The 116527-nt window shown below is 44.3% G+C and overlaps 5 protein-coding genes across 23 annotated transcripts; 3 read left to right on the plus strand and 2 right to left on the minus strand.

Moving 5' to 3' along the window:
- Window positions 1–337: 337 nt before the first annotated feature.
- Window positions 338–63462, minus strand: ALPK1 (alpha kinase 1). 8 transcript variants are annotated; one of them, XM_072862963.1, is made up of 15 exons: window positions 55129–55440; window positions 50204–50600; window positions 37561–37793; window positions 32611–32765; window positions 22021–22219; window positions 19957–20016; window positions 18204–18290; window positions 17411–17487; window positions 15728–15823; window positions 15098–15202; window positions 12611–14666; window positions 11670–11823; window positions 10431–10593; window positions 7658–7844; window positions 338–1965 (listed from the first exon to the last, which is right to left on the minus strand). In XM_072862963.1, exons 3-15 carry the CDS (start codon window positions 37679–37681, stop codon window positions 1907–1909), a joined length of 3519 nt encoding a protein of 1172 aa, XP_072719064.1. In that variant the 5' UTR covers window positions 37682–37793; window positions 50204–50600; window positions 55129–55440; the 3' UTR covers window positions 338–1906. The 8 variants fall into 8 exon arrangements, with proteins under 8 accessions (XP_072719064.1, XP_072719059.1, XP_072719062.1 ...); XM_072862958.1 differs by lacking the exons at window positions 338–1965; window positions 55129–55440 and adding exons at window positions 3030–7049; window positions 62424–63462; XM_072862961.1 differs by lacking the exons at window positions 338–1965; window positions 55129–55440 and adding exons at window positions 3030–7049; window positions 56990–57008.
- On the plus strand, window positions 56306–61188 carry TIFA (TRAF interacting protein with forkhead associated domain). 2 transcript variants are annotated; one of them, XM_072862967.1, is made up of 3 exons: window positions 56306–56602; window positions 58649–58790; window positions 59857–61188. In XM_072862967.1, exons 2-3 carry the CDS (start codon window positions 58754–58756, stop codon window positions 60438–60440), a joined length of 621 nt encoding a protein of 206 aa, XP_072719068.1. In that variant the 5' UTR covers window positions 56306–56602; window positions 58649–58753; the 3' UTR covers window positions 60441–61188. The 2 variants fall into 2 exon arrangements, with proteins under 2 accessions (XP_072719068.1, XP_072719070.1); XM_072862969.1 differs by lacking the exon at window positions 58649–58790 and having other exon boundaries at window positions 56314–56602; window positions 59857–61185.
- Window positions 63463–65272: 1810 nt separating the features above from the next.
- AP1AR (adaptor related protein complex 1 associated regulatory protein) lies at window positions 65273–84717 on the minus strand. Its single transcript, XM_072862965.1, has 10 exons — window positions 84421–84717; window positions 79167–79215; window positions 77509–77535; window positions 76643–76668; window positions 75633–75729; window positions 74819–74917; window positions 71544–71605; window positions 70362–70435; window positions 69309–69437; window positions 65273–66027 (listed from the first exon to the last, which is right to left on the minus strand). Exons 1-10 carry the CDS (start codon window positions 84495–84497, stop codon window positions 65762–65764), a joined length of 906 nt encoding a protein of 301 aa, XP_072719066.1. The 5' UTR covers window positions 84498–84717; the 3' UTR covers window positions 65273–65761.
- Window positions 84718–84834: 117 nt separating this feature from the next.
- Window positions 84835–108583, plus strand: CDKL2 (cyclin dependent kinase like 2). 10 transcript variants are annotated; one of them, XM_072862148.1, is made up of 15 exons: window positions 84835–84953; window positions 88463–88537; window positions 88724–89295; window positions 93611–93805; window positions 94706–94884; window positions 95784–95896; window positions 96211–96350; window positions 97407–97495; window positions 98007–98133; window positions 99020–99294; window positions 99765–99855; window positions 100635–100746; window positions 100868–100974; window positions 101719–101814; window positions 107475–108583. In XM_072862148.1, exons 3-14 carry the CDS (start codon window positions 89128–89130, stop codon window positions 101776–101778), a joined length of 1656 nt encoding a protein of 551 aa, XP_072718249.1. In that variant the 5' UTR covers window positions 84835–84953; window positions 88463–88537; window positions 88724–89127; the 3' UTR covers window positions 101779–101814; window positions 107475–108583. The 10 variants fall into 10 exon arrangements, with proteins under 10 accessions (XP_072718249.1, XP_072718254.1, XP_072718252.1 ...); XM_072862153.1 differs by having other exon boundaries at window positions 99765–99840; XM_072862151.1 differs by having other exon boundaries at window positions 89112–89295.
- Window positions 108584–109468: 885 nt separating this feature from the next.
- Window positions 109469–115659, plus strand: RCHY1 (ring finger and CHY zinc finger domain containing 1). 2 transcript variants are annotated; one of them, XM_072861724.1, is made up of 9 exons: window positions 109469–109551; window positions 109662–109781; window positions 109933–110048; window positions 110165–110243; window positions 111375–111419; window positions 111517–111575; window positions 112561–112587; window positions 112867–112987; window positions 113993–115659. In XM_072861724.1, exons 1-9 carry the CDS (start codon window positions 109492–109494, stop codon window positions 114119–114121), a joined length of 756 nt encoding a protein of 251 aa, XP_072717825.1. In that variant the 5' UTR covers window positions 109469–109491; the 3' UTR covers window positions 114122–115659. The 2 variants fall into 2 exon arrangements, with proteins under 2 accessions (XP_072717825.1, XP_072717824.1); XM_072861723.1 differs by having other exon boundaries at window positions 110165–110242; window positions 111362–111419.
- Window positions 115660–116527: the final 868 nt, after the last annotated feature.

Consider the following 116527-nt stretch of genomic DNA (forward strand, 5'->3'; position numbering starts at 1 on the left):
CCTACGACGCTGCAACGTTTGCGCAGGTCCAGCAAACTTCTGGCAACCCCGTGCCGCCTCGTCCCAAATTCAGGTTGCTGATTAAACAGAGGCAGTGGTCTTGCGATGCTTAAAGGTTTAAAATAAAGCCTTTAAAAATTGATTGGGGGGGGGGGGGGAAATCTCTCGGGCCTGCTGAATGAGAGAGCGTGCCTGTGACGGAAGGTTGCTCGCAGCGGCCGGCAGCGTGCGGGGAGGGAATACGGACGGTGCTGGGGCGGCTGCGACACACAGCCGTCCCCCGTCCCTCCCCTCCCCTCCCCCTCCTTTTATTAAAAAAGAAGGGAGATCAGACCAAAGCTGATGGCATATTTACCTTCATGAGTTTTTAAAAAAGTTAATTACTGCTTGGAGCAAGTTGGTATGGCTGTCCTGAGCTGTCTTTTATTAGTAGTCGCCTTCATTAATTTCCCTCGCTGGATTTGCTGCTAATAGCCGCTTGGGCCTGGGCAGCACAAAGCAGCATCTGTGCCATTGAGCAGAAAAGCGGGAGTCAGGCAAAGGGGGGTATCGGGGGGGGGCGACGCCGTTTGCAAATCAACCTCTATTAACGTGATGGCCTGCTCGGAGGGGACGGCAGCCCCGGTAGCCGGCACGGCAGTTTGGGCTTCACTTGGCTGTTAGCGAGGGAGGAACGGTACCCGCAGCCAGCTGGGGCTACCCTGCCCTTGATGGGGAGGGAACGGGGTGCTGGCCCTGCCTCTACGGGACCTGTGCCCCCGCCTCGCTGCTGCGGGCGCCCCGGTCCCGCGGCACGCGCTGCTCCGAGCGGAGGCGTGAAGCGGGATCTAGCAATAACCGTATTATTAATAACCCAGTGTCCTTTGATGAAAGATAGGCTCCGTCTTAAAAACAGCTTGGCAGAGACGTTTTCCGATTAAAGAACGGGATTAAGCTCTATTCGGAGGGTCGCCGTGGGCAGGCTGGGGGGGCCAGAGGAACCACGGGCTCAGGCGAGCCGGGGCAGCGGGCGGCTGCGGAGGCCGGCAGCCCCATCTGCTCCCGCTCAGCGGAGGGACACGGGAGATGATTTCATGCAAGTGGAAAAAAGGAGGGTGGCGTGTGCCGTTCCCGGGAGAGGGGCGAGAGCAGCACGCCGCTGCCGCCGGGCCGTCCCCAGGCTGCGGGCTTCCCTGCAGGGCTGGGGAAGGCACCCGGGTGCCGGTGCAGGGACTTCCCTGCAAGGCAGCAAGTGACGGTGGCGGTTATCGGTCAATATTTTGCTGCGAATATCCCCGTTCTGGGTATTTCAAGGGAGCGGCGGTTACAACAGTACGTCACACCACCTGTAAGCGCTTTTCCCAAGGCGCACCCAACGCCTAGAGATGCAGCTGTGCGTGCTTGCTTTCCCTGCCCTGGGAGCTCCCCCAGCGTCGGCGGGGTCCCCCCGTGGCTCTGCCGGCGGGGGAGCAGGGTGGGCTGGGAAAATGCCCGTGCTGGGTGCCAGTCCCGTGCCTGGAAGAGCAATCCCACCCCTGCTACCAAGCCACACAGCGGGAAGGAGATCGCCGAGGAGGCTGGCGCTGCTGCGTTCAGCGTTAGCGCCGAATTTTGCCACGCAGAAGAGATTTGGCGGCGCAGGCTGCCTTTCTGAGCTTGCTGACGTGAAGCTTTCCCCTCAGTACCCATGAATAGCTCTTTCTGGTAAAGGATGGATGCCTAAATCCAGCAGCTGGGCTCTCGGGGCAGCTGATGCCGGGTTTATGGCAGCGGGGACGTGCTGCCTTGCTGCTTCACAGCTGGAGGGGTCACCCCGTGCCCGCTCTCCGCTGGCCTTAATGGCTGAGGATGCTGCTGATTCGGAGAGAGAGGGATGGAGGCAAGCCTGGCTCAGCCTTCTATGTCGGAATAACGGAGGGTCTCCCTTCTACACGGCACCTTTTGTAAGAGAAGTTCCCCAAATTGGTTCGTAGTGATGCCAGGTATCTGCGAAAGAGCGAGAAAAATCATTCTGCCTGTGGTTAATAGGCTTTGGTTGCATCAACTTGTTCCCTCTCGGTATCAAATTTACTAACTTTTATGCATGGGTACATGACATGCTGGCTTTCACCCGGATACCTGCGGAAAGGTACGTGGGAAAAACCTCTTTAACCAAATATCTTCCCTGAAGGGCAGGAAAGCGTGTCAGCACCTTGTCAGGAGCGGGACGTTTTTGTGCCCGACTTACTGCAGCCCTTCCACCGTAAACTCACGTCCTTGAGTTGGCTGCTTTAGCTGAGAGGAGGAAAAGTTTCTGCAGACTTTATGTCCCTACAGTTAACGGCAATATTTCACTGTACCAGCACAACACAGTTTCGCTCATTCTGTAGAGACCGCAGGGTGACTGGCTCTTAATGCTCATGCTGAGCTCTTATGTTGGACTTTGGAGTGTGTTAGAACTAATCAAGCCCAAAAAGCACTCTTGGTAGCAAGTTACTTAATATAAACCAGTGAATTTCTACCAAAAAAAAAAAAAAGTATTCCCTAAGTCTTGCTTTGTTCAAATGACTTTCTTCTGAAACCAGAGGAAATCGCAGAACGGCAATTTTTTTTTTGGTCAGTAGCTCTAAGATGAAACTTCCAGCCAAAATATTATATGCTCCATCATCAGTCTGAGCCAACTATTTACTTCCCCCAATAATCACCTCTTGATACCACAAATATGAACCAATTATTTAAGTTCTGTGTGTTTCGGGCCACGTATGTGTCTAAATTCTTCAGGCGATGAGGTTATAGAGCACATTAATCCAGGATTTCCCGTATCCAAGCCCTGGATGAAGACAGAGTGCCTGCATTTGTGAAGGACTGATACCTCTGAATTTGTGCCCAAGCCTGTGAAGAGTAAGAAGCTACGGGGTTAAATATGATGATATTGGTTTTAACAGGGAACTGGACAAGCTGATACTTGATACTTTAAACTGTGAGTAGCCATAACTTAGGCTGAGATGGTAAAATGTACGCTACAAACCACCAAAAGAAATCAGCTGCTAAATGCGAATATGAGGAAGAAATCAAAATATTAAAATTTCCCGCAGGTCGATTTATTCAGGAGCATATCTAAATACAGGTTTTTTTTCCCTTTCTTTGAACAGGAGGCCTAAGCTGGAGAAGGCATTACTTTTCAGGGGTCTCGGAGCTGCATGTGCTATTACAGCAGACGTTGCGGGGCCAGCTGTTGGCAGCGCATTAGGACACTTTGTTCTGCAGAGATTGTCCGGGAGGTTTTGTTTTGCTTTTAATTGTCTCTATAGAGAAGGGAAAGCCTCTGCAGAGAGGCTTTAACACAGCATCTCTGCTGCCTATTAATTCCCGAGATCTTGCTAACTAGCTTTGTTTCCTCTTTAGAGCTCGGCGCTCTCTTTTGCCGGAGCACGAAGCTATGTATGCACGGCGATTGTCGCTTGGTTAAAGCCAGCGTTTCCCTACCGCTGCAGACAAGGCCGTCCTTTATTGGCTGCAGAACAAGATAACGGACTTAATCTTCCCAGTAACACGTGAGTTTTCATGTATCACTTTAATCTGCGAAACACTGGGGCCGAGTGTACCGTCACATGCCGATTTTACTTTTCTATGAGCGAGTGACTCCCCGGCTCAATGATGGATTGTTTGCTGGCTTTTAACAACAGTCAAGATGGTGAATGCCCCGGGGTGATAGACAGTGTGCAATAGGAACGGCAGCAAATCTGATGGCCCAGTTCAAGTTCACCTGACAAAGCTGAAGCAGTCTGCAAGCAGCATTCGAGAAAGGATTATTCACACTAGCATTATATTTTTGAATGCATTTTTCTTCCTGCGCAGCTGCCCAGCTCCCCAACACTGAAGGTTTATGCACCATAATAAAGAGATTTAATTTTTTTTTCTTCTCTTGCTTCTCCCTCTTTACACCTAGTTCTAATCGGCCAGTGCAGTGATAGGGTATCTTTCCAAACAACTCGGCACAAACATCACCTAGAAAACAATAGCATTGCTAAAAAGCGGGAACAAAAGCCTAAAAATCTCTGCTGGCTGCAGAAACAAAAGCGGATGGTTTTGTTACGGCTAACTCTCTGTCGGGGACCCATCTTTTTGTGGAAGTTTGATGCTGTGTTCCCTTTCTCATCAGGAAAATCTCCCCAAAGAAACGATCCCAGCTTTTGAGCTCGGGGGCAGTGGGACGTCAGGGCTGTGGAGGAGAAGAGGAGAATTTGAAATGAAGGCAGCTTTTCGCTGCTGACGGAGCGGGAAAGCTACCTACCATTTTTCAAGTTAAAAACCCCGTAACACACGTGGGAGTGCACATGCATATGCGTGCGCACACACATATTCTGGAGGTGCTGGCATAGTCTTGGAAGAGGAAAATCTCGGTCTCATGATAGTTTATTTTGGCTGGAGAGGCAGCAACGAACGTTAGCTCCAGTCCTGTGCGTTATTCCAGCCGTATGTGGCACTGTTAAGGGGGATATGTGTAGCTGTTGCTTGAATTTCCCCAGAAGTAGCGTTTCTGCCTGCCGGTTAGGCTAGTAACACCAGGAAAGACGTGCTGGAAGAATATAAGATCACTTTCCTTCTCCTGTGGAATAGAAAATCAGCTGCAACCTGTAGATGCAAAGATACGCCCTCTGCTTTTAATCAAAATCTGCAATGTAGCCCTGACAGAGGCTGAAACAAGCATCCTCCTGTAAGCCCGTGCAGGTTAATCACCCATCGGAAATGAAGGCTGAAGCCCACTCATCCTAGCCAGGTAGCTCATTAAAAGCCTGTCCGCAGCAGATACAAAATGGACAGCTGAATTTTTTAGGACAAAATCCATTAGTCAGCTTATTTGATTTGAAATTGCTTCTTTCATCACAGTCTGAATTTGGGCAATATTGCCAATATTTTTTTTTATTTCAACCAGACACTCCAGTCGGCTTAATTCAGCATTGAAGGGGTGCAGCATTTTGTGTGAGGAGCTCCCATCCCCTCTTTTTTATGTCTGTTTTCTCTACAGCGTATGTATATGTTATCTGACTATGCCAGCAGGTTTGACTCTTTTCAGCTAACCAGCCTGTGCGGGAAAAAAAATAAGATTTCAGCTGTTCAGCTAGAATTCACAAAGTTGGGAGGGCATTGCTTTCCTCTGTGTGCTTCTGAAATTTACTGTGACAGAGTAACTCTATCTTGGAGGTAGGTGAGTGGTTATCGGTACGTGAATTGCCGTAGGTGTCGAAGGAGGTCATGTGAATGAATTGCAAGCTTTAGTTTAAAAAAAACCCCAACAAAACAACAAAAAAGCCCCCACAAAAGATTGTTTCATAAAAAGTAAAAGGCTGCAGCTGCCTCTAACCCAGGCAGGCACTACTGAAGCATGTGGCCAGCATACATGCCACGGGCTGTTCAGTCCCGGTGTTAAAAATCAGGGGCTCTCCGAGTACGCTCGATACAACCGCAAACAATAACAAAAATACCGCTAAAATGTTGGAGTTAAAGGACTAAGTTGCAGCTGGTTGCATGTGTGATAGTACAGCGTGTTCCCAGCACAGGCAGAGTTGTCAAGAAAACCCCCCATCGTGTAGGTACAAATTTAGTCTTTGGCTGTACAAGGGGAGCGGGGTGGGGGGATCAGGGTCTCGGTGTGGGCTGTTGGTAGGGTCAGTGTGCAAATATATCACTTAAATATTATTCGACATCTGTTGTACTTTCTGAAACATATTTTCTGGGATGTGCCAGAAAAGCAGCCGGTTGGAAGCTCTGCAGGCTGTGCCTCCACCAGCACTGAGGCACGATGCATCGTCCTTGCTACTGGCAGCAAATTGCAAGTCTCCTTCTGTCTGCTTCCGTCGGGGACTCGGCTGGGAAAGGCACCGCTCCTTCCTCAGCACCTTCCACCGCACAGCTCTGTGAGGCTGGATGACGGAGGCTCAAAGGGAGGGGTGCTTTGCCTGCCTAGCTGGAACCAAAAGTGGCATTGAGGCTGCTTAGTCTGTGCTTATTAGATGCTGGACTCCCCCCAGGACTGCTCCTTCGTACAAGCGGCTACGCTCACGTCCAGTGAGATTATTTGTGGGAATTAGTTATAGAATTGGTCACCAAACTGGTGGTGCTCACAGTTTCATTACAGGCAGAAGCGATGTGCCCTCCTTAAGTGAGAACTGTTCTTCTCTCGGGAAAGTCTTCGGAGAGTTTGTTAAATCTAGCAGTCCTAAATTATTCACGTAAAGCATCTCTTGGTTCAAGAAAACAATTTTTTCCTTGCAGAGCAGCAGACTTTTCTTGTCTGTTACAGCTAAAACCGTATTTCCACCTGTTTAGATGTTGTGTGGCCACATATGCACATATACGTACACACCTCTGAAAGAAACTTTGTTATTTTTGAAGCACACCAAAACATTACCATGTGTTCCCTGAAGCTTTTATGCGAGTTTCTGAAAATTTTACAGATGGTTGAAATACAACTCTCTGCTTCTGTCTCACTCCATCTCATATTCCATGTCCAAAGAGCAGATGGTGCCTATTGCCCTTACTGGGTCTGAATGGATTAGAAGTTTATACAGCCTTGTAGTACACCTCTAGGTGAATCTGGGAGGCTGTTTTCTTACTCTTCTTATGTTCTTCTGTTAATTCTTACAGATGGCTATAACAACATGAGGTTCAGATGGTACACAGGACGGTAACACGGTATTACCAGCCTGGATGCAAAGACCAGAACTTGCCAAACTCCCGCAGGTAATGACCGACCCGACTCACATGGGTATGGTCTCAGTGGCTCTGTTCTCACAAAGACATGTTAAGACACAATATGCTCGTAAAGGGGTGTGTAGGATAAAATACTGTCCAGCCTATGGGCCATTCTTTGTGTGACTGTCTTGTGCGAGTCTACATTGGCAGTTCTACTGAGGGTCTTGTTAAAGAAAGGCAGCGACAGATTTCATTGCACTCCACGTGTTGATTATTAAAGAAGTAATAAATTCCTTTCTTCCCGAAGTTGGAGCGTGAAACATCTTTGCTATTAAGAGAATGAATCTGGGGGTCCGTGAGGTAGATGAGGCCTTTCCCGTTACCTGTCACCCAACCTGTGGAAGAAAGGATGCATCTCGGTATCGAACATCACAGCCTTTGTATTATCCTGCTTGGCACAGCCCACGCTCTGCTAATGTCACTTCGGTGATTCCCAGTTTGCACCTAGGGTTCTGCTTTTGCTGACATAAGAGGTACATAATGAATATTTAATCAATGACTATCCCAAAGACACCCGCGCGCTAAAGGTTGAGTCTGAAAGGTTTTATCCTCAGCTCCTAACCAAAGAGCTCAGTTCTCCATTAGCTGAACAGGGGACCTGTTTTTAGGCTTGCCAATTTTAGGAAGGAAGAAGCATGACAAAACCTGCTGCCTCTCTTGGAGGGTCTCCTGTAGATGGTTCCACAAGACACATCCTTGCAGACTGGCTCTAGCCTAACTGGATGCAGACCACTCCATGGCATGAAGCTGTGGCACGCTTGGGAGCACGCGGCTCACGTGCTCGCGCTGTGATGCAGTGGAGAACAAGAGCACTGCTCAAGGCAAAAACATACCTGCGCATACCTCCCTCACTTTATGTCGCTTAGAGACAGTACGTCCTTTATAAAGCATATGCTGCAACACGAGAGGACACGCAAGAAAAGAAGTTCACTGTAATACAAACCTTGCAGATCGACAACAACATCTGTTCCATTGGAGAACTCATAGGAGAAATGGCCGTAGGCCAGACCGTACTCTGTGGCTTTGTACTCATTCTTTACTACCTTCGTGTTATTGGACAGCTTCACAAACTCCCCAAGGATGTAGGGCTCCACGCTCACACATCCTTTTATAGTTCTGTCTTCCAGTATCTGAAAAGAGAGGTTAATGACAGTCATGCAAGCAGAGATGTGAAAACAAGGATGCTAAAGCTCCTCTAACGGAAGTCTTGTTTTCTCCTCCTAGAACCTTCCATCATAAGATGGATGGAAAGAGTCTTCATGTTAACCCACTGCTGATTCAAAACACAGGTTGTTTAGATGAGGAGCTCACACTTAACTAGAACAAAGGGTGGTACAAGATCCAACACAAAGGCAGCCTGACAGGGCAAACTCTGTGAGTAACAAATTCTAGAAATACCTAGTTTGTCCAGCAAATAGGAAATTTCTTTCAGGAGACTATGTCTAAAGAATAAGCTAGAAAGCTGACAAGATTTGGGTAAACCTGCACCTGGTCCTTCTTCAGTGTGTAAATAACCACTAGGAGGGTTTTGAGTTTTTTTTCAGTCATTTCTGTGTTCAGAGACTTGTAAGTACTGATGCCAGACTCTCATTAGGCCTTATTAGCGAGTGGCATAGAGCCAGACCTAGTGCCAGAATGGCTAACAGAAACAGTAATATGCATAGCGTGCTATCTTATACCTACTCATAACGAAACAGTGAGTCCAGCGCTGTACTGTGGAGGGTAGCTCTCCATATTTGAAACACAAGCCAAAGGGAAAGTTAAGCATAAGAATAAAGAAAAGATCCTTTACTTTCCCGCTGGGGGCTGGATGTCAGCTTTAACCTCTGTGCCAGGTCACCCAGATGCAGCTCCTGCCTCTAACGATCAGGCTGGGTGCTGGCACAGCAGGGCCATTTGTCTCGTGGCTTTGCGTGCTGTCCTCACAACCATTGTGCAGAAGACAGAGGACAGAAGCAAGAGCTGTCCTGGCTGCAGTTACCTGAAACACATAAGGCCAGTATGTTCCATGCGTTAAGACCTGAGAGCACGTCTAACGCAGCCTCCTCAAACTCCACGTGTTCAGAACTGAGTGGGCAAACAAGCATCTCCCACGATCAGAAGTGGTTGTTGCTTTGGTTGAGCTGGGTATTTTAGCAGCTGGTTTTTGTTGTTTCAAGAGACTGACCCCAAAGTGCTTTTTCTTGCAACTTTTAGCTTCAAGCTCCTCGTTTTTTCAAGCCGCTCGAGAGAGAGTAATTCTCGTGACTTTGCTGCCTCTTCCTCCCAGGCTCTCTCGGATAACTCCACATTCCAGCCAGCCCTCAGCCACTTGGTTCTTGTGGCTCTCAGCAGCCCATCTCTGAGGCTGGACCACTGGGATGGAGGGACAGAAATGCTCCTCAGTGAGAGGCGGCCGATGGATCCGTGGCCTCGCTGAAGCTCATGGCCCTGCCAATTCCACCAGCCTTTCTTCAGGCGTCCACGTACCCTCCGCCGCAGGGAAGGCAAGTGGCATTTCCTTCTCATGACTATGGCCCACATAGGTGGAGAGATACTGGTTGCACCATCAAGGACAAGCAGAAAAGGAGCAGGCTGTAGGGCATTGGATCAGCGGTGAGGTTGTGTCAACAAGTTAATTGAACTGTGGTTTAAAGGTGTCCTATTCTATGCTAAGGGGCTGTTAGTGAGGAAAAGAGCTTTTTGTGATAGCCATTTGAAGGATGACTGAGCTGCCAGGGTGATATGGCCATGAAAAATGCAGGTCTCACTAAGGGTAAGGATTCCTATTGCTTCTGCAAAAGGTGTGGCGGGGTCTCAGGGGAACACTGTACAGTTCTGATCATCAATATTTAAGAATTGTGAATTCAAAGTAGAACAGGCTCAGGGCTTCACAGATGAACAGGGGAAGAAAGACCTGTATCTTGAGGTGACACTAAAATGAGCGTGGCTTCCCTAGCCTAGAGAAGAGGCTATGAGGGGATGTTATTGCTGCTCCTTCCTTAAATCTAGGCCTCAAAGAAGTTGCAAGAAAGACCATAAATATAAATTGACTAATTTTAGGTTAGAAAATAGCAGAATTTTTCCAGACATCAAGAGAGCAGCTCGAGAACAATTTCTTATTGGAAGCAATGAAGGTTAAAACACAGAACACAACACAGCTGCTTTTAAGATAGGGCTTAATGAGCATAAAAAGGGATTATGCAGTGTTGTTGCCTGTGATATCATGGCACTGGACCTGATGAGTCACAAGGAGGTCCTTTCCAGTCCTGTGTTCCTGAAATTCAGCAGCATGCAGAAAAGGCCTCAAAGTTGTCCTGCAGCAAATCAACCTGTCTGTAAGAACCTCACTGGCTGGGTTCTTGTGAGGTTTGGACATTTTTGTGGTGCTCAAAATGGGTCCCTTTGCTGTTCAGGTTTCATAACTACCCCTGAAAATAGATGTTCATACACTGTTAGATGATACAAAAGGCTGGGTAACTCCTGGCTTTCATTTACAAGCAAGTTTCTGACTTCTAACAGGACATGGCATCTTTTCTGCCAGTTCACCCAGGAACTTGTAGCTCTGCAGGTAGGTGTCTTCTGTCCTGAAATGAGCAAATGCAGCTACCAGGTAAGATCACATGAATGACAGCATGTCATCTAGAGCTGCTTAACAGCTAGTATTTTAAAACCAAAACTGACTTAAGACACTCTTCCCATCAATTCCTTTGTACTGCTTACAAGACAGTTCTTACCAGGAGTACTGCAGATGGGATATAAAAGATTTGGGTAGGGACCTTTTGCTCATACAGCCTTTTGTTGAATTCCGTCACGTAGTACTGGGCAGTCATTTGCCGTTCCACGTCACTGAAATGATGAAGTAGTCCTTTTTCTTCTTTATATTCTTTCCCAACATACCTAAACAAAAAGAGGAGTGTTTGGCGTAGCCAGATTTGCAGCAGACTGCACTTGGGAAGCCCTACTTGTGATACAGAAACATCACTACAAAGCAGAGCTTGGCTGTTCAGAAGCAAAGCCAGCTGTTGGTGATGCATTTAAAATGGCAGTGATTAAAGTTGTGCCTTTTTTCTTTTATAGCTCTTACAGGCATAAAATGCTGTACTGATCAATCAAATCCTAGGATGGGGGTTTCATGACACCGGAGTGTTTGAAGTCAACTCTTCTTGACTCTGAAGGGAGACCTGACTCAGAGGTACTTAAAATACTGTTATTAACCCATAATAATTCATAAGCTACTTTAATAACAATCGAAAATCTGCAATTAGCAGTTAGCAGAGCTCTCCCCCTGCAGAGGCCTTTATGAATCAAATAGGTGATTTTAATCCTTTAATGCTTTCAGAGCAGATGCATCCATTGCATAAACCTGCTGCTAAAATTAAAGCAACTGAAGCACCTTTCTGCCTATAGGTATTGTGAGAGAGAGAGAGATATACTTCTGTATTTTGCTAATTCTCTAATGCAAAGCTACAAGTCAAATAAAAAGGACATTGAAGCTCCCATGAGATTATCCCAGCACCGGCAAAGGTGAAGACAGGCCTTAAGAGCTGTCATGAGCAAATGAACACTAACATGGCTGTTAGAAGACAACAGTGAAGTAGCTTTTTCTTCCCAGAAATTAAAAAGTAGAGAGTTACATGGAGTGGTGGGAAAGATTGCCAAAATGCCCAAGAGATTTGGGAAAGCCATAAAACATTCTTGCTACAAAAAATCAGTCAAAATCTAACTAAATGTAAACTAGGTTGAAACACACTAAAGAAACAATCTTCTCCCACTGTGACTATGATTTCTGTAGTTGCCCACGTAAAAACTTGTACTGTCTTCTGAAAATAACTTGATAAAAGCTACTGTCTAACAAGGCACTGGACTAGCTGAATCATAGTTGTAAGACTAATCTTACCAGACAGTTTTCATTCGTATTTACACAGAAGTAGCATTCATAAACATTTTGTTTCAGAAATTGGTTTGGTCAATACCTTCCCAGGCTTTCTTCTTGGTGCAGGAAGTGTACCCAAAATGCACTTCTCTGTTTGCCTTCCTTTGCCACGTTCAGGTAGTCCCCAATGAATACAGCCGTTTCTTGGCCTGTCCAGAGGCCTGATTTCTTTGAGTATTTTAAAAGAAGAGCAGCTACAAAAAGAAAACACCACGAGTAGAATGGACAATTCCACAGGACTGCTCTAAGCCTGTGCTGAGGGAGGAAATAACCAGCACCCAGGAGAGAAGATATCCAGGCTCCTCTGAAAGCAAAGTACGGGGATATAAAATATATGCTAAGAGGTATCTAGGTGCAGAGTTGGATATTTTACATTAAGGACAAAAAATTGCGAAACAGGCTTGAGACGTGCAAGATGGGATGAGCCCTAAGTGGGTTTTACTTAATGAGCTCAATGAGGCAGCCTATAGTGGTGTTGCTCCTAGCTTCTGTATTTCTTACTATATTGATCAAGTGGCTGCCTATTAAGGTATAGCTGTTATTTATGATTAACTTAATAATCATTATCTTAAATACACAGTTTGCAGGGATGAAATGTGGAATCTAAATGGGCGACAAAACCAGAGACTCAAGTAATGGGGTAGAAAGGGCTTGAGGAACTGTCACAGGGCATTCAAGCAGCCTAAGTTACCTCTTGCGTGAAGGGATTGAAGCAGGAGGGATTGAGTGGGCATGGAGATGGAGCCCATTTCCATGAAGCTGTGACTGATGTGCAAATGGGTAAGAAGGAATAGGAGAAAATGGTTCAAGGGACTGTTCTTCCATTGCTGAAATTGTTATACAAAACCTCATAAAACAACAAAAAATTAAGTCCTAATAAATTATGACTAAGATGTTCTGTTAAAAAGCCTGAGACAAGACTGTTCCCTGTGGGAGTACCTGTTGCTGTGTGAAAATGCCCATTGGTGTGTGGAAACTTACAGTATGCTTTACGAAGCTGTTTAGACTTAAAAATTCCAGTAGGCATCAGTCTCTGGACAAGCCAATTATGTTCTACCCCTGCCAGAAGCTGCATGTAATCGTCGTCCCTCAGAAACCGAGCGTCAAGGATTTCTTCCTTCATTCTCCCAGGCATGAAGGTAGAACCACTTCCCTTTGGGTTCAGAAATGGACCTTCAGGGGAACTCTTGGGCATCTGTGCTGATTTGTACCATGAACTCAGAGATGAACTGGATGGTCTCTTGCTGCTCACCATGTCTTGAGACTTTTCTTCGTCTTCTTCAGTAGTGGCACAGTCAAAGTGGTCAGTTATGGAGAACTTTCCCCCCGAGGGCAAAGCTGTTGGTGCACTGGGAGTTGATTGATGCTCTGGAACAGACGCTGTAGGATAATTGTTTACTAAGTCTCCGATACTGATGAAATCAAATTCAGTGTCATCTATTGTTTCTCCTTGGGCATCAACTTCAGGCACTTTGAGAGATCCGTTTCCCACCGTGGCAGACTTCCTCAGCGAGTCACGCACAGAGGAGTCGCTGGCCGTTTTCGGCTCGATGCTCGCTGATAGTACAGAAGCAGCCCCATTTGTGGGGGGACGTGCCTCAAACAAGGGATCCTCTGTGCTATCTGCAGTTTCTCCTTCTGGGTGGACCCACACAAAGTGGCTGCGGGGGCAGGACGTGTGGGTGCCACCACCCTCCCTACTGCTGTCCTTGGTCCTGCAGCCCAGCTCCGCCCGGGAGGAGGACTTCTCCTTCTCCTTCTCCTCCTCCTCCTCCTCTGGCCTGGTAGGAACAGAGAAAGGGGTGGAAAGGGAAGGAACCGCAGCGTTCACCTCCCCTGCTTTCTTTTCTGAAGACCTCTTTCCACGGTGTCTTCCCTCCTGCAGCTCTTCTCCACAACGAGACACCTTCTCCACCAGCCTCCCAGCTAGGGGTGTACCTGCCTCTAAGGAAGGCTGAGGAGATGCCCAACTGCTATGCAGAGGCTCCGGAGGAGATGGAGGCCAGGCTCTGGGAGGCAATGAGCGCAAGTATGCAGCTTGACCATTTTCATCAGATTCTGTTGTGCAACACCGCTCCTCCGCTGAGCCCTTTTCCTGCTGCTGCCCTTTCCTGGGAGACTCTTTGCTGCTATTATGGTTTAGTTCCTCCCAGCTGGAAGAGTAACTTGATTTTGACAGCTTGCACCAAGAGCTCTCCGAAGTAGTGGTTTGACTCCTGTTTTGCCATCCGCTGAAAACACCGTTTTCATCATTTATTTCTATTTCTAATGGCTCAATCTCTTCGTTGAAGGAAATTTTCATCACATCAGAGCTGATGTATTTATTTCTTTGGCCACTGAGTCCCTCTGAGCTACTTCCTGCTGTTGGCGAATTCAGCATTTTCACAGCGCCTTTCCTCTGGTACACTATTTCTTCAGTAGTACACACAGTGCCTGTGTTTTTGGTTTCTGTTCTTAAGGCTGTGATACAAGCTCCCACTTGGGTTTCTCCTGGTGCATTTTTATGAATCTTGCAAGTATTTTCAAACACTTCACACACTGACTGATGATGCTGAGAATGCATAGCAAGGATTTTCTCAAAGCTGACTTCCCGTTGCAGGATAGGTTTTTCCACTGTGCCTTTATAACTGTCCGGAACGTAAGACCTGGCATCAGAATTAGGGAAGCTTTCCACTTGCAGGCGCTTCTTCACGGATGTGATCAGAGACATGATCTCTTTGGCAAGCATTCCTTTCTCTTCGTCTTCTGTAAACGAAGTGCTGTATGAATGCAGTTTTCCCATGGCTTCTCTACATAGTTGACTCACCTCACGGAGTTTCTCACTCTCCCCATAGAGCCATCGATGCACGGTTGTGAGGCAGAAAGCCGCTTTAATAAAACTATGGAGCTCCTGCTTGCTGGTGATGGGACTCTTATCATTCTTGGTGAGGAGGCCAATCTCAAAGGATTCCTTGGCTTCAGACAAGTAGAACTTTCTCTTTTCCGGGGGACAGTCCTTGGAGTGACTATAGGACAGCAAACACACGCCACGGATGTTCTGGGAGGGGATGAAAGAGGAATGAAGGAATTAAAAACCTGGACCTCTGTCAGAGATCAATAAAGGGAGGAAAAAATATGTTTCTTTCCCTCATACAATTTGAGGCAAACTTCGGCTCTAACTGCCTGCTGCTGTGTTTCCTGGAGGAAATAATCTTGCTCTTTTTCCTTTGAAATATAGCTGTAGTTACAGGAGAAGCAGCATTCCCAGATGGGCCTGAAAGCCCATCCTCACTCCGTGGACAGATACTGCTTTCCGCCCATCTGCTTAGCTTCTGATTGGCATTCAGAGCAACATATAGCATCATACCCACAACACAGACACAATGCCCTGTATGATGCAGTGCTTGAAAGCCAGATTAGAGCCAAATTTAATAGCCTGGACTCTTCTCTTATACAAATAACACTTTCAGAATGAAGACTAATACTTACCACGGCTGTGAGGACAAACAGCGGGGTGTACTGGCTGTAGGCTGCTGCTAGTTTGCAGGCCTCAGCAGCTGATAATAAGCGATGATTGAACTCTTGGAGAAGGCTCTAGTGAAACGAAAAAAACAAGAGGGAAAACCTAATTTCAAAGGCTTTCTTTTCAAAGAGATGGGTCTAAGCAACCCTGGTAAGCAACCCTGTTAAACTGAAGCAAGGCAGCTTGGGATTTGTTTCTTGTCTGCTCTAGGTTCCCTGAGCTCTCTGAGACCTTTGAGTCTTGATAGAGCAGGACATCATATCTTAAACAACAACAGCCACATCTTTTTCTGCAGGGGCCTTTTTGCTCAGGTTTTCCATCAATATGTCACTTTTAGACCCTATAAATATTCTATATATTACACAGCCACAGACATACACACTCTGTAAATACTCTTAAAGTTTTCTTTTTCCTGAAGCAAGGCATTCTCCCATCTAGGTGCTAATGAACTTTTTCACCAGGAGCAATGGAAGTTTCTTCAGCCCTCTCAGCACAGGAGAGGAACTGGAGGAAGAACAAAGTGTGGGTGAATTTGGGACAACAACATACAGTCCATCTGAAGAGTCTACACACACAAATACCAAACCAAGCCTTACCAGGTCAATCTCAGCATTGGTTTTAAAACGTACATAATCCTTCTCATTCATGGAAGCAAAGATGTCTGCCATAATACCCAAGGAAGTAGCAATTCCCTGAAAGAGAAATGGAAAACTATCATAGTGTTTTTCCCCTTGTATTTTGAATTTTACTGCTCACAATAAAGTAGGTTCTGTGTAGAACACACCAGAAAAAACCCAAAACAAACAAACAAGATCCAAAGAGAAGCACTGCTAAGAAATTCAGAGATGTCATCTTGGTAGGGTTTTATTAATTTCAACTTGCAGAAAGCGTAGCCTTGTGGACACGTATGAGTTTCCAGAAGTGGCAGCTATCCCTATTACCACTAGCTCTAGGTTTCAGCTTAAACAGCATTGCGTTTTCCTTAGCACTGCATTTTCCCAAGGTGCTGTTTGTGACAAGGAAAGTGAAGTCTCGCGATATCACCAAAAGTTGCACTAAGCCCTTAGGTAATCATATCTGAAAAAAGACTCAATCTGTTTCACCGTTGCTTTTCAGAAAAGACCACAGAAAGCCAAAAATTATGTTTAAGAACTGGCCAGTTGATCCCAGTCTTTCTGAAAAAGACAGGGTGAAGATGTCTAGGAAGATAATAGAAGTAATAAATGCTCATCGTGTATAGCCTAAGAAAACAAGCATATTTTTTAACACACTTCCCTAGCTTATTGCACTGTTTAAAAAACAAATAAACAGAGTTGGACAAAAGTCAAGAGTTCTTGGTGTTGATATAATTGGAGGGTTTTTTTGGTAATTTGTAATTGGTTCTACAGAACCAATTAAAAAATAAGACATGAACATGTAACTTATAGATCTATGAACTTGTTAATTGTCTCTCTCTCTGGAAGATTTGATCTATACGTGGTAGCTAAGGGTCTGCCCAGCTAAATAGTTAAGAATGCTAGGAAGTATCCGTATGCTTTCTGCAAAAGTCACTACACATCTTTGTTCCCATAGAAATGTTCTGAGCTTGAGGTCAAGCTTTAAGGTATGGCAGAGGAGAGGTGACGAGGTCTGGTTTTGTGGTATATCGTATGCTGGGGTACAATTACAAAACTTCTTTAAGCATCACCCTAGGACTTGCAAGGCTTAGGTTCACATTCCTGTTTAGCTACGGACACATGGTGTGACTGTTGCTTCATCTACAGTGGGAAGATTAGTGTGGCCAAGCCTCATAAAGGTGTTAAAGGCAGATATGGTAGCTGTTGCAAGGTGTTCAGATACTGCAGTGCCGGGGAACATCCATCACCCACAACAGATAGTGTAGTGCAGCCCAGCAAATAGACATGTTTGGTTACTAGGAAAAAAAAATTAGCCTTAGTCCTAGTAAGTAAATAAAATCTATGGCTGCATTCTGAGATTAGCCTGTCCTTGTCAGAGGCACCTGTGACATCCTAGGTGGTGGTTCACTTCAGGTGATCCTGGTTAATGAAAACTATTACTTTCATTCCCCTGCAGGAGAAAAGGTGTCCGTAAGTCTGTGTATGCATGCGGAAACAATGTGCAATACAGACTTCGGCTGGAATATTCGTCCTGCATGTTAACCTTGTCTGAGGTGTGTAATTGAAATGTTATTGCTAAAAGACTTATCTGAAGTAAACAAAAGCTAATCTGGAATGATTATTAGATTGGCAAGGATATCCAGAGTGAAAAGGAAATTGTACCTTTTTATCTGGTTGAGGAAGTTTGAAATATCCCACAACTGAAGCCCAAATCAACTCTGCTGCCTCATACCACATCCCTGAAATAAATCAGAAAAAGAGTCACTAAGCAGATTACTGCTACAGATGGCTTTCAGTAGTTTATTTTACACCTCCTTGAGTCAGGAGCCCTCAAAACAGTATCAAACCATACCATGGCATTTTTTGCTTTGGTGACACTGAAGATTTATTAGTTTCCTTTAGCTTTTGGCTGTGCATAAACATACATTTTATGCTCATAAAAGACTTCAGCTCAACAGTCATGGAAGATGAAAGGTCATGTCAAAAGCATAAAATTAAGGCTGTTGGCCACAAGTACCAAGCCTTGAATACAGAAGCCCATCATGCTGAAAACTAGGGATTTTCTTGTCTTGAGAGAGGAAATTGCTGTGATGTACCTGTGATAAACTACCGCATGCCTCTGGGAACAGCGAATTTGGGAAAAAGCATTAGCAAACATGGAGTGGCACAACACAAAAAGGGAACAACATTTCAGAATGCTCCTTGACTTCTGGTAAGATTAGTAATACAATGATAATTTCTCAAATGCATTTGCTTGCTACGTGGCTCTAGGTCCTTGCTCCAAACAGATGGGTGTACAACTCATCTTCCGTGGCTGTGTTATGGGCATCAGGCAGGTGTCCTACACAAGCTAAAACTCTGACATATGCCAAAGGTACCATTTCAAAGCTTGACTGCAAAAAAGAAAAAAAACAGGCGAAAACCTTGAGCAGACGTTTATAGAAAAAAGCCTTACCAAGCTTTTGCAGAATCTGTCCTCTGATTTGTAAGCAGACTGACTGAACAAGAGTCCTATCGCTTTCCTTAGCGTATCGCCAGGTACCTGCAGAAAGAGTGGAAAAGCTCAGTAGAGAATGAAAAATGTTGCTGTCATTTTAAGCCTCTGAGGGTAACCTAAATCCCAGTAAATTGCCAGGACTCTCCCCACTGAATTCAGCTGGATTGAGTCAGGACTTACAGTCAGATAGATGACAAAGTGACAGTGCGTTAAGGAATACAAGTAGACAGCTATATAGGTATGTAGCTTGAGTGACAGCTATATAGAGCATAAAAACAATCTAAAAAGTGAAAGGTACTTCTCTTCTGGGAAGTAACAAAAAGTCATTGTATATAAACAATGTACAGAGTTCCACTAAAAACCAGTCAAAAGGATTAATGTGGCATATCTTTGTTGTCACCGGTATACACAGCAGAACAAAATACTTTTAACCATTGGCAAAACATATTTTCTTTTCAGATATCAGTATGTCACGAAGATTAAAACAAAAGTTTTCTTGTTAACACAGTATGATTAGTTGCACAAAGTCTTTCATTATCAAATCTATACTGGATTTCGGAATAGAATATGAAATAAAATCACTAAGCTTTCCTAAGCATTGTGAACATTCCACTGCAATTCTCAGCACGAAGTATCTGTTCAACAACACATCTTCAATGTTAAACAAACAAGTATTATCATTGAATATTATGAAACTAATCTTAAAAGAAAAGCATAATCCCAAGAGAGACGAAATGCAGTGTTTTGCATAGCCAGTTCTACTTTAACAGTGATAGGTGGTATTTTGTTTAAAGCCCTCTTGCATGAAGACCCTTCTTTTATGAGAATCTCAGGTTCACCTGAAAAACAAACCAACAAAACCCAGAACAGGCTTCTTAAATTTTCTAAGTTTCATGGTTGTAGAGAAACCTGAATGTATTCACTAAATAAACCCTGAAGGCTAAAAAAATGGAGAACAGACATAAAACCCTAAAATATATTGTCTCAAAACCATAACTAAATAATAATTATGGATGTCTGTCAAAATTAATGAATTCTTACCATTAGAAATACTACACATCCCTTCAGATCTGAAACAAGCCACACGACCAGCAGTATAGTCGTTTGACAGACAGGAAAGAAAAAAAAAAGTAATTTCTACAAACACCATCATGCATTAAGGAATGGTCCCATTTGTACAGTTTTGCACGTCTACCCAGCAATAGAAAAAATTGCTGTAAGAACCAGGACTCACTCTCTTTCCTTCTTAACCCGAAAAGATACTAAATAATTGCACTGCAGTCTGCTACAGGTCTAGAATAAAGTATTCATTTAGCTCGTAGATCAGTGTGGATTTGGAGGATAAGCATTACTCTAATAATCTGGATTTTTCAGGGGAAGGGAGTTGTCTTAGTTTTCTAGATCAGCCAATTGCTTGAAATTGGTCCACATTTTAAAATTCTCTGGGCAGAGAAATGAGTAGGAAGGCTGTCAATCCAGAATATTTTCCCACCCAAGTGAAGATATACAAGGATGAATTATGGAAATTCCAAAACAAAGTTGCAGTTTCCACGTTTTAGCAAAGAATGGTGAAGAAAAGAGAAATGTGATGTAAGGAGTCATTGCTAGAGGTCCGATTGGACGTATCTGAAGCTTATGTGACTGTTAAAATTAGTATCAAAAATCTCACCAAAATAGCAACTACGAAACTGGAAAAGAAATATATACGCACCTGTTGCTCCATTGTCATTAATAAGGCTGCTTAGGATATATTCAGCTTTTAAAAGTTTACCTGATTTAAAAAAAAAAAAGATAGAAAATGAATATAAAAATGTATAATGCAGCATGAAGTGAACAAAAATATTCATCAGTGAAAGCCCCTGCAAATTGTACTCTTCTTCCCAGCACTGTCAGTGTGTTCACACTTAGACTAAGCTTTCCAGTTAAGTATGCACTGCAGATGCTACCTCATGCTCAGGAATCTCTTTGACACAGGCTATTTCACATGTACAACAAATATTGCCAAAAACGCTGATGAGGCAACTGTTTCTAGCCAGACACTTGCTTCAGAAAATCTCATTGAGAAGCTGTATGATATTTAACCTGATACATCCTGATATCACCTGCACATAGATTTGCTGCTGTCAATAGTCATAAATGTACATGCACTACGTTCTATAATATGTGGTTGCACGGTAAGACGAAATTATGTATGTATCTGTTTTACTTAACACACTATACATTCCTGGAATAGTGCTTAATCTTAAAATGTGAGAAAGTCTTCCTCGAGTCAAGCTCTGGTATTTCCGTTGAATTTCTGTGCACGCTGTCTACGTTCTACAGTGCGGCTTCAGTAAACCGACCGCAAGGAGAAAACAACAGATACCTCTCCTTTACGGCGGAGGCTAAGGCTGAGTGTTGGTTTTAGAGTAAACCCAAGCCCTGCGGCATAGGCAGGTGGCTCCAGGCACTCATTTCTCGCTCTGCTCCTTCCCATGCCTTGGGCTGCTGCAGGGGAGGTGGCAACAAGACTGGGGCCACCTGAGCTGCTGGCCACCCCACCGGTTGGGATTCCCTGCTCTTTTTTCTCTTGCAGAAGAAAGTTGCCTAGCCTGCTTCCTTCAGCAACAGAGTTGCCGGTTTCTGTCCCAAGGAAACATGGGTTTTGGAAACCCATTTTGGTCTCACTGGGGAGCTCACCAGGAGGGGAAGCTCTGCAGATGCACCTCAAAGCCATCTGACTTGACGTCCCACCTCAGAAAGCATAGCTGCAGGCTATGCTGCCTCCCTGTCACTCTCTACCTAGCTTTTAAGAACCATCTTAAGCACAGAATATATATCCAAAAAATATAGAGAAAGGATGCAGCATGCAACACAAGGTGGGGATTCTGCCTTTCAGCCCCCTGTCATATGGCTCAGAGGTTTTGTCGCATGGCCGGAGTCACCTGTGGCAGGCTTGATGGGCTGCAGGAGAAGCCTTAAGGTCTAATTTGATGAGCTTGATTCATGTTGAATTGTTGCTTTTTGTCTCAGCTGTCCAGCTGAATTCAAGAAGGATGCTCCAGCCAGTGAAGCAGTGTGTTGGCTGAACTAGCCCATCAATTGGAGTGTGCCAGTACCCAGACACCGCGGCAATGGGAGCATGAGAAGGCCCCAGCCACAAATACAAATGGCTATGCAGGGAACATATAGTTCTCTTTTCTGCAAATAAAATATTCCTCGGTTGGGTTTTTCAGAGCAGGTTTGTATGGCTTTGTTTTCTTCTGCCCAGTGGGACAGTGGGAAGATACATTAAAAATCCTTCAGGTGTTGCCCACGTTATAGGAATGATAGAATGTGGGTTTTTTTTTAAATCAGTTTATCCTCGAGGGGTTGTAAGCTGCATTGTTTGCATAGTCAAGTGGTCCCACTGAAAAAAAAAGAGGAGCTGGGACAATGCAGAGAAAATGCCGGGATTCTAATTTACTTCTTAAAGGCCCTTGGTCAGAAGTATAGCAATTCAGATATCCCTGTTTGAAACCAGCAGGGAAGATTTGTTAAGGAACAAAAGCTCCAATTAGTATTTTCCACACCCTTTCACAATTTTCTCTCCTGCTTTTGGCTCTGAAACTCTTTATACCAGCCCCTTTGTGCTAGTGAGAGGAGCTGGGAGGGCTCAAGGGGGCTGGGAGTGGGCTGTGCGTTTGAAAAGATGGCACCGGGGCCATAAGCATGTCATCCTCAGCAAGGGACAAAGTGTCTTCTTCAAAGTCAAGTAGTTCCTAATTGGGCTTGAGCTGAGAAAACAAAGCGGTACCTGTGTTGACGGAGAGGCGAGCCTGGCGGATGAGCACCTGAGGACCGATCGGCGTGGTGGGCTGCAGCCTGTGCAGACCCTTGGCGATCTGAAGAAGTTTGCTGGAGGCATCAATCCAATACAGGAACCGGTCAATCAGGAACACAATAGCAGTTGCCGTTACGCAGTCCTTGACCATGATGGAGGCTTTCAAATAAACCTGAAAAGAACACCAATGCCACGGGGCAGCCTTGGAGAAACTCACCTCACAAAGGCCCAGTGAACTGTCTACAGAAAATATTCAGCTTTAGTAACCCTCTGCCTAACGGTGCTGCCTACGTACCATTTTAGAACACATGGGATATCCTTAGTTATTTGCTGTAAGGTGGCTACACAGTTTTACAGCAAGTGAAGTACTGAACATTACACGAAGCAAATATTCACTAGCAATTAAAAGGCTGTCTCAAAATTTCTACTCATCTTATAATCTTTACATTCCTAGGCATTTATATAATGGAGAAAGTCTTTGTGGCGGTGATCAGATAGGATTTATTATAACCTATAATTATGACTATTCCTGATCATATTTTCATTTTTAAAATAGGAAGGTTCCAGCTGTTTATTTTGTTTGAGCCGTAGATATCATTCCTGATTTTTTTTTGGTCTTTCTAATTGTTGTTTAGTATTTGGAACCGCATAATTTGGTGGTCTGTTAATGAATTTAAATCATGCCCAACAGATTACTAGCCCTAATAACAATTAGTTTAAAAGGGGGACATGAGTCTGGAAAGACTGGAAATGGTCACTGTAGCCATTGTCCCAGATGGAGCTCAAGCCGTTCACTCCTCTGTACACCACAAATAAGCAAACAGGCCAGGATTCCCATGTTTTTCCCCTGCAGGTCATCTTCAATGACTACTAAGTCTGTATGAACTCTCTCGGATTCCCACAGCGGTTGAGCCATCACACCAACATGAGGAATCAGCTGGAGCTCCTGAGACAGCATGCTGTTAAGAGGACAGGAGGCCAGCAAAGACAGCCATGAGGAGGCACACAGCCTCATCGCGGTTGCAGAAGTCCGCATGGACCTGCGGGTATCTACCAAAAACCGACCCCTTCCCATGGTGAAGTTCCACACGCTGACATCCAGGCGATTCCCTTTTTACAGGTTTGTCACACAGGATGGGGAGGATGGCATCCAGTCGTTGTTTCACTGGAACATCTGCCTGAAATACAGCCATTGGCTGTAAGGAAAGACCCATCTCTTCAGCTACGGAGCCTCGTGCGTGCCCTGACCTGTCTGGTCTTCATGGCCACCAGCCATTCAGCAGCCTCACGCTGCCTACAGCTTCCTGCTGCCCAGCCTGGCTCGAACACCTGGGAGCTGGCAATGGTTGAGTACTGCTTTGCAGTGTGGTCAATCACAAGAGGAAAGAAAAAATAGAAAGCACCTTAAACCATACAAAGCCTCGTCAGAAAAAGGATGCATTTCTCATCTCATTCACGTCAGTGAGTAACTCCACTCACGACAGCGTAAAAGCAACACAGGGGAAGGAGGATCAGGCCCCACAGCACCATCAGAGGATGAGAGACTGCCAAGAAAACTGTCCAAATCCCCACTAAAACATCAAGTTTGGCAGCTATATCCCACTTTTGTCTTAGCACCAGCCTCCTTCCCTTGCCTTCCTCGTGTAAACGCACAGGCGGAGCCAGAGAGACAGCAATGTCCATGAGCTGCTTTAGACACCGCTCAGGCTTCTTGGACTCCTCCCCAGCCTCATTTCTGTTCTCTTTGCTTTTAGCTCAGAGCCCCACAATCTGACAACAAGACTCCTTCTTGATTTTGAGCAGCATAACCACCGTCTGAGGTGTGCAGGAGAAAGCCCGCATCAAACCGTTTGGAGAAGAGCCTACAGTATACGGCACGAAGGCCAGCTTGCAGCGCCGATCTGTTGCAAGCATTTGCTAGCTTGTTTGCACTTCAGGGAGGCGGATTTGTACAAATTTCCTTCTTTTTCCTGAGCCTGAGTTGGATTTTCTAAGAGGATGGCACTTGAAAAGGATTCCTGGAGCCGGGCACGCACAACTCCGCTTGTGCCGGCCAACAATGGAGGAATCCCCCTCTCCAGGCACCTGTAAACTGACACTGCAAACCAGCCATTCGAAATGCTCATCAACAGGCCATATATTTAAGCACAGAGCATCGCCTAATCTATTTTTTTTCCTCCCCTTCTTCCTTTAATAGATCGGAGCACAAAAGCCTGAGAGAGGGTGACCTACCAAACAAAAGGGCCTTTGAGTTCCTAGGAAAAGTAGACTTGGAGGAGGATGGAAGGAATCCAAGTGGCCCTATTATTTCCACTTGCACTAATTAGACATTTTTCTGTCAGCTATTGAGCACTGCTGAGAGGCCAAACTCACTGAATTAATTTCTAAAGTGTTTACAGAAGTTTGCATCTGTTTGTGTCTCTTCAGGAGGAAAATAAGCACTTCAATAGCATTGTGGAAAATCTAAACGAAGCATCCTATTCTGAAGGGCTTGGCAGTCTTGCAGCTGCATAATTTAACTCTCTGCTCAATGCCGAAACCTCTTGTGTCCCTCTCCAAACCCAAATGGACACAAAATGTAGAAAAGTCAAGCCAGGGAGAGAAACTCGGCTTTTTTTTTTTAAAAGGCAGGGCTGCATGCTGTGTGGCACACAGAAACACGGTTCGATGTCAGTCTTTGCAATTACGTCCCCCCTGTTCCAAGCAGTACACTGAGAAATTAATACCCGCTCCTTTCATTCCCTGCCAACTCGTGTGGCTGGAAAATTCCTCAGCACCTACAGCTAATGCACCGGCGTGCTGGGCACGCACCCAAACCGCGCACAAAGACCCTCCCCGCGCCACTCTGAAATGAAACAGGGGAGCGGCTCCCTGTCACCCAGCCCAGACCCAGGGAAACCCTATTGACTTCCAAGATGTCACAGCCTACCCCAACACAATCAGAAACTCAGCGCCGCTCGCCGCAACCGGACACTTTGTTCTGCATAGCGGGCTAGCGCCCTAAACAGATTTACTCACTTTCTTTATCGCTTTAAAGCCGATATAGGCGCATCTACAGAGAGAGAGAGAGAGAGAGAGAGAGAAGGAGCGAGGTACGTGCGCACTTTGTTTTCACATCTGTGTCCATGATGTGAAATGCATATGTCTAATTGAGTTTATGACACAAAGGGAACCTCGCGGCTGGGAAGTGGAATCAGGTGGTGAGAGAATTAAATTTGCAACCAGATTTCTATACATGGACCATGGGGGAAAATGCAAAACAGCCTTTAGTGAAGGGTTTTTTTCCTTAATGGCAATGAGTGGGAGGGTGTGCTGTTTGCATGGTTTCCTGCATTAGTGGGTTAGCTCCTCCTCACGCCGGGGCTGAAGTTTGGGTCCCAGCTTTGGGTTCAAAGCCACGACGCCTCCTTTGCATTGACAATGGGGGCCGCTCCCAAGAGAGGGGAGAAGCTCAGAACCGGGGCCATCTGGCACTAGGACTGGCAGGAAAGCGTCAAAGGGAAATTATTGGTGCATAGTAAATGAGGACGAGGAGGAGGGGAAGAAAATAGGGGAAAATCTTTATGTGGCAGCTGATGTAAGAGGAATTACAAGCCCAAATAAATGAAATATTGATTTAATCCACTCTCTCTGCCCTCTTTATAAAGTGAGGATCCCGGAGGCAAACCCCCCGCCCCGCCTGCGGGCTCAGGAGGGTCCCCTTTGGAAAAACGCCTCTGCAAGCGGCGAGGTTAGAAAGCAGGGGCAGGAATCATTTCACTTTCAGAGCGTCCCCGCCGTTTTGCAGACACTCTGGATTTCTGTGTTTGCTTATATGCATTAGTCTCAGACTGCTTCAGTCTTTGTTTCATCTGTAACTGCAGTTGAGGTTTAAAATCTTAAAAAAAAAAACCCAAAAAACAAAACCAAGAGCAGTCAACAAAGAATTTCTAATTCTGTGCACAGGGCAGGAGTTTCAGTGGCACGTACTTCCAGGTGCTTCAGTTCTCTCCCAAGAGCTGTTCCTAGTTAGCACTTCACTGAACCCTAACAAATTGCCCAGTTTTCTTTCCTCCTGCGTTCATCCCCTGTCAGATTAAACACAGAGGCACAACACCAATGGATTCGGCTGAAGTCTTTCACCCTTTTACCCCACGCGCTGTTAGCAAAGCCTGTCTTTCCAAGAGACCAAAGCTGCTGTCACCACACGGGACTTCTCTATCAATCTCTGCCTTTCAGCTGGCAATCAGAGCCCACTCGACAAATAACAAGGAATTAAGCCTCCTACCACCTCTGTGATGGGCAGAAGAAAGCATGTCCGTGAGGTGCAGATGGATATGCTTGAAACACGGGACAGTCAAGTCACACGGTAAATAGCTGCAGACTGAGGAATAAGAAGCTCCTGGGTACTTTCCTCTCTGCTCAGAGCAGCGGAGAACCCCATTTAATGGCTTGAGCTTCTGAAGCTGTTAATTAGCTCAAGTTATTCATCCTGAAGGCAATGGAGAGTTGGGTGTTTATTCATTGGGAGCAGCATCAGGTCCATTATTAGCAGCTCAAAACACCACAGAATGGGTCAGCTTTTTACAACCGACCACATCTTGCTTCACCAACTGAGAAAGTACTAGAGCAAGAATAACACCGGCTTTTCTCAACAGCCCCCTCTTTTTTGCAATGTAACTTGCCACTGATTTCATTTTACTCCTATTGGGATGTTCCACGTGCTGCTCTCGGCTTCCGCTCTCTAACCGAGGGCCATTGCTGTTTGCAGGAAGCAGAGCTCCAGCAGACCGGTGCCCGGAGAGTCCCGCTGGCAGGACGGAGAGGGCCTCCCACAGCCCATCGACACAAAGCAGAGCAGGCACCATCCCTGACCAAGCTGCTGTTGGCACGTAGCTCTCCGCGCTGGGCAGCGGTAACGAAGGGAGCGCACCTACCCATGGGGGCAAGTGGGAGAACCATCTGTGTGATGAACTTGAGCGGTCTCAGGAGGGAGGAAAGCAGCAGGCGGCTCGGGCTGCTGAACAGCAGCATTTTGGGGCGAGGACAGAAGCAGAACCCTTTCAAGTGCCGAGGAAGCTCCTTGAGGCGGAGTTCCTGGGGGTCTCATGTATCTGACAAGGCAGCAGGGATTTGGGGGACCGCAGTCATCTGCGGAAGTGCCTGTTTGTAATTATTACCAAGGATAGGTGCAACAATCATTTTGTGGTCCTGACCTGTCCTGCTGTGCTCAAGCTCTAGACTATTTATAAACTATTGTGGTGATTCCCTGTGGTACATTAAAATACTGTGTTGAAGGGGATATTTTAATACTTAAAAACAGCTAAGTGCCAGTGACAGGACCCCCCCCGAGAGGGCGGCATCAAGACCATTATAATCAGCTAAAAATCCAAGAGTCTCTTTCCTAAATCTGTGTCCTCAAAACATCAATCCATTTGAGAAGTAGTCTTATTTGGAAGGAAAACGCAACATAGCAATCTCAGTAAAACAACATTTGAAGTCTTTTCCAGGGAGGAAATACTTCACGAAGCTGCATCTGAGAAGAGGAAATCCTACCCATGAGCAAAGTGAGCTGACAGCCCTACGGGTACCCAGGACCAGACTTCCCATTTTTTTTATTTCGTGCTCCACATAAATTCTGCTGTAGTTTCCCCACATAGGCAGCAGAAGACTGAGTGCTTTGCAGCATTGCACAATGCATCAGGGCGGTCACCCCAGGCAGCTGAAGCTCTCCTGCCTGCACCTGATCTCTGATACTTTCAATTTACAAAGCGTCAGGGATTGCGCAGCGTAAGGGAGGCTGAGGTGCCACGGACTCCCTCCCGGTCTGAAATCAGCCCACAGCTCTCCCTTATGTCACTCTCTGTTTCACTGGGATCACCCAAAAAGAGCTCTTATAAGGCAGGTAGCAAAAGGTCAGCTGGAACAACCAAGATCCCAGGGCTACGATTTAGGGCTTTAATTCTCCTGTTACCACACCAACAGTTAGAAGGAGGAGAAAACTAAATCCTCAGCCCCCTCTTTAGTTCTTTTTCAAAGGCTCCCAGCTCTTAAGTGCCACACACACCCCCCTAAGGGTAGTTAGGGCATGTCCCTCAAAGTGATTTCCCTAACGGGGATCCATCAGCACGTAATTAGCCAAGGCCTATGCAAGGGCTGCGGGGCCTTATTTTCTACTCTTTTCAATATTCCCATTAACTCCCATGAGATTCTGCGCCAGCAGGGCCAGGATCCGTGCTCCCCCATCCACGGCAGGGAGCACGGGGTCAGCCTGCACAGCTCCCTACAGTGGGTGCAGAGGGACCTGCAGGAGCCCTGCTCTTGGGGGCTTTTCCTTTTGTATTTGCACTGTACCTTACCCCAGCAGATCTCGGTCCGTGGCTGAAGGCCTGAGCCTGGATGCAGGAACTACTGATATGTATGATAAAAATGAAGTAAAGCCCCACATAATTACAAATGTTTGCAAACGGGCTCCTATCTTGCAAAAAAGTAATTAAAATATTAATATAGCATGAATCATCCCACAAGAGAACTACTTGTGTGCACAGAGTTGTCCTTCAGTGAAACACACAAGAGGGTTTGTGGGATCAAAGCCTACGTGTACATGGGCATGTTGCCCTCTATTGGTTGATCACTGAGCATAAGGCTATTTCCATCCCTTGGGATAGCGAAGATCTGCAGGAAGGGTAACCCCTGGCAGCACCCCTTTTGGATCTGCAGCCCCAATCTGAACCCCCCAGCGCATGTGGTATTTAGAGAGAAAAAGTAATCCCTCCTTATTTATACTTGTCAGCAAGGATGCTGTTACCATTCTGATTTTGCTTTGATTTGTTAAAAACAAAAACCCCAGTGCTTTCCAGTTTTTGCTTTGGATACAGATGTTGGTTATCACTCTTCAAGCCTTAGTGCAGATTCCCACCAAAGGGGTGTTCAGGCTGAGACAGGGGCTGCAGAATGGGCTTGGTTTGCTAGCCGATGGCAGCTGACAGGGAGGCTCTCTTAAAACCTGCTAGGAAAATGTGGAAAACAGTATGTTAAGCTTGTTGAACTGGGGTGGCCTTTGTATTGGTTGGTGAATCCCCGGCAGGGAAAGTTAAAAAAAAAAAAAAAAAAACCAAACCAAAAAACCCCACCTTCTATAAGATGCAAAGATTTTGTAAAACCAGAAGTGCTGGTTTGCCTCAAGGATTACAGTAAATCTGCTGCCTTGAAATCCCTAGGGAGGTTCAGTAATTTCATATACTGGAGAGAGGGGGAGGAAAAAAAGAAAGGTTTGCATACATTGCCAAAATCTGCCCTGAGCCCTGCTCTGGCAGCAGCATGGCTCCCATTGAACTGAGACTGCAGCGAGAGCGCGCCAAGGAAAGCCTGGCTTGCTGCTACCCCCTGTCCCCCCAAGCTGGTTTTGCTGTGCCTTCCTACTGCTTCAGCCAGCGTGCAGAAGCAACGAGCATCCCACAGCAAAGGCAAAGAAGAGCACTTTAAAAGGCTGCAGGTGCAGGTGGCTTCGCCTTCTTGATGTGTCAAACTAGCATGCAGCCGCCAGCAACGGGTATCCCACTTTTTAAAGTGCAACACTAAGGCAAACCCTTGAAGCCAAAGCCTAATCCGCTTACTCACTGTGCTGGTCTCATGGAGCTTTTCAGCCTACTTGCAGAGTAAAACATCCTTATGGTGAGCCCTGGTAGCCAGCTCTGCCTCCTCGTAACACCACCAGTGTGTTATGGTAATGAAGTGCCTTTCATTCGTGGATCTCAAAGCACTTTTTAAATGTAATGAATTACGGTTTATGAGCTTATTCTAAGCATGGCAAATTAAAATAAACAGAGATGAAAAATTTTAAAGGTTTGTCTGAACAATAAATCGACAAAGACTTATTTTTTTTTTTCCTCCAGGGAATTAAATTATCCTTCTGTCCCTCATGCCAAAAAAAAAAAAAAAGAAAAAAGTTGCTCAGACTTTTATCTTTCCTCATCACACTGTAATCACTTCTCTTCAGCCTCATTTCCCCCCCAGCTTTTTATTCAAAGAACTGAAGCAGCCTTTGCTCTGCCTTGAAATTTTACTTAAAAAAAAAAAGGGGGGCGGTGGGGAAGGAATGGATGAAGGGGAAAAAAAATCCCTTTTCCTGACTAATACTAATAATACAGGTCAAAATGTCAGTCTATCTACAATTAAATGGAAAACAAAAAAGGTTTTCCCTTTTTCCCATGGTACAATGGCACTGGAATATAAATTACCGATGAAGATGAAATAATACTTCAAAGCACATGGGGAAAGGCAGCACAACGTTTACAAAGTATTTTCAACCGCAGGATGAAACATTGAAGACAACGGTAACCAATGGACTTCAGGGGGTGTCGGTGAATAGTCTAAAACTAGCATGCGGTAGGATTTTAGGTCCCTATAGTCTATGACCCCATGATATGCTTTGTTTAACAAGGGCAGCTGCAGTTATCAACAGATGTTTCAGCAATAAATAATTGGTATCATCTCAGAAAAGATCCATCTACCTGGGGAGAGGGCATAATGCTGCAAACACTGCTCCACTATTACAGCCACATTAATCTCCCATCTAGCCAGGTCTCTCAGGGAGTTTACTGCAGGTGTTTATCCTGGGAGAGAGCAGACAAACGCTCCAAAGTTAGAGAGCTGCGTGAGGATTGTAAAGGAGGTCAACCTCCGCCATAAATTTCTGTCTAAGGCCACACACACCAAAGAGAAAAAGAAAATAAATATCCAAAGAAGCAGGCGCTCTCCACCCCCCCCCCGCCCCAGCAAATTCAGGATCCCTACAACGTGGGATGCTGGCAAGAGGATGCTGGGGCTGATACCTCCCAGCCCTGCTCTTGGCTTTTCTGAGCTTCTCATTGCTCAGTGCTATTCATTGTCATCCTCGAACAAAACCTGCTGGTCTTACTTGGGCAGTGCTCTCTCTGAAGCAGGTGAAATCTCTTAGCCACCTTGGAGTTAACAGCAGTTTTACAGCTGGGATTTCAGCAGGGCCAGACCTCCCTGACCCAAACCCCAGATTTTCAGGCCGGACTGCCCCTTCCCATGAGGAATGGGACCATGTTGGCTTCAGACACGCACCACAGTAAGCAAGAAAACCCCCAAAACCTCACAAACCTCATCTTTACTTTATGTCTCTCCTGCCAAAGGGATACTCATTAGCCCAGATATTACGTTTACCATTGAAAGGGGAGTCCTCTTTTTTGCTACAAGTCATGTCTGCTACAAGTCATGTCTGACACGCCTCTGAGAAAATCAGAAAAGCAATCCACAGTTCTTGCCGCTTTCTAATCTTTAAGATCAAACTCATCACCTTACAGGATGGGATCCCCAAGTACCATTTGGATCCTGCAACTCCGTACACAGCCAAGTATCTTTACTCACAGGAGAAGTCACATTAAATTCTTGCCTTTCCTGCCTAGATTTTGGCCATCTTTGATCCTCAAACAGATCCTGTCAAGTAATTTTCTTGAAAAAAGAAAAGCAGGTGATGAATTGTGCAAGCCCTACTGAAGTGAGTAATCCTCATTGCCTCCTAGCAGTGCTGAATTAAAGAAGGCGCAGCATTCTTTTCAAATTCATGGGTTTTTTAAAACTTTACGTAAACATTTGGCATTGTAGTTTTATTATCGTGCCAGTTCTTCAGGGAAGAGGTAAAAAGTTACCTTAGTGGAAACAGAAACAGAACTGCCCTGTGAAACCAGAGGAATGGACAAAGCAAGTGCCCAAACTAGCGTGGGCTGAGCATGAAAGTGAGCAGAAACAGCATAAATGCAGTCAAAGTCATTGCTGTGTGTTTCAGTGAATGAGGTGGTTGTTCTGCAAGGTGCTCGAGGCATGGACAATCCATAGGGATACCTCTGGGATCACTTCTAGACAAGGCAGAGCCAGCGCCCTCCGCTCTGCAATGTCTTTGTCATTACTATCTAGGCACTTTTTTCCTTGCACAACAGCAGCCAAACGCCTGGACACACTCAAAACTTTATCTCTTGAATCCGTTTTATCTTCCCTGCACTGGCAGAGCACATAAAACTGCAGGTACCAGCAAGACCTCAAACCAACAGCCTTGCGTGGTGTTGCATGCCCATCTGCCGGGAGCTGTGTAGCCAACAGAGCAGAATTCTAACCTCGAGGCAGAGCCCCCACTGATCTCACAACCTTGGCTTGCTTGCAGTAGCAGCAGAGGGCAGAACTTTCCCTTGGAAGGTGCAGCAGTGACATGGAGATGAGCTGTCTCACAAGGAGGAGGAAACCATGATTCACACATGTTGCTTCATAGCAACTTTAATGAAAAAAAACAGAAACTATACGTAGCTTGTCGGTCCCTCTCTTGTCTGAGGACCAAAACAAATAAAAGTCACACCGCTACGTTGGCCCTTTAGCCTTTGTGAGCAGCCCCATCCCAACACAGACTCACTCACCTCTGCTTGCCAAGCAGTTCCTCACCTGCTGCTGCTTCCATGCAGAAAAACAAGCCCCTGAACCCACAGGTGATACTACCTACCAGGGCTCTGCGTACCCTCAAGCACCTCAGTGGGACATTTTATGCAACAGGTGTGTTGAAGTTCATACCAGCAAATCAGGGAGCCTCACGCTGATCATATCTTGCAAGTTTGTTTTGTCTTCTGGGCCGAGGTCTTGTTTGTATTGCCACTTCTCTGGCACAAAGGGCCACTTCATTTCCTTTGCCTCCTCCAGAAGGGTCCTCAAGTCCTCGGGAAGCAAAGCTGAAAAGGTCAAAGAGCAGGTAAAGATATTGCAGTGGGTTCAGCCGCAACACTTACGACAGAGCACCTACCCTGCAAAAAGCATACCCCCCTCCCTCTTGGACCATCTCCCAGTTGCCACCAGCTCTTAGCTCCTACCACCAGCCTCATCAGGAGGGAACATGAGCTTGCCTGTCATCCGTTACCCTTGGCTGCTCTGCCCTCCAGGTAAATGGGAGCCATCAGCCATTAAAAAGGCTTTTAGCAGGAAGTCATGCCGGGGCTGGTGGCTGGCTGGGCGTGAAGAGCTGCTCCAAGAGAGACAGGAGGAAACCTGTTCCCCGGTGTGAGGAGAGGACTCCTGGCAGAGCAAATGGGGCCAACAGCACAGAAGACCTGTCCCCTTTGCTCAGGGCTTGCTGGTGACAGTGGCAGAGGCAGCTTGAAAAGCCACATCCAAACTGGGAGATAAACCCGGACCATATAAAGCAATTAGACAAAGATCTACAGGGATATAATGAATAACAAGCATACGCTCTTGAGAATAATTATTTGACTGATAATTCAGTAAAAAAAAAGTGGTTGGCCTGAGTTACTCAACCTGCTCTCAAAGCAGTAGCCGTAGACTACGGGACACACTTTCCCTCAGCACAAGAGAGCTCACTGCTATAGCAAGACAAAATGGTTTAAGCCATGTGCCTGGGAACAACTATTAACATGGCAGTGCCCACAGATGCGTGGCAGATACCAGCTGAAGCCTTGCTATGAGATTCCTTGTTTGAAGCTGATGCATCTTCTTTGAAGCTGGCTTAGCCAAGTAATTCACACTAGCTGAGGAGATGGCCTGAGTTTCTCTATTTCTCTTGCAGTTTGCAACACAAGTTAAAAAAAAGTTAAGAGGAGAAAGTGCCCTTGGTCCAGGCATGCTCCTACCCAGGCACGGCCAGCACAGAGCCGCACGGACACGCCAGTCCTCACGCCTTTCACCCGAGGGTTTCCAAACCCTACCCAAAGCACAGCTTCCCTCCCAACTGGAAAGGCCAAGCACAAAGGAGTCAAAAGACAGATTTTTATTTTTTTTTGGATGAGGGCAAAGTACTCCCAGCTCCCACACCCAGCCCCTGATCCTCCAGCAAAGTGCCAGAGCTCGCAAGGCAAGAGCGTAGTTTGGCCCATGCCCACACCCTGTTCCCTCTCTGGGCTGGCCCTTCGCCTCCCATATAACCATCAGCTTCGGCTGGATCTCCATCTCGACCCAGCTAAGGATGCAACTGCTAATAGGAGCACACAGCCAGAGATCTGGGCTTGGATTTGTCCCTTCCTTTCAGCTGCAGCCCATGTTTTAATTTTCCTTGAAACAGGGGTGAAGCTGCAGCCTGAGTGTGCTGTGCTAACCACGGGCTGGGCAGACTCTCTGGCCAATAAAAGTGGATTAACAAGGATTATTGACCAGACGGGGTTAATGGTGATCATCAGCTGCAGATCTAGCCCCTTCTGGCCATTAATCCCCAGAAAAAGCCCTGCTCAGAGACCATCATTGCTTTAACGAGGCAATGCAATAAATGTATTACTACATATTTTTAATCAGACCTTTACGGATGACTGTAGAAAATGCACTACATTAAAAGTCTGTTTCATGCTCATAGTCCAGTGCATTCACCAGTACATTTTTCCTAGGAAAAAGTGGGAAGTCGGGTATTTAGGACCCTTTTTCCAAAAAGTCACCTTTAAAAAGATATCACTTTTTCCAACCCACGTTTTCTCACTTGTTGCTGCAGCTCTGGATGCGCTTCCCATTATACATCCCAGCTTCACGCGCAGCCACGTGTCCCTGCCCTTCTGAAGCGGTGTCTGGAAGGGCTCAGCCCTCCACGCCGTGGTAAGGTGGCCAAGCGGCAGAGCTGGGGGGGGGAGGAGGTCATGCTCCCACCCTCACACCTCTCACTGCAAAATCAGTGCAGGAGCAGGGATACCCATCTCAACACAAGGAATGTAAAATGACAGACAGAGGGCTTTATCCCCCCATGTAGAAGGGGGAAGACTGAGCTTCCCAAAATCTTTTCCAAAGGAAGATGCGAGGTGCCTGAAGGCAGTCACAGCAAGCACGTATTTCCCCATATGATCCCACAGGACTGATATTTTGGGGAGGGATCTAGAGAAAGACAAATAGGATGCTTACATGGACAGCCTTTCTGTCTCCTCTACCTTCTTCTTCTGTCTTTCCCACATGAACTCACACTTACTTCAGTAACACGAAAACAGGAAAAAATAGAGTCAGCAACTATGAAAATAATCAGTGGGATAACATGGACATTGGTATTCTCTCTAAAGCATAGAGGTATCACTGCTGTCCTCTTGTTCCTGTTTTCCATGTTATCCTTAATTAAACCTTAATCCCCCTCCTACTTGATGCACTAAAGAACAAAGAATACAGCCAAATTCTTTAATACTGAACTTTGATTTTTAAAGAGGCATCCTCAGCCGTCACTACTGCTGAGCTGGTTAGAAAAGGAAACCCGGGTAACATTTTCAGAAGGATTTGGTAATCTAGGAGCCTTCAGTCATCTTTGGGGTTGGACATTTGTGTAAGCCTAGCAAGATACTGCTTCGAGCCTTGCTGTGACGTCTAGTTGTCACCGCATGGAAATAAACACAATTAGCATGGTAATGACAATAAAATGATCTTGTATCGCAAGAACATCCACTACAATCACACCAACCAGTTGGGGAGCTCATGTGAACAGTCCTGCAGCTTTTCAGCTAAAATCCAACTCCCAGGACAAGAGTTTACTCTTGTAACAGATAGCTGTTCTCACCGCAGGCAATATAAATTCATTAATTAACGAAGGTTGAACTGGCACAGAAGTTGACTGGAATGATTTCTAGCCTAAAAAGAAAGAAAAAAGCAACCCAGACCCATCTAACACCCGTTCTGCCCCCTCAACTAAAGCAAGGGAAGGATGCGCTCCTCCTCTTCCCCCACCATTTACATGTATTTGTCTTTCACTTCCTCCTGAGCCTGGTCTGAGAAAGCTGGGGTGAACAAAGGCAGCCCCAGGAGGAGAGGGGGGCAAAGAAACCCCCTCCGTTTCTGCGCTGGGAGGGTCCCCCCGAAGCCGAGAGCCGTCAACCTGCGAGGGCCTGCCTTCCGCGGGCAGAGAGCCCCAGCAGTTATTAATGTCGCTGTCACCGTCCCGCTGCTGGGTATTTTTCTTTCAGCTGATGGGAACACGGACCTCGGAAAAGCCTGAGCATCACTTCAGGCTCTGATCGCCCATTTCCTGAAGCAGTTTACCTGAAGGACCATGTCTAATCGAGTGATTATAAGGGCACTGATTTACCTTATCTGGAACTAAACTGATTATTTCTCATACTTTGTGGTATTTAATAGGAGAAAAGGAGGGAGGAGGATGAGGGAAAAAAGCACTACCTGATTAGGAGTTCAAGAGCCTATTCTAAGGACCCCTAATAAAACTTAAAAGAATTTGTGATGAGGAAACAAAGTACCCTTTGTTGAAAACAAAAAAAGAAGAGAAAAATCTTCTAGTATCCATAACAGAAACCTATACGCCACCCTCCACCGCAAACAGACTTAGGTGGTTAAGATAAAGGCAGCTGACCTCCCAGCAAGAACAAGGATGGTTGGAAAAACATATCCTCAACGGCTCTCCGCTCCGAGACAAACAAAGGATTTTAAAGATCAAATTAACGTTATGGCCGAGTCATTCATGCAAAGCAAAACTAAACATTATTAACACTAAACTGGAAAACGGACAGTACTGCAGATGTGTCATGCAAAGCAAAACCTGCACGTAGATTTTCTGTGGTTTTTTGCTAATGCCTTTGTTTTTCCCCCCAGAAATTCAACCTTCATCCTTTACTATATTCTTCCGTACTTGCTGAAGTTATTTCTCTGCGTGGCAGAAAGAAGTACATAACCTCACTACCCTTTACCGAAAAGGTGTAATTCAAACAAGTTCAGCAATTAAAACGTGGCTTTTATTTAATGAATAAAAAAGCTGTGGCAATGAAGTTATGCAGCCCTCTGAAAGTCTGAACCTAGAGAAAACTGAACCGAGTGTATTACATCCTTTCATGATTGACATGAACTGGATTTCCACTGGAATTAAGAAATAATAATAATAATTTTTTTTTTTTTAACAAAGCACTCTCAAAGCACCACGGCAATACCAAAATAAATGCTGGTTTCCAACAGGTAATGCTGGCATTAAAACAAATGAAGAACCCTTCTATTACAGCTCTCGCTAAATACTGCTTCCTCTCCCCATTATTTATTCCAGCCATTAGCCGGCATGGATTTTCCTTTCAAGAGGGATATTGCAAGTTTTTTTCTTTGGACACCACTTATAGAGGTCACACACATTTTACAAGATAAAGATTCAGGCAATGAGCTCTTTAATATATTAGGAGAAGCTGACAAACAGAAAAGGCCCTCCCCCAGTTCCTATGAAAGGAAAGGAAATATGTGCCCTTATTCAGAAGTTGCATCCTTTTTTTCTTTCTTTTTTTTTTAATAACTGAAATTTATGTGCATCAGCAAACTTTTGGGCATTGTTCTTCCCAAACTAAACTGTTCCTTACAGCCTCATGTTTACTGAAGCCTAAAATTAGAACTGACAGCAATTCATTGCAACAAAGTGGACTTCTTTCCCTGCCTGCCTGTAGCCTGCATCCCATTCATGGCCTCGAAATCCAGGCATCTCTTGACACTCATCTGCCAGGAGAAGAAAAATAGGGCAGGACTGAGGACCGGCGGCTGCTGCCGTGGTCCTGCCGCCTCTCCTGGGGACCTCACCTTGGCACCGCCGGTATTCTCGCTCATCTTCCTCGCCCGTGTCAGCCTCTGCTGACAGGAGCGTGTCCAGAGCTCGCTTGCACTCCTGCAGCAGCATGGCCACGGCGTTTTGATTATTCATGAAGGCTGATCCCACTCGGCTGTGAATTGGGTGTCCCCGGGTGCACGGTGATCAATTACTTAAGAGAAGACACGGATTCTAAATGAAAAGGATCCCTTCAAGGCTGAGGTACCTGGCGAACAAAGGAGGGGGAAAATGATTAACTAAAGTATCATCAATTATCTGAAAGGCTCAAGCAGGGAGAAATAATAGAGGAAATACATGAAAATACATGACAGCCTCGGATGACTTTATTAGAGGAGTGCGTGAAATTACTGCAGGGTCTCGGTGACAAACTGTGCGAGGCGAACATCTCCGAGGTGCCAAGGAGAAAGGACAGGCTCTTCAATGGAACTGTGAAACCCCAAGCAGGGAAGTGACTAGCCAGGCTGTGCCGAAGCCCTTTGCACCTGGGAGGCTCAGGCTGTCGCACACTGTTAGCCAGGATTGAATGGCAGAGCCATGCGCTCTGAACTCGCAGAGGATGCTGCATGCGATTACCAGACCACGGGCGTCTCCTTTACCCTGGGGCACAGGAGCACATTGGTCTCTCACCTCCTCTCACGCTATTCCTGCTCCTGCCACGTAACACGGCGTCCTACAACGGTTTGGTTGAGGTAGTGCAGCAAAAACTGTCTTTGAAGGAGCCTGCCGGAATGAAAAGTCTTTTTGCTGATGCTACAGCATGCTGCAGGAGCTCACCTAGCACAAAGCCACAGGCCCGCAGGAGTTGATCACAGCTTTACCAGCTCTGTGACAGACAGAAAGGACTGGGGCTTTCGACCATGTTATCAAACACACACAAGGCTTGTTTTTGTCACAGCCGGGTCTCCCACAGTCAGACCAACTCTCAGACCTCTGCCTCCCCACGTTGCACACCTCGTGCCCCCACCCTCAAAAGCGCTCCTGGCACCAGCGCTGGCGGGGTGCTGCTGAGCATCCTTCGGGGCAGGGGCCAGGGGCACCCACAAGCACCCGCGGCTCAGGGCTGAGGAGATCAGCTGGTAGCAGCCAGGCGCAGGCTCTGGATATCTGTAGGGCAACTCACAGGTGATGTGCAGGGTACCAATGCCAAATCTTTTCCGGTTACTAGAGTAATTCTAGGGGGAAGTCCCTAGTAGCAGAGGTCTGCCAGCGTCTGCTTGGACTGCTTCTATCCAAGGCTGACTCTCTGTACATTCACCCGGCTGTCTGGCCTGCCGTAACTTTCCCACTGCAAGTCCTTCAGGTGCTTATGACATTGCCTATGGCGGCGCAGAAAAAAACCCATCATTTCCATCCCAGGTATCTGGCTCTGCATCTGCCAAAACAGTCGAGCAGCTTTCAAAAATGAAGCATGAAAGAAATACTTTGGGGGTTTTTTCCACCAATTTGGTGATGGTCTCGCTTAGAAAACTACTCCCATAGTTTGAAGCAACGTAGTCAGAAACAGCCTCTATGAAAACATTTCTAAAATTGGGGAAACAGTAAGGCTATGAAGGAGGAAGGGGAGTGCGAAGGAACACACATACAGGCACAGTTTGCTCTGCTGACTAGAAATGATTTACATTTTAGCAGCTAAATTTCCAGACAGTTTTTTCCCCTTCTGTTGCAGCTCTGGGATCGCTGGATCCCAGAACTGGTGGCAGATAGCCTGTGCTCTCAACGGCACCAAGTAAGAGCAAGCTGCCAGATTGAAAAGCAGAGGGCAAAAGAGATGCACTCATGCGAAAGCAGAGAGGATCAGAGAGCCTGCCGTGGAAGGGCAGGTGGAGCAGGGCAAAAGATGGGATTCATCAGCAAAGAGCCTGGAGGCAGAAGCTAGTCAGTGGGGCTGTGACTGACTCTGCAGACAAATGTCAGAGAAAGAAGAAATTAAAAAGGTAGCCGTAAAAGGGAGACTGAGGACAGGAGCACAGGCACATAAGAGCAACTGGAGAGCAGGGTGGACAAGCAAAAGATCAGCTAGATGCAGAGCCATGGATAAAAACTTAGGCAAGACTAACACTGTTAAACGCTCAACATTTCCTAGCATCTGAGGCTTGGCTTTGTGATCGCAGTGGTGTTTTGCTGGCGTCAGTTCTTTCTGTGCAACCCACACCGCGGAGGACCTCGACAGGGCTTCCTTCTGCTCCAGCTGCACTCCGGAGCACGGCACAAGAAGGTCCTGGCACAGTATTCAACCAGCTGCAAAAGCAGACTGTAGTCTTCATGTTTTGGAGGGTACAAAACATCCTCTAGTAAGAATCAGAATCACAGAATAGAATCATAGAATATCTCCAATTGGAAGGGACCCCTAAGGATCATCGAGTCCAACTCCCTACGTAGGGAGTCTCAAGAGTACAGTGTCAGTCTGAGATACAGAGGAGCTAGCTTCAGTTCTTAGGTCTGCTGTTGATGTTGGTGATGTCGAGTCACATACGCTGTGCCTCGTTTCTCCTTCCACTGTCACACACACGAGAGAGGAACAGAGATGCCAGCTGAGAGCGGGCCTGTTTGCTGGGCTACTCAATGGACAGCTAGAAACCTCAGGTGCTGTGAAGTCAAGTTTGTCAGTGTCTGCGAGATGTCTACCGTATGAACGAATACAAAGCCCATATAGTGAAAAAGTGCCCTGAGGAACAGCACAGGTTTCATTGCTGTGTTTGTGACTCTCAGGCAATCAACTCTGTGCTCAGAAAGCTGTTAAAAAAGAGCCTGTCCTTTCTCCCTGACACCTCGGAGATGTTTGCCTCCACCAGGAAAAACAATCAACTAAAATATACAATACAGGTCAGAGTTCTTATTACGAGAGCAGGTTAAAGTCTGCACTCAGGTTCAGTTCCCATCCCTGCAACCAAACATTGAGGTGGGATTTCTGCCGCTTTCCCTCCCTTCATAGCTCTGCCCAAGTTGATATTTCTACCTTCCTTTTCTCCAATTGCTTTTGTATTATAAATGCCTTCCTGGGAGGGGATTTAGAGGTGTTTTCAGGTGCACATACAGGTATCAACACAATCCAAGAATAGAACTCCTAAGCATGGTAAAGTTAAAAGAAAGCCATAATTGCAGAATTTATAGCTGAAGGCCTCTCGTAGTGCATCTCTCCCCGTCCTGGTACAGGACATTAAGAAACAAAGCAGAAGGAAAACCCAGAAAGGGTTCTCCAACTTTTTAAGCTCCAAGTAAGAGCGAGCAGGGCCACCCCACGCACGGCACTGTCCTGCAGGGTTTGAGCCAGATGAGCATACCTGGGTGCTGGGATCGCCTCCCTCATGGCAAAGGGATGGACCAGGCACAGGGCCCATTTAAGGGCTCCCGTAAGGAGCGAAAGGAGACGGGGCCAGAGACAGGGCTGGAGACACAGCTACGGCGTGGTCCAAAGTCCACCCAGGAGACGGGGCTGAACTATCTGTCACTGACAAAGATCATTCTAAAAAAAGACCACGACACTGATGGGATTTCCTGACAGCGCAAGGTCCTAGTCCACATCCTAGTGCACAAAGCTCCCCTCTCCCTAAGCACCTCCAAGTGGGCGAGGACAGACATCTGAACCTGTGACAACACCCAGAAAGCAGACTCTTGGGAAAAGCAGAGTCCTCTCCTCCTACCCTGCCAGGTCTAGAAAAGCTGATACAGTTGCTGGGTATCCATCAGGGAAAAGAAAAGCAGCCCCCTCTGCTATAATCACAGTAACACACCTATGCTAGCGTTGCTTGCTCTGTTAACTGCACTGACATCTGCTAATTGATTTATCTGATTACCCAGCCCTGTGGGAACGAGCGTGTGGCTGTCCCATGAGTACCTCCCAGGTTGGGATGAAGCATCCCTGCCATCTGGCCCTGACTCCATTCCTTTGTGTAATTGATTTCTCAAAAATCTCGTTTTCTAGGGAGTCCTCTCTAGTAGCCGCCGAGCGCATATACACATATCTCAGATCCGCTGTGAGCATCAGTCCGAGTGAGCGGAGGAGACTGCTTCAAGAGCATGCAGAAACATGTTGGAGACAGCCTGCGTTCGACTGCCACCTCATAGCCCTGGTAAATATATGGTCATAAACACAATTTTCTGTGAAGATGTACTAAAGCAAACAAGTGCTGGGATACTTGCCTTTACAAAAAATAACATAGCATTAAGAGCATCCAAGGGAGCTTACAGACATGCTCCAACTTCTCTATCTATGTTGCAGTCCAGAGCCCAAAATTAGTCTTTTAAACCCAGCCTGTGGAAAGGCTGGAGGGCTGCAGTGCTGCAGCCTGGAAGATCACATTGGGTCTTTACTGTAAGCAGGAGGGCCCGGTGGCTTTGTGAGCCACACAGGCTGCGAGTCTCACAAAGAACTGATGGGGCTTAGCGGGGAAGCTTAAATTAGTGTAGAAGTACAGCACTCAGCTTCCTAGAATTGTAAAGATTTAACTCACCGGGAAACTGCCAGATCTATAGCAGTGATACATGAATGTCAGCATGTGAGAAATTTTTCTTCAAGTACATTTTTCCAAAGAACTGAATAAACAGCAAGGACGCTTAGAGTCATAAATAATGATTTACAGCAGCAGTGACAACAAAGTGCTGGAACCATACAGAAAAGCGCAATAAACTGTACATTAGTACTCAGAAGGAAGATAGCCTTTTGAGACCCATCACTAGGGGCAATGACTCGCATCATAAAATCAGCTTAAAATGCACCAAAGAGCTTTAAACTATAGCAGCATCCTTTACACAGATGCCACTTTGTAAGTTGTGTTTTGTGACAGCTGTAGCATTGAATGACAGCTGGGATGTGAAAATAACCAAGCACGCAGCTTACGGACCTGGGGCAAATGCAGGACCTGAGACTAAAGCCAAACAGCAGAACCAGCAAAAACTTCTAGAGGCCTTTAGAACCCTCTCAATGCTTACTAATTAGCTTTCTTAAGTACTGTTAAAACCTAACAAACAATACTTTAAGGAGACTACAGTTTTGAAGTGATAAAAATTGCAGCTTGATATGCTGCAAAACTGTATAGACAAAAATGCTTCCTAAGGACGCACTAACATGCTGTAGCTACCACTTTCAAAACACATAATAAAAACAATTGTGCATCAGATTGAGAACTTAAGCATTTTTTGGTAACAGGAAAGTTCCTTCACTCCAGCTTTGGGCACAGAGTGTTTTTAAATGGTTGATGTAATTGTTAGACGCTTGAAAACAGAAATGATGAAAAAAAATCTGTGCCATTTCTGGTTGGAGCCTGGATTAAAATAACTGCTTTCATCAAATACGATGAAAAAAAAATTACAAACATCTCAGGGGATGAGAAAGTATATTTCTGTGTTTGCCCTCTAATCGGAGCAGGGGTTCAGCACAAGAGGGAGGGAGGGAGGGAGGAATTGGGTGGGCTACAGTGAAATGATCTCTTTAATAAGAAATGGGCCATACTGTGACATTTCAGAGCCCTTGGGCTAGAAGACCAAAAGATCTGTCAAGAGAAAGGAATTTTAAGTTCTACTGTGGATAGAAGGAAGCCTGGGAGTCAATCTAGCTAGTTGAAGACCGCAATTAGCTTTGGAGGCTTTAAGAAAAAGAAGATGTAATTGCCGCATTCAAACTTCAAATGCGGCAAGCATAACAAGCATCGGTTTCTCAGACAACATCATTTGGGAAATTTTCCACAGCATTACGGTCCTGAAACACAAATTAGAGATCACCAGACCTTTTCTCTCTGCAAATATATTATCCTAATTTTCATCTTATTCAGACTATCCTCCAGTTCCAGGGAGACTAATGAAGAGGAAGCAAAGACCTGATGAGTTCCATGTGGAGACTACGTTTATGGATTAATCCCAACAGGGAGCAAATAAACCTTATTCCCAGAGCTCTCGGATGGGACTCGACACAATCAATCGAGGAATGGATAGTTATTTATGACTGAGGCTGTTTTGACTTTCAAATAAACATTTTAATTATTTTAAGTGCTACACTGGAAGTTAGAATCTGAGCCCTGTTTTCATTTTGATGCCTTGCTCTCCTCCCTCCTAATCCCAAACCACGCCGGTCATTATGATACCGTGCAAATGATACTGATTTTCATGCCTATAACATTTGAAAGTGTTTGCCAAGGTAAAATCCACCGGCCAGACAAACTAGGGAAAAGGAAGGAGGAAAAAGGAGAAGGATCCCTCTGAGCAGAGCCGGTATAAATGAAAGGAACACCCTCAAACTACACTGGGCCTAAAGAAGCAGAGGTGCCTAACTCTGAAACCCCCTTGTAATCTTGTTGGCTCAGCCTGATCTATCTTGGCGTGATACTTTTCTCTGCCTGCTCTTACGAGCAATTTTCATAACCAGACTACTTAAGAGTGTTTAACAGCTATTTTTCAATTCAAGTATCTGGACCACTACACTTCTAGCTTTTCCCTCTGGTCTAATTCAACAGGCTTTCCCGTACACTTTACCCATGCCAACACCACGTGGCAGGCCAGCACTTTTCGTGCGTGCTGGCGTAGGAATCCTTGCCTCTGACTCTGAAATCCAGTTTCCTTGTTCCAATCAAGTAATTAACTGCCCAACACGAAGACTGCACACAGCAGCTCGTGGTGTACCATGGCCTATCTACACGGAGCTTCACTAAGGTCAGTGAAGCTACACTAATTTTTGAGGGAGCTTTTTAAGCTGGTATAGTCTCTTGCTAAATGAGGAGGACGGGGTGAAATCATGACTCAGAGGCAGTGCTGGATCTGCTCTAGCTGCACCCCCTCCTGCAGCTGATCGAGTTATGGTCTCATCTTCACTCCATATTATGATATTTTGTCTCCCCTTGTTTTCTGTAGGGAAACTGAAAAAATTGCAAAAGATTGTCCCTAGAACAGCGATTGAACATTGACGCTGGTATTTTTTCCTTCAGCAGGTAACAGGGAGCATGCACGTCGTACGGCACCCTCAGCTGCTCTCCCTCCTGTGGATTTGCAGACAAGCCTTCTGGAGTGCTTCCCATTACATGTGTCAAAAATAACAGGCTCAACTTTATTTTCAGATTTGGCAGCTTGAGGGAAAAAAAAAAACAGAAAAAGAAAACACGCTTACAGCAATTTAGCAAAGGTTTCAGTGATGATCATCTTCCACAGAAAGCAAATTCAGTTTCCTGACTATTTCAATGCACACATGCTTGTGTCTTCCTAGAGCATTTACCTTTCTTTTCAGTATGCAGAGGCTTTGCCACATGAAAGAGAAAAGATGGTTTAAAAAAAAAATCGATTTGCTAGGGGCTTTATTTATTTATTTAGTTTACTTCTCTGGCTTAAAGATTAGATGTTTTCTTTTGGTAAAGCTGGATATACCAACTGGCATTGGCTGTATTAAAATAAGGAAGAACCTCAATCAAAAAGCCTCTCCTAAGGCAAGCTTTCTTGTTAATATGCACCAACATGAAAGGCTTTCTTTTCATCCTATACAACTACAGTGTGTGTAAATTGCAGGGGGCTCATTGGCATAAATCTTGGCTGTGACCTCTGAGGTAAACTGGATTTACATTACTTTCTGACAAGAATTAAATGAAGGCCTTGTGGATATATGAACAGCCTTCTAGACTGCAACAGATGGGCATGAATGTGCTCCCTAGGCAAACTATCAGTGACATCTGTGTCCTCCAAATTCTGGTGGTCTCAGCCAATTAGCAGGCAAAAGGAAAAAGAAAAAAAAAGCCAGCCTCTGCACAGCTACCCCAGCCAGAGCTGAAGCAGAAGTGCTTCTGTTTAGAAATGGGATCAAGAACAGCCTCCAGCAGCAAGGAGGTGGTTAGCCAGCTGGGTATAATACGGAGGTAACATTACAGAAAAAGCTGAAGTAATTAGGTAGAAGAGATATTAATATTAATACAGAACAAATCCCAGCCTCAGCTAGGCCTGCATAAGGCTAGTGTAATGGGCTACCGCAATGGATTTACACTGCTATAGCAAAGAACAGAGTTTTGTCAGTCCTAAAAAGCAGAGAAGGGGTCTGAAAAGCCCGGTGCCTGGCACAGCTAAGGCAGGCATTGCAAAAGCCCAGCTCTTGGTCCATAGTCAAACCTCCACCACATCCCGCTCTCCCTGCAGCAGCGTGAACCAAGCACCTGAAGAGAAACTGCCCGTGCAGACCTGCACTTAGGAATCATAGAATATCTCGAGTTGGACAGGACCCATAAGGATCATCAAGTCCAACTCCGAGCGTGCCTCCTCGGGTGGATGGGGTCGGGTAAGCAACATACTCAACGGCCGCTGCACCTGCCTGCTCCAAAGCTGAGCTTAGTGCTTTGTGGAAGAGCATTTAAGTTGCAAACAGACCAGGAAAAGAGCTTTTCTGGTTTTGTTTGTTAGAATGAGATTTCGGATTTCTTAGTGCAGCATAGACACACAACAGAGCTTCAGTAAAACGGTTACTCCTATTAAAAAGAAAAAGGAGCTCCAGAGCTTGACTTCAAAGCTACCGTTAATCAGAGAAGGTCATTTGCCAGCACTTTTGTAAGAGCAGTCAGGGTGTAGGGTCTCAGGGGGGTGGCAAGTGGGGGGGCCGATCACCCACAGAAAGCTGTAGAAGCCAAAACCACACAGCAACTGCCCACCGCATGGAACTGGCAGAAGGGGGTACCAGAGAGTCAAAACTGATCACCAAACTACACAAGCTCCAGTTTGCTAAACGCTCGCTGCCCGAGGTCCATGTTTTTAGGCCGTTCAATTATACCAGAGGAGCGATCAAGACAAATATAAAACGTGCAATAAGTCATTCCTTATGAAACATATTCTCTGTCTCGCAGTTTTTAACCGAGCTCTACCCCCAGCCACACATCCCTCCCACAGCAGGAGCAGGCAGGACCTCTGGCTAAAACCAGATCTGCGCCGGAGCCGGCGCTGGGTGCCGAACAAAAGCACCTGTTGTTTTACCCTGGTCATGACTTTTCAGCGAGGCCATTTGGGCGCTTTCCCCTCACCATTGCTATCTCATGTAGTACTAGGGGATGCAAAAAAGGGAATAATTGAGGGGCAGATCAATAAATTAAAAAGTTCTAAAAAAAAAAAAAAAAAGACATAATGAATTTGGTACAGCACATATTTTTAGATCAAAGATGCCTTTGAAGTGACAAACCCTTAATCCATAAACTACTGAAGCACTTCCTTTCTCTCCCAAACTACTTGTTGTCAAATAAAATGGAAGTTAAGGAAATTATCTTTATCTGAAAATGGCCAAAAGAAGCCATCACCTAATGACAGCCTTGTCAAAATGACAATTGGGGAAATTGTTAGGAAGGGGAGGCCTGACGACTGGAGGAATAAGCTTGCTGTTTGCTCTAATCTGGTCAGGCAGGCCCCACACAATTCCAGTCAGCTTGCTGTGTGAAACAGCTAAGTCTTTGTCAATGCGAGCAGGGGCTGGAAAGACTTCTCTTTCATGAATATGTATCACCACCCTCCACGTCTACAGAAAAAAACCCCTTCCAAACAGCAAAATAAAAAAAAAACCCTATCCACCACCATAAATAAATCCCAGAACAAAATCCTAAGATATGGAGCTGTGCAGAAAGAAAAAACTACTAAGTAATGAAAGCGCACGTTTTGGAAATGGAGCCAGAAGGATCTTCTTCCCAAAGGCTTTCTTTGGACTTTTATTCCCCAGCAGACTGGGATGAGGCACTTCAAGTCATCACTTGTAAGTACACAAAAGCAAAATGGCCCATCAGGGTATATAATGTCTACCACTGTATTTTATATTTAGCATTTGTCTCAATGCACTGCGTGGGTATCAAACCCCAGGCCATGAATACACACCGCTGGGCTGATAAGACGGAGCCTCACATGAATGCCTGCTTACTTGTGCGAGGAGGAAAGCACCCGTAGCAGGTCTAAATGCTTCCACGGGCAAAGGTTTCAAGTCCAGGCACTGAGCCAGCTTCGTATCAGGGTAACAAATTTCCCGTGAAGCTTACAAATACACAACATTAAAAATAAAGATGAGTCTAGGTTTAGTAAACTACATACAGCACATTCATACAGTACAAATGGGTTCCTTTACGTGCAACAACATAACCGAGGCTTTCAGAAGTGGCCAGTGATTTCCCAGTGCTCCCACTAAAACAATTTTCTGAGATGTTTGTGACCTTCTGCAAATAAAATCCTTCACAACATCTCAAGTCAGACAGTTTGAATTGTGGGTCCCCTTGAAGTTTGGGGGCTTTTTTTAGATATATACAATATTAAACTTCAAGCATTCAAAAGACTGGCATAAAACTGAAATAGGAGAGACAAATCAAGCCTACTGGACTGCCAATTGAAGCTGACGTACAGACAGAAAGTGCCTTAAAAGGATGAAATGGCTCAGAAACATGTCAGAAATATTGCGTCTCTGCAGGACTGATGCTGAAACTCATGATGTAAGCCCAAACATGGTGTTTAAAGCAACGGAAGGGCAGACAGGGGGAGAATGCAGGATCAAACCAAGCCTATGCCTGTTGCAGAAAACCCAAATGAAGATATTTTAAGATGTGGTGGATTTTGTCTCTATTGGAGACCTATGATATAATTAAAGCATTCAACTGTGTTTGAAAAGTTATCTTCAAATGTTTGTAACCTTTTTAACTTTGCTTGTAAAACTGGAAACTAGATCTTAATTTACTATACAGAGCTTGTGGTGATATTACAAACTTCAGTTTTTCTCCAAGTAACAAACAGAATATGAAAGTTTGACATCCAGCAGAGATATCAAGACACAATGCTCAATTTTGAGGTTTACAATATTATGCAATGTTTGCTGTAGACATTTCAATTTCATTAGCATATTCTACTTTACATGAAATCCAGCAATGAATGCTGTCCCTGATCTAAGGCTAATCCTCTTTAAAGAGCTACAGGCTATATTACTTGTGGCCACAGCCACGGTTATGCCACGGCTGAATCACTTTGAAGCCTATTGAACAGTGTTCCCTTGTGAGACTATACACAGAGCCATAAACCAATGCTCCCTGTGCTGTGAAATCCTACTGTTTTCATCCCCAAGAGTTTCTGTAAGGGACAAACCCTCCCTAGTCCCAAGCAAGGGGCTGCACAAGAGGGAAGAGATACGCAGCTGCCTTCACCACCTCTCAACGCGAATTTACAACCGGAGCCTTTATGCCTACAGTAATACAAATGCCTTGTTTCTAAACATCATCAGACAGCAACTGCTCCAAGGGAGGGTTACCAGAACAATAAAAGGTAAAGATGAACCAGGCACCTGCTTCCTTGGGCAAATCCTCTCTCTCACAGTCCAGCAAGGCTTCTGAAATACAGCAGGTTACAATGGCTCAATCTGAAAGGGCGACAGCCAATACAACCCGGAGTGAGACAGAAGATGCCAAAGTGAGAATATTTATTGAAACATGGTTCCCTCTTGTCTTCTCTTTCTGCCTCTATTCCACCTTAGATCCCTTTCTGTGGAAAGGCTCACAAGTATTTCAGCAAGGTTCACATTTATTTCAGGTCTATTTTTTGGTCACTTAGTTTTATGATGCCAGCTAGAAAGCAAGAGCGATACCAAACTGATTCACTAGAAACTACAATTAAAGCCTACGTCTGAGGAAAACGGATAGCGTTGTAGTGTGCCAGTAAGCTCCACAATATAAAGACATCGCAGGTAGAGTAGTTCGGGACACGATCATACATATCTTTAAATTTAAAAAAAAAAGGGTCATGTACCTCCAAAGCAGGCTGCATCTCTCACAGCTGGGTGCCCTTAAACGCTATAAACTGAGATAGTGGAATAGAGTTTTTATTGCCACACAGCACAGAATGTGGAGTCTTTAACACCTTAACATCTATACAAGTTCAAAGGGGAAAAAAAAAAAAAGAAACGCTACATTCACTGGTCCTGCTATGTATCAGCAAAAGACAGTTTATTTTAGTGCTTATCTTTAACTCTTCAAAATAACTTTCTTTGTTCAATCACTGCTTTTGAAGGGAGCTGGAAAGGTTGGTTCTGTTCAGTCTGCACGGTACACCTGAAATTACTTCCACCTAAATGGTGTCAAACCAGACAGAGTGAGCAGATCCAGTCTCTATGGTAAAATCTTGGTCCCGGTGAAGGCAATGTTTAAGCTCCTTGCTATCAAAATAGTATCTCATCCAAAATGTTGATAATCCAACACATTTAGAATTGCTACTCTATACCTAGGAGACGAGACCACATCGTCCCTCACGTGGCGTATCTAAAGAAGTACAGAGATAGTGTTTTGGAGGCTATTGCAAAGTGTGTTGAAGCCGTGAAGCTTCTGCTTTCAGCCAAACCATTTCACTGGAGCCTATATCAATTGTCACAGTTTTTACACTCCGATGGATTTGCTTCAGAGCACGAGGAAACATATTTTTTTAATGCAGCAAATAGATTTATCACTGTTAGAACCTTATCAATTCCCAATACAGTATTTAAAATACTTGCCACTAGCCAAACTATGTCTTGCCATGCCTTTGATTACTGCTGGTATCTGGCCACTTTCAGAAAGTGCAGCTTTCTCAGTTTAGTTCTCTAGAAGAGGAAATAGCAAAGAACAGAGAACATCAACCTGAAATTCAAGGGTTATGACCTAGGGAGAACATACTTACCTCTACTGAAATCTTTGTAGGAAACCTGGACTGTTGTTCCAGTTCTTGCAAAGAAGGCTTTTGGTCTCTTAATGGTCACAGTTGATCAGTGAGATTATAAAGGTTGCTAAACGGTCACTCGATGCTTGTGATACACCAGTTCGAGCCTTCTCTCGTTCAGATCTTCAACGTGAGATTTGATGTGAAAGATGGAACTTCCACTTCCTGGCATGCCCTCTATCGCACAGAACTTAAGTCAGGGTGTCACGCTGCGTGCTGGGCTACCCGCAGCAAAACAGACTTCTCTTGAGCAAGCCTCGATAAGGTCCAGTCTCATATAGCTTGTGAGTCTGACGAGGTCAAAAACTGAGATATCATGAAGATATCATAGGTCATATGTAGGAAGTTCACAGGGTATCTGTAGGGGGAAAAAAATCACACATTAATTGCATACCTCTTGGAAGCAATTACAAAAGGAAAAGCCCTATCTGTGTGCCAAGTATTTTCTCTTCCTAGTTTGAGAGAAGTTCCACAAAATAAGAAATGTAGGGAGATGTATAGGCCAGCTAGAACTGTAGTGACGTACAACTAGGGGAGCAAAACTTTAACTGGTAAATCACCTCCACGTACAAAGATAGGAGATGACCACCAAATAACTGAAAGCTGGACTCATGGTTACTGGTAAACAAAGAGAACTCCAGTAGGGCTCACCAACAAAAACCCCACGGCTTTCTAACTATCATTATAAGACACAGGGGAATCCTGCAAGCACAGTTACAATCAACAGCTGTGCACAGACTACTTATCCCCAACATGTTTCTAAGTTGCACAAATTATTTTTTCATTTTCAGCTCTACTGAAATTCATTTAAGACACTCTTCTCTGAGAAACGTGATACTCCAGCATGCTTAAGACTCCAGGCTTTGTTCCAACTTCAAAAAAAAGGCAACAGGGAAGAGCTGACAATTTTTCTTCTGTATCAGGGCTTAAAGATGATTTACTTTTAATTTTGAGCAAGAAGCAAGCACCTACTCTATGGCATTGAACCTCCCTTACTCTTCTGTTTCCACTTCTTGTCCCATGAAAGCTGGAATTCCAGGAGCTTCTCTCCCACCAAGCTGCACAAACCTTCTTCCAAAGACACAGCTGTCAGTAAGAAGGGGCTCCAAGTCACAAGGAACACCTCCACCTCTTTCCACAGTGTCCCTGCTGTGCTTTCTTTTTCTAGCCCTGGATCTCTAGCACTTATTTATAGAGAGGGCAGCCATCCTTTCAACAGAATAAGGAGGGAAATGCTGAGGACCCACTACGGGGTCTTGCTGCATGATGCCAACAGACAGATCAGTCTGTTCCACCTCCCAGTCTCCTCCTGGTGTTTATTTCCTTGCTGCCCCATGACTGCATGATTTCACTTGTCCTGAAAGTCACTCCACAGGTGCTAGTCCTGAGCAGCAAAAGCAGACTGGGGAGAAAGCAGAAATAAGGGCAGTGGGATAGATGAAAGGGAGAGAATCCAGATGGAGGGAGAAAGGCCCCAGAGAAAAAACAAAGGATGGAGGGAGCCACAGAGGGGGTAGGAAAAACAGTCAGGAGGATGGTGACAGGGAAGAACAACAGACAGCAAGAGGGGCAGGAAGATGGAAGAGAAACTGAGATAGCAGACAGGCAAGAAAGAAGCCAGAGGGGTTCAGAAGGAGGACCAAGGGCAGACCGTGATGTAGAAAGAGAAAGAAAATGAGAACTTGGAGAGTGGCATAAACAAAGTCCATCTTGTAAGAAATAGTTCTCTTCAGTAGTCAAGGTGAGCTTCCTCATCAGTTTATTCAGGTCAGATGAGATGGGAAATGGAAGAGCTCTTTTTCCTGAGTAAACAAGGAGCAAAGAAGTAAATAAACATAGAGGGAACTGTGCTCTCTCTTCTTCCTTTGGAAGACCTCCTCTCTGCTTCATGGAGTGGAGCTGTTCTTGGCACTGGGATCTAAAAGTTCCGTGAACGCACCTCCTTCCCATGCATCTCTCCTCCCTCTAACACCGAGATCCAGCTGAATACCTTGCTTTGTCTTTGGAATACACGTGTCTCTGAGAAGGGCTTATTTCTTTTCTGTTTGAACGTGAGGCACTTGGTTGCTGTATGGTAATAATAACTCATTGCAGAACCTAGCTATAGGTCGTTGTGTACTCTGTTACGCCTTTCCCAAATGAACTCTTGGAAGTTACCACTGCCATGATTACCATTAATTTACAAGTACCACAACAGCTTTTGCAATATCAAAATGAAGTTTCTGACTTAAAAAAAAAACAAAAACCCCCCCACACACACAAAACACCAAAAACCCCAAAACAAATGGTGGCTCCCCATGTGTGGTCACACATTGCCACCTACCGGCTCCTGCCCCTGTGCCCTCAACAGCACTAAAGTGGTTTGAATCAAGAAACGGGCTGTGAAGCAGAGAGGAAGAGCAGCAGGAGGGCACACCTTGGTATTTAAACCCAACACGTGTGTTACAGGTGTAGGCAGTGAATATTATTATACCCTAGCATTGCCTACGCACAAGCAAACACGTCCACCAGATGGGATTTTATGGCTCTAAAGCAGCAATCAGCGCTCACCAACCTCCTCCTCTGTGTCTCTGTACATCCCTGAATGAGTGAAGGATGATTTCAGGACACCCCTGCGCCACGCCAGGAGAGCAAGCCCTGGGACAGGGGAGGTACAACGGCAGCACGTCCCCTGCCACCCAGCACACCCAGGCCCGCCAGAAAAGCGCCTGCCGCAGCAAGACAAGAGCGAGGCATTAAATGCTGGGGAAAATCAGCAAACAGAGCGCACGTCCCTCGGGAGCCGTGCCGGCGGGGCTGCACAAACCAGGGGAACACGGAGAGGGCTGGGGGGGCAACTCGCTCTTCGCAGGCTTTCTGCTAACATCTCTACAGTGGCTGCACTTCACATCTTTCACACACATGCCATCGAAACACGAACGCATTGCTTATGTCCCCTCGTGGCGAGAGGCCAACCCTGCAGAAAAATGGCATCTCTATATACTTGCCTTAAAACCAAACCCCAATGCATTCAAATCCACTGCAAGTATTTCTAACGCAAAGTTTGACATAAGAGGTCTCACAGCCTCTGCTTCAGTATTCACACAATGACACCGCTGACAAGCTCTGCCAATGAGTGGGAAAGCTGGTAACCAAAAAAAGGGCCACCAGAAAACCACAGAAATCATACTTACACAACGTTTGCAAGTGCAGTCACCCTTTACACCTGCATCTGTCCTGTCCCACATCTGGCAAACCTAAGCACTACATCGGCAGTTTTGATCACCACATGTAAAGTCTGGCCTTCGAAGGGAAGGACAGAACCGTGGTGAAATCTCAGCACCACTGAAATCAGGCCAGACTTGCTGTTAATCCAACAGGACAAGGATACTTTCATCGTGTTGATTTAAATAGCAGAGAGAAATAGAAAGTTTCAGACTGGTCCAGACTACTGCTGGTCTCGTATCTTGCCTCAAATGTCCGCGGAACGGCTTTTACACGAGAAGAGAGACAGAACTATAAAGGACGTGATTCCCCAGTGTCCGAGAAACATTACCACTGCATTCCCAACTTGTGACTGGCCAGGCAGACCATTAACAGCCATGCCAACTGCACCATGTGCCAGAGCACTCAAAAAAACCACAGGGATGTTCCAGTAAGGTTTCTTACGGTGTGTTAAAGCATAGGGAGGAAGCTCAGGAAGGAAGGTTTCACATTGAGTCATTAGCTGGAACACAGATATCCTAAATGAGTATACTTTCTATAGCTCTTCTGACCTACCATGAACTTCCCAGAAAGAGAAAGAAACATATTTGCCCTCACTGACTCTCAGATTCTCAAAGCCGAACATGACTGAAAGCAATGTACGAGTTCCTAGTATTTTTCCATTTTCCAGATTTCCCTACTTAGGCTGTGGAGTTATCTGAAGCCTTATGAGTCAGTTGTTAGAAAAACAATTCACCATGGCAGCCAAGCCAAAACCAGTCTTTCAGCCTACATGTTACAAACACTTAATTAGCCCAAACGGCTAGCATCAATAATGTGCTACCAAAAATTACACAGAGAAGCCACATCAGGCATACATAAACAGGAAACATTCATTTAAAGTAACGAGCAAGACTTTTCCTAGGCCTTCCTCCTCTCTACGGATTGGCAAGGCAACAAATACAGGTGTCTGAAAACCAACCAGCTGGAAGGCAACTTGAAAGGAGAGTGTGGTTCTGCTCCACCTTTATTTTCATATCCCACACAGTCTTCGTAATCCAGGGGAATGCCATGTGCCACCGGCTTTGCAGTCCGGCATGGGAAGGCTCCGACTTCCATCACCTCGATTATCCGTTGGATAACTCCAGGAATGCTAGAGTAGATTCACGCTCTACCGTGAAAGGGAAAGCACATGTGGGGAAAATCACAACCCCAGAGGAGGAAGGGGTTGTGTAGACAACACAAAACAGGACAGCAGCAAGAGCTACGAGGTTAACGTTGACATCAGCTCCCACGTCCCAGCGGCTTGCTCACCACGCAGTGCAGCTCAGCCCTACAAAGCTTTACACGTTTATTTGCGGTTTCGCTTTTGACCTAAGACATTTCAATTAAAACGAAGCTATTGTAATACAGGAATGAACTCTAGTAAACCACGTAACCATTTTAGCAAGAAGATCACCCAAAAAGCCCACAAGCACAGAGTGCCTGAATTTTTTCTCTCATACGGAGCAAACCTGGAGTTGTTTTCCTGAAGCTGGCAGCATTTCAACCAGTTAGAAACTTACAGAAGAGAAGAGCAGTGAATCCAGTTCCTGCCCTCTCCGAACAAAATCACACAGAGTTTAAATGATAAACTAATAAGGAATATATAGTTAATATGAGGTTTCATAATGCTAGGGAAAAAAGGAAGGATACTTACATACCTCAATAGGTACAAGTATCAAAATAATCCTATCAGAAAAGCTCTCTCGTGGCCTAGGAAGCAGACTGTTTCCGGAAGTGAAGGGCTGACGGGAATTACAACCATCACCAGATGCAATAAAATAACAGGGTTGCACAACTCCGGCTTCTCCAGAAGGCAGCAAAGTGCTTTTGTGTGAGCACACGCGCCCAGCCCTGCCTGCTGCTGGAAAGGCATTCTGCTAAGGGAGAAACTTGGAAGAATCTGTTTTCCTTCTCTGCTTTTCAACGTGACTTGTTGCAAAATAGTCTAACCCCTTTTTTTTCTGATGTAAGGGGAGAAGGGTACTCACAGCAGACGTATTAGCCTGTGTTACAGATAAAAGCTATTCTACAAGGACAACAAAGGAACTTATCAGCCCATGAGTAACTTACCTGTTTGATGAGTAAATAAAAGGAACTCGCAAATGAAAAATAGTTTATATGAACCAACAGAGTATTTCACAGCCTGTGCCAAAGCAATCAAACCGACACTACTTATCGAGGCACGCCACCTTGCTAGTCACAACGCTGTGCAAGCACAGGTAAGAGAGGACACTGCGTATCTAGGATTCAGACCGAGATGAAACAGTTTTTTTCTGCACTCTGCCTCTTGTTCTGTGCTTGGGAGTATTCTGGCTTAATAAGAAAAATGAAGCAGCTGAACAAGAGAGAATTGCTTCATTTTTTCCTACCAGATGGCAGGGCTGCCTCAGGATTTCTAATAAAATGGAAAGTTTTCAGCTCAGCTGAGATCAGCAGTCAAGGAAAGAGTAGGTTTTTTTTCCCAAAGGCAGTGAAATGAAGCTGAACCACTGTTGCTTAAAGCAAATAACCGAATATTTTAAAATTCTCGATTTAAGAACATCATCAGTCAACTGTTACGCTTATAACGTGCTGCTTACTAAAGTGTTTTACTCTTTAAAGTATTTATTTGGGGGTTAAACTGAAATTATTTTGTCTGAAACCTGAGCCTGCAAACTCTGGATCATATCCTTGACATCGCTGCGACTACTGGTTTGAGTAAGTTACTCACAAGCGTGAGATTTTTAGATGTCCACTTAAAACCCCAGACGGAGCTGGGGCTAATTTTTTTTTTTCGGTTTTTTTTTTCACGATAATAAAAGGAGAGCTCGGTATACTTGTTGGAAAAATAACCGAAGTTCATCCTCCGGTCCCAAGGCGGCCCCAGCACCTCCCGCTCTTCCCGCGGCCCGCTGCCCCTCACAGCCAGCCCCCGCCCCGCTGGCGGGACGGCCCTGCCGGCGGCCCAGCGGCCTGCAGCGCCTTCCCCGCCTCCCCGCCCGGCGACGCGCGGAGGTACCGGGCGCTGAGGAGCCGTTGGAGCCGTTGGAGGCCGCAGCCCGCCCCGCGCGGCCCCTCCGGCAGGCGCCTGAGGCCCGCTCTCCACAGGACGGAAGGCGGCCGGAGGCGGGGGTCGTTCCCGCCCGCCGACAGGTGAGGGGGAGGCCGGGCCGGGCGGGGCCGGGCCGAGGTGCGGGGAAAGGGGCATGCCGCGTCCTCGGGTAGGGGCAGAGGGGAGAGCGGGATTTCTTCGGGAAGTCCCGACGGAGCGGAGGCTCCGGCGGCGAGCGCTTTCGGGAGCTCCTGCCCTCGCCGTACTGCGGTCGGTGCCACGAGCAGCTGGCGGGGGGACGGCACAGAGCCCTGCTCGGGGGACTCTGCTGCGTCCATGCTGGGGCATATTCTCATGTAATGCCAGCAAAGATGGCATTTTTAGCAAAACTGAGGTTGCACGCCCAAGTTAGGAGCTGTCAGCAGTACGTTTGCCTCGGAACTGTTGGCTTGCTGTGTGTAATGGACGTGAGGCGGCGCAGGACAAACCTGCCTGGGGACGAGCAGGGTTTGAAACGCAGGCCATGGTCTGCTGGCCTCCTGCGTAAGCTCTTGCAGAGGGCAAACGACACGCTCGTGACCGCAGCATGGCATTCTGGGGAGACAAAAAGGATAGCTGGCCTTGTGTAATGTGCTTGAAAATCATGTTCTGCGCTGCTCCTGCCCCAACGTTCATGGTCATTTAAAACGAAAGCTAGATAACAAACTGGATGGTATTCTTTTTCCTGATACACAGGTTGAACGCTAATGTTTTGATTTGCAAAAGCAAACCGGCAGAGCTCTCTGCGCGATAAGTTGTAGGTAGAGAGGTATAGCTCTTGAATACTTTGTTAAACACTCAAGTAGGAGCCTGATGGTTCTCAAGTTAGGCATCCTTGTTCTTAATGCTCCGTGTCATTCTCCTGTCTCTAAAAATGGGGATAACGACGCACACTGAAGGAGGCGATGTTGGGAGAGGGGAAAGACCTAAGATCATGATTTGTTTGACTCAGATTAAGGGATGGACAACAGCAGTGCAATGGGCTGCCTTACAGTTGCAGGGGAAGTCTGGATTTAACTATAGAAAGTTTCCTTCTCCAGTTAGAGGTCTCTGAAATCTTTCCCCAGTCCAATACAGTCTGGTAAATAGAAGCTCCTTCGGTATTTAGCTGACTTAGCAACAGAGCTCAGGATGCCTGAGGTGGCACACAAGCAGATCATGAAGAGCTCGCAGGGTCTGTGGGAGCTGCTGAGATGCAGGTGCAACGGGTGCTGCTGAAGCAATCAGTGGCAGTTCTTCCCCTTCCCAAATTAATAAATGTAGCCATTTGTAAAATTCAGAAAGATGTGAATAAAGACAACATTTTACATTGATCTGATACATAGTTCTATACGCTGCAGATTGCTCAAAATGTGTTTCTTTATATTCCTGTGTTTTGCTCAGTCCTGATGCATTTCAGAAACCAATTAAGATACTAAGGGAAGCAGAACATGCTTTTAAGTTGGTTTCAAACTCGGCCCATCTCAGGCCAGAAGACTGTCTCTGTAGGCCGATCTGCAAACTAAGTGAAATTACTTGGTTTTCCCCTTTAACCAAAGCTGACCTCATACATCTCACATCCTCTTTACTGGTGCTAAATAGCCAAGGGCAGAACTAAGCACAGAGACAGTCCATCCTCCTGCTCACAGCGCCGCTTCCAGCTCACCGGAGTTGAGGCATACGAGTAGGAAGAGGGATAGATACCCATGCCACTGCAGCTTGTCTTACAGATGGCAAAAGAAGAACCTGCCATCAGGGCGTCTGTCTGTACTTCTGTCACAAGCACAGATGATGTTTCCTGGTTTGTTTTAAAGTGAACTCTAAGAGCTACTTGAAATTTCATGTATCTCTAATCACCTAAGCTTGGTAGCAGCACTGTTTGTTGTAGCCCATGTCCGTAAGCAAGCAGAAGTTCCTAAACTAGTGTTTCAGAACTGTTGCTGTTCTTGTGGTAAAGGTGTAAGAAGGAAGCGGTGTGGATGTTTCACACAGAAAGTGACCCACGCACTTGGAATTTATGTACAGTGGTATAATTTAGCCATAAAAACCCCACAAGTCAGAATACCTAACTGCAGTGATGATTCACCTACCCATAAAAAAAACAGGTTAAATTATAAGCTGCTTTTCAGCATTACTCGCTGAACAGAGCTGGTGAGAATGCTCAGGATCGGTGTGTGACATTTTGGGAGCTTACTGCTATCTAGAAGGAGAAACATGACAAACATCTGCGCTGTATGATTCCAGTTAAATGGCTCCTCACATATTGCTCTGGTGAGTAACTGCAAACTCATTCTCTGGTTCCTACCTTAAGTACCTAGCCTTTTCTTTCTTTAGACTAAGTTTCAGTGCAGGACAATACTAGCCTTGCATGCATAGAGGACCAGATCAGAGTGTTTCCTGAGGTGTCTCATAGATTTTATGTGGATGCACTGCAGTCGCTCAGACTTTGGAACAGAATTTAGTTCATAAAGCAAGTGTCTCTGCGCTGCATGTGAGAAGCTTATAAAAAAACCCAAAACCAAAACCCAACAGAAGTTATTTATTTTTAATGCCTAGTTAAGTACTTCCGCAGCAGACAGCTGGGATTTTCCAGTAGGCAATGGGGAAATACCTAGAGTTGGTGGCAATTCCTCCCTTAGGTCTTGCTGATATTCAGCTTTTGCATTCATTTTACATATTCTCACATCAGTCACTTCTAAACACTGTATTTTCTTTCATACAAGAGGTAAATCCTGAATAAAGAGCCAAAAGAGCGCTTTATACACATTTGAAATATTACTGCCTACAGTCAGACTGCATTTGTAAAAGTCTTTTGTCTGATACCTTCTAGTCAAAGGACTACACTGTAAAACAGAGCACGCAGGCCCAGACAGTACTACTAAATGCTCCTTTTTAAGTGCATAAAGTACACATTACTGTCACTGCTAAGTGAGATATTTCTTCCAAAGATAAATCTACCTGTGAGATCCTCACGAAGAACTCGTTTGCAGCAATTTTACAGTCATGGGTGTTTTTCAGAGTTCTGAAGTGCTACGCAGCCATTGCAACAGATGCGAGATTGACTGCTGGGAGGAGTTCAGCCCAGAGCAGTCTGCTTCGCTGTGGTCACCGAACGAGTCTTTGGCAAAGCGGTGGGAACTGATGGTTGTCATGGACTGGGCAGGCTCAACTCCCACTTCTTCATTCCAGTGGTTTCATTACACTTGCTGCTAGCCAATTTGCTGTAAATTACATACGGTCACTATACCAGAGTATATGAAGCATTTTAATGCCACACTGAAGCCAATTCTTTTGCTGCTACCGTGATTTCATGCTGTGATTTTACTTTTCCTTCTAGTTCTGAGGACTCATTTCATCATGACCTCTTTTGAAGAAGCTGAAACTGAAGAAACAGTAACATGTCTCCACATGACCTTTTACCATCCTTGCCAAGAAGAGAAGATGATGTTTCGTTGCTTGAATTTCTGTAGGCGAGAACAGGTCAGGGCAGATGAAATGGCCAAGTTCGGCCGCGATTCTAGTATCTGCCATTATAACTTAATGGATACTCGTGTTTCTCGGATTCAGTTTTCATTGCAGTTTTACAGAAAACTGAACAGCTCAGAATTTTGTTTTGAGATAAAGAACATGAGCAAGAAAACAAAACTGATTGTGGACCAAACAGAACTGGGTTACTTAAACAAAATCGACCTGCCATCCAAGTGCATCATTTGTTTTGGGGACTACCAGATTTTAGCACAGATTCAAGAAGGGGAGTCCATGGATTATTTTGAGACTCGCTTAGACTTGGCTGAAGTGCCAATCTTACAAGAAAGATGCCTGCCATCACTGCAACCTATACAAGAGAATGGCATTTCTTCTTCCTTATTTCCTTCCCAAGGCAAAAGCCCCATAGAGATTGATGAAAATGAGTCATGCTAGCGGGGAGAAGGAGGCTGGATCAGATTTTGATCATTTGAAACCTGCACAACTTCCAAAATTGAAGGCTGTCATCTCAGTCCACTGCTCTTGATGGTTCTCACTGCTGCACGTCAGTCTTCTTACGTGTTGTTTTCCGCATAGGCATACCAGAACATACTTGGTTCAACAGAAACAGATTCCTGCCACTGTCTTCACCAGGGCATAGGTGCTCTCCGATCACCACTGTTTGCCACATAAGCGTGCGGGAGACAGAGGGCCACTCAAATCCATTGCAGCACATTCAATTCAAGAACTGTGACCGCACACCCTGAAGGTATATTTAACAGGCGTTATTATAGAGCGTGCAGAACAGTGTTTTAGCCCCAGCATTGGTTAGCTATGTAGGGACGTAATGTCTCACTGCATTTTTTATACTTTGTGCTTTGCTTTTGACGTGAAATTCTAAACAGTATTTTCAAGCCTAGGTTGTAACTTCCCAGATTTTGCAGCTTAGAAATAATTTATCAGCATAGTCCTTTAAAGTTAATGTTTTTATTAACTTTGCAGCAAGATTTTTCTTCTATTTTTAAAGTGAATTAAAATGTATATTTTTTGCAAGTTAACTACTTTTGCTTGTGAATGTAAATAAACATGCAGTGTCAGTAATCATGGTATGTAAAAATCCAGATAAATTTTGTAATAAAAGCATTTGGTTGCCTAGTAAGAATTTGCTGTCTTCTACAACTACAATCTAAAAGCCCTTACGGTGAATAAAATTACTTCCAGGACAATGCAGATAAGAAATTTTCACTGGCACTATTCTGGGCTTTCTAAAAGTGGCACTGCTCCAAGATAAGAGTTGACTAAAACACTTTCAGTGAGTTTTCTACCTCTACCCCCCACCCCAAGCTCTCTTACAATTTGGTTTCATTTAAGTATTTCTCAGGTTGTTTCAGTTAAGTTTTTCCTTTGCTAGGGGCTCAGCTTTTCATTGGCACTTGTTTTTCATCAAGGATTTAAGTTTGCTTGAAAGACACACTGGAAAGAATCAGAACTACGTAAGAGTTACCCATCTTATCATCCCTAAACATTAGGATGCATTTCAGCATTAATAATTACAAGAAAACCAGACTTATGACTGAGGGGAGGACAGCTGAATTACACAACATAACCTGAAATTAAGGCAAACAACCACAAGTGAGAGAAAGTAATGGGAGAAGCAATGAAACTCAAACACAGGCTTATATAGGATTTCATTTGTCTATTCATCTCACCCTTGCCAAAAATACCTTGTTCCCATGTTTTCTACTCTTTGAAGTAGGCTCTGGTACTTACTTAACTTTTACTTAACCATCTTGGCACAAACACCTCTGTCACACACCCAACCCCTCAGCTTAACAAAACAAAGCTGAGCAGGTATCACCATGTCATCAGACACGGTGCTACTGGTTGCAGATTTCCAGTAGCTCTTGGCTGCTCGGCTTTTATATGCTTTTGACCTGAGTCCTCCTACTCTTTAATTAGACAGAGCGGCCAATACCTGCAAATGCAAGTTGTCTAAAAAAAGAGAGCAAGATGCAAATATAATTTGAAACAAGCTCTTACATATAAAAGCTTTTACATGAAATCAGCCTCTCATATAAAATGCATGGGATATCTGACGTTCACTAATTTGGCTCGTGCGTGAGGGAGGAGGGAGCGTTAGTTTTGCATTCCCAGTAAAGAGCTCTCTTCCTGTTAGTGCTCTTAAATTATTTTGGATGACATGCAAGCTCTTGTTTTGTACTGCTTTAGGCTGAAAAAACAGGTTGCTAATACTACCGCTAAGCAGTATTGTTATCCAATTTCTATTCACCGGCCCTGTCACGTAGGACATTAACCTATAGCACTGATCATGTTAATTGCTTACGCTTTCTGGGCTATTATCTAAAGAAAAAATGACAACCCCAATCGCAAATTTTTGAGTGCAATATATAAACAGAAACGTCTACAAACAGTACTTACCTGATAAGAATCTTCTGTCTGATCTGCAGAGTTCAGAGTGCTGCGTCTCAGTAGATTTTGTATTCGCTCTGTACAGAGGGGCTCTATGGATATCCACAGATCTAGAGCAGAGCATTCCTTAGGCACATCTCCAAGAACCAGGAAAAAAACCTTGGGAATGGAAAAAAAAAAAAGAAAACACAACCAGCAATTTAATGGTTTCCAAACACTAATCATTTCTACAACTATATTTACCTGGGGTAAGAATCAACCCCAAAATGCACATTAAAAAAATAAGTCCTCTCCTAGGAAGATCCTATCACTGTGTTGATTTGAGCAGCAAAAGTCAGTTTGACGGAAGAAGAAGAGTTCTTTCAGTATAGGCATACCAGAACATACTTTGTTCACCAGAAACAAATTCCGCCTCCCCCCACCCCGAGGCTGCCATTAGTCATATACTGCTAACTTAATTGGGAGAAGTACTACACGCACAAAGGCAGCTAACATTTTTTGTAAGTTTTTGCTTGGCTCAGCTGTCCTAGTATTCACAATCGTGGAATACTAGAAGACAATGCCGAAACACCAATTTTACGCTTAAGCAAGTAACTCTGAACAGACTGCCCAAATGGTCACGTCAAATGATGTTATATTCAACAATGGCTCAACTTTAGCATAGAAACATATGTATAACCAGTAGATTAACAACTTAGTGAAAAACTTCCCTGGAATTAAAAATAATAGTTTCCTATTAAAAATATTTAATATTAATAGGAAAACTGCATTTCCTGTATACAGGCACAATTGGCTAAGTCAACTCAAATGGTGCACTAGCTCAGACAGACATGAGGACAGGCAAGCTGCTTGCATTATACAAGGAAGGTTATCTTATCTTTGAAGTATGAGGGTACAGCTGCTCGCTTCTGATAGAAGAAGGGCTCCACGTTCCAAGTTCCTCAAGTCCTCCGTTATGGCAGCTTGTTAGAGCTTCCCTCCCAAAGCAACAGGTCTCAAGAAGGGATGCTAGGGAATTCAGTAGTTAAAGACACAGTGAATTATTTATTTAAAACTTGCTTAGTTAGCTGACGCATAGGTAATTTTGGGTAACGTTTTAACAATTCATCTTCACACGCTGCTTTCACTATGTATGACATGGCAGCCCCAAAACAAGCAACGGATAAAGCATTGCCAAATATAAGACTGACTGAAAATTTTAATGACGTTTAAATTTGTACAGATACGCATGTTACAGTACTGTTCAATTGTTTCACTAGCTGTTTATGTAATCTTTCAGTTTCTTAAATTTCCACAAACATTGACCATAATTTCTTAAGTCGCTCAGTGTGGTGCACTGAGCTCTGAAAAGCAGAATGCTATTAACCATGGCTACAGAACATGCCCATCACAGAAAAAGCCTTCAGCTGGAGTCAGCTTCCTTTTTCCTAAGTCCTTGTTCATTCTACAAGCAGGACTATCAGCTAGTTTAGTTCCTCAAAGCATGGTCAGAGCAGTTAACCTCATGTTCACTGGTCAGGAAAAGTAGTGACCACTGCAGGGTAAGCTACAGTTTCACCAGGTAAAAAAACGTTATTTACATGTTGAGAAAGTTGCCTTCACTTCCATAGGAATATATTATACAAGTAAATGTTCAGGAGAAGTTACACAGTAGTAGCTTATGCCAAACCCAAAATATACATTTGATGTGTACAAATCTTTAAAGCTTATTACAGGCATTGCAAATGTAGATAATTACATTAAAATATTTTCCATGACATAGCTACAATTTAAATTAAGAAACTGAATGTTATCAACAAGATTTATCTGTTCATTAGTGTTGATAGTTGTACATATTTAATCCAAGTGTGCAGTATTTTTATTCAAGTTATCATGAAGAGGACCACACAGTAGTGACCCTACTGTTACATATAGGCTCAGATGATCTAAAACAGCAACACAACTTTCACTGACAAACTCAATTCTTCTGATGACGCAGATTTAGTACTTCACACAGCGTGTTGCTTTTACTCCACAATGGTGAAGTTACACCCCGTCCCCCTTTCTTCAGGGAAAAACAAGACAGCTACACAAAGTAACAGTAGAGTAGAATGGCTTTACTGAAACTTTGGGGAAAGCTTGAGATCTACAAGTGTTTTGCACATTCTCTTCAGTGAGATTTCTCTTTTTCTAAAAAGTATAACTTACATTAAATATCAGGGGAGACCACACAATACAATACACCAGATTTGTGGTAACTGAACACTTCCTTGAATTTCAGTCCGTATTACCAGTATCAGCCATCCAGTTTAGAGGCACAGGAAAGCTAGAGCACTTAAACACGCTGTTTTGTAACTTGAACTTTTTTTTTGTCTTTTTAAAATGCAGATACAGGAATTCAGTCTTTAGGTTCTTGTTCTTCCCAGCCCAGCAGCAGAGCAATCATCCCTTCCCCAGTTTGCTCAGAGAATGTTGCTTTTCAATAATTGTTACAGACCAGCTGAATTACACGTTTTCCACAACTAAAGAATTTTAAGGACCATGAAGTAACAGATGTTGGTCTGTTCAGGGGGGCAGGGAAATCAAGACTTTGGTCCTCCCAGTTCTCCACTAGATACTGGTTAAAACTTCCAGTCTGACGCATAAAAAATTTTTATAGTTGTTTTTCTAACTAGCACACATTTACTAAGTCTGGCATATAATACAAGACAGTATCTTACCTAACCTGATGAGTTATACTACGTTTATTGAGGTTAACTGTGCTTAGCATAAAGTAATAAAAAAATAAAGTAAATGGAAAGAGGGCAACACAAGGCTAAGACGACTATAAACTAGACAGGGGAAAAACTGCAATTTACCATGTGCGAAATTTGTTTTGCAGCTGGCTAAGTACACCCTCTAAACAGCTAAAGAACAAGTCAAAAAGCACATATCTGAAATAAAAATCTTTTAAAATTAGTTTTCTATATTCAAGTATTAGATAAATTATATAAGACTGTTTCCGAGATAAATGTTAGGCCAATGATGAATTTTAAAACCAAAATCAGTAGAAACATCATCCAGAAAAAAAGGCTAGTTAAAATATAGATATGTCAAGCTATGAAGCTTAAATTAGTGCAGATAATTTTATATTAAATCCAGATATCCAGAAATATACATAATAGAATCATTCCAGTTTTCATAAAAGTTTAGAAGGTAGATGATAAAATTGCACTTAATTCTGAATTAATTCAGATAGCAAGTCATTCCCATTCCTTGCTGATCAATTTATAAGAAAAAGGGAACCATGTTATAAAAGAGCAAATTGGGTTTGTACATTCTATTTCACTTCTCAACATTTGGTCACAAACAAGGGCCACACAGTTTCACTATCTGTCTTGATGATCAGAATCAGATATCCTTATATCTGATGCAGACAAATCCAGTACAGGATTTACAAATCCGGCATATTCTGAATTGCCATTATCATCCATTTCAGCGCTAACAAAGTCATTCTCCCACTCCAATCCATTAGAATCGTCAGAGGCTGAAGCTGGATTACTTCCAGTCTTCTTGCTATTAAATTTCAGCGCCGCCCGGAGTATATCTTCTTCTGTTTTGGAGCGCTCTCTCATTGGAATCATTCTGTTCATGCCTGCGATTTAAGACATGTTTATAAGAAAGACATAATGTTGAGGGAAGTACCTTTACCTTTGTGTTAGAACATTAGAAGAAACAACAAGAATCCTTTAGAGATCCAGACTTGGTAATTCCACTCCTGAGCACCACCGTATTTTTTTCTGGTGGTGGTGTTCACATTAAATCCAGAGTTTGCAGCCAGTTTTGGCCCAAAAGAACACAACAGCCAGTGACGTTGTTTTACAGAGTTCTAAGGAAGACAGACAACATAGTGAAACAACTCACTGGCAGTGTTTTATTTCTCCTATATATGCAGCCTGCTGCCCTACATTATGGGCGTGCAAATATGAAAAGATTTTTGGTACTGTGCCATTTCCAGAAAAGCTAAATGGCTGGGGAATCCCGTAATACTCCTGTAACTTACTGACAAACAGATGAAACATCATCCTGTTAAATGTTTTAAACAGCAGCTGAAATTTAGATAGATATTACTGGGTGCATTTGTCTACAAAAGGTCTTCACTTGGTCTGAAAAGGTATATTTAATTTCACACAAAAAGCGGCAAAACATTGGTCAGAAAACTGCACAAAGACATCAGAGATGCTATTTATTTTGTCAGTAATTATAGGCTTTGCCGTGGTGTATCAAAAACCTCCCACACCACTGGAAAGGAAAAACGGAAGGATTTACAATACTCTCCTTATTCACTGGACTCCTCATACATTCCTAAATAAACTCCCCTTTTAAATTTGGAGTAACTAGCTAACTAATTAACTGTAATTAAAATGTTACATATTGCAAGTGAAAGACACAACTCTTGGGGGGGGCAGGGAGGAGGGCACAGGGGAAAAAAAAAAATCTAAGAGGTAAATTTTTCCCTTCATCAGACTCAAATGACAGATGTTATGTTCATGTTTCATGGGTCTTTCAGAACATAGCTATTTTCAACTAGATTATTCCTTTGGTACCAATGGCTCACTGAAGCTGTTGTCCATCTCAAGATACACTGCCTATAATACCAATACGACATTAGTACTACAAGTTCCTTGTCTATTACCTGTACATGACACCAAAGAATGAGAACAGAATCACTGTATCAAAAAAAAAAATAATCTGTATTTAATCCAGCACAGTTACCATTTCCATTTTCTCCTCACACCCTTTGTCTTTCTGTATAATACTCTTTATAAACTATAACATTGCAGGGCACAAACTATGCATCTGCTGTGCTCGGGCAGCTCCAATCAATCCACAATCCCATTTCAGTACTACCATTACATAGTGATCATACACTACACTATTAGTAGTACATAATCATGCCTAGTTCAGGATCTAGGCATTCCCTGTTAAGAACTTCCTAATTTTGCAACTTTCCAGTCAAGCAATGTCATCTTCTGTTACTATTCTTAGTTGTTTTTTTTTTTTAAAGGCTACTACCCTTTCAAAACACTGGTTCTTCCCTACTTTGTGTTCAGCCCCCATACAACTTTGTCTACTAACAGTAAAAACGTGTGACTAGACCATAAATTAATATCCCACCCCACACTTAATAAACCCCCACACACACTTTTTTGTAGGTGTTCGGTCTCCGTGGTAGATTTTGACAGCACACACAGTAACTAAACCTCTTACCCCGAGCAAGCAGTCAACCCCTTCAGGGAGATGGTTTTAATACACTTAAGTTGAGCCGGATCTACCAAGAACGTGCTGAAAACTACTCAAAAGTCCTTGCAATATTGACTAGTACTTCTTGCAAATGATCACATTCCTTCCTTTGCAGCCATGAAAACAAGTTGTGTTCTCAAGCATAAGCAATCTCCCATAGGTTATCTCACCATCTCTTCTGCTCAAGATTTGAGGTTACTAGGGAGAAGAGATAGACTGCTATCACAATGACCAACTCCTAAAAATTATTCCCCTCTGTAGAGCACAGGCTAGTAGGAATCAGAAGCAGAACTATGCAGTAATTTTGTTCTGGTTTTAGGCAGGTTTTGGCACTTCTCAGCACTTACTATTTAGTTACCTCAAAACCACATGAATACTTAGGGCTAAGTCAACGTGACACTGATAAGAGAACAATGTATAGCAAACGTCACAGATTGTTAATTCTATACACAGAATTAAATTTCCCAACAACAAGGATAATCCAAGCCCGTATGCAACAAGACCCTCAACCAGTCAAATGAACAAGGTAATTTTGCATGCAGGTATGCCTGGTAAAGGCTGAATCTTGCTCCCATCTGGTTTTCAATAGTTATTTAGAAAGATATTACATTAAGCTAACATAAGAGTGGGAGGACAAAACTCAATCTGTAAAAAAGCAAAGAATGCAATTTTCCCATTTCTTAAGCACACTGTGGAATACAGAGCTCCCAGAACACTGTTTCTGGTGCTAATTACTCTCAATGTAAAATCCAGTGTATTTCAACATACATGATCCTGCCCTAGCTTCAGTTCCTCTAGAATGCTAATAGCTCTTGCACACACGAGCTAAAAAAAGATGCTGGGTATTTCTGGGTAAAGTTGTGAAAGTTAAGTCTTTCAAAACAGGTTTCTTAACTAGATGTTTTAGTGCTCTTGACAGTGCTAAACATTTAAACTACACACAGATTGTCAAAAAACAGTCTATTAAAGAAAAAGTATATGCTATGCATTGGCTAAAAGAAATCCTAGCTTATTTTTGGTGAGCACTTCAAGAGCCAAGGTCTCAAAATTTCACATTAACTTCAAAACAAAGACGAGCTTTTGCAGATTTACTAAAGAGAACAGACAAGATCTGTAACAAACAGCAGCAGCAATTAGGACAGTTGGGATACTCACCTGGAACGCAGACCTCAATTTCCAGTAGAAGTTACAATAAAAGTAAGTGGGATTTAAAGAAGCAATGCTTCCCAAAATACTTCAGTCAGAGACTCCTGACCAACGTCGGCATTTTAAAACAAAGAACAAGCTGTTCTTTCTGCTACTGGCTCACAAGAGGGCAGCATTTCTTTACCTTTAGTTTTGTTGTGAGTTTACAAGTCAGTCCCCCACAAAATGCAGGAAAAGAGATTTACTGAAGGATCCAAAGAAATGAATTCATTTATTAGACAGATAACCACACTTATCAAAATAGGCAATTTTCTAGGTAAAAATAATTTACTGTTTAATCATTACACACTTGGCAGAAATTCCATCAGAATTAAGTTTTAAATCACCTTCCCTTTTGAAAACGACAAATTTACAATCAATGTAATTTAAACTGTCAGCATTTTTAACTTGTAAGTTCAGAATGAAACCAAATGGCAGAATAAATACCTTCTTCATCTTCCCACTCTAAATCTAATGAAGTGCTGTCATCATTTCCACTGGTTGATTTTGTTTTGGTCATTAAGTCACAACTGCTCTCTGTGTTGGGTGTCAGCACTGTAGCATCAGATGAAAGCCCTATATTAAAAAAACCGCATTTTTAATTTGTAAACATACTTCAATTTGAGGTTCTATATGCAAAACTAAACTTTCAGAGAAAGTTTTTATTGTGCTTTGTGACCTTTAAACCTCAGGAACATTTGAAAAAAGCACTTCATCCATCACTTCAAGGAGCATACAGTAGCTTTTTAATAGTCAACATCACCAAGATATTACAAGAGGACATTTAGCAATACTGTTTAATTAGAACTATAGAGGAATTTAGTAAGCTGTAAGCTGGACTTGTGTGAAGACTTGCAAAAAAACCAAAAACCAACCCTCCTCCCAAAAAAACCCCAAACTACAGGCAGCATTTCTCAAGAATTACCATCAGTCCTCCAACTTCTTAGTGACTATCACGTACTGTAATCAAAACTTATGGATTTAAGTTTATAAAACTGTTTGTGGAATTTTTAAATATAGGCAGCCAAATCCTCTCTTGCGCTTCATTAGAAAAAAATTAACCATTAGTATGATTCTAATTATTTTGCTAAGAGATGATTAAGAGAGCTATACACACACATTAGCATCTTTAATACACAGTTAGGTTTTACAAGAAAAGTTCACTGCACTGATGTTGCCTCCACAAAGACGGTTGGAGAGCCTTAGTAAAATAAAATCCATGCACAGAACTTGTTTGCTTACAGAACTTGCTTTTGAGTACTGGAATGGCTGTAGCACAAGTTGTATACGCTGTGGTTTTTTGAACACTTGAAGCATCAGGGATTAGAGAGGAAAAGAAGTTTGTCACGTTTTTTTATACAGATATATGTATACACATTTTATATGTGTGCATATATAAAAATATAAACAAATTATGTTTATCTAGAAAAAGAAATAGCACTCTGTGCTCCTCAGAGTCACTTAACATTTAGAGACGTGCATAAGAAAAGGGAGACTTACTACTACTTCGAAAAGCTTCATACTGGAATTTTGTATTTCTTAAGAAAGAATCGAGATCTTCCTCTGCCACAGAGCTGTAAGAACAACGCACATATTGTTTTTAGCTTTATAAACCTCTAAGGACGCCATAAAAGATACGTTAATCCACATGCCCCGCAATTCTATGCTACAAAGCACATACACCTTTAACTAACATCTTCATAAAATTATCTACAAAATGCCTTTCCATTCCTACTCATCACATCCTCTCCCAGTCTGAGCTTCTGCTCAATTTTTAGTAGTATTTTCAGTTAAAAATGGATTAACTTCTGTCACAAAACAATTCTTCCCCTTTCATCCTTTGTCACTTTAGATAATGCCTCCTTAATTTTCAATTCCTTTTTTAACTAATGAATTCAAATCCTGCTACTACAGTCCTTTGTTTCTAAAATCTGGCTAGTTCCTACTCATACTATCATAAATCCTCAGTTTTCACAGCTCCTTTTCTAACTGTACTTCCCTAACGGAAAACCCCTCCTATCCCCCTTTTATCTTCCATTCAGAAATAGGTGTTTGATTTTAGAGCTTTTTCAAAACTCAAATACCGTTCCACAGTAAATTTATTTGGGGGTTTTTTTGTGGGTTTTTTTTTTTACCCATTCCCCCCCCCCCCCCAACACTGAACACAGAAGGTGGGAGTGAAGAGAATTAAATTAATAATATTAACGAAGAAACAGGCAGACTAGATAAACCATTCAATTCCCCATTTGATTAGTGTGTATTTTTCTTGGGCATTTCAAACAGCGTTATGAATAATAAAAATATTTTTATATTAGCCAAGATTTTACATACAAACACCTTCTTAATATAAAACACTAGATTGTGTGTGTGTGTGTGTATATATATGTATTAGTACCTGGGAGCAGGTTCAATTTTGTATGCATCAGTCTAATAACTACAGTGAAAACCAGAATGAATGCAATCTACCCGCTAATTTTGCGGATTAATGGTAACCAGTTTGCATTCAGTAACTATTCGGTGTGAAGAAAAGGGCAATGAATGAAAACAGCTCTGACTTAGAAGTGCTGTGTATGTAAGGTTTGAAAAACGTGGAATTTTTTTTTTGTGGTGAGGGGGAGATAAGGAACAGGACTAAAAACAGTCATCGTTCTCGATTATCATTAATCAAGTTTTGTATCTTACCTCTGATATTCTCCGTTATTAACAGCATGCGCTCTCTGTGTTATTCTTTGCTGTCTACGTTGCTATCGAAAGAAGTAAATTGTTGAAAAAGCTGAATGCAGTCACTGGGCATAATATACTCAATACACTAAGCATTCCCTTAACTGCAACATTAGAAGGAGCATTGTCCTGGTCCTTGGAACAGTCCAAGTACAACTCAGGAAAAGACTGACTTTCATTCAAAGAAAATCAAATTTTATGATACTGAAGGGACCATTACATGCAAGTGGTATTGCTTTTAAGCTCAAAAATCTCTCCATTTAAAATAAGGTAGCTTTGTGAATAAAACTCTCAACATTTTAACCTATTTCATGCACCAAAAAACAAAACCAAACAAAAAAACCCATCGATTCGCCTAGAAATATGTGACCACCACTTCATTCATGATTGCATCTGTCCTCTTCTCTATTGTATTCTCTTCTTAACCACAGGTATTTTCAACATACAACTAACACCTGGGTTACATTTGATTTGTTTTGCTCTGTGCGCAAGAACAGTCAGCCTACCATTTAAAAAGAAAGATTTCCTACAGGTCCTTTTATCCCTGTACAAAGCAATACTGCCATCTCCTCTGGTTGTCTGTATCAGCACTAAGTGCTTCATTTATATTAATAAAAGCTTTGTTGCCTTGCTGAGCCAAAAGTATTAATACCTCTACACTCTTAAGGTAGAAAGCTTTCCTGGTATCACTAGGCAAAAACAGAATGAAAAATGCAAGACACAAGGCATAAAGGCATTCATTTTGTAGTTAGAAGAGGAACAACAGACGTCATGGAAGTAGGGTTCTGCTGAAGTTTTAGGGTTTAAACAACTTAAGTTGTCTCAAGTTTCTTTTCCCTGGCTTGAAAAAATGAAAGCATAAAAAGTGGGCACATCAACTATGTGATTAAAGGTAAATCAGTTATGAAACAGTAATTGTTCACTGATTATGACAAAGACTAAGATAAAAATGAACACGCGAGTTTTATAGACAAGTCTGATGTATCTAGCTACTGTATTTTCTGAAAAATCTATTCTCAGCCTTAATGGATCTGTCTCTGCAAAAGAAAAGCAGGGGTAAATAAACCAGAATTTTTAATGTCAACTTCAACTTCATCTAAGAATTGCTCTTCACTGGGTAAATAGTCTTGTGAGATAATTGCATTGGACCAGCTAGTATTTTTCAATCCCAAGACAATGATGCCTTCATTTCTTGGCACCCTTTCCATCTTGGGTATTTAAATAAGTATCAAAATAAGCAAATTGAAACCAGTAAGGAAATGGGAAGTGTATAAGTAGTAGAAATATCACATAATGGTGGGTATAGGTGAGAAGACTTGAGTACACAGGGAGAAAGAGAGAAATTGGGCACCAACATAGTTAACAAGTCTGTAAGAAACAATTACTGACAGAAACAACAATTTTCCTTTAAGGGTCATATACCCACATAATATCCAATTTAAATTATCTACCTATTTTGCCAGGTAACATACCAATATCCAGCACTGTAAGTTGCAGGATACACATATATTAAAATTGTCCGCTGTTACAAATCCTGACATTTAGTAGGGCAACATCAGCAAGCCAAATCAGTTTTAAAGGGATGCCATACTTCCAGTGAAAAAGCCATTTTCTCATTTAGAAGACTTCTGTCCACAAACAGCAAAGAGATTAGTTACGTATTCAAAAATGGCTTCTTAGTTTATTTAGAAAGGTTAAGTGCTTGATGTGTATCTACACAAAAATGCTTCCTTAGAAATCCTGATGACCCTTATGGGGTTGGGGTTGGGGGGGTGGTGTTTGTAAAGGAGATAAGTGGTACTAATTTTACGAGAGGAGGAAATTAAAATCTCTATAATGCATTCTATCTATCTTCGGTCCTGGCTAAAAGAGGTGCATACTAAAAATACTGAAAGACAAGAAAAATAGCATTTCTTGCACAGAAGTTCTGCAAAAAACAGTTAAAGCCATAAAACAATCTACTTTTGCTGGCTTTATAGAGACCAAAAGTGCTAAAAAGAGAAAAAAAGCAGGCAAAAACAGGTCAGAAAGAATTAAGCCTCCCATAGCAAATGACAAGAGGTTCGAGAAATGTGAAATGAGACCTCTACTTAGCAACATAAATATTAGATGAAAATCTCAGTCATCGCTATCAGTCTGGAAATAACAATTTTCAATTCACTCTCTTTTGAATATAGACACTACACTAGGGTTAAAGATCTCCCCTATATGTATTGTAGATTTCAGACTTTTTCGAAAGTTCAGATTTAGACTAATTGAAAATTTACTTCTAATTGAACACGTATCACATGTCTAGTGGACTGTTTCCTTGAACATGCTACAACTGCAGCCATACACGTTACAGAGTAACAGAGAGTGAAAATTGTAAGTGTTCTTTTTAACACACACATTTCTGGCAACCTGAAATTTGTGTGAAAGCACGTGCTTTAATAGCTTATTAAGATGGCAAAAATATTAAATGCACTGATAATATGTAACTCTCTGAACTGCAACATGAAAACCATCAGTAATAAATGCTATCGGGATACAGAACAGCATCTTGTTTTCAAAAAAAGCAGGAAAACATAACATGGTTTTTGTTTCGCTTGACCAAGCTCCAGAAGCATGGACACCAGACATCTGAAAGTAGGCACAGATATATTAAATAACGACTGCTGTTAAGTCATGACTGGACTTTGGCTACTACACATACAAATCACAAAATGATAAAACTACTCAGGTTGGAAGGGACCTCAGGAGGTCATCTAGTCCAACCTCCTGCTCAAAGCAGGTCAACAGTAAATCCAGATGACTTGGAAACACATATCTCGATGTTAACACAAACCACAGAGATAAGGGACAATTAAGTGCACAAATACATAAAGTACATTCTACAAGTCTAAATGATGTCATAATGTGTGCTTAGTTTCAGGGTCTTTTACTAGAAAACCATCACAGATCACTTCACATTAAAGATCAGTAACTTCTATATAATTTAAGAAGTCTGTTAAGCTAATTATAGATTGAAATCATACATCTCTCATTCAAAATCTATACTCAGCAACACAAACTGTTTCAAACAATTCTGATCGTTTTCAGCTGTACTTTCAAGTTATGTATTTTTTTCTCTACTGGAATTGACAAGCCAAAGCAATTTCCTCATTACGTTTCCTGAGATGTAAAGGATATTAGGAAAGTCTGCATACATAGAAACAGAACAGAAGCTCTGATATATATTGGGGTCTTTTTCCCCTCACCTCCAAGAGCTTTTTCTGCTTTGCTGCCCTGGCTGCTTCACGTTGTGCAGCATATAAAGCCTCCTCTTCTATTCTTAACTTCTCCTCTTGTAAGGCTAACTGTATATGAACAAAATAGTAATGGTTAACAAAAGCAGAACCTATCTATCTTCCTATGAATAAAGCCATAAATTCAATAAAACAAAAGAAGAGCTACTAGAAAATAAAAATAAAATAAAATTGACTATAGCTAGAACATTTTTCTTCATTAACTGACTCTAACAGCTTCCCCCCCCATACATCCCAAGAAATTTTGATAACTAAACATTACCCTATTGAATAAACATCATTACTAGTGAATTGCTGTAAATGCATGTTGCATTTTATTACAAACTGCACAGTGAAAGACTTAAGTCTTTTCAGTTGCATATTTCATTGGCACTTTATTAAAAATACTTCTCAATTTCTACCACGTATTCCACATCATTTTCCATTAATTGCTGCAACACACTAAAACAAAATGACAAATTACAGGGTTTTTTCCTTAAGAAAAGCTCTGGAAAAAACTGAGCATGAGAAGAGTTTCATCAAATATACTCCCCATTTTGCCTTTCGTCAATTTTTCAGCTAAGAGGCTATTAAAAAGAAGCAATCTCTGCTGCAATCTTAGTTGCACAGCAATCTCTTTATGTATCTTGTAGACTAAAAAATACCAACTGATGAACAAAACCCAATTGTTTGTTCATGCGAAAGGAATCTCCTTGTGTTCATGGTTGATCTTAACTACTTCAAAAGAAAAACTATCCATACCATACTAGTCATCGTAGCTGCTTACCTCTGACTGAAGTTTCATATCAACAACTCTCTGCTTTTCAGCAATGGAGTCATAATGTCTGTCTTTCAAGTCAGCAATTTCTTCCTCAGTCAGAGGTCTAAAAGCATGGGAGAAACACAAAAAGAATCCATCTATTATTTACGCAGGACAACCCTACGTTGCACTTAAACATATCCATATAGTCTTTCTTGACTGGTCCTTTAACACAAATGCAACAAGCTGTGCTTTTGGCCTACTCCTCCTAAGAACAGAGTTCCAAAGTTCCAGTTGACTCAAGACAATGCTGTCTCTCCTTACTCTTACAAAGCATTTTTTGGATGTTTATAGAAAGCATATTTTCAAAACATTGTTTGCTAACAGAACTACTGGAATAGAATGGTCAACATCATTGCGGTGTAAATCTCACTTTTTTTCTTACTTGTTTTGGTCCCCTAAGTGTAAATTACTCCCCTTTCATCTGTTGCCTACTTTACGTCTACTTTTACGTATCTAACAAACAAGACCGCAAAAGCATTATAATAATTGTAAGGTTTGCTATATCGTTTCTTTGGGACCATTGACAGGGAACAACATTTTGGGAATTATCAAACTTAAATAACGCAAAATGTCTAGAATGAGACAACCAAAGCATACACTTCGGTGCCTTCATATGTTTCCTGTAGAGCAGACCTCTAAGTTTCTACTGCTTACATAAATATTAACGCATTCACAAAAAATTCACTCAAGTTGTAGTACTAACACTCATGTAACTTTAAATGCAGGCCCTGGGAACAAGCATAAAGATTCTCTTTGCAACATACTGTTTTAACTGTCTTGTATAGTTTTTGCATGATGCATTATCATCTAAACTGTTTTGACATGGTTAAGCATTAAGGTTAGTTTGATATGTATTCTTTCCATGTATGTGACAACTAAAAAGACAGAAAGGGTTTTGACAGGAACTCTGAAAAATTTAAGAGTCACAGTGGGACAGCAGAGGGAAGGAGAGGTCCTGAATCTCAGAGTCTTACCTGTGACTGCTTCCTGGGCTTTCCGCCTGTTTAAAAAAAAAAAAAGTCTGAGTTTTTGATAACCCCATCAATCAAACAATTTTAAGATGGGGAAAAAAAACAATATGAAATCATAGTTTCTCCCATATATTGGTTTTACAACTGGGGGGGGGGGGAGGGGGGGGGAAATCCCATTTTAATTTGGAATTTTGAAGAAAAATCTTGTTAGTCAGCCACTTCAGTTGATTGCAAAAGTAAAAAAAAAAAGTACTTCCAACTGAACCTAAATATTCCGGTGGTGTATTTCAGGAACCAAACTATTAGTCCTCATGTTTTTAAGTACAGGGCAGGGTATTGAAAATGTGGTGTGTGTCCCACCCATTATCAAGCTGTATTAAATTTATAGGTTTGAAGTTTTAAGGCCAACTTCTACTTTTCTGAAGTACCGTTCAGCCAGTTTACCCATAATTGTAAAGACAGAGCACTCCCAAAACTTTCCGTAGCAAAGCAACCCAGGTCCATTTATGTTCTCTGATACAGAGAATCTTATACAAGAGTTAATACACAAGCAAATTTGCCTTCAAGTCTTCCTCCCCACACTTTTCTTCCCCTCTTTATCATCTTTTCTTTTTGCCTTCCTAATGTCCATAGTGCTCTCTTCCTGAAAGGGTTGCTTCCCATACCCCCTTCAACCAGTTTTCTCTCCTCTTAGGTCTTCATCTTTCCCAAAGTGTTAAATATTCATTCCTAGAGCAAGCAAAACTCAATGTAAAAAAACCCTGCAATTTAGGTCTACAACATAGCATAAAGTGGGAAGAAGATACAGATCTTGGAACCATTTTTCAGAGTTGTACTAGCAGGTTTCACATTATGACCCAGGTACCTACCTCATCACTTTCCACTAGGTTCTCAAACTGCAGAGAAAAAGAAGTAAACGATCTTTACAATTCAATGTAACAAGTCACTAAACATATACAGCAAATATGATTACATATTCAATCTGTCTTGCGAAAACACTACTCCAATGATAACAGTGGGACTATAATACCATTTATGAAATCCCCTGCTTTCAAAGAAGGTATTACTATTAGAGTAGGACCTATCTTCTTACCAATCTTTCTTTTCTTAAACATTACTTTCTCCTAAAAGAAGAGTCAAAATCAAAACACATTCATGTATTTCACTACAGCTTATGCGAGGGCCCTGATAAAAATGAAATCTCATTAGCTTATAAGATTGATAATAATTCTGTGTATCTGAAGCATTATAATACAAGCAGTGGAAGGAATGGTATGGCTCTGACATACACCAAAGCACTCACTCAATTTTAAAATGTAGAAGATATAAGGGGTATAGTGCATGTAACCTCTACCTCGCATGGCAACGGTGATGCTTACCAAGAAGTATTGGAAGATGTATTTAATTTACAAAAAAAACCAGAGTTACTTTCTACCCAGAATTCTAAAAACAAACAAGCAACAACAACCCCCCTCCCAGCTTTGCACATAAGAAACTAAAGGTCAATAAAGGCAAATGTAATGCTTAATGATAGGAAGCCAAAAAAAAACCCAAACCAGGCAAGAATACACAAAGCACTCTAAGCTGCACCAACTCATCCAGCAAAAGTTCGACTATCACATAAAACCAAAGCAAATGGAAATTCTCCATACTATTTTCAGTATAGTAATCTTACATGTAGTCAATACATCAAACATGGAGGTCAGTACCTACAGCAAAGCTCCTTAATTATACTGACTAATTGCTGAAAGCAGAATACGAATAACAATCTGGGAGGAGGACAGAACCTTCTTTTCCTTGTCGTATTTCTGCTGCAGGAACACTCTCTCACAACTGGAAGTTGTGCACTAAAACAGCTTTCGCCCACCATATATGTCTGCCCCCTTTCTTGAAAGCCAAAGCAGTGATTAGTTATTAATGTTACTCTCAGTAATGGGGGCAATCGGAAAGGTCTAGGACTTTTAGACCATAAGGAACACTCAGAGAAAGTAAACCAGGTTATTCTGAGAATCTCAACTTACACAAATTAACCTTAGACTACCCTCAGCAAAAAAGGGTGATATTCGGTGGCCGAGAAAGGACCTCTTTAGTGAACAAAGTGGACTAAACATGCAACTAACTATAAAAGTAACCTCATCAGATTCTAGCATTTTGTAGAATCAGATTCATGATCCTACAATCAAGAACTAAATATCCTGCACTCATACAAGCAGAAAAGAAAAATCACTCCCAACACAGCAGAGATGGAAGATGCAATAGGCAGAGTTTGGAACGCTCTAGTGCTGAGTATCAGATCACAACAGATACTTCTCTTCTTTCCAAATGACAGATTAAAGGGAGATGATGTATTAAAGTTCTGAGGTGCTATAAGAACCACTATCTTACCACCCAGCGCAGCATCAATTTGGTCTGGAATAACCCAGAATATTTCACTGTACATAAACTGCAAAAAGCATTCAAGGCATTGGTAGAATTCAGCTTTTCTGACCTTTTTTTTTTTTAAATCACTAGAAATGTAAGCACTCACCTCTATAGTGAAGTGTTCTCCTGTTGAACATGTTCTAAAATACTTTGATCTGGAAAAACAAGTCTACAGTTACACTACAGAATAGTCTTCAATTCACAGCAGAAGGAAAATGAGCCTGATAATTTTAAATAGCTTTTAAAATATATTAAGTAAGTATAAAATAAACATAAAAACTTCATGTATTAAACACATTTACTTGTTAACCTGTGCTCTGCGTTGCTACCAGAGTGGAAAGAGGCAAAAGTATGTAAACATCTTCTATAGAATTGGAGAAAAGACAAACACCTCAAGTGAGAAGAAACCACTTATCAGGATGCTGGAATTGACATTTACAGACATTTAGTGTGTTCTGCAATACCTTTAATACATTTTTCTCAAAAAACATCATTCCAGGCAATTTCTGAAAACACTGTTGCTCATCATGGCACTTAACTCTTTACTAGCATAGCGTCGTGTACAACATCAAAGTTAAACAACACATTTTATTTTGAAAGCTTGGCACAGCTAGAAGGTTGAACCTCAGAGAAAAATGTCTACAAAGAGGTTAAGACAATACTTTTCAACTACAAAAAATGACTCACAGTCTGTAATTTTATACAGGGAATCAGTCTCCTCCTTGATTCTTTACCTATCTTAACACTGTCCTCTATAAAAAACAATACAGTATTAAGTTACCTGAATACATTTTTACCTAGGGAAAGAGGTTTGGCTATCATCCAAAAGAACAGGCAAACATACACTGGTGCTTCAGTACAACATCCATTTCATCGAACCAAAAACCAGAGTTTCCCGTTGCAAGTGCTGACTAGTATCAGGAATAAACCCAGGGCCTCAGGCATTTCTATACTTGTACAAAAAGATCGTTCTGTACTCGCAACCAACACCTACTTCTACTACACTAAAAGCAACACACCAGCCAAAGCCTGAATTATTTTAATCATATCGTATTTCGTCTCCATCATATTTTTCTGTGGAAGTCAGTTAGGATACGTCTCCCCTGGCAACTTGTTGCGCAACCCACTTCTTCCTTGTTGTGCGAGGAACATGCGATACAGCAGTGTTCTTTCTTCCTCTATACAGCAGGGTACCTCGCAGTGCATCGCTGCCACTAAAGAACTGTTTCCAGTTGATTCACTGCTATGAAACCAGAGGCGAGAGGCCACTTTATTTCATACACTAGTATGAAAACACAAGTATAATTGGGACACGTGGCACAAACACTTAAAGTAATTTCACTGCTACCCCTCTGTGTACCATTTTGGTGTACAGGAGCCGGTACCATCAAAAATCTAATTTAATAAAACCGTTACAGAAGAATTAAGGCCTATCTACGTTGTTAACAAAAGTGTAATTCCAGTTTACAGCATCAGGTGCTAACTAAATTATGCTCAACTTTACAAACACATGAGCTGCGGTCAGATTAGTTGCAAGAGTTGAAGAGTGAGCCTATAGAAAACTAAGACAACGCAGTGCAAGCTTACTAGATGGAATGACAAATAGCCCAGCAGCAATGACACTTCAAGGAAGATCTACACTCGCTGCTACCTGCTGAACAAGGACTCAATAACAGCAGGCCTAATTCTGTGCCAGAGTTTGAGCCCTTAAATCCCAGAGCAACTATGGAAGATTGAGGTCATTAGGGCCAGAAATGGAAGACTCATCAACTTCACCCCCATACATAACAACTTCAACTGAAATGAAATAGTAACCTATGAAAACGCTTACAGCTTTTATTATTCTCCTTTAAGCTCTACTGTTTCATTATTTTCTAAAACAGATTTGAGAAACATTTAGGCTTGATAGGTACTAAAGAAAACAGTTCAGCTAACTGGCCACAGGACCTACAGAGACTGTCAGACCAATCTTCAAAGATCTAAAGCTATTAAAGAGACTAACTTTGCAGCACTCCATACACATATATGCTTTATTCTCCTTTTATGCAAAGTCATGTTATCATCTTTGATTTTAAAAAAGCCCAACCAACTTATACAGATTATGTGTGGGGAAAAAAAGTCACTAAAAATGAACATTTAATCTATTAAAACCAGGGCATGAGTTAAAATTACTTTTTCCACACTACTGGCAAAAAGGAGTGTTTCCATTTTGCTACATGTTAGCCACTCCCAAACTAACCAAACAAATAACCTAGAGACAAGTTGTATTTATTCTTCTCTCTTTTTTTTTTTTGGTCCTTCTGTTAAACAGTCCTCTAGGAGTAAAAAAGAATACTTATGGTCAAATATAGTGACAAATTAGCTATGACCTACTTTCTGATTATGGCTGCAGCTTGTAGTACTTTGAGCAAAACTATTTCAGCCAAAACATAAGGACCCTCCCTAAAAAAAAAAATAAAAATTACCAACTTAAATTTTGTATTTTTACAGAAAGTTAAACTTATACTACACTAAAGAAGGTGTTGGTATTTCATTTCTCTCTACACATGCTCAACATGAACTCTAAAACCATTGCAGCAATTCATACATAAATCTCCAAGATTTTAAGCACAATTCCAAGCAAAGGCAATTTATAATCTTGCAGGATATTGAAACCCTTGTTAAAAACTGTACACTTAATTATTTAATTAAGAGTTTATTTCTTACAGTTAAATCTGGGAGCATCTAAGAAAAATGAAACACCAGCTTGGGCGAGAGGGGGAGAATCTGAGTGATTAAAATAATCATGATTAACTTGATAAGCTACATTATTACATTATGCTGTTCCAGAAGTAGCCAAATCTGCAGAATTTGGTAGCACTCTAACTTGCAAACTTACAAAACTCATACGACACATTTTACAGTTTTGTTTTTAATGCAATTCCCTGCCCCTCTCACCACACAGTGGGAGGAAAACACCTGAATTGCTCAACACTCCAATATTGTTCTGTGAACTACCGGTACACCCAGAAAACAAAGATGATCCGAGACATGTGCCAACTATCTGCAAGAGGTAGCACTGATGATCTTTTTTTCATAAACTGATCCCTGTAGACAATATTCCAGGTTCAGGCTTCAAAAGCCAACCCAAACAGGTGCAGCCCCCTCAGCTGGAAAAGTCTGTTTTCTGTACTATCATTTCATTTTTCTAAGACTTCCACTACAGGCTACGCAACACCTGAAGAAATGTACACAACAGTTGAACATTACAACAGCAGACAGTAAGATTTATTTCACTGGGAAGGACAGTCTGGTATTGGACTAACAGAAGCAACACGTGCACATATGAGTAGCTAAGCCATCATGGTAAACAAACTTCTCCTTTGAGAGTACAGTCATAAAAATTTCTTCATTAATTCCTGCCATTTAAGAGAATGGCATTTCTCATCATTCTGTGCATCGGCATTCCTATTTGCCATTCTAAAACCCAAGCAAGTAGTAAGCCAGTAGTTACATGAAAGGCACCGAAACACACGATGAAGTCCGGCGAGTAAGCCCATAACTTCAGCAACCGTCTGCTGAAAACCAGTTGGAGACTATGCGACAGTGTGGTGAGAAGCTAGCAAATGCTGCTTCGTGAATTAAACATGCACCAAAACCAAGTACTAAAGCAGATGACACTGCAAACACCAGTGAATACACAAAAGGGTAACAGAGAGTTGCAAACATGCAAGAAAAAAAAAAAATACAAGGGGAAAAAACAACAACAACAAAAATATAGGCAATAGTCACTTTAGACCAGAGGGAAAGATAAAAGATAATCGTGTATCTAGAATTTGCTGTTACAGCCAAGACAATCCTGTGCCTTTTTGGACTCTTGTCTCGTATGCAGTGCTCCTAAGTCAGTTAATAAGTTGGTTAAAAGTAGTCGGAGGGAAAAATAAAAGACCAAAGAGACCCCACAACCAAAGCAATAATTTACAGGGTAAAGTAGTACATATTGCCAGAGACTTACTGTCACTACCCCTGACCATTTAAAAAACGGTATTAGCCTATGAGCAGAGACTCAGCAAGAAACACATGTGAAGCAAGAACCTTTCAAGTATTACCTGTTTTTCTCAGAGTATAGCACAAGAAACAGATACTTAAGTGCCAGCTGTCAAGGCATTTCAGATGTTCTCACACCCTCTGCTAGGGAGTCCTAAGAATACAAGCAAGTATCCTCCACACACACCGTCCTGGTCTTTCAGCCATTTCTCTGAAAAGTATTCCTAAAGGTCTTCAGGACAAGCGGAACATCAGACTTGCCTGCTAGAGCCGATGTGAAATTAGAGGCCACGAGTTTGCAACATGTACAATGCTCAGCATATCTGCCTAAAATGACTTCAATCCCAATACATCCGTCAAAAATAAGTGATCTATAAGTATCAAATACTGGTGAGTATATGGAAGAAAACCAAGTTCTTGTACAGGTATGGTATCCTTTCCCTGTTTGTACAGTGCTTTTCCATGAACTGCTGGCTGGAGAACAAAACACAGATTACACATTTACAAGATAAATGAAAGTTTATTCAGACCATTCTGCTCCTGATCTTCTGTAATAGTCACCCTTTACCCCAACAGTCTCAGCCTCCGACTCACAGAGAACACAAGATCGTACTCCAGAAAATACGGGGTTTTTCTATCTTTGCACAAGCACAGCAGCCTGCACAGATTTTGGCAACTGACCTGAAAAAGGTCAGTTTTTCAGTCAAAAGTCAGTTTTTCAGGCCAGTTTTTCAGTCAAAATTCTAAGCTGCTTCTTCTGGAAGAACAACCCTGGAAGAGGGCTAAGGAGTACGAATATCCCCACAGCCCATTAACCCAAGCCATCCCAGGAAGCGTATTACCATCAGCCGTGCAACCTGCACAAAGCCGAGCAACCTTTCGACGGCGTTTCCTCAGTTCGAGCTGTCAAGGCAAAGGCTACAGCCGCCTTTTCTTGCTCTCTCCCCTCTTCAATCTAGCCGGCTGCGGGGAGGGGGCGAAGGGGACAGCCTGCAGCCCGGCCGTACCCAGACCCTGCATGAGGTGGCCGGTGTCCACCTCACCTCCTGACCCACCTCACCGCCCTGCTGGGCCCACACCGGGCACCGCAACAGCTCCCCGGCCTTGTCATACACACACACCTCCTCCCTACCCCAAGGCAACCCACGTCCCGCTGTCAAAGCCCCCCGTGGGGGACGAGGACCAGCCGCCTCAGGGCCCTTCGGCTCGGCCGCCTGCTCCTCACCTCCCGCCGAGGAGAGGAGGGGGGGGGGGGGGAGTGAAGGCGGAGCCGGGCGGGCCCAGCACCTCCCCGCCCCGGGGAGGGGAAAGGGGTAGCCGCGCTGCCTGCTTACCCTCCGCCTCGCTGGAGCCGGCCGGCTTCCCTCCGGAAGAAAAGCCCGCAGCACAACTGCGCCCAGCAGTTCCCCATCGCATCCTGGGCAGCGGCGGCAACGGCTCCTCCTCCCTTCAGGCGGCTTCAAACCGCCCTTACCATCGAGGGCCGCGGGGGAAGAGAGGAGGGCGGAGAGAGGAAGGGCAGTCGCTAACCCTAAGAAACAAAGGGCCGGGCAGCGGGCGGAGGCTCCGCGCCGACCGCCTCATGGCCGCGGCCGCTGCGCAGAGGCTGATGCCGCATGCCCCGAGTGCTGGCACCGCCCCCGGCGGCAGCGGCCCGCCCCTTCCCGGGCGCTGAGGAGAAGGCGGCGGCGGCGGGAACCGCGCCCGGGCGGGCGTGAGGGGGCGAGGCGAGTCGGCCGCCCCCCTCGCCTCGCCCCCTCACGCCCGGCCCCTCGCCTAAAACCGCCTAACGCAGCTAAAATAAAGAGCGTATCCCGTCAAACGTGGAAATTTTGAAGGCGCTTCTCCTTAAAGACCGTCGCCACAGGTATTTATTTCCCTTCCAGGTGTCATCTCAAAGGAAAGGAACATAACGGGAAGATGAGGTGGAGGTGATTGAGTTTGTCTTCTGAGGGTGTAAACTAGGTAGGAAAGGTGCTGTGTGAAACCGAAGCTGGTGTGGAGGTTCTGTCATCTGGGAAAATAGGATGGGTAAAAAAAAATGAGGCGGTTTACCACAAAACTGCTTTGGAAAGAAGGCAGTAAAATCTCGTGGTCAACTGTATCGTCACCACCACATGCCACAGGTGTGATTTTTTAAAAATTTGTTTTATTCCCCTTCCACTTTGTGCGATTAAGAGAAATAGGGTATGGTGTGAAATCCCATATGTTGGCATATGTTAACTACAGCTTGTACGCTGTATGCGAACAAGAGTTCCTCAATTATAAAAAGCCAAAACCCACCGTTGTAATTTTAGCCCTAAAAGATCACTCAGGGCACCAGACTACTTCATCCCTAACTTCTCTAAGTCATTGGATACTTCATTATCAAAAATATTAAATAACTAGTTGCTTGTGCGACCCATCTAAAACCCAGTATCTAAACAATAGTGGCTATCATTATTTCTCTTACTGAGGTTTAAGTACAAGAACTAAGATGGATGATTCTGGCAGATACCATGATGTCTGAAAAATGTCTGGCAAATAAAAACAGAATTGGAACTGATGCTGCGTTGACATTCTCTAGATGAACGTTTCTGAGCGCTATAGCAAGACAAAGAAGGTGTGGAAGGCACAAAGCACAGCCACATGTTACTTGGTATAAAAAGCTAAATGATATATAAAAGAAGGGCCATTGCCCCACATTCGGAGGATCCAGAATCCACAGCGACAGAAATTGTACCAGTTGCGCTCGGCTCAGAATACTGAAGATGTCTAACTCATACTGTAGATACTTAGAAAATGAAACTATCCAGTTATTCACTGGTTTAGAGACAGGGCTGTGTTCACTGTATGACCACCAATTTAATTCTCAGAAAAAGAAAGCTCTTCTAGCTATTGACTTTAAAACTCTTCTGCCCCTTTCTCATTAACCTGGTGGATGTCCTTTCCTGTGGTCGTGGAAGATCAGAAGAGCTCACGGTAGCCTGCATTTAAAAGAAGAAAAATATTCCAGGGTTCCAAAGGCCAATATGAAAAAGCATGACCCGTAATTACACTTTTGAGGAGAGGAATCCAGTTCAAGGCCCCTGTTGGCTATAGGCATCACATCATAAGAGAAAAAAAGGGTTTCTGTTAAATTATCAAGACTGAACTCGGTCAATGCCATTGAGGTGCCAAGAGGCTGTCAAACATACCTGGAGCACGGGTAATGTGTGGCTCAGCAAGATACCTCCCTCGTTCTTCACCACCTTCAATCTCTCTGGCTTTACATTATAGTACCACACCAACACACGTCGTCATAAGTTAACAGTGACGTTAACACCCAGTAGCACGTGTGGTTGTGGTTTGCGCCTTTCATTTAGCGAAGCCAAAAGTGGAATCTCACCAGTGGAAGGGTTAATTGGCTGCCAAGTTAGCTATCTATCAGCAGTGCTGAACAGATGCGGGCACCCAGAGAAGGCACTTGCTACAATAATGATGAGCACTAGAAGGTGGGAGGAATAACATAAATTAATGCCAACTGAGCTCCGATTTTTTTCCCTGGAAATGTGAGGTCAGTCTTGAAAGGTGCATTACACTGATTGCATATAGGAGGGGAGAATGAGGGTGAAGGAGAAATAAAAACAACCAGAAATGAATTACAGAAGGTGATGCGTATCGACATGACTCAAGAGAAATACGGTTAAGGTTTTAGAAAGCGTTACTGGAAAATATGATGCCTCATGATGCTGTTTTCCAGGGAACTGGCATTTTGGTGAGGTATATACTGCTCCTCTCCCAAAGATAAATGTTGCAGTAGTCAAACCTGACAAGTGTTCATAAATTTCTTCAGAGCAATCGGAGACCTTTTTTCTACAGTACCTTGGACTGTGAATTTCTGGCCACCAAACTGAGGAGAGAAATGTCTAGGAATTGATTGGTAAAAACAGCAACGGGAAAGCGGCTCAGCCCTTGCAGGATGGCCGTGGGGTGTGAGGTTTTCCTAGTGAGCTGGTCCTTTGAACAGACACACCTGGTCTCCAACTACTCCTTCCTTCCTGTTGCTTTCATCTCTTTCTTTTCCCCGCGACTCTCTTCAACACAGCACCTTTGTTTCGGGAGTATCCACGCAGAATATGTCCTTGTTTCTGTAGTTTCAGTTTCTGATTGCTTTCTCCTGCATGCATCCTGCCATGCCGCTCATGTCCGGAGCAAGACGAGTCAATGTGAGCGAAAGACTCCCCATCACGGACTGCTGCCTCACTCGCTGTCTCCTTCACTGGTGTACAGCGGAAAGGGCAAGAGCATGTTGGATTGAGTCTCAGTCGGTAAAAACACACACACATGCTTCAACTTTGCTAGAAGCAGCTCCTGTTGAAGGAAGCAGGTTACCTTCATGCCTGCTGTTAAGTTGCACGTGGTATGTGCAGCAACTGCCACGTTTTTAAAATAAAATGCACAGCAAGGGCACTGATACAGACATCCATTTTAAAGCAAATTATTCCGCCTTTATCATTGCCACATTCCTAGCCACATAGGCTGCCTTGCAACAGCACACAGCTGCTCAGACACAGAATATTCATTAAATGAATTCATACTGGTTTTTTTTATCTTGGCACTCTTCCCACTGCACATTTTCACGCCAAGGTAAGATTGCTTAGTCATTTGTTCTTTACGCATCTTAATGGCTTTAAGAAAAGAACCTCAAGGGAGAATGCTTTATAAGGCCTTTTTACTCGTGATAGCCAAGTAGATTTCCAGCACGTCTTGGGCACTCTCTTAGGCTGGCTTTGTTAGGAAGGAGTCAGGCATCTCTTGTGCTATCAGCTCATAAATCTGTTTCCTGGCTATTCCCGTCTCCCTGATACCTTGGCCTGATATTGAATAGCAATCCTAGACTGAGGGGATGTGGAGGTCTTCAAGGCAAAAGCAGAGGAGGAAATTTCAGGAGCAGTGGGCCTCGAGAGACAGGAGACTGTTGCAGTTATCTTGGACAGCCCGGTCACTGAAAAGGGGAATGCCCAGTATGGCCAGAGGGCTTCCCAGAAGGACCTCAGTCCCATGGTGCAATCCTTCCCTTTTGTGCAGTCACTGCTGAATACAAAATGTTTTTCCCTTCTTCTGATGAGAATCCAGTCTTAAACCTTTCAATTAATGAACATAATTACCCCTGTCTAATAGATACAGGGGCAACTTCTTTTAACCTTAAATCAGTAGACCTGTTCCTCTGGGCTCTCGATACCTTTTTTTGCATTTACTTGGGGAAAGATGCAGCTAATGTAGACCAGGCTCCCTCAGGGCTTCGCTGGGTCCTCCACTGGTTCTCTAAAATTTTAGTAAAAGATTTGCAGCATGTTGTGTTTAAAAAAAAAAAAGGATCTGTTTTGATACAATATATTGATGATTTATTAATAGCCAAGGAATCTTGCATAGCTGACACCCGTACCTTACTGTTTGCCTTCACTGAGGAGAGCCATCAAACTTCCCCACGTAAGTTACAATTTTTTTTATACGAGAAGTGTAAAGTATCTGGGTTACATTCTCCAGCAAGAGGAGTGGCGTTACTGCCTGCTCAGGTTTGACATCAACCCCACTCGGGTGGCTAGCACAAACACACCAGAGGTGGGCCCGCTGGCAAATAATAAACGAATAAACCTCGCCGGCTTCCCCGGGCAGGGCCCCAGCCCGCACACGACTACCGGTAACACGCCGCAGCCCCTCGCCGGCACACGGACACGCGGTACCTCAGGAGCCCCGTCCCCGGGACCACCCTCCGCCCTGCCTCCCTCACGGCGGCCAGCCCACCCTCTTTCTTCCGCTGCGGCGGGGGCTGCCGGCCCCTTGCTGGTACCGCCGGTTGCGGTGGCCCGCCTTCCCTCACGGCCGCCCGCCTTCCCTCACGGCCGCCCGCCCGGGCGTGCGGTGCGGCTGTTGCGACAGGTGGGTCGCGCGCGGCGGCTGCGCCTTACGGCGGGCCGTTGCCCTGGGCTCGGTCCCGCCGCCGTCCGGTCCCTTCAACCCGCCAAGGCCTAGCGGAGCTTCCCCCGTCCCCGGCCTCCCGCAGGGGGAAAGCTGCGGCCATGGAGAAGTACCAGGTGCTGGGCCTCGTGGGGGAAGGCAGCTACGGGGTGGTGACCAAGTGCAGAAACAAGGAGAGCGGGCAAATCGTCGCTGTCAAGAAGTTCCTGGAAAGCGAGGACGACGCGGTGGTGAGGAAGATCGCCGTGAGGGAAATCAAGCTGCTGAAGGTGAGCAGGGGGCTGTGAGGGCAGCTGAGGGGAGCAAAGTCCGACCAAACCGATGGCTTTTTGATGGCTTTGTGTTTAAATTCATAGCTCCTCGTTCAGCTGGGAGAAGTTGAGGTCGCAGGACAACGTCTGCCGCGACCTGCTCCACCGAGGTGGTTAATACAGAGTGTGGCCTTCTTATTTTGAAGCTCCTGTAGTTATTACTCTAGCAACCTGCCCTGCTGCAGGTGAGGGGAACGATGGAGCTCGGCATGGGTGTTCCCTGGGGAGGGAGAGCAGGGGTGCCGTGCTCCGGGTGCCTCTTCATGATGTATTTTGAATCCTAGTCAGGTGTTTAAGTGCCTTCGTGAAGGCAAATATCTCCTTCAAGCAGAATAGTAACCTTCATGTCTGAGTTTTTCTTGTGGTAAAGGTACTAGTTGTTTAGAACTGATGGGTGTGGGTGAGATCTACCTGTAGGGACTTGATGGGTTCTTGGGAGGAAACTGCCTCTTGAGACTCCTTAGTAGTCCTTTAAGGAGCGGCGTTTACCCAGTGAAGTTATAGGATAGGTGTAAATTTAAGGCATTGGGTCAGTTTTGAAAGGGAAACACAGTTGCTTCTGACCACTATTTACAAAGTATAAGTAACAGAGTCCAAACCAAAAGAGACTTGATTGAGCCCTGTTTGTATTTCCATGAGCAGGCAAGCCATGGTAGATGTGTTTAGCCTTTGAGTTGTAGCCTTGCAGAGCTGCTTTTCCCTCTGGCTGGGTGCTGTGCTGGATTTGCCTGGCTAAACCTGACTTGATTCAAAGTCTGATTATGTGCCCTGTATTCAGCAGGCAAAGGTACAAGGAAAGGAGTCACAAGGTGTCTATTGTTTCCTGGTGGCAGTCGTGTCCCCGTGTTGTGTACCAAATTCGACTACCTTGCTGCTGTGAATTTGCTGAAAACGAAAGAAATGCTGAACTCTTAAAACCTGCAGGTGAATGGCGACCTGAATGTGTGACAGCATGCCTAATTAAACTGGGTATGGGTCTGGAAAATTTTCCTGATGTGGAAAAATGCTTCTAGGAAAGTTTTACTTTATTTTATTTTATTAATGGCACTTTCCTGGCAGGCTTGTACTGCCAGCGAGTGGCTGGAGGAGGACAGCTATCAAATTCCCTGAACATTATCAGTCAATGGCTAGCCCCTAGGCTGAAGCCAGCTGGCATAATGTCCTTTGCTGTTTGAGTGCGTGACAATGGACTATCAATTGTGGATGCTTTATACTCACCTAAAAGTCCAGTTGTACTTCAGCCTGTTGGCTTCTTATCAGCAGTGTTATGTGGTGTAGCCGCATTGTGTGGGTTGGTTTGTTAAAGGTATTTTTGGTACCTTTGGTACCTGAAGGTACTTCATGGGCTGTAGATACTCTGTCTGGGAAAATACCCAGGAGCTTTAGATAAACAGGGTTTTGTGTGTGTGCTCTTCAGTGTTTTGTCATATGGTCATTCTGCTTCCCTCTTCTTCCTACAGAAGCTCTTGCAAGTTCCTAAACTGTTTCACTACCAGTTTTTTCTGTTGCCTTCCTTCGTGAATAGGATTCCAAGGATGCAGGGTGGCATTCCATGCCAGGACATACACCCGTTGTTCTGCTTGCTCTTTTGACCACCTTCAGCCCCTGTGTTTACCACTGTGACCTCTAGCAGTAGTTGCAGCGTTTTCCTTCTCCCCTTGTCGCACAGGTGGTATGCACAGAGGAGTGCTTGTCCCTGCGCGTAGGTACGTGTGGTAGTTTTAAGTGTTGGGACACCGGTGATGTGTCTGGTGAAGAAATGAAGGAAAGTCTTATTACAGTTGGAGCGCATCTAGGCTTTTCCTCTGATGCGGGGTGTTCTGGAGGTGGGAATACGTGCAAGCATGTGTCCTCTCCCCTTGGCTGACACAAGCGTCTCTTCGCAAGTCTGCCAGACTATAGTCCCTGTGCTGTGAAGGAAAAAAAAGGGATCTCTGCTATCACTGCAAGAGCTACAGACCCTTAGAGTTAATAGAAATGCACGTGCTGGAGCTTGAGATGCATTGCGTTGTCGCCTCAAACCCTTTTAAAGCGGACCTGTGTGAGTCTGGATTGTGCCTGATCTGTTGGCCAGGCTCGCTTAGTTACTGAGTCAAAGCACGCACCACCTCCCAGGTGTGTTGGGAATTAACTTGTTTTCCTGGGTAAATGGGAACTTGGCAAAGGGAACATTTCCATATATAGCTCAATAAGTGTGGCCTCTCACAGTGAAAACAAATACCTAGAGATTTAATCTTTCTGTAGTTTCTTCACTTGCATGCTCCCTGTGAACCTAGGTGTTTTGGGTTCTTTTAATTTTTTTTTTTTTTTCCTTTTCTCCTGTTCTGAAGTTTGGGCAGAAATTTAATCATGGCTGAAAACAGCAAAACCTTCAGGTCTCCTATGCTGGGAAGAAGTTATTCTTGAGAAAAGAGCTTTTTTCTAATTGATCATCTTTTTTTAAAATCTTCACTTTTCAGACCTTCTGAGATTGGGGTCTTTGACAGACTCAGGTGTGGGTTAGCTGGTACTCCCTCTGGACTGGCAGAGCGTTTCCCCTACAAGTCCCTGTGCTCTGCAGTCCTTTTACATCTGCCTTGGTCGTGATCCCTGGGCTATGGTACTGCCTTCAGGCAGCCTCCAATGGTATTTCCCTGCTGGGCTCCAAGCTAATAAATAACTGCGCATTGTAGCATGGTCTGTTTTGTTAAAGTGGTGCATGATAAACCAGTGTTACAAATGTGTAACCAATTGGAGGCGGATTCTTGGCTGGTCAGAACGTGATGACAAAATAGCTAGAAAATACAGCTGCTTTGTTTTTCTTTTCATTTCAGTTGCAGGTTTTTTTTCTCCAAACTACCTTCAGCTTTCCCCTCTGCCTAACACTGGAAAAAAAAAAATCTCTTCAAGTCCTTGGTGGGTCAGTTTTCACTCCGAATCCACTAGACACAGTTTAATAGAAGCTGTTTAATTGTTAACACTATTATAGATTAAGAATGCTGAACTTCCCTTTTATCCATTCAGTGTGCTTGTATTGTGGCACATGTTAGTTATTGCAAATGTGTATAAGCTGGCAGTGCCAACAGAAATGCTTTGGGTATGGTAGGAGCTTAGAAGAAAAGTCTCTGTCAGCCTTATTAGAAAAAATTAGGATGCAGACACTGAGCAGTTGGTGATGAACTGGTGGCTAGGTAGAACAGAGAGGTATTGCAGCTGCTTTTGGTTTATTTTTAAATGGGGATGTAAGAGATTTTTAAAGAGGACCTGGAGAAAGGAATGACAGAGAAGAAGAATAAAACTTCTGGGAAATATGGGAGAAAAGAGATGAATCAGCTTTGGGTTGTTGGGAGAGGCAAAAAGTTTTCTTAAAACAAAACAGAGAGCTGCCTTCAGCAATCTTTTGAATCCTGTCTGGAAGGGGTAGCTAGCTTTGCTCCTTGTGCCCTGCCCTGAGGGAGCAGGCAGGGTAGCACAGTGTTACTTGGTCACCTCGATGAGAATATCTCCTAAAGGAGTTTGAGTCATAGATACAGCCCAATGTTACAGGAACAAGCTGCGTTGATTGCCACTTGAGCTTTTTGTAAGCAAAAGCAGGGAACTAGCAAGGAGTCTCTGCAGCTCACCAGTCATGGTTAAATGCCCTGTTCTTCTTCTCGCAGTGGTCAGAGACATACTTGGCAGCATGCTGAACTTTCCAGTACAAACTGTCCTGCTTTGTCTTTCCTGCTGGCTTGGAGACCTCTGGATTTTCCTTTGCCATGGCAAGTCTTTGCGGGAGATGCTGTTAGGTGCCTGCTCTCTCTCACGTGTTAACCACATGCTCCTCTGGAATTCTTTTTGACTTTCTCAAGATTTCTCTCATGTGGAACATAAGCTTGCTCTAAAGCTTGTCAAGATCAGGGCATGAGTCAGTGTCACCTCTTATGTGAGGAGAGTATTGTGAGAAGCAGAACGCATGAGACCTTCCAACAACAGAACAGTTTGAGCATCCCCATTAAGAAGAAATGTCCTTAGTCAGTGTTTTATTTGTTTTTAGGTTACAAAAATAGGTGTCTGCATAGATGAGGTGGTGGAAGTCCTCCAGATAATGTTAAAAAATAAAATAAAATTGGCAAAATAAAACCTATTCTAAAATATCAGTGAGCTGATGGTAAGAATAAATTAATGTGAGTGCCATGACAAGAAGAGCATTCCGGGGCAGTGCACCGGCTGGCTTGCAGTTAAAAGTATCTGGTCATAGTTTACCCATTATATGCTGTCAAGCTCTCATAAAATATTTCCTGTTTTATAACAGCAACTCAGGCATGAGAATCTCGTGAACCTGCTGGAAGTATGTAAAAAGAAGAAACGGTGGTATCTGGTGTTTGAATTTGTGGATCACACGGTGCTCGATGACCTTGAGGCGTTTCCAAATGGACTAGACTACAGCAGGGTTCGGAAATACTTATTTCAGATTATGAGAGGAATAGCATTTTGTCACAGTCATAATGTAAGTATGCACAAGAAGTCAGCTCTACAGTTAACCTTGAATCAATAGATACAGAAGCGTATATTTTTGATAATATATTAATACTTCGAGAAATAAAGCTTTGGCTGAAAAGGAAGAGGCAGGGCAGAAGGGCCGGACTGAATTTCTTATAAAACGTCACAGCTTGATGTCACCTAATCCAGTAGTCTGTCTCTGATTGATTTGTGAGAGTGTTTCAAAGGAAGGGTCCAGAAGTCCGTGGGGATTCAATACTTGGTGGCACCTTATTGTAGGCTGGCTTATCTTGCAGAGGGAGATAGACACTATCAGAATTAAACTTTTGAAAGAGAAACTACATGAACATGTAGGCTTGCTTTTTCTCTTCTGTATTTTTAGGGTTTTGTTCTCAACTGGTTTCTAACAGCTTTGCCAATTTAATCCTAGTTGTATAACTATATACATAAACACACACATGTTTGTTTATTTTTTATGTTTGGGAAACTGTGTCTCTTACAAATTCCTCAAACACTCTTCACGTTTAACTGCAGGACATGCCCATGCCCTTGCAGTGCTTACGGCTTTTAAACTTGTGGTCAAGGCCAGATTTTCAAGCGTAATAAATTGTGCCTGTTAAAATACCTGTGGTAAATACACTTGCAGAACATATGCAGAGACATATGTAAAATAAACATTTCTGTGTGCAAAAATTAGAGGTTCTGTGTTTACCTGTGCACTTGGGTCAGCACTTGTTCGTTGCCTGCGTGCACGTAGCTGTATTTTACAGACCCCGTATGCTTCCCATGCCTGCAAAAATGTAATTGTCTACCTGGATGTGAGAAAGCTACTATTTTTGGTGAGCCAGTCAATTTACTATGTAGAAATCAGGAATGTATTTGCCTTGACTTGCTTTTCTCTGTGCAGATAATACATCGGGATATTAAGCCAGAGAACATACTAGTCTCCCAGTCGGGAGTTGTAAAACTGTGTGACTTTGGATTTGCCCGTACCTTAGCAGCTTCTGGGGAAGCTTACACAGACTACGTGGCAACCCGATGGTACAGAGCTCCAGAGCTGCTGGTGGGAGATATCAAGTATGGCAAGTAAGACTGGCATGCGAGGCTGCAGAAAGGTTGTGGGCTTGTGGGGAGTATGGAAGGGGGTGCTCTGTTTTTTGGGGAGGCAGGGGACTATTGCTTGGCAAACAGGTTAAAGGGATGCTGTTCAGCATCCCCTGGTTATTCACTTGTAAAGGTTTAAGCCTTCCTCTTCTCTCTCCCACTCTGCAGCTAGCTACTGCCAGTGCTAGGCTTTCCTGGCTCAAAAGGAGAGGAGAGCCTTCAGCATTCCTGGTCTGTCGTCCGTAGGAGCTTTTCAGTTGCCAGTGCTAGTATTGGAGGAGGCTATGATTAGACTTCCCTCTGTGCAGTTGGAGTCATGGAGGGAAGACAGAAAAGTTCCTCCAAACAATTCTAGACAGACATTTCAGGAGGGAGGAGGTGGGATGAATGAGATTTTTCTTACTGGAATCCCCAGTGCCACAAAACCAGGTCAGAACTTAAACTGTGTTATTCACAGGTCTGTTAGCACAATTGTGCAGGTTTACATATGTCCCTGTATTACGTAAACTTAATTTTCAATAAATGTGCCTGAAGAGCGGATGCCTGCAGAAAGAGAAGCTGCTTACCTTTGTGCTCTCTAAAGTGCAAGATTCTACTAATGTGTTATGTTGTATTGTATTTTTAAAGCCTTGGGGTTTGGAACCTGATCTTACATCTGTCAGGCTTCTGCTAGCATTTGTCTGCTTCAAGAGCTGAATCCTTGCCATTCATCAGAGCACTTGTAAGCTTGGAAAACAGCTGTCTTGCTGTTTAGGGGGGCAAAGCTGCCCTTTGGTCTTGTAACCTGCTGAAGACATGCTGTGCGCTGGCCTGGCTCAGCCTTTAGATCAGAGACGAAAGAAGCCTTGCTGAGCTGGGGTGTTGTTTTTTTTTTTTTCCAGGGCTGTGGACGTGTGGGCTATTGGCTGTCTGATAACAGAAATGCTTACAGGAGAGCCCCTCTTCCCTGGAGATTCAGACATTGACCAGCTCTACCATATCACCAAGTGCCTGGGTAAGAACAGCCTGTTGGGCTCCTAGTGCCTGCTTAGTAATGAAGGGATCAAATACATTTTGACAGGGAGAGTAAGGTGTGGGGAGAAAGGCTGTGGTGTGTGCTGAACTATTTCTGAGAGCGTGTACTCTTAGCGCCTTTTACAAAGGGGAAGCTAGGAGCTTGTGAGTACAGCATCAATTCATGGCGCACAGGTGGAAAGAGAATGACCCAGGCCCTTACAGTAGTGCTGACCCAGTATTTCAGCCTCTCAAATGTTTCACAGGACTGTTCTGTATTTCTTCCATGTGGTTGCTTTGTTCGTGTGATTTCAGGGAATTTAATTCCAAGACACCAAGAGTTATTCTATAAAAATCCCCTCTTTGCTGGCATGAGGTTGCCCGAAGTGAAGGAGGCCGAATCTCTGGACAAACGATATCCCAAGCTTTCTGCTGCAGTGCTAGATTTAGCCAAGGTAATTAACTGATTGTTTACTATGAACATATTTATTTGTCCTTCGCCTTGGGGAGCTGAATACAGCCTACAGAAAGGGCTGGGGCTGTTAAACTGGCTTTCTCTCAACTACCCATGCAATGAGCAACTGCTTGGGTTGGCAGCTTAGTGAGGACTTGCAAGGACACAACAGCTACAGTCCTGGGTGACAGGGGAGACTAAGCCGGTCATCTCCAGAGCCAAAATGGTCACTGCATATCCTTCAGGGAGGATTTGTAGCATATAGTGCCCCACTGATTGTTTCCCAAGGAGATTTGAAAGGTGAGGAAGGGCTTGTGTGTTGAAAGCGTCCCCCGTACACCTCACTGCATCAGTTGATCTTTTGAAAGGTTTCCCAACAAGCTTTGCCCCTCATCTGCTATCTAAGTGGATGCTTTGGAGATTAATACACAGCCCCTTACTTCTTACTTGCTAGCAGAGCTGTGTGGATATAGTGTTTTCTGCCAGCCCTCCCTCTGCCTGCTGGTGGCGGCACTGCAAGCAAGTAGGCTTGGATGGGATGGCATCCAAACGTGTCCCTTGCTCTTGGAGCTATGTGTCTACTACGTGGGAGTTAGGAAACCTACAACTTTGTAATAGATTCTGAAGAATGCTTCCAGGGACCGTTTTTGTGCTTTCACACAGTAGTCTGGAGCACAGATATGTTGGGTAGCTAAAACAAGCTAAAAACTTTCAAATACAAAGGTTGTATTTGAAATGCCTAATGGTCAAAACAGATTCTAAAGCCTTAGCCAAACAAATGTGACTGAAAACAAGGGAGGCTTACTGAGAGCAAAGTGATCTGTTTGTACGACAGGTATTCCCTGTGCAATGAGTCTTTGTGAGCGTTAGTGATTGGAATGGAAGCAGCCAGCAAACGTTAAACTTTTTTGGTAGTGGTGTCTCTTGGGCTCATCTCTATAACAGGCCCTAGAAGGGGGAGTTTTGCAGCTTTTTTTCTTGACTTCACTCGGAAATGCTAGAGCCTTTGTTTCATTTCTAATGTATTTGCCTTCTAATATTTACGTTGATTTGACAGAAGTGTTTGCAGATTGATCCAGACAAAAGACCATCCTGTGCTGAACTCCTGCAGTGTGATTTCTTTAACAAGGATGGATTTGCTGAAAGGTAAACAACAGTTCATTTCTTGCTCAAAGCAGGCTAATATTAGAAAGAAGTTAAGCAGTTGTGCTTGAAGACTGCGTGCTGGGTTTGCAGAGCTGACAGCTGCTGAATATCTTGGGTTTTGTTTGGTTTTAGCCTTCCTGGCAATATAACAGTTGAAAGGGAACGCATTGCAGCGGCATGTTTGCCTCGTTACCTTGTCATGACATTAATTCATCAGGGTGCGCACCCAGTGTCACACCGTATTGGGTTGTATAGTCTTACACTGTATTCACTGTCTGTGTCTACACCAGACTGGGATACAAACACCTTTATTGCTGTAATGTGAAAAGCGTGTGCTTGTAAGATTTTATTTATTTTAATGGATACATCATATTTGGCTGGTTTCTCATTAGTTAAAAAGGCATGGTTTGTTTGATTACTTAAAATGCTATAGAAGCCTGTGCTGAACACGAACTGGTGATGATATTAATAGAAGCCTTTTTTTTTCCCCCCCTTCTTATATGGAATGTAGATTTGCTCAGGAGCTTAAATTAAAGATTCAGAAAGATGCCAGAGACCATCAATTACAAAAAAAATCAAAAATCAGCAAGAGGGACAAAGATGATGTTTTAGAAGAAAGAAAAATGCTCGGTGTCCAGGTTGGTCCATCATTGTTTGCCAAATCTGTTGGCTTTTGGTTTTTTTTTCATGTTTTAAAATCACTATATAAATATGGGCAGCAGTTTAAGTTCATAGCAAAAAATATAGGCATAATTGTCCATTTCATTTTTTTAAAAAAGACTAGGCAAGTGTGATGTGCCAGAGAAGCCCAGCTTTGGAGGCTACTGCGAGTCTAAACAGCGCTGAAGACCTTGTCGCCCAATTCAAGGCAGTATGTTAGGCGTGTGCCCCCACAGCTCTGACAGTGCAACACAGCCTGCAGGCTGTGGTGTAGAAGTTCTGTGCCTTTGATTCTAGCTGTTTGGCTGCTACAAGGTTGCCCTAGTGCTTGGCTCGGCAGTCTGCAAGTGGCTATTTGGCCAGTCCCTTGCGGGTAAACTACATCGTGATGCAGTTACTGGCAAATACGGAGCTGAAGGGAGAATCAGTTAGGAAGCATAACTCCTGTTGAATCGTGAAAACATGCTTGTATGCTGTTGTTTACCTGTGTTCAAGCCCTGTCTCCAAAATTACATATTTTGCTTTCAATCAGATACTAAGGAGTAGAGGCTTCAGAGTGACTTTGAGGTGACATTGGGCTCAGTTCTTGTTTCATTTCTTTGTAAGTGACACAGGATACGGCTGTTCTTCCTCCACCATTTCCGATGCCATTCTAAGGTGTATTATTTACAGAGGGTGCTGGAACCCTGACGAGTCTCCTCCTGTTTGATGGGAAACAGGGGTTTTCTACTAAAAACAATTCCATCTTCATCAGGTCCTTGCAGAATCATGCAGGTTTAGGCTTCTTTTTTCCCACATGTGCTGCTTTAAGCTACTTTTTGAACATAACTTTAAGAGAAAGACGACGCTTATCTTCCCAAACAGGATTTCAGCATTGACCCGAAGAGCAGAGATGCAAAGCTATTAAAGGCGAAGCACTCTAAAGCTGATGCAGAGAAAGCAGACCGATCCTCTAACCTGAGCTCCCTCTACGACAGTGCGATCAACCCATTTAAAATAAGCCCTCAAACCAGCCTAAAAGATTCCAGCAGCAGCTTGGACTATGCCAAGAATGCAGGCATAGTTATCCCTCCCATCAACCAGAACCTTTCTCCCACTACGGCTGGGATGGGGTCTGTGCCTGGGAACCTTAATTACAGGTAGGGGAGCAGAGCTAGCAGAGCTTGTATCCATCATCCCTGTTGCCGAGGAACTGTATGTCCTGAGAGAGGTGCAGGGTGATAATGTGGGAATGTGAGATGTGGCTTTGGGACAGGATACGGCTAGGAACAGCGCTTGGGTGGAGGATTGTACGTGGATAACAAAGCCCAGCTTCACGTCGAGCAGCTGTGCGTGTCCACGCAGGCACAGGGTCTTTGTGTTTCTGCATTTGGCAAAGCGCTACTGGACAGCAACAGTTTGCTAGCTGCTGTGACGGTGGCCTTTCTTTGACTCGTGCCTTTCCTTGGGACCAAACTTCTCTGTTAACTGCACTCACGAAGGATATTCTCCCTGTGAGCCTTCTTTCTAAGCGTTTAGTGACAGTGTTTCTGGGTGTCTTGCATTTGTTGTTTTTATATTCACCGTGTTACTCCAGTTAAAACAAAGTTTGGGGCATTTTTTGTTACAGAGTTGATGAAAAGAGTAAAAAATACTTGAACCCATTTCTAAAGCAACGGAAGCATTCTCCAGCGGGCCATTACAGTGTAAGCTTGACATCAGTAAGTTGTCTGTCTTTCCCCCTTGGCAAAGCAAAAACAAAGTCTGAACTCAAGTATGTGTTTTATTGTCAAGAATCCCATCTGTTGCAGCCTTCACCATAACTCCCAACTACAAGTAGTCTTTTCTTTACCCCTGTTTTCCTACAAGTGTGTCATCTATTATCCTTTGCTAATAGTTATCTTATATGAAATATATTCTGTGTCAGAGGACAGTTTTAAATGAGATGAGCAGTCCAACGCAGGATATCTGTGAGATGTGGAATATGTCCAGGGCCTCCTGCCTGGCCAGCAAAAGTAGACCATATGTGCTGCGCTACTGAAGCAGAATTTAGGATTTGGATTTAACATGGTCAGGGCTTTATTTAGTCATGTCATAAATGCATTAAAAATTGATAATGATAACAAGTGAAATGGAAAGCTTACCACTGCGCTCACTACCTAGGCAATATTCTTTCCATGCCAGCAGGAACGTTTGCCTTTTTACAGGTAACTAGTCCGAGCCATTCTCCAAGTGTTGTATTTTGTCTCTCTGAAAGCAGTCTCACTTAGATGATTGGGTTTTTTTGCTGTGGCTGTTCTGTTGTTTTTAATGCATAAATGACACTTGAGCAGAATGGATTCCTTCACACACACGAGAGTCTTTTCTTTTACTTTTGCACAAGTTCCAACTGCACAGTGTTCCACAGCGAAACATTGCTGTGTTGATGCACTCTTGAGCTTGAAAATAGCTTTGTTTTTTCTGTATTTTCATGAGCTGGTACTTATGCCCTTGATTACAGGTTACTAATGAAAAAAACATCCTTCAGGCAAATAGGAAAAGATGGGAATTCTCCAAGGCAGATGTGCGTTTGCCAGAACTAAATCATCTCCCTGAACTGAGAGGAGTGGAAGGTATGAGCTTTGATGTCCTCTAAATAAAACCTGGATCCTAAATAAGTGGCAGGAAGTAGTGTGCATTAGAGCAGTCAGCTCTTGCTTCCGTAACATGGTATGCATTGGTTGTGTTTTGCAGCGTGGCATCCCAGATTTCTGAAAAAGGAAAATAAAACAGTTTCAGAGTCCCGTGTCCCCTCCCTGGCTGCTATTGACCTCCATAACCCAAGTCTGGCCTCACAGCAGGTAACAAAGCAATAAAATAGTTTGTGCTGCTCTGTATTTGTTTGGTTCGGGACTTTCTGAACAGTGTGACCCACAAATTTCCAGTGTGACTCTTAACAGAAGCAGAACTTGCCTTGCTTTATTAACTGTCCAAGTAGAAGGACCTGAGGCCTTGTGCTGGGGGAAAAGAGAAGGGTCACGGATGAAACGTGGGGCTCTATTTGTCTGTCTGAGATTAGCTGAGTACTAGATTCTCACTGCTAAGACAGACAACATGAACTGTTGCTATTTCAGCTGGCTGGATCAAGGTGGAAGTAAGCCTGATTTACCAGAGTTGGAGACCAGGAGGGACACGTGTTTTGAGGAGAACTGTTCTGGCTGTGCTAGATGTGGAGGGGCTGAGTGCAGTAGGGAGGGAGAAAGCGTAGGAGCCAAGCATAGGAAGAGAAGGGGAAAACTTGCAACTGTCTTAAAGGTTAGTTCCTCAGTAGCATTGAGGTGTTGTTTGGTACTTAAGTAATTCCATAGGCAGTCACTTTGGCTACTTTGCTTCCGGTTGAGATTTGGCAGGCTGTATTGGGGGGGAGGGCATTTTTGAAGTCTGATTTAATCTAAGAACAGATTTGTTTTAAGTTGCACATCAGCATTGCATATATCCCTAGAAGGCAGTATCTGATTGTTCTCTCTATTTATACTACACTTGGAAATTGACCCTCTCTTTTTTTTCTCTCTCTCTTCCCCCCCCCCCCCCTTCCCAATTTACAGCTGTCAGGGACCTTGATGCCCGATGCGTCAGAAGCCAGTTTCCCCAGAGTTGAGCACTAGCCTTATGAAGAAGGAGATCACACCTGCCTGTAAAAGGTAGGCTTTAATTTCTGCAGTGTAGCCTTCTGGTGGCTTTAATTTCTGCTCTGTAGTCTTTTGGTATCTTTGAAATGGATAGTTTCATACACACTTATCTAGTTGGGAGGTACAATGGGAAAATCCTTTTACACTTGACATTCTCGATTAGGACTCCTAGCTAGGACAGACTTCTTACGGAGGGCAGCGCGCAGCTTTCTTTACAGACGCTGAAGTTGGCTGTGGCAGGTGAATCATTTTCCTGAGCTGAGGTGCTGGGCATTGGTGCTGGAAATTAAGCAGCTCTTGAAGTTAGGGGTTGAGGAAGCTGATAGAATAACAAAAAGGGGAAAGTGGCTGCCTTCACGTGAGGAGCTGAAAAAATGGGTTGTATGTACAGCACTGTCAAGTGCGTCACAGAAAATGGACTTGCAGGAAGGGAGAAAAGCATTTTGGGGGGCTTGTCAAGCTTAACATTAGGGAAAATTTTTAGTAACTATGTCATGCAGTCTAAATTTATTTAATGTAGCTGTTGACACCTCAGTGCTCTCCAAGCATGAGATAGGAGTCTGGGAGAGAAGGAAGCTTAGGAAAAGTCCTGGCTTTGTGGGTGACTTGTAGTCTTAAGATTGAAGTACTAAGTTTGAACTGTGCCGCTCTATTTGCACTTTCACTTAGCATTGCATCTTATCATTCGAGATTGTTTTAAGCTGAGGCTTTTAAATGTGGTTTTAATAGTTTCTCATCTTGCCCATTGAAAGTCATGCTGTTCTCTAAGTCATTTTGTCTGAAAAAAAAGCCTCACAGAAAAAATTGTGTGGTTTTGTGTTGCGGCCCAGGGGGTGAACGGAGAAGAAACAGCACACCAATATGATGTGGAATCAAGCTCCTTTATTATCAACCTTCCCTTTGCTTATATCTGTTTTCTAAACTGTCCACGCGACACATTGAGTACGTGCACATTATGATTGGTTATAAGCTTCTAGCATGCAGGTGCCATGCATATTGCGATTGGTTAAAAGCAACTTTCACGCTCCTAGCACGCGAATGCCATGCACATTGTGATTGGTTAAAAGTAGGCCTCATAGGCCGATAAAACAAAACTGCAACGAGCAAACTGCAACATTTTGCTTACAGCCGCAGACTTCCCTAAACTAAGGTGTCTTTGTTCTTCTTCAAGGCATCTTTGTTCTTTGTTCTTCTTCTTTTCCCTTTTCCTTACCTAAATCCTCTGATATATGCTCCACACATTCAAAGCCCCAACATCTCCCCCTCTTTTTTCAAATACTGCGTGACTTATGGTCTCCATTTGATTTCGAACACAACGTATAATACAGGGACCAAATAACATAATAGCCAAAATCATCAAAAGGGGTCCTGCAAGCATCATTATTATACTACGAAGCCAGGGGCCAATTCCCAAACCTGTTAACCATTCCTCAATACCCAGCCCCGATACCTCCTTTAGGTACTGCAACCCGTTTCGCATCTGCTTGATCTTATCATGAATAGAGCTAGAGTGATCTGATAAATTCATACAACACATCCCTTCAAATTCCTCACATCCGTGACCTTGAGCTAGCAGTAAAAAGTCAATTGCAGCTCGATTTTGTAGGACTGCATGGTTGACACTTTGGATATCTTGGGTCAGCATGTTTAAAACCTCCGTGGTTATGTTTAATTCGTTTTCTGTCCAGCAAGCCATTTGTTTTGCTATTGCCAATGCCTTTGCCACTGCTAAGCCAGGTAGCAAGAGGGAAGAGAAGAAATTCCCTGTCCTTGACCAGAATGTAGGATCCCCTATGTTATGACAGTTTAATTCATGGACAGACCGTTTTGAACGGCTCGAATTGTGTCCCCATTGCATCAGTGCTGTTAGATTTGGGTGAAATAAGGATAATTTCCCTAAGTAACATGGGCCACCTTGGGGATAGGCTGGTATGCCATTCCATGCACGGTCTCCACATATGAGAAATATGCCTTTTGGCAATGCCCTTGGTTCAGAAAGCTGACTGCTGTTACAGCTGGAGTACAGATTACTAAACACTTCGGAAGACTGTAGACTCCCGTCTAGAGTAGCCCAACCTGCTCTATTCGTGTTAAAGTTCTCCTTATTTCTGGGTACAAAGGATAGCCACCCACTTTTGCCATTCGTGGCATTAGTGGCGTTAAGGCTTCCAAAAAGATCCAATTCCTCAGGGGGGGATTTCAAGGTTGTGTTTAGGCTAAGAATCAGACAGCACTGCGCACTACCGTCTGCCAACTGTTGATTGCTACTCACCCCTGTTCCGTTTTGTGCACATGTTTTATTCAGGCTATCATATGAGCTAATATTCAACGTTGTGTTCACCCATCCTTCAAACTCAGTAACCTCCCACACAGGGACTCCGATCAAGCATGTACGAAAGGGGTTCTTAGCACTTCCCAAGCCTAAACAAAAAGCCTCTTGCCCAGTTACATTAGCAAATGTTACCCACACGTTATCTCGCGGGTTATGCAGGCTCTGCAAAAGTTCACAAGCAACACTAATGAACAATTCAAATATTATTCTGTCAAACATTTTGTAGTCGAGATGCTTTCACAGCGTTGTCATTTTTCACAGCGTTGTCATCAGTAAGCTTTCACAATTCTGCTGTTTCAGGTCTTTTCCTTGTTGTTGGTCACCTTCGGTCGCACCCACTTTGCAGGTACCCACCGTGCCTTGTCACCTGTAACGACACAAGCATATCCTCGACCCCATGTTAATAATTTATACAGATCTTTCCAAGTTCCCGATACAGGATCCCATACCTCTACATCTACTACAAAGCGCGAAAAATCAGCTGGATTATTGCCCAAATGGAGTCTCATTGGTACATCATTTGGTTCATCTTTCCCTCCTATTACATTTTTCCAATTAAGCACGTGACATGCCTTCATTACTACGTTTTGGGGGGAACTCTCTTTAGCTTCTTTCATGAGCCACCATTCATAGCCCCGGAAGTAGTTCTCATCATCTTCATAGTGCATATGGGAGGGTTCAGTACCATCTGTTGATTGTCCATCATCTCCAATCTCTACTTTGAGGATATGTAAAGAAGCACCAAAGTTTGGCTTGAACAGATAATCTAAAATCTGGGAGCGATAAGGTTCTTGGTAGTTCACCAGGAGTCTAGATGTGGCCCCGCCGCCGCTGACAGCCCCGATCCCGTCGAACTGCCTGCCCAGCCCGCCGGCATCGTCCGGCACGTAGGTGGCCGTCGAGAGTGCAGCGGCACCGAGCCCGGGGGGCCCCGGGCCCCAGCTGCAGCCAAGGAGGAGCCAGCCCCACAGCAGAGCCGCGCACCCCATCCGCTCCGCTCCGCGCCACCGACAGCGTCCCGCACGCGCCTTTGCCACCCACTGTTCCATCGCCTCTAAACTCTGTTTTATTGCACTTGTGGCACGGTCATAAACAGAAGCTCTAACGGCCCGAGATGCTCCCCCGCCCAAGCGTTTCATTTCTTCTAGTACTTGCAACATAAGTTCCTCCTGTGCCTTAAAATTGGGCGGCTCCCCGGGCTCTGGGGGCAACGGCATTTTTACAGGGTCTGTCTCCATTGTTTCCATAGCTGGTGCATCGGGCTTAGGAAGCCCTTCGTCCCCCGGTATATACGGCGGGATCAAATCATCATAAGGCCCTTTACGCCCAACTGGAGCAGAAACAAAAGAATTCGTGGAAGGAGGTGAATTATTAACAACCTCAGGCGACAAAGGTAACACGTTCCAGCTACTCGGGCTCCCGGTGTCATCATTATTTTCCATTCCATCAGTCCCGTGAGCGGTTCCCACCGCCCCTAATTGTGCCGAGACAATGGCACTCCGTAATGCGCCCGTCATAGCCACATCAGCCCGCAGTTGTTCTAACACCAGGCGGACCTGGCGATACGTTTGTGCCAGTTGTTTCGCCCCCTTTGTTCCATTTTGGACACTCTCCCATATTTCTTGCCCTATGTTTTTCCAATGTTCATCATCAAAGACCTGCGAGGTCGCGCTAATTAACCCGCGCCGCCTACACCAAAACAGCAGGTCTGTGAGGTCCATACGCTTTAATTTATGATCAGTCTTTTCTGCTAGTTTCATCAAGCCATCTATGGCTGCCTTTTCAATCGCTGATACAGCGTTTCCCATCCCGAACTCCAGACCTCGGTCTGCCTGACTCACCGGTCAGTCGTGCTGCAGCTGCCCGCCTCTCTCGAGCGGCCGGGATCCTCACCCCCTGTCTCTCGTCCGCATTAGTCGTCCAGTCTCTCGTTCGCACTAGCCATCCCCTCAGGGGAATTAGTCCTTCGATAGCGCCTGGTGCTATCACGTCGGGGTCACCAGATGTTGCGGCCCAGGGGGTGAACGGAGAAGAAACAGCACACCAATATGATGTGGAATCAAGCTCCTTTATTATCAACCTTCCCTTTGCTTATATCTGTTTTCTAAACCGTCCACGCGACACATTGAGTACGTGCACATTATGATTGGTTATAAGCTTCTAGCATGCAGGTGCCATGCATATTGCGATTGGTTAAAAGCAACTTTCACGCTCCTAGCACGCGAATGCCATGCACATTGTGATTGGTTAAAAGTAGGCCTCATAGGCCGATAAAACAAAACTGCAACAAGCAAACTGCAACATTTTGCTTACAGCCGCAGACTTCCCTAAACTAAGGTGTCTTTGTTCTTCTTCAAGGCGTCTTTGTTCTTTGTTCTTCTTCTTTTCCCTTTTCCTTACCTAAATCCTCTGATATATGCTCCACACATTCAAAGCCCCAACAGTTTTGCTTGTTGTTTTGCTTTTTTCTGTTGGGGTATTGTTACCTCTTGTTGCTCAGCATCTTCCAGGGAGTCTGCTGTGTATATGTTGGAGTTTATCTCATCCTCTCGAAAGCGAGAACTGCAGTGCTTAGCTGAGGGTTTTTACTCTCATGATCACCCCTCTTTCCTCACTGAGGCTGGGCAGAAGGACTGCGCCTTCTGGAGGAAGCAGAAGTTGGGGAGAATAAAGAGGGAAGGAGACAAAGTGCTCTGGAAGGGTCTTCAGAGGCTGTGCTCCAAAATCTCCCCGGCTCTGTTGGAACCTTGTGTCCTACATAGATGGGCTTTACTCAATGCTCCAGGTATCCTGGTGCTGCCAGCCTGGACGTGATCACATACCTGTCCCTCGGCGATCCTCCCTGTGGCCGCAGGGACTGCCGGGCACCGCAGCCTCCCTCCTCTCTTACTCGCTGTTTGTTAGAGACAGCCGTGAGCGTGTCATGGCAATACTGTTAACATGCAGGTACAAACTGTGCATCTTAGTTTTTTCTTTTGGGCTCTGGTGTTTCCTTTTTGCGGAGAGGGAGCGACTGCTGACTCTGAAATCTCTGCACAAATGTTGCACGTGCTCTCAATCTATATGAGTGTATTTGGCACTTACATTAATGTGATATGATGGCTTAATGCTACTAGGAAGAAAGAAGAAAAACCATTGGGATGGGAAGCAATCCTGATAATAGAAAAAGAAACCTTACTAAAGTTGTCTCATCTGTGAAGCACAGAGGTGTAAGTGCACAGCTTTAGGATGGTAAGGACATGTAATAAATCAAAGTAAAGGAAGCATATCATCAGGGAGTACCTCTGTGGTTTTGTTAGCCTGTCCATGACATCATTCTGCTTTTCTCCTCTTGATGCAGGCGGCTGAAACAGTGGGAACAATCCACCTGAATTTCCAGGTGCCAAAGCTGCAAGGTCCCTGCAGGAGAGAGGAGGATCCCTTACTCTCTTGTTAGCGCCGTGGACTGCCTTGGGAAGTGGCTCGGGTCCAGTCTGGGGACAGAGCTCACACTGCCATTGCCGCTGGATTTCTTGCGTGCAAAACCACTCCTGAAATGTTGACTTTCTGGGCCAGGGCCAGGTCTCGTCTGAGGTTGCTCAGAAAAAAATAGTGGTTATTCGTGTGTGACAAGGGCAGAAGCTAGTTTGGAGGATTTTGAAGGAAGCTGCCCTCTTGAGGGTTTTTTTTTTTTAATTAATAGCGAAGAGAGTAGATGGCTGCTGAATTTGCCATGTTTTGGTGGGCTACCTGATCTGTATTGGAAAGCACCTTTGCCATGACAAAAATGTCAGTGAAGAAAACATTTGTGCAAGAACTACAACGTTTAAATGTGTAAATGTTCCTAGCTGTTCCTTTCAAACCCTTGCGAATGCTCAGCAGCAGGTGTGACCTTGTGTTAGGTTCCTTTCCCTTCCATGCTTTCGTCCCCGTCTTTGGGAGGTTGTCTTCCAGGTGTTTAGCTGGGCCTGTTGTCTGGCCATGCTGGGTGAATGTCTGGCTGCTGTTAATGGTGAAGGAGGAATATCGGTGTAAAACTGAGCTGTGATGCAGGTGGCACGTGAAATGGCTTCTGTGAGCGCTTATGTCATAAGTCCTTTAGGTCCGTTGGGGGAATGGGACATGTAAGTGTAAAACTCAGCAGTGGCTTGTGGGGAGAGAAAGATGGCATCGCTTTTTATCTTGGGACTGTTAACAGACCGTTTTTGCTTCACTGCCCTCAAGTCGGTTGTAGTCAGTTCTACATTGCTCACAACTCTGTTTTCCGGCAGCTCGAGGCTGCTGTCACAGCTCACACCCCTGTACGGTGTAGTTAATTTTGGAACGTGTCTTTCCACAAAATGTGGCCTTTCCCATCGATGTATCGTGGCAGAGTACAGTATGAATGTCATCGTATTTAGAGCTTTGTGGCTATGCTGTGTTTTGATATGTACATTAAAACTTGTAAATAAAAGGATATTCAAATTCCAAATTTCTCGGTACTAGTGTGTGCTTATAAATGTAAGATGTGCTCGCTCAGTCTCCCCTGGACTTGGTGTTTTATCTGCTCATTTGTCTTGGCGGCATTACCTGTATTGAAAAACAGGACTTTTTGAATCAGTTTTTGTTTACCAGTTGACATCATCTTTCTTGCAACCATTTACAAGCACAGGTTCCTTATGCCCCTCGGCAGCATCCGGACGGCACGTAGCTGACTCTGCTCATCCAGTGTGCCCTTTACCGTTCCAGCTCGCCTGGCCTCCTGGCGATAGCACTGCTACGCTCCCATTGCCCTGCTTTTTCTTTGTCCCTAACCAGGAACTGTTCCAGGGTACCCCAGTTATACCCACAACGAACATTCCCAGCTGGCCACAGCAGTCATTTAGCTAGCCGTGGGCAAGCACAACCAAGTTACTTGCCTAAAATTGAGCTGAAAATTCACTAAGACCCCAGTGGACGGAGCAGCCTCTGGCCGGGGCCGCGTGCCTCTCCCAGTGCCAACACCAAGACCCTCCGCCTCAACACCCGCGGGTGGTGGGTCCTTGTCTCGGAAATGGCAAACATTTTCCTCCTGGAAAACATTCAGGGGAAACCTCCCTGCTGTCCCGCTCGGGCTGCTTTCCCCTATGCTGCAGCAGATGGCCAAGGTCTGGGGATTTATTATCTGGGGAGGAAGGTTGGGGGCGGGAGAAAGGTGGGGGGAGGAAGGTTTTGGGGGAGAGGGGAGGAAAAAAAAGGTTTCAGGGGAGGGGAGCGAATCGGAAGGCGCCGGGTAGCCGCTGCTGCTGCAAGCAGCCGGCCCGACCCGCAACGAAGCGTCCCGGGGACGGCAGCGCGGAGCCGGTGGAGGCGGAAGCGGAAGCGGCGGGGCGGCCGGGCCGGGCGAGGCGAGGGCGGCCATGGCGGCGGGCGGGGAGGAGGAGGGCTGCGAGCACTACCGGCGCGGCTGCCTGCTGCGGGTGAGGCGGTGGCGGGGCGGGGGGCAGGCGGCGGCGGCGGCGGCGGAGGAGGACGGGCGTTGCCGGGGGCGGGCGCTGAGGTGTGCCGGGCCGTGCCGTGCCGTTCGCAGGCGCCGTGCTGCGGGAAGCTGTACGCTTGCCGGCTGTGCCACGACGGCGCCGAGGGGCACCAGCTGGACCGCTTCCGCGTGGCCGAGGTGCAGTGCACCCGCTGCCGCCTCCTGCAGAAGGTGGGTCCGAGGCGGGGGCGGAGGGTGCCGCCATTTTGAGGGGGGTCGCCGCCATTTCGGGGGGACCGGGGGGGGAGAGGCGGCGCCGCCGCCATGTTGGGGGGGGGGGCCGGCTGCCCAGCTAACGGCCGTCTCCCCGGTGCGGCGGCAGGCCCAGCAGCGCTGCGAGGGCTGCCACAGCCTCTTCGGCGAGTACTACTGCGGTGTCTGCCACCTCTTCGACCGCGACAAGAAGCAGTACCACTGCGCCGAGTGCGGCATCTGCAGGTGCGTGAGGGGCGGGCCGGCCCCTCGCCCCGGGCCCTGCCCCGCTCGGGTGGGGACCGGAGCGGGGCGGTACGGAAAGGAGGGAACCGGCTTTGGCCTGACGCTTTTCTCCTCAGGATTGGTCCAAAGGAGGATTTTTTCCACTGTTCAAAATGCAATTTATGCCTAAGCTTGAGTCTTCGAGGAAAACACAAGGTAAGAATACACCGGTTAACCTCAATGTGCGCTCACGGCCCAGAAGGCCAACTGTATCCTGGGCTGCATCCAAAGCAGCGTGGCCAGCGGGTCGAGGGAGGTGATTCTGTCCCTCTACTCCGCTCTGCTGAGACCCCACCTGGAGTCCTGCCTCCAGCTCTGGAGCCCTCAGCACAAGAAGGACATGGAGCTGTTGGAGCGGGACCAGAGGAGGCCACAGAAATGCCCTGAGGGCTGGAGCACCTCTCCTACGAGGACAGGCTGAGAGAGTTGGGGCTGTTCAGCCTGGAGAACAGAACGCTGCGTGGAGACCTTCTAGCAGCCTGCCAGTACTTAAAGGGGGTCCATAGGAAAGATGGGGACAGACTTTTTAGCAAGGCCTGTTGTGACAGGACAAGGAGCAATGGTTTTAAACCAAGGGAGGGCAGATTTAGACTGGATTTAAGAAAGAAATTTTTTACAATGAGGGTGGTGAGGCACTGGAACAGGTTGCCCAGAGAGGTAATGGAGGCCCCATCCCTGGAAACGTTCAAGGTCAGGTTGGACGGGGCTCTGAGCAACCTGATCTAGTCCCTGCTCATTGCAGGGGGGTTGGACTGGATGACCTGTAAAGGTCCCTTCCAATCCAAAGCATTCTATCGTTCTATATCTTAAAAAAAAAACCACCTCGAAAATGAAAGCTGGTAGTGCCTCAGCTCCATCCAAGGCCATACAGACAAGGGGAGCAGCAGGTTCTCTTTCTCTTAAGTGCACCTAACAGCAGCACAGAGTGCTTCAGTTGAAGCTATAGGAAATAAACATCTAGGTCTCCTCTTCTTTTAAAAGGAGCTGTTGATTGCACATCTGATAGTGTGTAAGTCTGAGCTCCTGTTCCTGCTGCAGTATAGGAAAAGCTAGGCTGCTTGCTGCTGCGGGAGTTCTGTGAGCCCTTTTCTTACATATACTTTCAAGCTGTTTGGTTTTTAATATGCTAAGCCGCCTGTTTTCTCAGAACTTCAAACCTAAATGCAAACAGTAACGTTTCATCCATCTTTTCTTACCATTCTAAAGGAATTTTACAATTTAGAAAAATGCAGATATCCATGCACTAGAATAACTTTTTTTTTTTTTTTTTTTTTGGTCTCTGCCAAGTGTATTGAAAACGTCTCCAGGCAAGACTGTCCAATATGTTTGGAGGTGAGCTGCTGCTTTTCATCTCTTGGATTTGTGTGTGGCTGTATTTTTGACTGTGTTTGAATTAATTTTCTTTTGTCTGATACTTGCCTCGAAACAGGATATTCACACATCTCGTGTTGGAGCTCATGTTCTGCCGTGTGGTCACCTTCTTCACAGGTAAAGCATTGCAGATACTTGAGAAAGGGGAATAGCTGCTGCCTTGTGTGTGGCGTTTATTCAGCAGCGCTACAGGCCTGGTTAGTCTGTATCAGCTACTTACAGCTGGTTTCTAAGGGACCCACATGGTAGGGGATAGTCTCTGTTTCATCAGGAAATACTTTCTTTAGAAAGGTTGTCTTTCTTCTGCAGTAAATTTTGGCGGTGGCGGAGAGGCCTGTGTACTGTTCATTCTAAATTGTCCCATGCTGAATTTCCTTCTGTTACTACTTAAATTTCAAGAATCCTGTAGAGAAGTCCCTCCTTGTTGCAGAAGGCAGTTGCACAGTCATTTTTAAGAGGTTGGTGGCAGCTCATCACTTAAGTTTTAGATTCTTTCCTTAAGACAGCCCCCCAAGACAACAGAGTGCTCTGTTGCGCTACAAAAACTGCTGGCTCTATCGGGATTTTGAAGTGATGTGATATATAGTGTTGGGTGCCTTTGGGGGAATAATTACCATGTTTCCCTTCCATTTTCCCATTTTGCTTCTGTCTTGTGTTACAGACGCAGCTTTTTGTTACTCCGTTGGCTCTCTTGTTTTCCCCCCCGTTGTCTCTGTGTGCTAAGTGAATGGCCTCTGTTTGACGTAGGTCTCTCCAGACTGAATCTTCCTTCAGCTCCTGTCCGTCTTAAACTTACCTTGTGATGCATCACACTCCATTTTTTCAGAAAACTTGAACCACACAATCTTTGTCATAGCGTTGGCTCTTCCCTCGTGTTAGGTTAGAAGACCTTAGAATGGAATCAGATGTGCTTTGTCTCCGGATTTTTGTCTAACTACCCGGTGATTTTGCTGGGAAGCTTTCTTCTCACTTGGACTCAGGATATTTTTTAACTTCTGGTTTGGGGATAGCTGCGTGCCTTTTCCCTTTGTTCAGTCCAAATGTGTTACTAGTCAGTAATTGCGTTCTTCTTACTGAACTTCTCATTGTGTTTTCTTTTCAGAACGTGTTACGAGGACATGCTAAAAGAGTAAGTATTTCTAAACATCTCTTAATACTGTTGTAGTCCACACTGATTACTTTCAAGAGGCAAAGATCATTATGCCAATCCTGTACCAAATAACTTAAAGCCAACTTGTAAAGGGATAAGGGGCTTGTAATTTCCAGTTCTGTTTGCAAGAACTTCTTGATTCGTGGTGTTTTCTCTTTGGCTGGTATGATATGAAACTTGTCCTTTTGGGTGGACCTGTTTCACGGCTCCACTCCATCTTCTGATTTAGACTCTTTTTTTTTTTTTCCTTTCTGCCAGAGGTTACAGGTGTCCTTTGTGCATGCACTCGGCTTTAGATATGACAAGGTACTGGCGTCACCTGGATGACAAAGTAGCGCAGACTCCTATGCCCCCAGAGTGTCAGAACATGATGGTGGAGGTAAGAGATTAAGACTTGCACTGATGTGTCCGTTCTTGGCAGATCTGTGCCTTTGCATTAGTGGCACTAGAGGGCACTAGAAACTTGTCCTGCATCAGAAGTCAACCTGACGGTTAGGGAATGAAGAAATGTCATGCGTAGGCTTACAGTATTCGTCTACTAGGTTTATAAACACGCAAAAAAAAGCACCCCCCACCTGCACTCCAAAAAAAACCCCAACCCCAAAACCACAACCTCCTAGTGTTATAGTATCACACAGCAGAGAAATGGCTTGGTCTTTGGGAAGTGTCTTGCTGTCTCCAGTGGTGTCAGGTGCTGTCATAGCAAAAAACAGGAACATTTGTTTTTTAACAGCTTGGAGCTTCATGTTCCACACTAACCACGGTGGGTTTACTGCAAAAATATTCAGCTGTTGATTTGTGCAAGGCTAGCACACAGAGACTTCTTCTGTTTTCTGTTTCTTTGTGTTAAATAAGAACTGTGAAACTGGTCAGTGTTTGCAATTTGCACTGAATTCAATGGCACTTGTCATAAATGTTTTGGTTGCATCTGTTACGGTTTAGACAACCCATCCTGCCAACTCTTGGAGTCGGTATGTTCGGAAAAAATCTCTTTATTGCATTTTCTTAGCGCTCACTTGCCTGTCTTGCACAGCAGACCGGTTAACATTGCTAGCTGCTGTTAATCTGCCCTCATTTTCACTTGAAGGTTTCTCTGGTGGCTTCCTACATCAAGAGGAGAAGCCAAAGTACATCTATCCCCGAGTTAGGCAAGGAGTCACCTTGCCATACTCAAAGTAAATTCTCTGTGATGATACAGTGTGATCTGAGTAGTTAAAAATGGAAAGGTGAAATCAGCCCTGCCGTCTTTAAAAGGAAGATATTTTCTGCTTTGTCCCATGACGGCAAACCAGTTCTGTGGTTGCTAGAAGCATGCTTGTAGTGTATCGCTGAGTGTCCTGCTGATGCTAAAGCCTCTCTCTCTCTCTCTTTTCTATGTGTGTAGATCCTTTGCAATGACTGCAATGCCCGGTCTACAGTGCAGTTCCATCTCCTAGGCATGAAGTGCAAAAGCTGTGAATCATACAATACTGTCCAAGATGGAAGATGCCGGCTGACTTTGGAGGAGCAGTGACCAAGATACGGGCTGCATTTGGCTGGACGAGGAAGACTCTGCCATGGAAGAGACTATCCATTTAAAAAAAAAAAAAACAACAAAACCAAAAAACCAACAAAACGCTTGTCAGTAAAAATCTATTCGAAGTTGTCACGGCACCAGTGAAATGGCTACAAGATTTAATTAATGCTGGTGCAAAGGAGTTTCGCTAATTGTGCCCCCTCCCTAGTACGTGGGGCACAGCGCAGTCAGGCCCTTCAGGAAATCCCCCACCGAGCAGCGCGATGCCTGATGAAGGTTAGTTTCTAGAGAGGATGACACCTGTTAAAAGAGCCATTTTTTTAGCCTGTCAGAGGAGAGGCGGCCTAGAAGAATAACTAATGAGATGCAAAATGAGAAATGATAAGCAGCTGACACAGCAGAAGATGTTTTGGGGCAGCTGAAGGTTGTGAGCATAACAGGAGGTGGAGGTATAGCTTATTCTGGTTGCAGCTGTTGGGGAAAATTGGTAGCTTTGAGAGTGGCCTTTTTACATGAAGCTGACATCCGCAAAGTTTTATGCGAGGATGTTTTGTTCCTTTTAAATGACGTGTTTGTTCTAGGGCCTCGGAGCCATCGACGCAAGTGGCTGGAGAGGGTGAGCTTGCAGAAATTGCATCCCTTGGCTTGATTTGTTGACACGTACCTGCACAGGGCGTGCGTACAGAATTCACTTTGAAACAAGGCTGGCCTGCCTGCCTGGGTGTGATCAACGGCCTAAAAATCAAGCCGCAGGGCCGCCCTTCTCCCTCAGACACCCGTCCAACCTGCTGTCTCTTCACTCGGATTCCTTTGCCAGCTGCAGTCGCCTTTACACCCGTTTCTTCCTCATTTTGCTTTATTCACTTACAAAGGCCGAGGTGTTGTAGGGTTTTGGACGCGCATGTGGCTTGATGTTTTGAAGTACGCTACGTGAAGCACATACTATTGTCTTGTTAGGGCTGAGGTCGGGCCAACTAGTCAGGCTGAGCCTGCGATGTTTGTTAAAGTAACAGCCATTCATAGAGGCACTCGAGTAGTGCGGGCACCAATTTTCTGTGGTTTTGGGGTTTTTTAATGGTATTTGATTTCATTGAGGGGGAGAGAAGGGAGGATGGAGGAGTGCTTTTAAAAAAAAAAAAAAACAAAAAAAAAAAAACAAAAAACAAACCTTCCCGCCCTTCTTTGTACAATATCCTGCCCAAGGTGTTTTGCAGTCTAAATATTACAGAAAGTTCTTAGTTTCTGAGAATTTCAGAACAGGCAAATAGTGTTCAATAATGAAAGTATATATTAAAAAAAAAAAGCCCAATTACTCTTCACCAGACAACTACTTGGTTTTTAACTTGTTCTACTGTAAAACAACAGCTTTTCTTCTTAATCTGACAGCGCCCTGTCATGTACGAAGTACTAGGGCTCGGACGATAGTGTTCCTGTAGCTTGCCTTTACTGGATTATCTTCTGCTGAAGCACTTTTTTCACGGCTATAAATAAATGTAAAATAACGTCTCTATTAAAACAAGTGACGCTATGGGTCATATGCTCTCCTTTTACACGTACTTTCTGGAAATTCCCGGCTGAGTTTAAACTATGATTTAGTTTAAACGAGGGTTAGATGTCTGGAGGTGTGACCCCTGGGTCTCTATTATGAGAATAGTGGTCTCAACAGCCCCTGGTTTTCCCTATTTCTTTGGTAGGAGGGGAGGAGGTCTTCCCCTTGGCACGGCACGGGGGAGACTGGTCCCAGTCTGAGCTCCCCAGTACTGGAAGGACTGGGATGAACTGGAGGAAGTCCAGCGTGGTGCCACTGAGCCGGGCAGGGGCTGGAAACGGTGGGCTCTCCCGGCCCCCCACAGCCGTCCTCGGGGAGAGGATGGAGCCAGGCCCCTCTCGGAGGTGCCCGGCAGCAGGATGGGAAGAAAAACGTTTCTGCCGTGCGGGTGCTCAGTGCCGGATCAGGCCCCGAGGCTCTCTCCGTCCTCTGAGGTGCTCCAAACTCCAAAGGCAGTCCGCGGTGATGGGACTGGCTCCGAGCAGCAGGTTGGACCTCACCTCCGCTGCAGTGTGACACCAGCTATCGCTTACCCACGCTCCGCTTGTGTCCCACTGCGGGCAGGTCGTATTACTTACCCTTAAGATGGGAGGCTTAAATTTTTGCACAAATAACTTAAATCTGACATAGCAGAGCCCCTCCTGCATCGCTGAACCTCTCCGGCAAGAGCAGGAGTGCTTCTGCACAGGACAGGGGACCACGCCGCTTGTCTCCTTACTCCTTCCCGGTACTAAAAGTGAAACCAGAGCGGCTTGTGTCGTGCCGGCAAGCTGCGCCAGCAGCAGAGCAGCTGCCAAAACCTAGTTTCTTCAGGTCCCAGCCCATGTCTCTGCTCTCCCACCCCAAACCTGCCC

This window comes from Ciconia boyciana, chromosome 5, assembly GCF_034638445.1.
Source record: "Ciconia boyciana chromosome 5, ASM3463844v1, whole genome shotgun sequence".
NCBI lineage: Eukaryota > Metazoa > Chordata > Aves > Ciconiiformes > Ciconiidae > Ciconia > Ciconia boyciana.

Bases quoted from the DNA above. Each gene is read 5' to 3' on its own strand.
- ALPK1 (XM_072862958.1), bottom strand. From the start codon at position 37,681: ATGAATAATCAAAACGCCGTGGCCATGCTGCTGCAGGAGTGCAAGCGA. The intron at 20,017-22,020 runs GTACCGCTTTGT...TTTTTAAATCAG, and splicing joins TCGCCTCTCCGTCAACACAG to GTAAACTTTTAAAAGCTGAA. The intron at 11,824-12,610 runs GTAAGTTTCCAC...TTCTTTTTGTAG, and splicing joins ACAGCTTCGTAAAGCATACT to CTGCTCTTCTTTTAAAATAC.
- TIFA (XM_072862967.1), top strand. From the start codon at position 58,754: ATGATTCCAGTTAAATGGCTCCTCACATATTGCTCTG. The intron at 58,791-59,856 runs GTGAGTAACTGC...TTTTCCTTCTAG, and splicing joins GCTCCTCACATATTGCTCTG to TTCTGAGGACTCATTTCATC.
- AP1AR (XM_072862965.1), bottom strand. From the start codon at position 84,497: ATGGGGAACTGCTGGGCGCAGTTGTGCTGCGGGCTTTTCTTCCGGAGG. The intron at 79,216-84,420 runs GTAAGCAGGCAG...TTGTTTTTCCAG, and splicing joins CGGCTCCAGCGAGGCGGAGG to ATCAAAGTATTTTAGAACAT. The intron at 66,028-69,308 runs GTATTTATTCTG...CTTAAATCGCAG, and splicing joins AGAGTGGGAAGATGAAGAAG to GCATGAACAGAATGATTCCA.
- CDKL2 (XM_072862148.1), top strand. From the start codon at position 89,128: ATGGAGAAGTACCAGGTGCTGGGCCTCGTGGGGGAAGGCAGCTACGGG. The intron at 99,856-100,634 runs GTAAGTTGTCTG...CCTTGATTACAG, and splicing joins ACAGTGTAAGCTTGACATCA to GTTACTAATGAAAAAAACAT. The intron at 100,747-100,867 runs GTATGAGCTTTG...TGTGTTTTGCAG, and splicing joins TGAACTGAGAGGAGTGGAAG to CGTGGCATCCCAGATTTCTG.
- RCHY1 (XM_072861723.1), top strand. From the start codon at position 109,492: ATGGCGGCGGGCGGGGAGGAGGAGGGCTGCGAGCACTACCGGCGCGGC. The intron at 109,782-109,932 runs GTGGGTCCGAGG...GTGCGGCGGCAG, and splicing joins GCTGCCGCCTCCTGCAGAAG to GCCCAGCAGCGCTGCGAGGG. The intron at 110,049-110,164 runs GTGCGTGAGGGG...TTTTCTCCTCAG, and splicing joins GCCGAGTGCGGCATCTGCAG to GATTGGTCCAAAGGAGGATT.